Raw genomic sequence first — 115,220 nt, forward strand, 5'->3', positions numbered from 1 at the left:
ATTCGGTAGTGATTTGGTTTGTGCGTTGGGACCAGTATAAAGATTCTTTCACCAGTTGCCTTTTAGCTAACCTTCAGCCTTCCCATTTAGTCCCAGTAACAAGTCTGGGCATTCCAAGAGGGTCTTCCTTTCGAGAGCAAAGCGTACGTGTATGCGCACATATACCTAAGGCATCGCAATCTGTCACTAACGACAGCATGGCATCCACTTGAGTTTTCCATTCCCAGGGATTGCCCAGATGTTCTGCTTAGAAGTCTAATTCCTTTTCTCTCTTTCTTGTCCATAATGCTTTTTTTTTCTTCATGGCATCCTTTCTCAACAGGGTCACTCGGACTACAGTATTGCATAAAATCACTCTGGCCCGTCAGCAAAGCAGCTGTATTTCCCAGTGCAGAAGACCCAGAGAAAAGGCTGAATCGCCCACTGCAATGGAGCCCACGTGTTCCTATTCGCGGTAGCTTGGCTGGTGCGTTGCAGCACAATTCATCTGGGTTTGGTCTACATCTCTGCAGATTCTGCTTGTGAATGAAAAAAAACCCAGAAGAGGGGCAGGGGTAGGTCTAGGGATCCAGTGAGAAGTGCTGCAGGGAGGATGTCCAGGCTGTTAAATGGCTCTCAAGCAAAAAAGTGAGACTTTCAAAAGCATCTTGGTGCTTGGCTTCCAAAGATGTCAGCAGCAAACTGAAGGCTATAAGGATCCCACCTCCGTGTCTGGAACCAGAACTCTTTTCATCATTGGGCCCTATGCATTTAGGCTTCTGCAAGCAAGGTCTGGACATTTTGGAAACGACTTTTCCAGAGCCAACACTTAGAAATAACAATTAGGCAGGAACAAACCCATTTATCGGTTGAAAGCAAAGCAAAGTCAAACTAAACCACCAGTCATAGTCTATATTCAGAGCACTTTATTATTTAAAAAAGTTACAAAACAAAGCTCATATTGATTTCTTGTTAACTCTTGTTTTCTACAGAAAGTCATAAACAAGATTATAACAGACCAAAATGCTCCTGTGCAAACATCATCATCAAAAAGAAATGTGTTATTTTATGTACACATAAGTTACTGTCAAATATTAACATTAAAACATATCTATAAACGGACTGCAACAAAAACGCAGCATTGTTTTAATCTTCAAAATAAATCAGATGCTTCGTCTGTGGCATAAAAAAGTTATCAACCCCATTTCTTCTCTTTCCTTTCCTCTAAGATAGTGAGTCCCATTTGAAATAATCTGGGTTAAGGCTAAAAGGATCTCAGCAGCAGCATTCTGTGCGCTGTCCTCAAAATGCAACAGCAATAGGGTAAGGGTAGAGAGGTGTCTTAGAAGCAAAGCTGTAATCAGAGCCACCTCGTGTTATTACACGCTCCATCATCCTCAAGACAACGCTGACTGATACGAGCACACACTCCTCGGCCTCCCTTGGAAATCTTCCCATTAAGAGCAAGGCTGACTTTCCTCTTGAGTACATTTGTGAAATGTAGACGGGCCTGTCTGAAGCCACAGGCTGATTTCCTCACAAGGGTTTTAAAAGTTAAAAGCTATGAATAGGCTTTTATGAGGACTCGACGACTGTCCCAGAGAGTAGAAGTAGAGTTGTCCCCTCCCCAGATACTCATTAGGAACAAAAGAACACTGCACGATGCCTGAATCCAGGACACTCGGATAGTTTAATGATGAACTTGAAACAGCTGGAGGAGGATTGCCAAGCTCAGCAGTGCGGCGTTTAGGTGCTCGCAGATAGTGGATCCAGAACATTTCTGTCTGCAGCCTTTCTGACAGCACCTCAGCATTTGGGGAGTTTCAAGACTCCCGCTTCTCTGTGCACACACAAACACATCCTCAGCTATTCGGTTCCCCTTCCAAAGAGCTGTCCTTCGTGTATCTGAAGCCGTTAAGCACCACATCTGGGCAAAGCTCTCGCATTTCCACCTTGCTGGATAGTGGGTGAAGATGCAGGTCACTGTTGTTGTCCATGGCAATAGTCACTCCAGAAGGGTGAATATGAGCAGAATCATCACCTTTCCCAGCTTCTTCTTGCACAACTCGGTAGTTTTCTAGGGTCAAGCTCACGCTGGGGATGGTGGGAGTGTGAGCTACTTTCAACGTCTTCTTTGACCTGAGCCTTTGGTAGCAGAAGAGGAGAGACAAGACTAGTGTATCTACAAGCAGCTCAAACATTTCAACTACAGACAACACTGAGGATCCAAACCAGAGACTCCATTGGCTTCCCATGCTGGACAGAAGCAGATTCTCCTGTGGAAAGAAGCAAAGGGTTGTGTTTATCAAACACGGCAGAGCTCTGGGAACGTGAAATTATTGCCTATTGCCAGTGGGTCAGTCAGCTACTTGCCCTTTGGGGAGTAATTTTGTGTGACTGTGTAAAATGTGAAATTTTCAAGTCTCTTCCTTAAGAAGAATAATCCCATCCCATCATGGGGGCTATAAATAATCCTCCCTCCAACCATACACAGCACGCCCTAACTAATGACAGGTAACGATGTTTTGAGCTGATGTAGTGCAACCTACTGAGAGTAAAGGAGACTCATTCACAGACTGGTAGTTCAGTTGCTGGTAGAAGATAGTCACCTTGGCAATATCCTTCCTGTATTGGAGAAAGGGAGCAGTTAGCAAGGGTGGGATGTCCACATGTCATTCACTCGGTGGAAGGTACTGCTGGCTTCCTGGTCTCAATTTTACATGCTGATTGCTAGGGAATAGGTTTCACCACTCACTCAAGCTTTCATCCTGAGGGTGTTTAACATGAGCTTGGAAAAAGGTTACAGAAGTGACTGTCTTACAGCATTATGAGAAAAGATGGGAAACTCACTGCATGACCCTGTACATCTTTCTCTTGTCCTCCCTTTCTAGTCTAACATCTACAAATTCTGCAGGAATGAAGAGTTAATCTATAGTTTTAGCAGGAGTACCTTCTCGCAGTGACTAACCTGTTGCTGGTAGAGTTATATCCATTCTGATGCCTCAGAGCTTGGCGGATCCAGTCCTGCAGCAGAGGATATGTATGTTATTGGCAATCCTGTCTTCTGAGTTTTGGTATGTTTACTAATTTGCAAACGTAGATTTTATAAGCAATAAAATGGCTATTGTGAATAATAAAAAAGGATGTAATTGATTGGTTTATGACATATAGAGATAGCTATCAAGCAGTAGCTATATTTGCTAGAATAGCAAGGAAATACACACTGATATTTTAGGTGTGTATAGTATCCTGGTTCTTAAATTCTGCCTTTAATTGCAACTCCACCGAATAATTTCCTCTTTTAAAATTGGTTGTATTTCCATCTATACTATCACCTGTTTCACGTGAATTAACGACCTGGTCATACAGCCTGAATGCCCATGTAACATTCGAACATGAGAAACAGCAAGAGGTCATCTACTGACTCACGGAGTTTCCACTGCAGCCCTGCAGCACCTCACAAACAGTAATAAGTGAGTTGTTACACCACAACACCCACTGGATGCAGAAAGTCATTTACACCATTTTGTAGGTGGGAACTAAGGCAGTGAGGCTAGTTGCTTAAGGAGGGAGTTTGGATTAGAACTGGAACTGAATGTACCTCTCCAGCTCCTTAATCTGGCATTGCAACTACAGGGTCATTCCCCTGGGCCCAGGCTTTGGACCAGTTTGCTTTATTTGCCTCTTCCATTGCTGCTGCCTGAGTCATTGTTTTCTCCCTTTAATGTTCCAACAGCCGCAGTAAATACAGTATGTCCTCTAAACACAGCAGTTTTCTGGATGGACTACCTGAGATTTCGATGATGGCCACTTAGCCGTCCCAGCAGACACCTTGTAAAGTGATTCCCTGATAAGATAAAAATGGATATTACGATCACTATGGCCCTTGGCATTTAAAAGTCGACACATGAAGGAGTTTAACATGAAGGAGTAGTGCTAACACGAACACATGAAGGAGTTTAACATGAAGGAGGAGTTCTAACCACTTGCCCAAAGCAGAAGTTCTGGGGGCAGCTCTTGAGACCATTGGGAAAAGCTTTGTAAGTCAGCTTAAGAGATAAAACCGGAGGTTGCTTGAAAACTGTTCAGGTCAGGAGGAAAACTAGAATGATTTCAAAATCCTGACAACTTTTCTTTGATGCATTCAAAACAAAAGTATTTGATATTTTGCTTTAAAAATACATCTTTCCATTCTGAAATTGACCTACAATAAAAAAGGTGAACCAAGAAAAGTAATATAGATTGAAAAATGACACAATTTGGTTTGGGCTTAATAAAACATTTCTGTGTGATTAAAACAATTTCCCCTCTCTGCTGCCATGGACACACAAAGTTCTTATTTAATTTGTCTAATGACGTCATTTTTTTCCTTTCTCAGCACTGGGGTTCAAACATCAAATTGAAATCTCTGGTTCAGAAAAAGCCAAAATACAATCAGCCACCCGGCCCATAAATTTACCACTAAGTTGCCTACGTTTCCACTGGTGTAATTTTCCTCTGCAAGCTGGCATTGATTGTACTCTACTTTTGCGACGTACCGGCAAGGCTTGGGGCACTGGTCGAAACAATTCAGGTGATGATTTCTGAGCCTGTTGTACAGCTGGTAAAAGCAGTGACCTGGCGAAAGAAACGGGAGGAACACGCTCAGACACTTCTTCTGGAAATGGAAGGCTCCCAAAACCTCTGCCCTCACTTGGCCTTCCCAAGCATACATCGCTCTCTCAGATAGACCCGGTTTTGCCTCTCTCTCACCTTGGAATGGTTCGAGCTAATCGCCAGTGTGCAACGCAGGTGCCTTCCCTGTAAAGATCCACTGCGGATAAGCCAACCCAAAACCCAAGAGAAGTTATTCAAAGCTTTGTCTTACACCAGCACAGCCACCAATACTGGTAACGTGAAAGAGCTTGACCCTATATTAATGTCCTTAATAAAGGGATCTTGATAGCATCGAGATTTTTAATGCACCGTAACTCGATGGCCATGCAAACACACAGAAAGGTGACTGCCACCTGGCTGGATGCAGTGACGTGAGGATAAAATGGTCTAGGCAGGGAATAAGCCCAAAGGAGAAGGGCAGTAATCTAAGGAGTCATGTAACAGTGACTGTTGTAGGAAGGCCTTCCCTTCCGACAAGGACAAGACAGCAGCCTTTCGCTCTTACCCCACGCAGGCTGCTTATTGTAGTTACAGTACTCAGCACCGGGAGGCAGCGGGTAGTAGTAATAGCCACAGCCACATTTTTGAACCATTATGTGCTGGAAGCAGGAATGCAAACAAGCCTGGAAAATAAAGATGGCAAAGAAGATTGGATAAGCCAGAAATTTTTAAGTGCCCAAATTTTCAGTCTGTAGCATGCAGCTGCTAGGACACAACATACAGATTTTGTTACTGCAAAAAGACACCAGCCATTACTAGAGCATGATGATGCAAAAGGTTTTCACCTCTCATTCCTTGGCTTTACCTCTGAAAACAGTATTGAACTCAGCGAGACAGAATTTGCCCCAGCTCCCATTTTTCATTATGCCCAGTAACATCTCAGCTAAGCAGCCCAAGCATCTAGAGCCAGGAGCAACTACTTACACAAATAAACATCTGATGGCCCAAGAATGTCCTATAACAGAACAGCTCAGCTGCCTGGACTGGCTCAGTCTCTGACCTCTCTTGTGTTACTAGGAGGGAGTAGCCCCAGTGTCTGAGTATCCTCCACTCAGTAAAACACAGTTCCAAGTTATAACACCCTGTTTGTGAGCTGCTTTTCAGAGGGGCGTGAATCTCTGTTATCTCCAGCAATTAATCTGCTGATGTGTAAAAGCTCTCTGGAGAGTAAGGTATGACTTGTTCGCTATTCATCCACTCTGAATAAGCCGGGGCCTCAGCCAGCCGCTCTGACAATACCTGCAGGGTGTAGGAGTTGTTGTACAGGAGTTTAACATTCACATCATTGCCATTAGTCGTGCATTTCCCATAATTGCCACCCAGGCGATTCACCTCATCCTGTGGACACAGAAAAGAGGTCTGAGTGATTAGGAGCTTTAATTGGACCCATCCATCAACACCTAAACTTAACTGGATGGAGCATCATATAAACGCCAGGAAGTGGAGTAACATATGTGAGCAGCCGAGCTATACCTTGCTGATAAAACATATATACTAACAGGGCAAAGGGAGGAGAGTGCACGTGGTCAGTCGCTGGTTCAGCTGACAAGCAGTAACTCATCATGTCAAAACAACCAAATCATTTCTGAATGTCTGTTCTCATCCTAACGTACACGTACAGCCCCCTGTGTAGAGCGGGAACAGGATGTAGGAGGTATGAGAGCCTCAGTGAAAACAAATTAGGTCCCAATGTATTAAAGACCAAAAGGCCATTTGGAATAATTTTGTTTTACCCATGGGAACCTGAGCACAGCGAAGAGAAAAAAAGGGTTTGCATAAATATACATGCACAGCCAAGAAGTGTATAGGAGAGTCCCGCAAGTCCGTTGCATGAGTCAGTCACAGTGTTCAGCTCCTCACAACTTTCTGCAATCAGAAGGAAAAGAAATAACGCTCTTGAGCAAGTGGCTAACCTGCTGAATGCCAATGGTAGTTGCAATGCCTGGTCTGATGTCAAAGCCTTCATGCTCAAGGAATGGTGTCTGATTGTGGTTGTGTATCATCACTTTCACACCTGCTACTGTAGACAAGAGTGGGATGTGGTCCTTCTGCTCTGCTCTCAGGATAAGGGAAAGTCCTGTAAACCAAAGAAAAGGAGAGAATATGACAACTTATTTTGGGCCGTAATAGGACCACCCCACCCCCCCTTGAATTCTCAGCACTGATCAAATTCCTGTCGTAGCTCACAGAACAGCTGCTCTTTTTCCTTAGAGACCTGGCAAGCAGTCAGGTAGCAATTGCACCAGCCCATTCCAAAACTGTAATAATATTCTGCTTGAAAACTAAAATAATATTCTGCTTGCTATAAGTTAAGATATGGCTGATATGGCTATCATATACATGTGACTAGTGAAGCAAGCAAATACAGTATATAATTTGTGCCACCAGACTAGCAGAGAGGGATATATGTCAGTAAATCATGTATAGAAGACATATATTTAATCCATAACCAAATCATATTAACTTTAGCTCTTCTTCCCACCCTTTGCCAAATAACATACCGTAAGGAATTCCTGGTTTTGTAGCTGTCCAAAAAGGGTCCGTTCCCTTGCTGTTAAAAGTATAGCAGCTTCCAAAGACTGGGTGGTGAAAGTGAACATAGTCACTGAAATCAAGAGAGATTTTGATGGGTTTCGATTACGAGCGTAGCAATACCTCTACTTCTACGTAGGGTGTGTTTTGTGTGTGTGTATGTACACATGGGAGGGACTTGTATGTACACATGGGAGGGACTATGGGAAAGACTTGTTAACTCGCTGGAGACAAGGAAAAAGAAAAATAAATCAGGTGCAAAGGGATTCACTGCTCACTCAAGGTTACAGCCAGAGCAGCAAACACAGGAGACAAATTCAGAGTTCTGACTTGCTTTTCCCTCCACCAAGTAGACTAAATTTTTCCCTGCTTGTTCCAACAACCAGGCAGGCTGAAGTTCTGTGCTCTAATCAATAGAAGAAACACCAATTCTGTGCTCTAATCAGTAGGAGAAATAGATTCTCTCTTTTCTTGTTTTCTTAAAAATTGTACCACTTATTATGATCATGCAGAACTTTCCTGGCCAAGTCAGCCTCCATGTTCCACCAGTTTATAAGAGTCTTTAAGAAGAGTTGGATGAACACACGTACAAAAGTGATGATGCTCACCATTAAGTGCACAGACAGAGATATATTACATGAAAGCAGCAGCAACACTAAGCGCAGAACAACGTAAGAGTCAATTGCCTCCAGGAAAGATAAGACAGGACCTTATCTCGTAAAATGATCTACACCAAACTTTGTATACCCCTCTCCTCTTTGCTGAAAGCGCTCAGAAAAGCATTTAAATTTCCCTTCTGCTTATTCTGTGTCGTAGATGAGTGCATTGCTGTTAAGTTTATTCAAGTCATCAGTTTCAGTCTCCCAAGCACTTGAGTTCTGCTGAAATCACAATTAGCATCTCAAGAAGTTACATACCTGGGTCTGCAGGGCTCCCCATCATACTGACAGGAGTAGACCATATCTTCTATTTGCTCCTCATGATCAGAAATGTTGATTATAACTGGTAACTGGGACATGATATTCACGTAGTGAAACCTGTACCATTCGAGAATTGCATCCATCCCAGATGAATAGGTCTTGTAGAAGCAATTCCCACCTGTGGCATTGCACTGGAAGAAAAGAGAGGGACCAATTCAGCACAGCCAGGACATGACAGCCTAAGGGTAACAGAGATCGGGGGGGGGTAAAGGCAAATCTGGATAGAGGGACAAGGGGAAACTATTTTTCTAGCAAGTGAAGTCTGTGATGATTTTAGTTATCACAGAATCACAGAATGGCTGAGGTTGGAAGTGACCTCTGGAGATCATCTTGTTATGTGCTAAGCACCTTCCCTCCTTGAGGCTGAACTAGGTGTGCTACTTCATCTCAGGGGAATGAGTGCAGGGGGAGAGATGCAGAAGGAGAGAGCAGACAAGCAAACTCCTGTACCTTGCGAGTAGGAAGGACAGGGTTGGTGGGAATTCTCTACAACCCATGAATCATTAACCAAGTCCTGAGACACTTTCTTTGCTCTTACTCAGGCCTTAGACAGGTGAACACCCACAGATTCTGGTGAAAGTGCCTGGTGAAGGACTTCAGGATAAGGCAGGACGATAATAGTCAGGCAAAAATTGCTGGCCTTTCAAGCCACACCAAGCTCTCTCTCACAGCTTCTGCTCTTAGATCTACGCTAACCTTGGTTTTGATATGAAGAATCTGAAGCATTTCCATTCTTCTCCAAAGTCAGAGATACACATCTATTGTATTCATCCTCATCATTCGTTATTGCCATCTTTCGTTTCATCTGCAGCATTTCTGGTGCCCCCAGTACCACAGCATTTGGACCCCGAGGGAATCCTGGCATCTTTCTCTGTTATTTCTAGGCTCGCCTGCTAAGTCGAGACGTTTTGTGTATTTTTAGAAAGGGGTGCAATGATTCCCATAGCCTGCTGCTACCCTTCTCTGCTGGGTTTGTCACTACCAGAAGGACTGTACAGGTGGGTGGGCTGCGTAAGACCAGTGATGTTGCTATTGTTTCACCTCACGAGAATCCTGGCAATTCTGTTAGAGGCAGGGATGGACTCTCCTGAAACATCCTCCAAGCTGTCATTGCACAGCACGGAAACTATCTGGTTTTTCACTCTTTTTTTTTTTTTTTTTTTTTTTTAACGTACTTTGTGAGATCTTTGTCAGGGCCCTGAGTGCACTGATAGGTCTTAAGGGCCCTGAGCAGCCTCACCTGGGTCCTCCACCCACACCCTCCGCCCGTGGGCTCAGGAGCAGATTTAAGCTCAGCTCGGAGCCTTCAGCCCCTCTTTGGGCTGTGCTGTAAGGCTGCTGCCACCCAGCTAGGCTGCTGCTGAGCTCCTGCCCCACCACGCTCCATCCATCCAGTGAGCTAACTTCCTAGCTTGATCTTGAACCTGCCTCATCGCCGCGAACTTGCCTGATGAGTAGGACTCTTGGTTGGACCTGGCCACCATCTGTGAGCTTGCTCAGGTACCGTGGGACGGGTCTCCATCCTGCCCTGCTGGCAGCCTCCCCCTCTGCCCCGTCCCTTGGGGAGCAGCCAGCCCTCGCTGCTCCTGTCTGCAGCCAGGCTCAACATCTCAGAGGACACACACTTACCAGCCTGAAGCCCACGCTGGAGTGCTTCTTCCCTGACCTGTTACTGTGGTCAGACATTCTCAGGAGCGAGAAGTTTTGGCTCAGCTTGAAGCTGGATCTGCTGAGATTGCCTATGTTTGAAAAGTCTTTTATGTGGATGTTTTTCTCATTCATGTGGAATAAGCTGGCTGACGTGTTGATGCCGTACAAAAAAGTGATAGATTCCTCTGCCATGCGATCCAATTGAACCAAATGTTCACTAACCAGTTCAAATCTGCAAGAAACAGAAATATTAGTGAATATCCATGTTTCTATTAGACAAAAGCACTTTATTTTATGCACCCTCACTGTATCTATGGAAAGGCTACTCTCCTGGTCTCTGCAGACCTTGATGTCTGTGTGAGAAAAGCCAGCAGTGATGGTGCCCGTGCTTAGCGTACCTAGCTCCAAGAAATGAATTTGTTAGGAGCTCTGGTAGCTGCATTTCCAGTTGCTTGATCCTCCATTGGAAAAAAACCTCAGAATTGTAGCTGTGCAACATCAGCTGCACAAACTGGCCTTTCTGTCAGCCAATTAGATAATTATTCCGAGGAAATGACATAATTCCTTTACTATGTAATTTGAAGCATCTCGATAACTTGCCACTACTGTGTGAGCCTTGTTTGACAAGCAGGGCCGTGCAGATTTCCATAGAAGCGATATTGTTTCCTTAAAGCCATCCTGCGGTACGAAACCCCAAGCAGAATCAGCTCTAGCACGCATCATTCCAGAGATTAGTAGTTCAGTTAAGAGTGAATACACACGGCAACCGTGTTTTTCAGGGAAAGATTGTTTTTATCAGAGCACAAAATCGGTTAGCAGCTTGAACCAAGTCACGAGGTAGAGTTCCCTCTACCCTGACTCAGTGCATGGAATAAACTGCTACATGCTGTTGCGCAATTCCCTACAAGATCTTATCTTAAAAACAACTTGGAAATAACAACAGTCCCTTTCCACCTCTGTGAGGCGGAGTGGCCGCCTCCTTCGCAGTCACAGGGTTGCTGACCCTTCCTGAACCCTGGTGACTGTAAAGACACGAGGACAGTCGAGGGGAAAGCATGGTTACCTGTATGGGTCCAGATTGCAGATGGTAATTGCTGGAAACATCTTGGGTTCGGAATGCATTGACATGGTCAGGACAACAGGGTAGGCCCAGTACTGGCTGAACATAAGTGCAAACTGCCAGTATAACATGCCAAAGCTGGCAAGCAAAAGCAGAGTCCAAAAAGCTGTTTTCATCCTGTTGCTGTCTGAGCAAACAAGGCGAATGGTGCCATGGATTGTTGTGTTCTTACAGAAGAACTCAAACATATCCTTGAAGGAATCGTAAAACTCAATCAAGCCTTCTTTCTTTTCTTCTTCTCTTGCCATTTCCTGCTCCATCCTCTAAGTCTGTTCAATAAAAAAAGAGGGAAAAAAAATAATCTTATTAGCTTGTTAGAAAGACCATGGCCAATGTATGGACTCTTCCAAACAGGGTGGCAATGAGTTTGTTATTAGTAAGAGCTGAAAATAACTGTGAGCTGAGACTCATCTGTCTTTCCAGAGTTTGGACACCAGGAAGTAGCAAAGAGGTCAAATGTTCTGCATACTGCTGCCAAAGTAACTTGGGGCATTCTAGCACGATGACTTCTCTGTTAGCATGGATGTGCAAAGCTGAAGTGACAGTACACAAGCTGCGGAGAAGTCTGCAGCCAAAGGGGTGTCTAGTTGTCTTTCTAAGAACAGTAAGGACCAACATTTAATTCTGGAACGTTGCATCACTGTGCATTCATACAGATATGTAGCTAATTCATCGTTATGAGTATATGGCTAGTGAAATGTGCTGGCCTACAGGCCTGGAACAAGACTGTCTCAGAACTAGCAAGATGACTTCATCCTTACGTCAAGGAATCAGGATAAATCTAACTTTCAAGTGAATGAAAGGGACAAATGAGGATCTGGTTTTATTTTTTGCTGTATGATCTCTCATTCTGCAGAATGGAGGTAAACAGGATTAATTTCTGCCATCCCTGAAATAAACCCGCTTCCAAGATGAAATATAGTAGGTATTTCATAGTTCAGATGAGCGGAATCAGGTATTTAGGAAAGGAAGTGGAGAAAAACACCACCTCTGTTGAAATCACAGAGGGGATTAACCAAATTAGGATGTGGATAAAGCATTGCAGATACTGTTTAAAATAAAATGCTCTTGGTTCGTTTCTGAAGACCACAGAAATTAATTACTGTTATTAACAGAAATTTTGCCACCTATCTCCTACATAAATAGTTTTTTCCAGGAATCTAAAAATCTTCTCCTTCTCTCTATTTCACAGAAGTGAAAAGGAAGCACAGAAACTGAAAATCACCCAGGAAGAGTGGCATAACTGGAAATGAAATTCCACATCTCCTTTGTCACAGTAAGTAAAACATCCGCTATGCTACTCTAGATAATTTCGGACTTTATGCTGAGGAAAGTGTGAACATTATTTATGGTCATATGTTTTAGCCAGCACAGACCAGGGACATCTTTCTAGGTTTTAGTACCAGTTTGGGACATTGGTTTAACATACTTCCACTTACTGAATATGACGTCAAGTCTTGTAATATGTGAGTTTCCAACATTACAGCACTTTGTGAATCACCCTACCTATTATGCTATTATGAGAAGTTTACTGAGTACACCACTTTGGTCCAACCTTTACTCCAAATAAAAATCTTATAACTATGGTTACCGAGTCGGAAGAAAAGAAGCGTGCACATAACTAAAGAATTGTCGGAAGTGGACTACGGGGTAATGAAATGGAAGCTCAGGCCCTTTACTGAGCTCTGGGGGCTGGAAGTGTTTGGTGGCTCAGTCTGAGGTGCTGGTGAGGTTACCACAGCTCAGCTGATACATGCCAGCGCCCCGACCTGCGATGCCTTCGTCCTCAACTAGACCCCCCCATTTTAAAACATTGCTTTATTGCAACAGTCCTTGGAGCAGGTCTCTTCCTATGAACTGGTACCCGAGAGTTCCAAGCTGCTAAGACAGTCTCTTCACTGTACCTATCCATGTCAGAAAGGTTAGGAATAAACCTTAAACAGCGAGGAGCACTCCAAAAGCTGTATACCAGATTAGCTTCAAAATAGCCCATAAAAGTGTATTATCTGGCAAGGAAACCCAGTTCATCACAAGTTATCTTCCCCAAAGACTGTAACACATACCATGTTTGTATTTGCTAAGATATTGTTTAACAGTAATACAAAATTAGCTCAAAGACATATGCATCTCCTTTAGACTTTTATAATTAAACATGACAGATGATTTTTCAAATTTCTTAGATATACTTGCCATTGAATAAGTACAAGCCCAAACAAAATTAAATATTTAAAAAGGCATGAACCATTAAAAGAGAACACATGTGATAAAGAATTGAAGGGAGAAATGAACAATTCCACTTTTTGCTACAAGGAAACACTGTTTTTCTGCATCGTGCATGTAGTTAAACGGTTACTACCACACAGACTACACAGTCATAGTACTCTGAACCACTGGTTGCAAATTTTATCAGCCAACCTTACAGCTGAAGGCTCACATACGAATGCTTCTTCAGCCAAAAAGAACTCTGTGGCAAACTCCAGAAATGAACGCTTGGTAGTCTTGCTACTCCCTTTTGTTACACGTTCTTCAGACTAAACTCTTACACTGAATTCTATGTTCAAGCTTTATCTTATTCAATCCTTTCTTTATCATTTTATTTAGATAAGAGTAAATGAAAATAAGCCTGCACTGTATGACAAGAAATATATTGAGTCCTTAAACATTTAAAGTATTTTAAGATAGAAATGAAAATTGTGCGAGACTAAACCAGGAAAACTTAATTTGTTGTTGTTGTTGTATTAACCTCACTAGTCAGCCTTGCTCTAATGAGAAAAAGTAATAGTTACCAAAAGTGAATGCTAAATCAAATCTATCAAACACACTTTTTCTATGTATAATTTTGAATCTAAAAAAAAAACCACCTGTAAACATTCAAACCATGGCTTTCAGAGACAATCCACAGTTTTCAGACTTGGCTTTTAAAACTATGGCTAGCTAGTTCATCCCATTTGAATCTGCATTCTTAAAATAACTAGAATGAAAAAGCATACGTTAACGCAAAATAACCGAAGGAATCTTTCAAAACATGCGTGTGTACAGGCAACAGAACATCCTCTCTCCACCGGTTTCCCAGATCAGCCTACCACTAATTTATTTAACACAGCAATTGCACTCAGAGACTTAACAAAACATGTAACAGTGACCAGTTGCCCATCGTGTCTGTGCCTGGAGAGAGGCTGCAGATTATAAGAAAGTCAGCGGAGGTTCTACAGCAGTGGCAAACAAGTATAAGTTCATATATTATCACAGCAACTCAATGCTCAACACATACTAAACACTTGCACACGAACGTCATGTAGACAAATATTTAACCTTGCGTACAGGTATCTATCTTCATATCATTCATACGCATACACAAAAATACACAGTAAACCAACTAAGACCAAATTGCAAAACACCCCACTGTACCTTGGCAGAAACTCTTATCTTTACTAAACTCAGTCTTCAGCTTTATCCTGAACAGAAGACAAGTCTTGGTCCCAAGCTTTCAGATTTCCTCGTCTAACTGAAGATACCTGGGGAGCTGTCCAGCCTATATGGATCAAATCGATGACATCAAAAGGGGCAGGACTTAAGAAACAGATCATGGAAATTATTCAAAGCATGATCCAGGGAATAATAGGAAGTGAATGAACTGGACAAACAAGTTAACATTAAGGTTACACTTGAGTTAAAGTTGGTATGAGTGGTGGTGCTGTGTTGTTTTTGGGTTTTTTTGGGGTTGTTTTTTTTTTTTCCCCAATGGCTAGAGTAAGGGTTTTAGCCATAATTTCTACAAATACCTAGGGAAGTAACCATGGATCCTGTAAGGTTCTTTCAGCTCTGAACTTTCCCTTCAAGGAATTAGCTTTTTGCCGCCTTCTCATGGTTTCCGGAAGTTTGTATGATCACTAGTAATTGAAGCCATTAAGGTTTCCACAGGTGTGCTTGAGGAATTACATACCTCAGTGTAATCTGAAATGATCAGCTACTCAGTCTAAGGCACACGCGGCAGTGGATTTCTTCCTGCTTCTCCCAGACCATTACCCATCGGTAGTGGGCTATCCCATACCCATTAAGAATTTAACTCTTCAGCTATTGAGACTTGAATAAACTAAATCAACCATGACACTCACTTTAAATCAGAACACCCTGGTTTTGTAATACTGCTTAGTTAAGACTTGCAAAAGTCTCCGTAAGTAACGCAGAAGTAGATTCTGAATTCTGGGACTGCTAAAACACAAGCACCTCAGATTGCATAATGACTACTGACATCTGCCCAGTTGGAAAACAGCTCTGCAATGGTTTTGTAAGCAGCTTCTTATATGAAAATACTAACAGTATGGATATGGATGAAGCTTAGAGCTCCAAATCAGACCAGCAGAGCTCCTGTCTGCCTTTTAAAATTGGCTGGAACCAGATCTGCTATTACATTGGAAGTTGCAAAATACTGTCGTTTGCAAAGACAATTGAAATTTCTTGTGAAACGGAATTAAAAAAAAAAGGGAGAAAGGACAAAGATCAGGGGAAACACACTCTTCTGATTTTGACTGATTTCAATCCTGTTTATATTTTTAACAATTGCTTTATGCTGGATTTTGTTTTAGAAAAACAAACCACGTGGAACGTTCATCCCCAAATTTAAAACAATTATTCTAAAAGATGTGACTCCTATTAAACAGCTGCTGTTAATATGTTTTACCCCTCCTTGTCTTTGGTATTAAAAGGAAATGTCACAAAAATATTTGGAAAATGTTTTAAATTTTAAAAAAGTCAGTATTTTGGGGTGTAAAAATTAAACTTTTGATTGAAAAAATCCAATTGGCTCTTGAGTGAACAGCTGCAGCAAAGCTACTTGTCACTGATCAATGAAGAGGGAAGTAGTTAAATTCTCATTAAAAAAACCCTCAGAACCCCAAAAACCTAATTCTGTCACGTCCATTTGTCCCCCACCCTTCTTTTTCTCTTCATCTTCTATTGTGCAATAGAAAATGGCAACAATAAATCCTTGACAATGAAATTGTTGCACAATGAACATGCACAAGCCAAGTTCTGTTGCTTCATTCTGGCTGCAGGCTTCAGCATAGAGATTCTCAGAAGGTATCAGGACAATACCTTCTGAGCCAGCCGTGAATTTTTCCTGCAGGAAATGGAGAACTGGATATGCAGACAATGCTGTCACTCAAGCAAGATATCATTTCTGTTTGCACTTGGTCATTTGTCATCCTGTATCCTGAACTTGGAGGAGAGGGGAAGAGAAGTCTTTCGCTGGTTAAAAAGTAAGATGGTGTTTCTTTCAAAATACAGAAACAGATTATGGAGATAACGTTCATGAGAAAGTCCTTTAGGGTTGCAAAAAGGCTATGCTATAATTATTTTCAGTGGGACAGAAAACGTTTGTTAGTGCTCGTAGTCCTGTAATGGAGGGCAGGAGTAAGCATATTGCATGCCCTGTACAGCGGCAGCAGATGTCAGTGGTTGAATCCGCCCTCTGGACAAGTGATGCTTTACAGAGAAGGATGCCTCCCACGCTGTAAGTTTTCAACCCCCTCTCCCTGAACTGCAATTTGTTCCCCAGCTGGGCTTAATGGAATCACCCCCCATCTACCTGACCAAGACAGCACAGGTAAACAAAATAAGGGAATCTTGTCATTTTGCTTTCAAGCTTTTCCATTGCTGTCACGTATTAAAGGAACGGTCCAAACTCCACACTCGTGACCCTTGGCTCTACGCTAGCCTTGAGTTTTGTGCATACTCGGCATGGATGATAATACAATTCTCACCTATTTGATAGACTGCTGAAACAGAAATGAAACCCACGACTGTACAAACATGCCTTTGAATATGTGCCTGTCTTAGTATCGGCACCAGCTCAGAGGAGGAGAGGAGAGGTACAAAGAGTATCCTGCAGGCAGAGAGAAGAGACTTTATCTACTTCACGTGGGCAAAAGAGTTACTCAGTGAATTAATGTTCCTTGTGGAATGTACTCAGACATTTGGGGAAGTCTACCACCAGACAATAATTTTTTTATCCTTAAGTATTTCCTTACATGTGAAAAAAGTTTTGCTCTCTATAGAGCAAACCTCTCATATCACTGGCTTTGGCTGTTATTGGACACTAAGCAGACGAACAGCACAGACAACGTCCAGCACGTAGAACACCCAGCGTGCCTGCCCCTTCCTACGCTTGCTGCTGTTACAGGCTGGAGTGAGAGAGTCACGGAGATTAAACTGGAGAACCTCAGTGATGAGCTCTAGCTGGGCCCTCTTGCTGTGACAGGCTAGTTTCTCAGAGGCTCAAATATTAATATTTTGTCCAATCTCACTTTAAACGTCCGAAACAAGACACGCCACACTGTCTGGACTTCTTGTCAGAACACCGAATCGCAGTGAGGTAAGTCTGACCGGACAGATAAGAGTGCTTTTCCTAATGATGTAAATCACACTTTTTTTTTTTTTTTTTTGGCTTGCATAGGAACGAGAGGGGACACTTTGGCTACTCGTTCCTGAAGGCTTTCCCAGTTGGCTGAAAATTGCTTGTGCTGAGAGGCCTAAAACAAATTAGCAAAGTGAAAGACACATCAAAATCCCCCCACTTCTAGCAGCTTTCCCTGCTGCCACGCCATACTGCAAAGTTCACTGTAATTTGCTGTCCACTAACCACACAAACTGTCTTTCAGTTATTAACTTTCTCCCTTGCTGCACTTGTTTCGTATTATCGCGCTCTCTCCCACTTCAGTGTTTCAATAGTTTCTGATATTCCTCAACTCGCCTGTCTCTTCCAGAGATTCCCCACTCTTTGTCTCTATCGTTCTTCAGTCTGTGAGCCGAGAAGAGCAGCCTTTGGCATCCGCTTCCTCTGGCAGCGGAAGGGATACGGAGCAGATCCGGCACCCTCCTGCCTTCAGCAGGCTTTGTAGATCTATGCTTTAATCTTGATTTTTAGCAAACCTTGCTTTACTCACGTCACTTGTTCCTGCATGAATGGCGTTTATTCTCCTGGAATGCTCCAGGTTACTCTGTCAAACCATCTTCCCACATTTTCTCTCATTACACAGGACACAGCATGCCAACCCGGTTTTCCTCTCTCTGAAATCAGTGTGACTTGTCTCCTCTGGGTTTGTGGAAACTCCCTCACAGTGCTTTCTTCATGGCCACCGGATAAGCCAGTCTATTCCTCCTCCCACTCAAAGGCAGACAAAATTCTGTGGGCAACTACAGAAAAAGGAAACTCCCAGTGTAGCCTCTTTGGGTTTCTTGGTTGGCTGTGCTGTGTACGGACTTGAACTGGCATGCAGCAGGCTCTGCCTCCTGTATTTTTCCCCAGTTCTTACTAGCCAGAACCACATTGTCATCTTTTCAAAGCAGAACACAAAATTGCTTCTCGCTGCTCTCCTACTGGAGAAAGGAGCAGCACGCAGAGGTATTATGGAAGTGCTGACAGCTTGTTCAGTCCTATGCAAGAGGCAGAACAAAGACAGTCCCTGCCCTGGAGAGCTTTCAAACATTGCTTAATGTCTCCTTTTGATCTAGCCCCAAATGTTGCTGAACTGACTCTGATTTTCAAGTGTTTTCCTCATCTCCTGGAATCTCAGTGTTGAAGCTCTGTTCACCAAAATTTCTTCCGGGAATCCCAACACTCAGCGCTTTGCTCGTGCGATGCTTTGAGCCGTGGCTGAGGGGATCTCTATCTTGAAACCAGAGTGAGCTATGCCTGCAGAAACAGGATAGCATTGGTCTACCTCGGCGTCCCTTTTGCACTGGTTTGCATCTAGCCAAAGCAGCTTCGCTTGCTGCAAAGGCTGCCAAACCTGCTCAAGGAAGTAGGTAAACACTCCTTAACTGGTGCTGAGCTCCCTAGTGCTCTGGTTTTATCACCAGCAGTGCCTGAGTTAGCAAGGCTAAAGCTAGCTGGCACATCCTTACAAAATGCAGAAATCACGGCAATGAGCACATGCATATTCTGCTAGTCACCAGCCATTTAAATATCCCTTAATTACACCCCTTGTTATGAAGAGGCCCCACGTAACCCCTGCTTTTCATTAAGCCTCCACCAGAGGCGCATAGGGTTAAAAATACAGCCTCAGTAGCAGAATCCTGCTTGCTTCCAGTATGACCAAGCATTCATTTCCACTCACTCACCTTTCTGAGTAAGATGTCTGTAGCTGCTCCTGTCATCCCTCTGGGATAACACCTGCTTTTTTGTTTCTCTTCCTGTTCCCTGTTCTGGTTTCTTTAGTCACAGGCCTTCATAGATGCTGTTCCACTTGTTCAGACATGTCAAGCTCTCAGCCAATTTCAAACATTCACAGGCTGGTGAAATCCTGCTTGGTAGTGGATTTTTTAAATTTTTTTATTAAATCCTACTGCAGCTCAGACGCAGTATCTGTAGGAACGCTGATGCGCTTAGGACTGACAGAGGTTGGAGAATATCAGTAAAAGTTTCTTGTTCTGTGGACATGCAAGATGCAACCATCCTGGAATCACAGACACCATAACTCCGTCGCAACTGAAGCCCAAATCTCCCCAAGCAGTGGTCCAAGCTCCTGGAGAAAGTGGTAGACAGTACGTCTGGCTCCTGTCTTCTGGCAATAGGCAAGCAGATCTTCCCTGGTGATCCCTGCTCCTCTTGGAACCCAGAAGAGATATTGCAATGCTTGGTAGCAATTCACCGGGGTTAATCAATCCAGTGACTTCAGGATTTCCTATTGGGAACTAGAACAGATGTCAACAAGAGGAAGAGGTACCACAGTATGGCAGCTAGGAAGGAGGAGAATGAAGAAACCGGGAACAAACTGCGCAAGGGCAAAACAGTCATTAGCAAATCAGTAACTGAAACTAGCTATTACATAAGTGGCTGTGTCAGCTGTCATACCTCTTTAGATGGATGCTTTTTGGGTTAAATTCAGGTGCAATACTATATTTTCCATCAGCAACCTCTGAAGGATTCCTTCACCTCCTCGTAGAACAGCTCTATTCGTGCCTGAGTCAGTAATTGCAAAGTCATAGACCCGATGCCCCAGTGGCAAACATAAACAGCTCTATACAGGCTATCGGTGCTGAAAACTTTAAAAAGCATAGTAATGATCTTCTGAATGCAGGTAAACCCTCAGGGAGGCATTGTGGCTGAAGAGAAGACCTGGCTTTAAAAAAACAGATAATTTTGTAACCTTTAAATGATGCCAAAGGCGATCCAAAATGCTAGGCCGATGTAAGGATTGCATAGGTGACTTATTTTTGATTCACTCCAATTTGTAGAAGATTATCTGGGAGACCCATAAATGTATCTGTGCTCTGGATCTGTTTGCTCTGATGTTTGGGTGTGCTTATTCACATGGAAAGCACCGCAGTTAGCCAGTAAGCCCTAAGATTTGCTATTAATCACTTGTTTTTAATTTTTTTTTCATGCCCGGGAAAGCTTTACTTGCCAATCAAAGAGTAGAAATGCTGCCATGTGACTTCCATGACCAGTACCTCACCATGAGTAATGTGGAGTGAATAGTCCACCTGAACTGCACAAATATTCCTGGTCTGACCTGTCTGTTCAGCACTAACAGAAACCCTCCACAGAAGTCCCCAAGCAATCCCCAAAAGTGACATCAGGAATGGTCTGTAACCAAAAGGAGCTAAACTGGCCCAGTGACGTTCTCTCCCCGAATTTACCCCATCACCGGCGTATAAAACCCAAATAAAGGCAGAAGTCTATAAACTCTTCACAACTGTTTATTCCAAATCCATGTCCTGTTTGCTGGAAGGTCCCTGCTTTCCAAGGAGATTTTTGTCCTGTCTCCAGCACATTTAAAACAAACAAAACCCCAACCCAAATGCAACAAGAAGATATTAAATTTTCCCTGTCCACCAGAACTGCAAAATCAATGGCAATAAATACAAAACTCCACACGCAGACGAGGGTAGAGTCTGCCACAACATGGACAAAGAAATACCAACTTGAAAGCCTTAAACTCTTGAACTTTTCTCTTCTCCTGCTGTGCAATCTTGGGCAAATCTTTCTGCCTCTCTCTGTTGCTTCATCTCTGAAATAGATGTAATGACACTTTGCAGCATTGTTGAGAGGGTTAATTGGTGTTTGTATAAAGCTTTGGTGATGTAAGCTGCCATGTAAGCATGGTGATGACTATTGCTTTGATACTGCTTGTTAATTGCAACAGGATGGGTTGTAGTCATGCTACAGTATTTAAAACTATGTTTTTAAGAGATATTCCTAGATCTCATCTGATATTTTAAGATGATCGGTACTTACTCCTGTAGTAGACAAAGAGGTGACAGAATTCCTTGTGCATGTAACAATCCTGCAGATACTTTCCAACAGTGTGCAAGGGGTGCTGCCTACATCAGATCCCATATATTTCAGCCTTTAGCTTTCGGCCTCATCAAATGAGCACTTTGCAATGCCCATTGCTTAACACAAGAGACTTTCTTCTCACTTCATCAGCATGAGAGGATAAGATCTTGAGATTATTTTCACTTCTAGACCCATTTGTCATAAAGAGGTCTATAGATCAAGAACGCTGGTAATTTGCATTTGCCACGCAGGAAATTTAATATGCCTCCAGCGGTGAATGTATATCATGAGGGCTTATATCCTTTACCTGATATTTTTTTCTGAAATTCTCTCTCCTCTTCGAAGAATATATTTATTATGAAGTTGCCCAGAGACTATGCTGGCAGACATAAATTCTAAACATTATTTGTACCAACAGTTCCAAAAGGCTTCCTTCCTCCTCTTCATGTCTTCCTGCAAGGCAGCAGCATCTCTGAAAGCTTGCATCAATGAGTGTTTATCTACACCTGAACCGACCGGAATCTGGCTGTAAAAGATGGCGTATGCTTCTACATTCTGCTCCAACCATTCTGGTGGCATTCAGCGCTTGCTCATTTCTCTTCATGGACAGAAAGGAAAAAAACCCAGATCAGAAGGTGGAGCAGCAGAGCAAGGATTTACAACTCAGGCTAAGTTTAGCAGGTACTCTGTGTTGCTTGGTAAGCTCTCTCAAGGAAACATTTTATCGTTGAAAGGCTCAATTCCTCCTGTCAGCACTGGAGACAATTCTTCTAGGTCAAGGCAGAGGCACATTCGTCAAAGAAGTTTAGCAAAGCGGCCCATTCAATGAGGCTCACTTTGTGTCTAACCAGAGGAAAACAAACCACTCGTCGGCTCAGCCAGGGTCTTCCTGTAGGACTAAATACTGTAAACAAGAAAAAAAAATATTTAGACACAAAAACTTGCTGTGAAATCGCAAATGATCTCTGTGAAGAATGATGGTCTATTGACATCTGTGTAGAGATTACCTGGCTTTAAAGGAAGTTCAGCAGTGACAAAACCACAGCCATTATAATGGCTTTTGAAGGCATACATCCATCTCGCAAGGTAATAGCTTAATAACGTTCTAATACTAGGCATGCTGTACTTTGGATATAGAGAGCAATGTAATCATACAAATGTCAAATACTAAAGAAGAGCACGCGGAAGCAGTGAAAGGTGCTGAGTGAAAGTGATGAACAGCAAGGAGAAACTGGTATGTCACACTATTTGTCTTTGCATCTTAAGGTGATGTCATTAGAAGGCCACTTATGGCCACTGATGGCTGTGCACCAATTATCGTTTGGGAAACAAAGGATGGAGAGGTAAAGGGGAACTGGATCCTGGTAATGGAGCTCCTTACCTAGTGCTGGTGGCATAAATAAGAGGACTGACCTTTCTTCTTTCTGACTCAGAAACACGCTCAGAATTATTTTCTAAGTAATACTATCTTCTTGTCAATCATCATAAAGGAGGTCACGCCCGACCTTAGCCAGGGCAGGAGAGGAAATCAAAGGGGAAAAAAAAGCCCTGGTTTCAGCAAGTTTATCAGGGATTTACCAGTGCTTAGGTTAAATTGCCTGTCATTTTATCTGGGTCACCTAAGGCTGGCTGATCGCCTGCTGCCTCTCCAATTCAGACAGCAGAAAATGAAGTAAATCACAAAAAGTATGATGCCTGGAAATATTCATCTGGCCTACAAATGAACAACATTGATCATTATCATAACAGCAGTGATTATGGAAAACAAAGATTATGATTCACGTTTGGCACTTGCTGATGTGGAACCTTTAGTCCAGAGAGCTCGAAATAGGTGACGCTCACCAAATGATTAAGCGTGCATGCTTCCAGTAAAGCTAGATAAATAATATTATCCTTTCTTTATACAAGAAGAAAAATTCAGCTTCAAAACAATTGAATTACTTCCTCATGATCAACAGTGAATCAGTGAGACTCAGGAACCACCATAGCCCTTCTCTGAAACTCAAGCTAATCACCCATGATGGAGCTATTTTGGAAGAAGTTATCAGCTTCCATTAAAAAAAAAACCAATGAAGATCAGTTTCCTAGGGAATCACAGGATTTGGGGAATTCTACAAAATAATATAGTTCTACTAGATAATAATATACTATACTTCTATAATACTATGAAACTAACATGCACAACAGTGAAGGAAAGCTACTCAGTAAAAGCCAGTATGATAGTTAAAGCAATACAACCCCTCAGAAGGACAAAGAACCAAAAATAAGAAACACATACACACAATACCTCTAAAGAGCCAAAGATCAAGAGAGCGCCAGCTTGGCAGAATTTTATGAGAAAGCCAAAACAAAAGCCCCTACGTTGTTTCATCCATCAGTGACGTGGAACTACTTTTAGATGGGAAAGCAGCAAGATGTGTTAATGCAAAATGACATTGCTCATAGTTTAGCCCTGGACGTGATGCATCTCATATGCACTTGAAACTGGAAGGGAATTCGGGAAGGCAGAAATCTGGCCAGACGTGAACATTAATGTCCTCTACTTTTATAAAAAGATCTCTGAAGGATTATTGGTCAAGGATATCTCTGGTTTGAATGCAGGCTCAGACAGTGGAAAACATGGGATCAATTAGTGCTTTGTTACAAACGTGACCCTGGGACAGTGATTTAGTTTCTCAGTGTTACAGTTCTCATCTGCACACCGGTAGTTACAATTGAAGCATATTATTCAGACATCAGTGGTGGAGATTCACTATAGATTGAACAGTAAATGTCCTTCTGCCTTTAATAAGGTTCAGAATGCCTAATTTCTTTTGTTGAAAGTCCCTACCAAAAAAAAAAAACAAACCCCACCAAAAACCCAAGCCCTTGTAAAAGTTTTTCATTCACCCAAAATGAAGAAATACACTTTAAAAAGTTAAGAGTAAATACAGTTCAGCAATATTTATTAATGCTTAAACACAGTACAAAACCAAAATCCTCACTAAGGCCTTTCAGGTAACAGTGTCCGGAACAGACATTTTACCTGGCATAAATGAAAAACGGCTCCACCAGCGTCACGGAGCTCCCTGCAGCTGTGCCCTGTCTTTGGCAAACACCGACATAGCCATGCTAATAAATGGTGCTCCCCTGCTCGGTGAGAGAAGACGTCTCTGTGGCTTCCTGAGCTAAATCCCCTGTTACTCATGGGATGAATTCTTCATGGTGATTGTTCAGCTCCTACTTCTTCCTTAACAACATCCTAAAGATTGCTTCTTTCCTTCCCCACGGCTTTGCAAAGGTTCAGCCCCGTGCCTGACTTATGCTTCCAGCCCATCCAGATCAGGATTGCCACAGTCCCTTGTGTTCCGAGGCCCTTGAGTATTTTTTCCCCCTTTTGCTCCTTCCTTCTGCATCCAAGCTTCTTGTCCCTCTGTCCAACTCCACCCTCACCTTTACTGTGCTTGGTAACCTCCACCCCCATCTCTCCGACTTGGGTGTTAGACTCCTAAGCATCCTTCTTTACCGATCCCTGTGGGTTTAGCTTGTTCTGAATCTCGGTTCTACCTTCGGTTTTGGAGCAAGCTGCCAGGCAGGATCTGCCCAGCACCTTCAGTTCCTTGAGGCCGCCTGTTCCAGGAGGTATTCAGGCACGAGAGGCCACAGGACATTCTTGCATGTTATTCACCAGGCAATGATTTCTGTAATGCGTCTTGTGCTTGGAGGCAGTAAGCTCTTCGCAGTTAGTCAATTCTGCCTTTGTAGATCCAAAATATTTGCGTGGTGCCAGTTAGTGGTGGCTTTAGACAGCAAACAAAAAGAACGGAGCAGTAGTCTCGCTATGATGCATGTCAGGGAACACATTATATGGACGTGTAAAGTAAGAGAGTGCTTTATAAGTGACTGATCTTCCAATTCCACAGGCTATAGAGACTGAAAAACTAGTGAAGTGCCTAGGGGGTAGTCCTCTGTATTCAGGGTAGAAGTAAAGATTCCCGTTTTTTTCACTGCTTACGCTGAGAGACCTATCTTGGTAATCTGAAGCAGCGATGGGTTCAATGGTCAACCCATGAGGTAACTAAAGAAAAAAGCCTGCCCGTTGAGCACACGAGTTAGGCAGTTAGGTCCTCTCCTGATCCCACTGTAACGTGGCTGTTGGTAACAGGGCTCGGGGAAATTGCTTCCCCAAGGATATATCAAATGTCTTTCTGGGATACAAAGAACTTTCCATTTCATCAGCATCCTCGGCCCTGAGCAGCCTTGAGGCACGGCTGCTCTTCCAAGTGCTCTCTGTCCTTCTGGACAACCTAAACAGAGACGCTCAGCAGCCACAGAATTGCCACATTTACTGGACGAGGTTACATTTGAGTACATGTGAACGCTAATTAACCCTCACTGCATTCCTTGGGGTGCGTTTTCTTTCTCAAATTATTTCTTCATCCACCAAGACTCAAAATACTCATTTGACTGCATGCGTGGAGCAGCACATAAAGTACCGCTTTCATTCGATGGAGAAACTGAAGCAAGAGACTTACCCGAAGGCACCCACAAACAGAACAAATTCTGATTCCTGTTATTTGTATCTGACCTGAAAATTTGCAATGCTTTTCTTAGGATTACAATTAAAGGAAAATTTTCTGCAATGCTGAAGTCAGACAGCTACATATTTTTGAAGAATACTACAAAAGGTCCACGTTCACAAGCACATAAAGATGTTCACATCCTATAACCACCACGTGATCCTGCTGAGGGGCCTGTATAAAATTAAAAAACAACTCCAACCTTTATGAGATAGTGAACTGTCTCACTTGTCTCTGTCCTGGAGTTAATCACTTTCCAAGTTAATTTAGCAGTATGTACTTATTTATTTGGTGCACTTAATGATTTAAGAACATAAATTTGGAACTTCTAGTGACTTCCCGAGCCCAGGTTTAAAATATGCCTTCAAGACACGATAGCAGTACACCAAAGATACTTTACAGAGAGAGGAAATTCTATAGTGTGATTCATTTGCATGGTGGAAAACAACTGGGAAGAAAGGAACTGCTTTGAGAGAGGTCTCATTCTACGCTATCATTAGTGTTGAGAATAACATACCAGACTGATGAATGGAATGTTAATGACAACACACTTATGCATGAAATACTTTGGGGTTGGGGAACATTAGAGAGAATGACAGAGGTATAAATATGAGCTCTGGAATCCCTCCAGCATTCTGGGGCCTTTATTGCAGTCTCCACGATTACATGTTTATCACACTTCCAGACTTAGATGACTTAGTAGGAATTCCAGTGTAAATACAAAAAAAACCCCAAAACCCCAAACCCAAAATGGTGTGGCAGAGGGGAAAAAAAGGTAATTGTCCTCAGGTCAAAGGGTATAAAACTCGGTATGTAATATACTGCATGAGTTGCCATTGGGAATTTATTAGGTGAAATACATGTAGGCTAATACAGCATTCTAATAATACCTTGTATTTATACATCTTGAAGTATCATAATAATTTATTATAAAGAGTTCCTTCTGCAAAACCTTCAAGCATTTGTAAACTGTGAGCTCAGATTAGACATAAGGCTGAGTGTAAGAAATTAAACCAAAACAGATCAACTATTTCTTCCTTTTTTGAAGCAAACCATTTTTCCTTGAAGCATTTCATGGCACCAAAATCAAAACAGTTCAAAGAAAAGGATACGGTTTGATAAACTTCACTAACTCAAAAAGTTTTGATGTGGCCACAGGTGGGACATGTGAACACTTTGTGCAGGAATGATCCTGTTATTGTGATTGAAGTCTGAGGCTAATAATGGAAAACATTGGACATTTGAAATGAAACTACCATGAAATTAAAATTTTTACACCACTCAGCAAACTGAAAATATTTTTGGTTGGTTGTTTTATCTCTTCATGACTTCAGATTGGCATTCTTTCCCCTAAAACCTCTACCATTTTCCTACTTCTAGAAAAGTATTTCTTGTCCATATTTGAAGCTTAAGTAACAAAACCTGTTACATCTCTCAGTGGGGCTCTGCAAGTCCAAACATAATTTCAATTTGCTGCACAACTGTAGCTCTATCCGGGGTCTAATACAACAGCCACTTTGCATCAACAGTGCTGCCCCAGTGCTTAGGACATAAATGAAAACTACGTACTCCCACTAAAAATGAACAGACATGCTCGAGTAAGACATTCTATGAGCACACAATATTTTGCAGTCCCCACTTTGTAGAAACAAAGTGAAATTTAAAACGTATAGATGGTTTCAGATTTGGGGTTTGCCAAAGGTGGTTTGACACCACAGCCATTTTTTTTTCTTTTTCCCCTTCTTGCTGTTGATTAACCTCCACGAACTCATGACAGGCTGGACAACAGCCTATGCTACTCTGGCAACAGGCATAACTAAGAACTTACGAAGTACGTGGGCTACCAGTGCCCTCTGTTGGGTACCAGTGCAGAAGGGCTCAAGCGCAGAGGAGAACCGTGGTCATTGCAGGAACCGTTCACACGGAAGATGCCTCCATCTCTTCAAACAGGTAGAAAAATTCTGGCTTTTATCGCAGTCATGCAGTCCTGTCTGAGTCTCTTGAAAACTCTTTGGACAACTCAATCATTTTCTTTTCTGCCTTTTCGTTTCACTTGAGGCAATAAAGGAAGATTATTAGCCCAGCGACGGAGGTACGCTTTCCCTTAAACTAGTATGTATGCTAATAGCTAATGAATACAATACAGCAAATATGCTCTACACCTACAGGGTTAAACACAGATATATAAATCCGGAGCCAATCTCTTCCTTATGCTTTTTAAATTAAATCTTGGATAATCAAACTAAATGAATTCCCTTTCACAAACATTATCTGAGTGGTAAATTTCAAAAGCCCTGAAAGAAAAGCATCGGGAGTGAACAAGGTTCCTCTCAACTGGAATACAATTCAGTACACAGGTAACAACCGAAATGGCAAAACATTAAATGCTAACCACAAGAAGGTTATTTCTTAGTCTTTTGAAGAGGAATTTTTAATTGGTCAGTGATTATTGTGTGTGAACAAATACAATAGGAAATACAAATATTCAGATTCAATACAGCTGAAACTCAGTCTTGAGCTGGATTCAAATCACCAAGAGTACAGATCAGCACAACCCTGAGCTGAAATCCTTACAATAGGACCATCGTGGCTGATGTCTGCTAAATCCTGTCTTGCACAAAGTGCATGTAAACACAATTTTAGCGTAACTTATTCAACATGGTTATTGCGACAGGAATGATGTTAAAGCCAGGTGGAATTTTGTGTTTTACAAAACACCTCACAACACCCACGCTGTTAAAATGTTTAACCTTTTTAAGCGTAGCCATCTCACAGAATCCCTTAAGGGCTGCGTGCAATTGTGCTAGACAGTGAGCTAAGGATTTTAAGACACAGGAGAACTCAGTGTTCCCTTCCACAGAGCGAGACTTTGCAGCGTTTTCTCATAAGATGGTCTGGATATGCATTCTTAAATAAGAGTGAATAGACGCTACACCTTCCCGTCACCTTTGTCCCCTAAGGGAGTAACTGGCTTTACTCTCCTTGAACATTACTGAAGCAACACATGCAAGAGTATGATACAAAACGATTTGATGAGTTTTTTATGGGCCTACTGGTAGAATCCTGGTTGCCTGTGATAAAATATTGCCTGTGTACTGAATGAAAGTGAGTTTGGATTTATCCATTTTATGAACCCTGGGAATTTGAAGAAAAGATTCCGGAGACTTACAGCAAAAAAACACCTGCAACTAATTATTTTTCAGGAAAGAAAAAGCAGACAACCCTGGGATCCCTTCCAAATATAATGTGATATAAAGGTGTAATAATTGAACGGCGATGGACTTCCGTTACCGCCGTTTGCTTTCCCCGCCCTGTAGTGACCGCTCACACAGACCTTCCTGCTGGCACAGCCCGCCCGTCACCAGCCGGCCTCATCCACCCCACAGGCCTCTACAGCCCCGGAACACGGCGGCTTTATGCCACCAGGTCCCGAGAGCACCGGCCAGGCGGGGCCGCCCCTGTCCCTGCCCCTGTCCCTGTCCCTGCCCCGCGGAGCCCCTCGGCCGCCCCAGGCCGCCATGGCAGGGCCTGCAGCGCTGGTCAGCTGACCGTGCGTCACGTACCCGCGCCCCGGAAGCGGGGCGGCTCCTTCCCGGAAGGAGACGCCAGCACTGCGTTGGCCCCGCCTCGCCGGGCCGCCATCTTGGCTGGGAGCCGCGGTCGCGCCGCAGCGGGGAGGTGTGGGGGTCGCGGCCCTGCCCTGCCCTGCCCTGCCCTGCCCGCTTTTTCTTGAGGGGCTCCCTCCCTTCCTCCTTCCCTCTCTCCCTCGGCCTCCGGCTGCAGGCAGGTGGGGCGTCCCGGCGGTGGAGGAGCCTGCTCTAGCAGGGAGAGGTGAGTGGGGCCTGGGCCGGCGTGGCGGGCCCTGAGGGGGCTCCGGGAGCAGGGCGGGGGGCTCGGCCGGCTGTCTCCCTCCCGCTGTCTCTCCCTTCCCCGGCCTGGCGGGGCCCGTGCCGGGCAGCAGACTCGCTGTAGGCCGTGAGGTCTCCGCTTGTCCTCTTGCTCCTTCTTCACTTCCTCCACTCGCTGCCCGTCTCCTCCGGGCCGGGGTCACGGTTACCCGCAGAAGGAGGCGCTGGCTCTCCTTTCACAGGGCAGCTCCGGGGGCCGGGGACCTGGGGTGCCCTCGCCTTAGTTCCCTGATCCGCCCTGCCGGGCTGGGAGCAGGGCCTGGGCGCATCGTGTTGCTGATGCTTGGCCGTCTAAAGATTGCCGGTTGCTTTCTTGCTTCTGGTAAATTGTATTGTCGAGATGGGAAAATCGGTTTGCGGTCGTAGGTTCTGTAAATGTCGCCGCTTATTTTCTGCGTTTAAGGCACAAATGTTCTTTCAGATAAGGCTTTGAGACGTGTTAAAATCCCAGTAGCTATACTTAGTGCTGTAAAGTATTTCAGTGTAGTTTTGTAGCCCATAGTGAGGGACGCTACTGCAAGACTTCACAACAAATAATTGTGTTAAATTAAAAAGATAACATTTAATCTATATTTTAAAATCAAACCCGACTTCTTTAGAGAAAAAAAAATCTTAATTTTATTATTTCAGAAGGTGTGACTTAAAAACAAGTGTGACATCCTTTAAGAAAAAATACTGTGTGTTTCAAAAAATTATTTACAGTAATTCTGACCAAAACCAGGTTAAACGTGTTTGAGTAGGGTTTGAATATTTGGCAGCATATAATTGTTGCTCGTGGTTTAAATGTTATTTCTCTAAAAAATTGTACTTGGCGAGTTGAAGTAAAGAAATAGAAAGGGTCGTAGGCATTTAACGTACTTTTCGTGTCAAATGCTGTTATCATATTGTAAGCATTGCCTTATCTCTTTATACAAACTGTTTGTAAAATCTTTCCTTTTGTTCTTGCCTGAATTTCCATATATAAAGCTAAGTAACTTGCTAAATTTCTCAGGAGAAAGTGAGTTAAATAGTAGTTGTTAATTGGTATGTGTTCTGTAGGTGCATTGTAAGGGCTAATGCTTTCTTTGTCATGTAAGCAGCATGGAATTTCCTTTCTTCACACTGACTTGTCTCATTTTGGAGGAGTTCTTTGTTTATCTGGAAGAGAATAATCTGGCTTAGAAGTTCCCTTCTGTAAATTCAGCTGACTCTTAAGAAGGCAGCAGATTTAATTTAAAATCCTTCACCCCAAAGTCAGTAATAAGGTTATTGTGGGCTTTTTTGTTTGTTATTTATTTCAAATAACACCAAAGGAATTTAAATCATGGGTGAATTTACATAATATATATTCAGACTGAATAGGGAAATTAATTACTCAAAAAGACTAAGCCCTTTAAAATAGTGTCATAATGATGTGTGTTCAGCCTAAACGCAGGACTGGTTATTAAGAGTTTGAGTGGGTTCTGTAGTGCAGCATATTTTCATTATAGTAGTTCACTATGGTATTTAAACAGCAGTGTTCTGGAAGGAGTATTTTCCCATTTTGGCAATATACAGTGTCTTGTGGGAGTGTGTTAGCTGGTTAAGGTTTTGCATGGTTCTTGCCTCTTAAAAGTTATGGTAATTTAATTCATATTTTAAAAAATACTCTGTAAAGTAGATTTTGCAAAAACCTGGAGCTCTGTTCAATGATACATAACAGCTCTGTGTCTCTTAAGATTGTGTTGAGATTGTATTTATATATATTTTTTGAAAACTAGATGAGCAACAACAGTAATAAGAGAGCACCAACAACAGCAACACAGAGACTTAAACAAGACTACCTTCGAATTAAGAAAGATCCAGTGCCTTATATCTGTGCAGAGCCCCTCCCATCTAATATCCTTGAATGGTAAGAATTTGAATGAAATGTTCATGCGCTTGTGGAGAGAACAAGATTTTCCAGGTTATCAAGTCTGACTCCCTCACTCCTCCAGATTGTATGGGAATCTTGGTTTTGGGAGGTGGCCTGTGAAACTTTTGCTGAAGTGATACTGATCTTGATTTTTTTTCTAGAGAAACTGATGTCTGATTGTGGGATGGCTTTCATACTGTTTACATTTCCTTCTTTGTCTTAGGCACTATGTTGTACGGGGACCTGAAATGACTCCCTATGAAGGTAAAAGCATGTAGCAAAACCATGCATGTTGTGATTGACCTGCATGTGTAACTGCATGCCTGTTGGAATGGGCAAAATACAGCTACTGTAAAGAGCTCTAAAAAATGTTAGTGCAGTTTCAGAGCTGTCCGTGGCTTATGTGATAGCTTGTTGAAAAGAGGTAGTGGTACTGCTGTTTTAGTAATTTTTCTGTTATCAAGGATTCTAACAAAACCACGTTTAGGTTAAACTGCAGGCAGATTACTTCCTATAAGTAATTGCTAAAGGTCTTGGAGCAGATAACACACTTTGGACAGTATGTGCCAGTCAAAAGTAACTTTAAAGAAATCCCATTTTGTGATCTCATAAATGTTCTCAGTGAACTGAGACATGTATTCTCTTTATGAATTTCCCTGGAGAAAGTGAGAAATGCAAAAGCCTTATTAATTTGTTGTAGTCACATATTTCACAATGTCTTCTGGAGCCTCTCACAAAATGCTTTCTGAAATCGGATTCTCTGTAGTATTATATTTGCAATACTGTTGTGTTTCTGGAACACTAACCCAATTTTATTGTATTAAATACACTTTGGCTAGTTTTCCTTAAGTGTGTTGTGGACTTGACAACAGCAAGTACTGTTTGTAATACACATGTGAAAGAATTGCCTCCAAAGTAAATTTACCTTAGGTGTGAATCATTATTCCTGTGTTTTAGAGGCACAAGATGATGAGCTTGATCTCATTAGTGTGAGGGGGAGAAGGAGATAAGTAAAGGGTTTTATTTGGCCCGTTTTGAGTAGCGGTTTAGGATTTAATCTTCATGCAAAATAAGTAATTCATGTCTTTATGTAATGCAGGTGGCTATTATCATGGGAAACTAATATTCCCCAGAGAATTTCCTTTTAAACCTCCTAGTATTTATATGATTACACCTAATGGAAGGTTTAAGTGTAATACAAGGTAAGGATTTTCTTCTAACACTTAAGCAATTAACACCATTTTAGCAATATGTATAATGTATAATAATTTTAATGGCATAAAAGTAAAACACACTGCCTGTCTTATCCTTTTGAAGGTTGTGTCTTTCAATCACTGATTTCCATCCGGATACATGGAATCCAGCTTGGTCAGTCTCAACGATCTTGACGGGCCTTCTTAGTTTTATGGTGGAAAAGGGCCCCACACTGGGCAGCATAGAGACATCAGAATTCACAGTAAGCTCCAGACTCTGTGATGAACCTTTTGTCAGCTTGGGGAATGTTGAATGTGACCTCAAAGTTAAAACAGCAGTAGCAGCTGGCATTTTGATATCTCAGAAATGAATACGCTGTTTCCTACTACAGATGATGGGCAGATAAATCAAGACAATTTTAGATAGTGTGGGGATGGAGAGAATATTTCTTGGAGAACTTAAAATCTCTTTTAGTGAACAGTGTGGTTAGGACTTTTTGTCCTCCTGTTGTCTTGAAGTACCTGCCAAGCAGGTATGCTAGTACAGAACACTAATCCCATAAGATGAAGAACTGAGAACAGAAATTATCCCTAGAAATGTCTGCTGTAGTGAATAATATTCACAAGTGTGAAGTTGTAAATGTTAGAAACTACTTGGCTTGTGGTTTGCACTGTTCTTGTGGGAAATAATCAGATGTTGAATTAAAATATATTAACTTGATTTATATGCAACTGTTGATAATTTGTTTCCTCCCCAGAAAAGACAGCTTGCTGCACAAAGCTTAGCATTTAATTTAAAAGATAAAGTCTTCTGTGAGCTCTTCCCTGAAGTGGTGGAGGTAAGGGGATTCATCCATGCAATAATTTGTTTTTCGGTAGTTTTTCAACTTTTCTGCATAGATCTGTAAACTAGTTGTCTAGGACTTTCCTCAGACAGTAGCTACTTTTGTCAATCTTGGAAGCCTGTTAAAAGGCACTTTTGCTATGCATAAGAATTAAAAACTTATATCTTGAAATGGAATTGGTTTTCTGCTGCACAAAGATCCATTGTATAGAGAATCAAATCTGTGTATTTAGGATTGGTATCATAGCCTTAACTGAGCAGCACATGCAGCAGACATGGCTGTGGTCCCAATATTTTAGAATTGTATACTGTGATTTCTTGAGTTTGGGTGGGACTAATCTTTGTATGTCTGGACTTGGTCCATCAATGTCCTAGATTTTTTTTCTTAATTCTCCTTTAAGATCACAGACTGTTATGTTCTTCCTGCTTAAATTCTGAGAATGGGAGATATATATATTATTTTTTTCTAGGGTATATATCTTCCTTGTACAACATTAACCCTGTAGGTGTGTTGATACACAGTTTATATGATCATGTATAGGTAACAGCTGAATGTCTTGTGTTCAAAACAAGCTGGACATGCAAGACTTTCGATGCAAGAATTTCTCATTTCTGAAAAAAGACTTCTCGGAAAATGTGCGTGTGAACTAAAAATAAACTTGGACAAATGATTATTAGTGTCGACTACTGAAGTAGGTCACTTTGGAAGAAGTTGGGGAGACTGTACGTATGTATGGAAAGCAGTTAATTTAGTTTAAAAGACCTGCAATATAAAGAAGTGTACCATAGCCCCTTCCGAAAGTTACGTATGAGCTTGGGTTCTGAAATCCTCAAAACACCCAATAGTTTCACTACTTTCCCTTCCAGCTATTCAGTTTTCTTTTCTCTTTCTCCAGGAGATTAAACAAAAGCAGAAAGCACAAGAAGAGCTCAGTAACAGACCTCCATCCCTCCCTTTACCAGATGTTGTCCCTGATGGGGAAGCACACTACGGTCAGAATGGAATACCCCTTCTTAATGGGCACGTACCGTTGGCACCTGCCAATCATCCAGGTCTCCAACAGGCCAATCGTAACCATGGACTTTTAGGTGGAGCTTTGGCGAACTTGTTTGTTATAGTTGGTTTTGCAGCCTTTGCCTACACAGTCAAGTATGTACTGAGAAGCATAGCGCAAGAATGAGGATAATAAAAGAAATCCAAGACCAAATTAGTGATAGTTGCAGAATGAGTGGGACTCTTTGGGCATCTGACACTGGGATAAATATTTGTTTTACCATGTTACAGGTAAAACACTGGTTGGCTCATGGGTTATGTTTGGGAAATGGAGTAGTTTTGGTTAGTCAGAAAACTAAAAGAAGTTCTGCTCGCAGATCCTCTTGTCCTCGCTACTATCTAGTAGTGGCTCACAAACAAGTCAAAGCATTATTGATGAGACACTAACATTTCTAGTGCTTTGATTTTTATAGCAGTTCTCCATCTGTTCTTTGAAATTTGAGAATCTTAAGCAAATAAGGCTTTTTACTTCATTGAACAATTTTTAAAATTTCACAATTTATGCATATCATATTTTATTTTCATTGGAGAAGAGTCTGTACAGGTGTTGAAATGATTCAAGTAGAGATTTCATGTGGACTTGGTAAGGGTTTGGTTAATGTGAATGTTGATGCTACAGAAGATTGCTGGTTTCTTTTTTAATATAGAATGAACATCATTGCATATCTAGTCAGTAGTGATTAGATGAGTGGGAAAATAACACCGTGTGTGTTAAATGTGTTGTCTAAATTGTGACAATGTAATTGAAGGTTTTATTTGGGCTACAAGAAGTGCAGTTGTCGCCCTTTAGGAATGATCAGCAAGAAAAAGCATTTGAATCAGTCTTTAGTGGGAATTACGTATATATTGTTTTGGATTTGTTCACTTACAGATTTCCATTTTGGGAGATGTTATATTTGAAAGCTGTAATACTTAATTTTGATCACAAGGTGCCACTGTTGGAAAAAAATAATAAAACTGCACACACCAATGGAGACTTGATTGTGTATTCAGAAAATCTTCTCTGGATTTCTTGGGCTTTGGTAAATGAAGTAGCCCTAGCCCTTGTGAAGATAAAAAGATAAAAAGACAAATTAGTCAAACCAGCTTCTTCAGAGTCAACTGAATTAATGTGAAGTGTCACTAGCTGAAGTAAACCCTTAAAATTAGTTCTGCTTGCTTACTTGAAGATTTGCATAAACTCTAAAAAAAAAAAAACAAACCCACCACCACGACCAAAAGCCAAAACTCAAACCCTTCTAATTCATCTGAGATTCTGGAAGCTTTTTGCTTTTAGGTATAAGTTCATCACTGTTACCCTTCAGATGATTGATGACTGAAATACTGATGTTTGTTCATGGGGTTACAGGACTGTGGATAAACGCAAAATCTCCTAGAGTAGTTCAAAAGTCTGAAATTACTTTTTTAACTGAGTCTGCTTGGTTTTTGCCCCCCTGCTTAATTTTATCCAAATGTTTTGTTTCATCAGAGGCAAACTTACTGTGCCTTTCATAATTGACAGTGATGCCTAGTCATCTGGGGAAGAACACACCCGCTGTTAATGGTACCACCAACTGTCAAAAGTGATAGCAGAGTAAAAAGCTCTGCGTCTAACTGCATAGTCTTATTTTAAGTATTGTGAAGAGCCCAAATAAATATTACCTCATGTACCTAAGAATTTTTTTGAAACTGTTTCCCCTTTCAGATTTGTTCTCTCTCTCTCTCTCTTTCTCCCCCCTTCTCCTTGGTATCTTGAATTGTAAGCAAAAATGTATTCTTAACCCATGAGCCATGCAATTTAGAGCATCGATAAATGTGACCAATTCTCTGCAATAGGTAGGAATGATCAAAACTAGGAGAACAGCTCTATACTAAAGAAATCTTAAAGCAGTTCTTACCGAGGGAAGGAAGGGAAGGAGGAGATGGGATGTGTGGAGATGAAATTTGGAAAAGGCTGGATTTTAAAATGTATTTATAAATCTTTGATATTTTTTTTATTTTGTGGTTTTACCAAATCTTATTTATAACTATTTTTTAATTTACCTCTTGTATGTGCTTAATCAACTCTTGTGAAAAGAGAAGCACCGGTTGTATCTATCTAGAAACAATTATGTTGTCAGTCTGGGGGTGTGCTGGAAAGGAAGGGGGAGCGTCATGCCTTTCCTGCAGTGATAGGATTTTCAAGATGGCTTGTCAGACTGATATTTTTTTCTCAAAGCATACAGACCTGTAGTTGAGGCTGTTCTGCCTCGTAGATCTTAGTATCATTGAAACGTGTTTGTGTTCTCGCAATGCCTTTTATTACCATTGACATCGCCTACAGACAGAAGCTTATAATTGGTTATCTATGTTTAATCATCTTATCTTATGGAAGTTCTTTTGTCCACATAAATGAAGACAAAGGCAAGGAGACCTTGGTCATGGTGTGATTGCATCTTTTGTGAAATGTACCTAACCAAGGTAAAAGAACTAGCAAAATCTGGAGATATTGAATAAAAGGCATTTTATTATGTGACAAGAAGTTGGCCTTAAGCTGCACCCAAGTACTTGAAGGTGGGTCTCTTATTTCTAGTAAGTGCCACAATTGGAAACAAAAAAGCTTTGGTTAAAGCCTGGACATGCTGCATTTTTTCTGAGGATTGGTTATATTTAAAAACAAAATAAAACTTCCAATTGCAGTTTCTCTTCAGTACCCTGGATTCGGAGAAAGACTTGACAGACATTTCAGGTGCTGTTTGTCGAAAGCTAGGAGCAATAGCTGACTGAACCCTTGCACCTATGGCTTACGAGATTTTGATACATCTCCTTGCTCCTTGCCTTTGGTAACGGAAGATTTATTCTCTTTTGTGTAGGTCTTACTGTTTTGTGTTTTTAAAAAGCATTTATAATAGTATGCAGTATCTGATCTTTTTGTTACCAAAGTCATTAGATGGAGTAAACCATTCTTTGCCATGCAAAAATATTATCATGCCCTGAAGCAGTGCATTACTTAATGTAATAAAACTAAAAGCTGTCCCTCAGTACATGATATGGAAACAATGTCTGGCCCTTCGCTTTCATGCTGCAATTTCATAGACTTCCATGAGATTGTTAAAACAGGTGGTAGGGAGTTTTTGCAGCTTGAATCAGAAGCCGTCTCAGTGGTTGCCTTTAAAGATCTCTTGATTTTTAAAATCCTGGATTTGCGTGTAGTCATAACTTTTCTCCCCCTAAGATTGCAAGGTCACAGAAGTTACCTTACATCAAGCATGTACTGAGGAGTAGAAATGACTGCATTGTAAAGTTGTTTGTTCATAATAAACATTCATGATAAAATTTTTACTTTCTGTGGGACTGTTTTTGGGAAAGGAATCACTGGGAAGAAATCTAACTGGATATATATGGACTACAAAACAAAAACTATGGCAAAACTGTCTCTCCCACCTCCAGATTTTTTTTCCCCCTCTCAAATTAGTTATGTATCCCTTACATCTATGGTAAAACACCTCCAGGAAGACTTACAGGTAGTAATTCCTTTTAGATCTTTTGTTTGACAATGCAGTTCCTTTACAGAGAGGTATTTGTTCTATAATGGCATAAACGCCACAACCGTCGTCATAGTGCAGTGCCTGTTTTCAGTACCTACTCCAAGACACGTAGGAGCCACTCTGAGGTGCTGGCACTGGTTTTGCCAACAGTGATGATGTCTGAAGAAAAAAGTAGATTGGAACCTTGTTACTAACTTGGCAGTTGCTGTTTGAGCACAGTCTGGTGCTATTCCCTTAACATCTGGATAGCTGGTTCTGCGATACCTAGTCAGCTTTGGTTCAGTGTGAAGCAGCGAATGTTTCTCGGAGGCTGTCTTTGCTTTTGACTTTCAGAGTTTGATCGTGGGCTGGCATTCCGGTTGTGTGTGGATCCAAACCAGTAGTTTCTAATAGCAATTTCTAGCTTGATGAAAGTGAGGGTTTTTTGCTGGACTGACATCTGCCAGGGCTGTGCTATGTTCTAATTTGTTTTACAAAATGATGCATTTTCCTTAATAGTGCTGGTATTTCCACAGCTCTTGTGCCTGGAATTCTTTTGCACTCTACTGTTTAGACTTAGTGCTTTTCGTTTTGTCAGTTGCCCTGCTTTAGGTTTTATTAGTGCTTGTGTTAGTAAGTAGAGTCGGATGAGGATTAGCCCTGTTGCTCTATTTTGGATCCCTGTAGTCATACAGGAGTCTTGCTGCGAGGACAGGCATTGTTCTGCACCTACCCTAGACAAATTCTGTAGGAAACCCCCCTCCCATTGTGTTTGCACACGTACTTGGATTTGAAACTCATCGTGGGTGTTGGTAGTGTCTATCTAGCTGAGTATTAAATGGGAAACTCTCCCATACACAGAAGGCCAAAGAAATGAGATGCTTCTTGCCCATCTCATGGATTCTCCAACTTGCCTTAAATGTGTAAGCAGGTCAGCAAGTGAGAAACTGTCTCTTCTTCAGAAGAGCAAGCTCGTCGTTGTAATGAGAATTATTACCTTAAGCTCTATGCTTCAATAGGTATTTTTTTAATGTCTCTGAATAATTTCTGCCAATAATTCATTGCCGTTAGTGGCTTATATTGCAACCCAGTCACAGGAAGGCAAATAGAATACAAGATGATACTTTTTTTGCTGCCCAGCAAAGGCCAGGTCTTAACTTCTTAAAGCAGAAAAAAATGTTTTCAGTGGAAAAATCGCCTACACACATAAAAGGGAGGTTATTGAACACGATCTCCAAGCGTCCACATCTTGTGTTATTGAAAAGACTTTTCTGGGTAACGAATGAGGATGACTTACGGGGGTTTGGTAGGAACCTTTCGGTAGCAGTAAGAGCTTTTTTTGTTATTTCACACCTCGGTCACTGTGAAGAGCCCGCTGCAAAAGAAACCTCAGGAGTCGCAGCAAACGTTTCCCCGTTTTGCCAAGCGTCTCGGTGTTTCCGTGGTTTTGCCACGAGGTGGCGTAGCGATCCTGCGTGGGTCGTGAGCCGGGTGGCTGTGCTGCGTGGGGAGCGCTGGGAGCCCCACGGAGGGGCTCGGAAACGGGGGGGGGGGGTGTGTGTGTGTGTGCGCGCGCGCAGAAGGCTGCTTGAAGTGGCCACCAGCCCTTGGTCTGTCTGCCCAAAGCTGCTCTGTTTGTCTGCTGGCGCGTTTGGGTTTGTTCTCCCAGTTTTTGTATGTTAACCCGCTCAGCAGCTTGGGTGCGTATCGGGTTGGCGTTGGGAAATTTTACATTTAAACCTGAGGGAGCTCTCGTAGGAGTACTCCAGACCTTTTTCCGCTATGAAGCGGGGTGTGTGTGCGTCAGTGAATGGTGATGTGCCACTTTCTGTATCGGCTTAAATAAATCACTATCTGCAGCAAGGCGTCAGAGTTGTTCAATTTATCTGCGATGGGCAACTCTGGGAAAATCCTAGCGTTTGACCTTTTGCCCTTTGGATATTATTCTTAGCAGAGTTAGGTAAGGTCGATCTTGAGTAAAAGGTGAATTGCATAAGTAGGGATTGAAAGATCAAATCACAAGTTTCTTGCCTGACTGTTCAGTTTCCTCTCCAGCTTTACACACGCTTGTTGCAGTGTTTGCAAACACTGTATTTGGGTTCTTGCACACAATTTTGAAATGTAAATGTGACTTCTTATAATATCTCCCCTACTTCAAAATTTCCTCATGCAGAATCGGTATTGTTACAGCCTTAACTATTCCATTATTGCTGCAATGGCGCTGAGCTCAGAGAAGAAATTATTTGTCTTTTCAGTCACTTTGAGATCCTTGGTTTGCTGTGCTATGAAGTGCAACATCAGCCTATCCCTATTTTTTTTGCAAATGGGGGTTGAATGTTGTTGATGCATTGGCAAGACTAGGAGGTAAGAAGAGCAGCAGCCAGGTGTGCAATTTTCTACAGATAACACAAATGCTGAACTGAAGGTTGGAGGAGAGGTAACAACTGTGCTGACACTTGTCTTGGCTCAACGTAGAGAAAAGTACAGTCGGGGGAGTAGCTACAGTCAGTTTGTCCTACTTGGACCATCAAGTAACTTCACTTTGTGATTGCAAAGGTGGTTAGGATTCATTTCCCTCAAATCTAAGGATATAGTCTTGAGATTTGGCTCTTGGGATGGGAAAGGAGATATTGCAGGCAGTCGGATGCAGCCTGCACCAGCAGACCAAAAAAACCCGATTGCCCCATTCCAGCCTTGAATGTCATTTCTTGCCACGGTGTGTGGATCTGTCAAGCTGTTTAGCTGCAATATGACAGATTGTCCTATTAATGTGTCATCAAGTGCACTTTTACAAATTCATGGCTTGTCTACAACTAACCTGAAAAAAGAGGCTTAAGTATGAGAAGGCGCCAAAGAAAGTTAAATATTATTAACAAATAAAGTCTGCCACGTAGTTTTGATGGAATGTGAGCTAGTTGGGGGAGGGGTGATATGCTGTTAACTATTTAGCTTCTGTGTAACTTCCCTTCTTACTCTCTTTCCCAAAGTCCATTTATTTCAAAAGATGCTTTTAAAAAAAAAGTTAAATCTGTATTATTCTACTTGATTTTGCACTCAGATTGTTCGTGCCTCAGTTTCCCTGAGCCATAGATAATAAAGCTGTTGCTCCTGAGCCGCCCTGGCTGCCTTTAAAGTCTGACGAAGAACTATGCTGGCATGATTACTTGAATTACAGAGGGCATGGTAACGGGAATGTTAAAAGTAAGTAAATCTGTTGCTTGCTGACTACGTAAGGGACTTCAAATTATGTGATCTTCAACCTTTTATCATTCTTGGATTTTCTCATGGTACAAACTTGGATAAATTTTTGCCTCATGCTCCGTATTCCTAGAAAGAATTAGGAATATTTGTTCTAGGTGGTGGGGAACTGACAAAGATTTGCAGGCTGTCCAAGTACTTCAGGATCTCCCTTCCAGAATGCTTGTAGGAGATGTGTAATCTTTGGGTTTCTGCTATTTTTAATAAACAGCTCACCCTCCTGTAAAGAAATCGGAAAGCCCCCACTGAGCCAGCCTCTGACGAGAGCTAGGGGAAAATGTTGTATGGAACACAACGAACTAGAGTAAAAAGCAAGAGTTCTGATATATCGATGTGTGGTGCGATACTGAGTGCATATTCCAAGCCACATATTTTTAGCTCTACCACACACTCGTGTACAGTTTTACAAACTTCCCAGAAAAATGGTGATTTCTCTGAGATAATGAAGGGGAGGTACAGAACAGGGCTGAGGGGAGGGAACAGGGAACGGGCATTGATTTAAATCTGCCTGGCACACAGGCCAGCTCCACTTATCAGTGAGTCTAATAGGAATGTGAAGAGAATGGGCTTGACAGCTCATTAGAATGTGATCCCTCCTCCTTTTTTTTCTTTTTTTTTTCTTCCCCCCCCCCCTGTTTCTTGAAGTTGATGGAAACTCATTCAGGAAAGAAGTACTTACTTGCTGAGGTGAAGCAAAAGCTGAGGAGGGTTTTGCCAGTGTGCAGCTGAGGAGTGGAGCAGCGAGAAAAATCAGATGTCATCTACACTCAGAGGTACCTGAAATCTTGCCTTGTGTGAGGGGAGATGAGGATGAAAAAAGAGACGAGATTCTACATCCTGACAGCTGCTTGCGGCATTGGGACTTACTGCTCATCGTCTCATTAAAGAAAAGTGAAGATAAACCCAGCTAAAGAGGGAGAGAAGCTAGACTTGGGAAAACTTTATCTGCTCCTAATGGACCTAGGTACATCCTCAGATTCTCTGCTTCTCACTGTTTTATGAGATGAGAAATTTATTTTCTCCTTAGAAGGCTGAGCACTTGGCTGAGCTGTGATGCTTCCAGCCTCTTCAGAAGAGCAGGGGCTGTAGCAACCTTGGACTACGGTTCCCCAGCACCTTGAAAGGAAAGGATGAGGACTTGTCACTGAGGACAGGGAAGTATCATTCGAGAGAGAATGGATGGAACGTATTCAAGCCGGCTTTGAACTGAACACAATGCTTCAAGTGACAGCAAGTGAAATCTCCTGTTGAAGAGGAACAACCTAACCACCCCCCTAATGAGTTTGTGTTGTCAGCTCTGGCCTGAGCAACTGTTGCCCTGAGCAATTTGACTTCTCTAGGTTTCATAGTTGAGTGCATTTTAAACGAGTCTGAAGACTTATTGGGGGGGGGGGAGCAACACTTCAAGGTGGGTGGCAGGACTTTCCAGGGCCTCTTGTATTTATGTAAGCTTCAAGAGGCTGAATGGACTTACCTCTTTCTTCGAGTGAATCCAGATTTTCAAACAAGTTTATCTATACCATTTCCATGTGTCCTGCTTGAACAGAGATCTCTCCAGCAACCAGCGCATCCGTGCATGCTGCTGATTTGACATTGCATAGCCCAGAGGATCATCTTTAATAGTTCTAACCTTTTTATTTTTCATTTTTTTAGAGAGAAGTCTGTGTCTATTCCTATTGTTGGTGGTGAAGGTTTTTGTGCTTGGAGAGTGCCCTTCCTGACTTGGCCCCTTCCTCTTCAAAATGAAGGGGTGCACCTGGGTATTTGTGGCATCTTTACTTTGTCAGCAGTTTTGCCTCTTCAGAGTTACAGCAGCAAAGAGAGAGAGGAAGATGAAGAAAGAACCTAATCAGTATACGGAGCCTTTCAATGTGACCCTCTCAAACAGTGAGGAACTGCACGGGCATCCCAAGGTAGGTGTTTATGTGTTGTCGGTGCTTGGTAGAACTTATTCCTGGCAGTAACGCGATGCCGGTTCCTTTTTCCAATGACTGAGGCAATCTTGCCAAATTCTATTTGATTTTAAAGAGAAATGTTCTCTCTTTTGCCTTTGCGTGATTGTTTTTTCTAGCTTACTGAAGCAAAACCTGGAATACTGCAAATTATTATTATAATTCATTTTAGAATATGCATGACTGAAGTTCCAGTCCCATAGTGGCTGATTAAGTGTAAAGACATTTTGGAGTTCTAGTGTATGAATGCTACCCTGTTCAAAAACAACTGATTAAAAAAAAGACAAGTGGGCTATGGCAGTAAAATACTGATACTGGAATATTAATGTATCTCTCGCAGGCAAAACTTTTGCTCTCTGGAAGGTTAGTTCAAAACTGTTTTAGGCATCAGTATAAACACCCGAGCATGCCTGAGCTTTCTCTGCGCTGCACCTTCCACTAGAGAGGCTGTGGTGATTGAAAATTACAGATGAGAAAAATTTTGATATAGTCAGATGATCTAAAGTGATTGTGGCTCTTGCAGGAAAGATACAGGATGGTGGTAATTGTGCATAAGTGGCAAGTGTAAGCGATGATACCTCAAAGGCTGTAGCTGTTGACTTGCTAGGCTTGGTGAATTAATTTTGCAGGATCCTTCCAGTTACATGTTTGGGAGAATCACTCCAGGCTCAAAGCTGCAAAAAATTTCCAGTCAATTGATCAGAGCCCCAGAATCCTTTAAGATTAAAAATGCTTAGGAGTAGGAGAGGGAGCTGGGGAATTAAAAGCATGTCCTAGGATTAGGAGCAGGATGAAATGGAAGGGAGACTACAACGCTGAGAAGGGAGGGAGCCTCCTCTATCAGACAGCCCCTTCTTTCTCTCTCTTTCCCTGCTCACACAAAAATGTCCCTTGTTTCAAATGGAGGTGACCTCTAAAACATGACTTTGATCACAAGCATTAGGGATGGCAGTCACTATAGCAATAGAGGAACCAACCTGTCAAAAATTGGGGCATGGCAGAGGGGGCAAGTTAGAACAATTGGGCTGACATTCTAAATATCCTGTTCAATGCTGTTGTGAGAGTAATTGGTTAAGGTTGGGCAAGTCTGGGAAACAGTCCTCTATATAAAAAAGCTGGCTGCTGCACTTAAAATTATCATTAGGGGACTGTAAGCAGCGTTTCTTCAGCTAGTTTTTTGTTGTGTATTGCTGGGTTCTGCCAGAACAGGTTGTATATGTGCTAAATTCTTGAGGTGCTTATAATCAGTCACCTTCTCCTCTCTCTAGAACTGCTGCTTTTGCAAAAGGTACCAGATACATATCTGGTGCAACTAAATTTCAGTCTGTTCTGGAATCAATTTGGCTTGATGTGAAATGGATTGGACCTCAAGCAGAATTATGTTCTGATTGCAAAAGCAAAGAGGAACTGGTCCTGGTTAATTCTGATACAGTCTTACATACGTTATTGCTAGAAGAAACACAGTAGTCATTCGGAGACCAGTGGGCATTCATTAAAACAGACATTGTTTGGAAGCTGCAGTTTCTGTGTTGAAATACTTTGCTTTAAAATATCCATGGCAAAGGTTTGGCTGCAGTAAGAGCTGGCACGTTCAGTGAAGGCAGGTTCTGTTTGATAAGGATAGGACAAACCCAGATCTTTGATGTAAATGCTTATGAGCTCTGCTTGATATCCACTCCCAAATTTTGCAGCTTGAACTTTCCTCCCTTGGAATCTATCTGAGGTTGAAGTCCAGCTTCTAGTTAAGTATTGCTTCTAAATGTCATGGGTGACTGTATTGCATTTGGTATTTTGTATAGCACCTGCCCAAGCTAAGGGATTATTTTACACATACTGTAAATGCAGTGCTTAAGAATTGCCATCGTTTCTGCGGTAAATGACAGTTGCCATTTACAGCAAAGCATCACAATTTGTATTCACTAAGGGAAGAAGTAAAGTAGTAGTAAAGCTATCCTTACCTAACCTATCATGCTAAAGGGAGGTTGAAAGCAGTTCTCTGTGGAAGACTGATCTCTTTGAGCCTTCAAGGTACTTCTGTGAGCAGTTTTGTTTGATGAAAGGATGCCCTGCACAGGAAAGTGAAACAACAACAGTGTCCCACTTCATTTCTCTACAGCACATAACAGGAAAGATGAAATTTTTTGGCCTTGTACAGTAAAAATTAAGGCTCTGTTTACCTTGGAAGACTCTGTGGCCAGCTGGTAGGTTTATCAAAGGAGAAGGGAATGAAATATTAGCTGAGAGCAGTGATTTTTATTCATACTGTTGAAAAGGTAGATAGATGTCTTTTCCTTCTAATTAAGCAAAACAATTCAGGACAAATTTCTCTTGGGATTTAAAATAGGCGTGGAGAAAGCTCCCATTTAACATTCTCAATGTATGAGTCATGTGGTGAAACCTCTACCTGAAGCAGGGGAGCAGAAGTCTCAAATCTCCTGATAAACCTGATGGACACGGAGGTTGTAATCTACTGGACCTTCTTTCTTCGACTGTGTGTGGCCGAGTACCTGCAGCAGCCACTTGCCAGGCTTGCCTTCCCCTTTCCAGGCATTGATCTTGTCTTGCAAGATGTGATACTGTACTAGCAGGGGTTCAGCAGTAGTAGATTGTCCAGTGGTTATAAGGGTTGACACTGGTCAGGAGTTACCATTTCATACCTGAGTAGAGGGAATAAAGCTGGAGTCAGAGTCTTAGTGCCCAGTGAAAGGACAAGAGGCAGCGGGTTCAAGTTGAAATACAGGAAATGCCACTTAAACATCAGAATAAAAGTTTCTTTTGGTTGGTCAAACCAGTTGAGGTTGGTCAAATACTGGAAAAGGCTGGATACAGTTGCTCTGGAAGCTTCATCCTTGGAGACAGTCAAAACCTGGCCAGGTCTGGAGTAACCTGTTGTAGTTCACCTGCTTAGAGCCAGGGGTGTTGAATTAGAGAGTCTGTGGATGTCCCTTCCAACTTCAGCTGCTCTGTCAGCTGCTTTTAGGGGTAGTTCAGCTAAGCAAGGTGAAGGCAGCATCCTAACATGGGGAAAATTATTGACTCAGCGCCCCAGTGAAATTTCAGGGATGATTTGATGTCAGCAGGATTTTATCTTCACTGGAATTTCTGCAAGAAATAGTATAATCTAAATTTGGTTACCCACTACATAGCCAAAGAGTCTTTGAAATTTTATTGCCTTTGTGATCCTTCTGTCAAATATCTAGGGCTAGGTCTACCTGGTTTATTACTTAAATCTCTCTGAATTATTTCTTTGGGGCCTTTTGCTTCCAATTGAGAACAGCAGCTGGTTCACGGACGTTGCACAGGTTGCATTCCTCCTCTGGAAAGAGACTTCAGTCTTAGCCTGAAGTGTGTGATTGCATGTGTAATTGAGAAAAGTATTTTTGGGTCTGACAAGTGTTAAAGCCATGGGACTGTGACCTACCTGTAGTAGAAGATGTTATCTTTCATGTTTTGTATCTGTCATCATTGTTAGTCTTGCTCTGGCATAGTATGCACAAGAAGGGCTATAACAAATAACAAATACATGCTTTTCCTGGCAATTCCTTGTGGCTCACGTGAAATAATATTGGATTCATACACCTGACTCAGCATATCAAATAATTCAGTGCTCGGTCTCATTTCTCAGAGTCTGTAAGACTTTTAAAGCTCATTATTACAGTACCTAGTCCTACATCAGATGTGGGTTTGCATGTTAGACGCATTGTGCTCCACCCGTTGTGTTGGTGCTATTCAGTTCCTCGTCAGGGCATCCCTAGAGCAGAACTCTGCCGACACGTCCAGGGCTGGCACTGATTAACGTTGCGGTACGGATAACACAGCAACAAACACCGTGTCGTTTTCTCACCCGGAGTAGCTCGCGCTCACATGAACTAGATGCCACTAGATTCTTTAAATTCAGTACGGGCGTGCCCACAGTTTGTGTTTAAGTGGAAGGGAGAAGCTTTTCGAGATAGCCATTTAGAGGAGTGAAGTATAATTTTTCAATCACAAAACATAGTGGGAATTTAGGTAGGAATGCCATTTTGGATTTGGCTAAGATACCAAACCTAACACTTCTGCTCTAGGGAAAATTCTTGAGAGATCTGTAAAAACCACAAGTGGTCAGGACCTTGGTTTTACATCTCATTAATAACCAAGAGTGTGTATAACCATAAGTTATTAGCAGCTGACATAGGATTTTTCATGCTAAAAACAAAAAAAAAGTTGTCTGTCACATTTTAACCTGTTCCAAGTAAAATATACTACTGAAATAAATAATTTGCTCCTAATGTCATAATTAGGCTGGCAATACTCTTGCTGGTGTAAATCAGGTGTAACAACATAGAATTTTGTGGATTAAGATAATTGAAAGGCTTTGTTAGGTCCATTTTGTGTCTGGCAACTGCTTAACTATTAAACAAAGAATTCTTAAATACAATTCCATCACAGATAGACTAATACATAGATAACTGAGCAAAACTGGCAGGGCTGTAACCACAAGACTGTGGACTGGAATGGTTAGGTATACATTTATACATTCTTGGACACACATCTCTGACTAATTACAGGTGGAAAGGATGCTGTCCTCTCACAAAACTGTAACCTTTTCATACTCTCTTTCCATCTTGTCCCACCCTGAGAAATGCTTAGGTGTGCCTGAGAACACTATGAGATGCTTTTAGGTGTACAGACTTGCTCACAGGCAGTGTTGACTTTTTTTTTTTCTTTTATTCATCCAGACCCTGAAACTACTTTTGTCCATCTCACTTTGGTTCTTAGCAGAGACGCAGACTGGATCCCAGCATCCTTGAATTTCAGGAAAGTTCAGATACAGTTCAGAAATTTCTCAGGATCCAAACTCTGCTGCTTGACTGTAGATTTCTGCTGGTAGTTTCTTCCACACCGGCTGAATCTCGGCCAGAGACCGTGTGTGTCTCTGGGCCGTGCGTGCTGTTCTGGGAATTACAGCCAGAAAGAACCGCAGGTTCTGCTTGTGTATGGCAGTCTAAATTACAGCTCAACTTGTCTTTTATTGTGAGGGAAGTTAGGGAGAGAGCGGGCTAATTTCTCATCGGTGTCATAAACTGGTTCTGAAGTGATAGGTGCCGTTGTATTCAGATTCCAAAGCAACATTAAAAAAACCTGATTGAAAGTTCATTAAAAAGTGCTGGCAAGGCTGCTGTTGATTTTGGAGGTGCTGTTTCAAGTGTTAAGGGGTAAGCCTGATTTCACTGGAGTTAACGTGAGGATTCCTCCTGGCTCCTGTAGCTTAGCTCTGCTCTGCAAACAGCACCCCAGGAAGGACGAGTCCCCTTTGCGGGGATTCCAAGGCTGTTCTCAGTCCTGACTGATACCTGTGCTGGCTGCAAGGTCTCGCTGGCTGCTGGAGGCTCCTGCTGCCAAGAAAAATAGAGGCGTGCATGCTTATTGCTGGGATTGCTCATGCATGCCATAGTAATTAAATAATAATACCACAAGGATGGAACATTCATTTTAACTGTCAATCATCCTTGTGCTGGAGAAACTGGGGAGTGCCATGACCGTCTTGTAGAGGGATTTGTAATTTAAGCAAGCCACTGGAGAGGTATGGGATTCTTATTTTTTTTTTTTTTAAACTTCAGGAGTTTTTCATTTATTTTTCTGGGATATGCCATCTGGATTTCTTTTTTTCGCCCTGACAAGATGTCTGCTCTGGCCTGTTTCTTCACAGCTGGAGCTCCAGAAAGGCTGAGGACATCCGTTTGTCTTCACAGTTAACGGTCAGAGCCTGCCCATGATTGCTGGCTTCTGCTTCTAGCTGGCCTCTTTCCTCATTTTTGCAGTGGAGGGGTGTTTGTGCCTGTCTTGCAGCCTAGTGGAAACCAGGAATATTTGAACAGTCTCTTCCACATCTGCAGCAAATGCTGCATCCCAGTTCCTAACATTCTGGTCTTGTGTTTGCCGTCTTCTGGAGACTGCACTTCTGAGTTCCTGCCACGTGAGCCTGCCCTTCTTGAAGGATGAACTGATTTTATTTTCCTTTTCTCTGCAACCCAGCCATTCTTTTGCTTCTTTCTGTTACAGCGCTGAGCGAACACACCATCCTGCCTGAATTGGGTGCTTCTATTAAAAAGTTGCTTCCTTCTGTTTTGTGAACTGCACTGCAGCTTTACCACAGAGTCACTGGGACAAAACGACATCTGCTTCCTTTGGGCAAAGCACAGGTAGACTTTTACCTACTTTACGTTTATGAGCTTTGTAAACTTAAATGCTCATGAACGGAGTCCTCTGCACACACCATGTGTGCGGTGATGCTGCACCCATCTGTTTTCAGGTGAAGTGGGGTAGGAAAGAACTAACTTGTCCCACCAGAAACCATTAAATCTCCATGAAACGCGGATAAATATATTTCATGTTTGTTGTAGAAATAAGCTCCGCCTCATGTACTGTTCTAAGGACTTTTGCAAACTTTAAGAACGTTTGCCTCTGTACTTGATGTTTACATGTTACAACAGATGGAGAGGTTTGCACCAAAGGACCTTCTCGGCCATAAGAAAGAAATTCTTTCTTATCCTTTGCAAAAATCTGCCATCAGGCGATCTCTGGGAAGATGATAATGCTTTTGTGAGGTGACTAATCTCACGATGCCTGGGATTTCCTATGGTGCTCCATTTACTTTACTTTCCAATGGAATTTTGGACTAGATTGTTATGAATACTTTGTCTTGCTCTTGTTTGCAACACACCCTAAATCTGAGCATCGGTGGGCGTGTGCATAACCATAACTCTGGCTCTGATTAATTACGCTAGAATGCATGAGCACTATGGCATAATGTCTCGGGATATCCTTGCTTTGGCTTAGAGCACAGACGCCAGCTCCTCTGCAGCCTTCTGTCTGGAGAGGAGAAGTTGACTGCCTGAATCGAGCGATTCAATAGGAGAAGATCTTTCTGTGGGTTGTGTCTGAGCAGTAAATCACCTAAGATTATTTGCTGAGTAGAGAAGAGAGGGTTGGCTTTGCAGCGTTTGAGATGTTTAACAAATACCCTTGCTCAGCTCACAACACATCTGAGCTCATATTCTGCTCGTTTGTAAATCATTTGTTGACCCGGGCTGTTTGAAATAAATAGTTGTGATCACATCAGCTCAGAAATCCAAGTGCCTTGTACTACACCCATGTGCCTGGATGCATGCCGGAGGGAGAGCTTTCCAGGCTCTGCATCAGCTTAGAAGCACCGACATTCCTTATAACCTCAAGCTGGAACTCCGGCAGACTTCTAAGATTTAATTTTGAAACAATTTATGGTGCACGGATTTTTCATAGCAGATCACACAGACTGTGATCTTTTCTCCTCAAAATGGGCTTGCCCTGATATTTCTAGCTAAAATTTGCAATCCTTTGTCCAATTCCAGTGACACACATTGCAGTTATTGAGACATCAGCTCTACCTGCATTCTAAAGGTTAATTGTTTTCTACATGCTTCTGCAGACTATTTGATGAGAGGGATTCTATGCTTATAAATGGTACTAGAAATGTTATTAAAACTCAACATAGTTCTCTGAGAAGTGGCAAGTGCTTTAGGGAGCCAAGCAAGACAGGTAGTGAGCAAACGTAGATGTTTGCTAACCTGGCTGCGTTGGAAGCACCTTGCACGGTCGCTGTTACTGCTCAGGCCGCTGAGTGCAGAGCTATAGCGTCTGAGCTGCGGCACAACCGTCTGGTGCTGTCAGACTAGTAGGAGCTTAATACCCAAGGGCAAACACTTTTAGATCGGAAAAGTGCGCTGTTGACTGGCTTTGCTTCTCTGCTTTTTCCACACCCATCTTGTTTTCTTCCTCCCGAATGGTGATAGATCAATATTGATTTACCTAAACTTGTAACGCTCTAGGAATCGTTTCAAATGTCATTCAACCCACCGCTGCCTTGTGTTGCTTTGCTGCTGGAATTCTGATCTGGACCTGTTCTGTCTCACCAGGAGAAGAAAAAACACGTTTCTTGAATGAATTCCAAAAGTTTATGATAGGCGTAGGGTGGGTTTTTTGTTTGTTTGTTTATTTTAAAGATTTTAAGTGTTCATTGCAGTTTTTCCTCTGGCTTTTTCATTAATGGCTCTGAATACTTAAGCATGATTCATGAAACTTTGGAAGGGCTTGTGCTTTTATCCTCTCTGTGATGGACATTTGTGTCAACAGATTGGAACCTCCAGAGTCAACGGTTAATTGCTCTTGACAAGAGCATTGGTAACCAGTGATTTCTGGTGTCTTTTTTTAATTTAAAGTTAGAAGTTTATTCCTAGCTAGGAGAAAAACAACAGATCCTATTTGATCACTTACTTGTGGTTGTCTCTGGGAGGTGAGTAATGGGAATGAGAGAGTCCAAATTCATAAAGACAGATCCTCTCTTCTGCTCAGGCTTGGTTTAGAAGGGATCCAGAACTAGGCACTGTAATGCCAAAGCTTCTCTGGATAATTTCTCTATGTCTATGGTATACTTGCAGAACATAGGAATGGGCAAGATAGTTAAATTTGCCAATGGAGATCTTTTCTGCGATCAGACTTTGTCAGACGTGTGATTATTTTATTTTTTTTTTCCTGTGTGCACATTTGTCACTCTACAGCCTGTGATTTGAAAGTTACGGAGCGTTTCAAGGTTTTCTGTACATTTTAGTCTCACTGCATTGCTTCATTGATCCAACTGATAAGTGTCAGGTGCCAGTGGTGAACAACTCCTGGCATCTGGGCAGGTTTTCTGTGGCACGTATTAGGACTGTCAGAGGGCTGAGAGTCTCAGCAGCTTGAGAAAGGTCTCTGAGGTACACCAGCTCCCTGCTCTTGGCTCTTTACTGATTTCTTGAGCAAAGGGAGCTGGGGGGCCCTGCAGGTGAAAGCATAGGAAGGTATGAGAAGGCATTTTGATGTTTTAAGGACAATATCTTCTGGCTTTCGGGGCATTTCTGCTGGCAGGCTTGGCCTGTAACTTGTGAAGGAAAAAAACCCCACTCTAATGGGACTCTTGGAAAGGCTGGCGTCTTTCATACGCAGCGTCAGAACTCAGATTGAAGGACTATCCTGCATTTTCAATGCTGCTGTAAATGAAGGCAAAAAGTGGCATGGTACTGGATAATCCAAACCGAATTGCTTGTTACAGAAGCGTAAAATCCCATTTTATCCTACTAGAGTGTCCTCTCAAATGCAGAACCGCAAGGATGTGGTTTAGGCAGCAGCAAACAGTCTGATATGGAAACTTTGCATTCTCTGAACCCATGTAGTGGCCAAAGAGATACAGTGATATCAGTTTTTGTTCTTGTTTCTCTTTAGATCCTAGAATCTCCAGATCCTCGAATCACGGATCCACGGCGGACCTGGATCTCCTTTGTTCACCGCCCAGATGATGGCAATACCTCTAAAAGGAGATGCAAAGGGAAAGACAAGAAATTAGTAAGTTATTGACAGATCGCCATCAGATAATAAATGTGCACTGTGGCTTCTCTTCCCGCTGCTGATATGCGAGGTGTTTTGTATGCTCCAGCTTTTGCCTTCCCACCCCAGAGTGCACTGTGTTTTCGTTTGTGTTTAATTTCTCAAAGTCTTTTGTAGACGTTTGAGACAATAAGTGCTATATGCTTTGTAAGATAAGGTATGTGAATTCCACTGTCAACATTCATTTTTGTTTAAACCAGCTGTTTCTTGGACTGAGCGGGTTTTTTTGTTTGCTTTCTGCTCAGTAGAAATAAAATTAACATTTTTTTTCTCCCACTAGATAAAGTCCAAGTATTTCAAGGTGTGGACAAGTCATTCATTTCTAATGAATGAATTACTGATCATCCACTGAGTGATGCTTGATCACGTGTGCACTTTTAATCTGCTGCTTAGACAATTTCAAATGCTTTTAATGATTTCCTTTGATTTCTCAGTGACATGGTAGGCAGGCACGCCTCCGTGCGGGTTTACTGCAGTTTAGTTGAGGAAACAGGAACTCCCTGGGAATGATGTACATCAAAATAGCATTGCTAACGCTGTTGCATCTTCTAACGACTATTTTAAAGCTTTAATGTGTGTGGCTAACCTTTACAGGTGTTTTGAATGAACTGTTTCGTTTTCTCCCCGAGAGCTCTAACTGTCGCACCAGACACTCATGCATGTGATCGTCATGTCAGAGCAATATATATTAATAACGTAAAGTGTGGCTAGATGGCTGTTCTAGTTAGCGAATAGGCAGAATAAGAAGCTTAAAGGCTTGCATGATACTTTGGTGGTACAAGAAGACACAGAAGCAGCAATCTCAATCTTGTGCCTGTTGTGCTTCACGCTGTATATATGTCATTGAAGAACCAGTTCGTGTTTACCTGAGCAAAGTTTATCCTCCCGCAGAAAGACGTGAGTAATTTCCAAGCGCTGGAATTCACAGCTGGCTCGAAAGTCGGTTTAAGATTTACTGCATCAGGCCCGCAGTTGAACCGATAGCGGAGGGGGCTGCTCACGTGGCTGACAGCCCTGTAGAACTGGCTCATGGCTGAGAGAATTTTTGTTCTGTCAGTGCAATTGCCTGGTTCTAATTCACATGTTTTTCTTTGGTTGCTTCCTTAGCGTGGCCTTGTTGGGCCCCCAGGACCTCCTGGTCCCCAGGGACCTCCAGGAGCACCTGGTGCTGAAGTCACCCGGGAAGTCCTCCTGCAGGAGTTTAAGGAGATATTAAAAGGTAAAGACTGTAAGGCCCTTGTATTTTATGATCTGCTTCTTTTGGTAAGCACCATGGCAAATAAAGAACTGGCTTTGCAAACATTTCCCTTTAAGCATTTCCCTATCTGGCAATCAAAAATTTGAAAAATGTTTCCCCAGTGCTGCTTAGTTCAAGTTGAAGAGTTAAGTGCAGAATTCTAATTGCACAACTAATGGCTTCATAGACCAGGCTCTTAAACTAAGCCTTTATTTTCCTATACTTTTTCTTTTCTTCTCAGAAGCCATTGAGCGTCGAGCATCCCTGGCTATTTCAGCCCATCCTAGCCAGCTGCCTCCACTCCTGCTCTCCTTGGAGGAAGTTTCGCCCCACAGACATGTAGAGGAGGCATTCCATTGCAAGCTAAAAGGACAAGTCATTGTAGATAAGAAGACCCTGGTAGAACTTCAGAACTTCCAGTCGGTGAGAAGGGATTACAGACTGAACCTGTGCAACTCCTCAACAGCCATTGTGCGTAGATCAGCTATAGATCCCCTAGTCTGCAGAGCTGCAGGGTGGCTCTGTAGATAAAGGTGTTTCCCGAAAAGGCAGACTAGTCCCAGAAGCTCGTCTCACACTTGGATGCTATGAATATAACACTACCTTTTTTGTGATTGACAGAAGTAGGATCTCATATGGTGATTTCAGCACTGAAGCTCAACTGCAGTGAGATGGACGTTTAGCTTTGAGTCCTCTCCTTCCTGACAAACCCAAGAGACAGACTTTGTTCCTCTCTTGCAGCCCAGTGGAATCTCATTACAGTTCTTACTGAAGTTCTAACAGGTCTGTGCAGGAGAGGGCTGTCTCACAGGTCCAAACAACAGTCTTTTCATTTCAGTTAATGATGGAGAAAGACTTGTCCATGTTTGGCATTAGTCTGAAGGATCTATTCTTTTTTTCAGTGCACACCCTGTTTAATTCCAGGGTAATGTTCAGATGTAGAAAAATGTCAGAGGCAGGCAGAAGCCATTGGTTATAGATCTGTGAGCCCAAATAAGATCCATCATTTTGTTAGATGGGCCAGTCCCGATGTTCAAATTCTTTACGTGATGTTTTATAGAAGACTAATAAATATGACCTATATAATTTCATTATAGTAATGTTGTAATGACAAGCACACCATCATGGGGTGCTGTAGGTCATTATAAGCATGGCTACAAGCAAGCTGTTGAATTTGATATAAAAACTTCTACTAACCGTTTCTGCGCCAGTTGCAAATAGGATCTGAATTTGAAGTATAAATGTTAGGCAAATAGCTAAACCCAAATAATCACTTCGTAATTGAGGAGACTTATTCTAGTCTTTGGAGTCACAGGGACTGTCTAATAGCACAAGGCCTTCAGATACACGGTTACTTTTGTGATGTGACAAGAAGAGTTTGAAGAGCACGAACAGGGAACATGGCTTTCCATCAGCAGGGTTTGCTAACACTGTCCATGCAGTGAGGTGCTGAGCTTTCTTCCCAGCTGCACCGAGTCCTGTTTCTGAAGAATCCTGTCCAGCAGATCCTTTCCTATGGAGCAGTTGTGCTGTTAGGACTTCTCACAGCTGCAGGACTAGAGGCAGTGGTTATGTTCTGAATAGGGTGCTTTCCTGGATCTTTCCCAAATACGCTAGTGGAAGCCTGGTTTGACAGCGCTGTGGGTGCTGGCACGGAGGCAAGATTGTACTTCAAGTGTGGGCAGGGCTAGAGAGATCTGCTGCCTCATTAATTAGGAGGGAAAATATGAATAAAGACGTCTCGGCAATCAGTGCGTAGGCTGATGCTTCCCATGCTTTGTTATCATATGCCTAGCTGCTTTCTAATTGCTTCTGGCCCCGAAGCTGCTGTGGGAGGGCTGGCAGGCCTCTGGGTGCCAGCCTTTCATTTCAGCTTTGGGACAAGAAGTGTCTGGTTTTAGCATGTGCTCTGATAGAGGGGAATTCAGCAGGGAGGGAGACAGTGGATGCTCTTGCGAAGATGAAAACATCGTCTTTAAACAGACCAAGGAGGGGGAGAGAGAGAGAATTCCCCTCCCTCCGTTCTGTCAGGTTAATAGCATGAAGAAGCCAGCAGTTTGATAGTTCTCAGTGAGATGATAGGGATTGACTCTAATTCCTGGATTTGGACCTTACCCAAAGCATTTTGAGATAGTGGAAAGAAACTGCTGAGAAACAGTCTACCACTTCTATACTCTGTCATTTGAGTGCGGTGTCTAAGTCACTCTGACCTTGACTATTGAGAGAGCATGATGGTTTTCTCATCCTTCCGTGCTAAATTTCCTCCAAGAAATTCCCTCCCTCTCTTCCTCTTGGTCTCACAATTTCCTTTGTATCTGGAATGAAACATGTGATGCTCCTTTCCACGTACCTCTCCCTCCTGTATCTCTCTCCTTGAGGTTCCCAATGATTGCCTCTCGCAAAAGTTTTCAGAAAGGTACTTTACACGGCGAGAACTGAAGTAACTGCGACCTCTGACTGGCCATGGAAGTGGGATCTATCTGGGGCCCAGGAACCTTACTGGAATCAGATCGTTTAAGGCTAAGGTGGCCCACGTGCTTTTCATGGTGAAAGATCACAGAAGGAGTCCTGGTGTCTCTAGTGCCCTGAGGTCGAGCCAAATGTCGGCCTTTGGCAGTTGAATTTTATTGGTGCTTTGGGAGACTGGTGCATCCCCTGCGCGTTGTGGTTGCTGTGCAGGTTGGGTTATCCTTTAATTACAGATAAGTCAATGCATTGCTTTCCACAGTGTTTACCACTGAAAAGCGAAACTGGCAGTTCCCATTTCAGTTCTCTGTGCACGGTTCCTATTTTCCACCTGGAAGTAAACTACGGAGGAATAGAAACTGTCTTTGGTTTATACAGAACGGCCGGACACTAACTTGTTTGTTTGCTTTTGGTCTCCTTACTGAAATAACTGTGTGCAAGTAGTTGGTTTCTCCAGTAGAAATCGCTGCAGTGTTTGAAGCAGCTCGGTGAGTACGCTGCTGTGAGGCTGCAAACGCAGCAGGGAGCTCTAATTGGCGTGGGGGTTGATGGAATATTTTGCCCAGAGAACCTCTCCCTGCATTGTCTATTTCTATGAGCAAAAGAATAACAAAGCCACAGAGGGCGTGAAGAAACAGGAATGTTTTATCAGTGATAATTTACTGGTGCCTAAAGTTGCCTTCCATGCTCAGCCAGTGGTTTTGGAATTATGTTGCTGATTGTGCTAATAGCTGTAACAAGAATGGAATGAATTAACTACGCAGTACAGCTTTGCACATACAGGGCTTGGGTCTGCTCTTTCAGTGAGGTAAATCAAAAATAGTGTTACCAAAAATGATGGTGTAGTGATAGCATAAGAACAGAATCAAGCTCTTTCTGTAGTCTGTTGTTAGGTTAGCTGTTATGTTGTCCGTGTGTGTGTGTAAATAGAGCTCCTTTTGTGTGCATAGACGTGCACGTAGGCACACATCAGTGCACGTTGAGAAGTATAGAGACTTAGAAATCATTGTAGGAAATATAGCTGTCCTGCAGTTCATTATTACTGTTTTCCCACTATACATATGTAATCTTATGAGAAATGCCACTGCTGTTGCATATGGATATATTTTCACCACCATATGCATGCATAAAACATTTCTAGTAAAGTTCGGTGACATTTAGGACTACAGCTAGATCTTGGTAAATAAGGACTGGGATTTACTCTTTTGTGAGCCTTGCCTGGGATTTGCTGAATAAAGGCAGGTTAGTCATTTCACTCTGTCTACTATGTAGTAACTCTCTAAACAAACACCACCAGACCCAAATATTTGCAGCCTTACTTCCTTTGAAAGAGAAAGCAAAATAAATTATTCCTACCCTGCACTGTGAAAGCTGGCAATTTCTGGCTGTGATCAACCAGAACGGGGAGACAATTGACTTCCTTCTGGTACTTGAACAAAGGTGTTCTGCTGCTTTTTTTTTTTTTAGTGTAATAGCACCTGTGGCAACACTGCTACAAATTTGTTCATCACATCTCAGACCCCTTTCGCCATCTAGTATTGGAAAGCGTACTCAAATGTTGGATTGTTGAGGTCGCTCAACTATGCATTTGTTCATGTTCTAGGAATACAGCAGCGTGCGTGCCTTTACAAAGTCAGATTTGAACAGCTCTTCTGTCCCATCAGACCAACGTGGGGCAAATCTCCCAGGACAGCATTCATGGGAACGCGTTCACGTTGCACAGAATGCCCTTACGGTGGAAGCAGAGTCTGACTAATGTGCTTTCTTGGCCCATTGAAGCCACTCCTGCTTCTCCCCAGCTCGAGCCAAATTCATATGAGGCAGGCCAAAACAAACAATAAACATTTCTCGCAGAGTTTATTTTAGTCTGAGTCAGATAATCTGCTGCGAGTTTGATTTAAGACCGCTTCCTTGCCATGAGGAGAAGCTGCATGCTATTTTACTAGGTTTTTGCCTATTCTGTAGAATCCAAGGCTAGAACAAAATGAAACTAAATATGGAATCTGTAAGAATCCAAGCGGTTGTTCTTTAACAGTATCAAAGCTGCCTGACTGAGACCTAAAGTGGGTTGAAAACCTCTGGAGACCCAGATGAGTGTTTCCTCTCTACCTGTATCACAAAAACAGGGTATAAAGTTCCAGGTTTTTAAGCCTGGGGATACTGGTTGGCCCCATCTAGGAAGTCTTTGGTAGTAGTAGGGACCTCTTGACTCAAATAACGGGAGATCTTGCGTATTGGAACATCAGTGGAGGCTAGAGGCCACCAGGACCAGCAGAACATAGGGATGCAGTAAGCACAATCTGAGTCAAGATGAGTTAGAAGAGTTTGGCAGTGGGCAAAAAGGACATCTTCATGTCTCATACTGATCATTTTGCCTTTCGTGGGCATCAAATTCTGAGAGTGCGCCCACCTGGAAGGTGTGTTCTGGGGACATAAGGCAGTAAGGCCTTGCAAATTTTTTTCAGCTTTGTTCTCATGCACATAAGCTTATTCTTTGTCACGGGCAGAAATAATTGTTGAGAGTGCTGGGGACTTGTTCAGGGTCTGCTTTTTTATCTTACAGCCTCTGGCCAAAGGAGCTTTTCTCCGGGGGACGGGATTAAATCTGGCAACAGGACGTTTCACAGCACCTGTGTCCGGCATCTACCAGTTTTCAGCAAATGTCCACATTGGTGAGTGTTGTCCACAGAAACCTTTTCTGTACTGCTTGAGAGGTGCAGGAAGGAGTCCTGGAGAACTCTCTGGGTCCTGTTTGATTTGAAGCATGTGTGATGGCAGCCCTTTGCAGTGAGCTTTCCCTTCGGTACCATGACCCAGAACCCTGTCCTCAGGGCTGGGTGCTGTCACAGCCACAGCAGGCTGCTCCACGCACACCAAACAAATCAGCACTCCTTATGGAGGATGAGTTTAGGGACCAAATATATTTGTGTGTGGAAGTTATGGCTTCCATGAAAGACTTTAGAAGAAATGGACGTGATGATGTAGAATTGCATCAAGGCGGTTTTGACTGTGTTTTGTCACCAGTGCATTTGTTCAATGGTTTTAATCGTTCAGTGATGAAGTATTTTATGATCCAACACCAGAAGGGTGCTTTCCTAAGAAGCTGTGGTGGGTTGACCCTGGCTGGACACCAGGTGCCCACCAAAGGCACTTTATCACTCCTCCTCCTCCTCAGCTGGACAGGGGACACAAAATATAACAAAAGGGTCGTGGGTTGAGATATGGACAGAGAGATCACTCACCAGTTACTGTTATGGGCAAAACAGACTCGACTTGGGGAAAAAGTAATTTAATTTATGGCCAATCAAATCAGAGTAGGATAATGAGAAATAAACCCAAAATCTTAAAACACCTTTGCCCTACCCCTCCCTTCTTCCCAGGCTTAACCCTGCTCCTGATTTTCTCTACCTCTTTCCCCCAGCAGCGCAGGGGGATGCGGAATGGGGGTTGTGGTCAGTTCATCACACCTTGTCTCTGCTGCTCCCTCCTCCTCAGGAGAGGACTCCTCACACTCTGCCCCTGCTCCAGCGTGGGGTCCTCCACGGGCTGCAGGTGTATATCTGCTCCACCATCAACCTCCATGGGCTGCAGGGGGACAGCCTGCCTCACCACGATCTTCTCCATGGGCTGCAGGGCAATCTCAGGGTTGTTTCTCTCACATATTCCCACTCCTCTCTCTGGCTGCAATTGCTCTTGCTGTCATGCAGGTTTTTTTCCCCCCTTCTTAACTCTGTTATCCCATAGGCACTACCGCCATTGCTGATAGGCTTGGCCTTGGCCAGCAGTGGGTTTGTCTTGGAGCCGGCTGGCATTGGCTCTGTCAGACACAGGGGAAGCTTCTAGCAGCTTCTCGCAGAAGCCACCCCTGTAGCCCCCCTGCTACCAAAATCTTGCCACGCAAACCCAATACAGAAGTCACAAGGTTACTGGTGTCTCTGTTAAGCCAAACACCAGCAACTGGTGGTCTACTACGTTGTGAAAGTACTTATATTTCTTCCACTGCTTTCTCCAGACCACAGTGAGTTGAAGAGTAAAGTCCAACTCCGAGCCAGAGATAATGTCCGAGTGTTGATCTGCATTGAATCTCTGTGCCACCGATACACGTGAGTTACTGCAATGCTGTCTTGGCAATCATTTTTCTCAGATGGGCCAATGTTTTAACCAGCTGTGGAAATCAGGTTGACCAGTGAATTTTATATAAGTGCTTGTAGAACTCTTCTCAAGAGAGTGATTCCATCTGGCCCTTAGGTTTTATGTGGGTTTTTATTCTGATTTTTAACCTTTCAGTGCTAGTTACTCTAAATAGCTAAATATTATATATGTTGAGAGAATTGTGAATGCAGTCGGCTGAAACTGGATGTAGCTAAAGGTGCCGAATGCTCAGCTACGACCATCAACATAGAGTGTGAGAGAAACGCTTTAATTTTGTGCCAGAGATCATTAGGTCAATTTTTATAATTTCAGCTGCATTCTGAATGGATCGCAGCATCTCACTCACGTTGCCATGGAAGCGTTGGAGTAATGAGGAGAACGAATAGGTGGAAAACGGAGGTGAATGGGTCCCGAGGCAGGAAGCGCAGGGCTTGTACGCAGGTGTATGATACCTTCTCACAGCCCTCAGCTGCCTTGTGGAGCTTGCTCAGACAACCACGCTGAATTTTCCTCTGCTGGGATCCATTAGCAAAACTCTGCTGAAGAAACGCTTTTGTTAGGCCATCGCAACCTTGGGTGTTGCTCTTTATGCGATGGGCCGTGGCATCAGCGTTCTGTTGGCTGCTCTTCTTTGCTGGGCTTGTGTCACCCTTTCAGCTGCGGCATGTAGGTGCCCTGCGTCCCAGAGAAGGCCAGCTTGCTCAGGAGGAGTTTGGCAAGCTCTGCTTGGCGGAAGGGGCTGGGGAACCCCCGGGCTGGGTTGCCCCCAGCAGAGGGCAATGCTGCTTGCACACAGTGGCCATCGCTGCTGCTTGCGTCTCGGCTCTTGCCATGGGAGGAAAAATGCCTGCACAGGGCTGGGCAGATTCGCTCTGCCCTGCCTGCAGCTCTTCCAGCGCAGCTGTAGCAACACCCTTGCAATAGCACCACTGAAATATGGCCATAAAATGACTCCACAGGTGCAACTTCAAACCCACAAGCCCATAAATTTGCAGCTGGACTGGCTGCTTCAGCCCTCACCTTCCCTGCTCCGTGAGTCAGAGTGCTGCAAATAGGACAGACCTCTCCACAGGCATTTCAGCTTAGAGGCTTTATGGTGGGTAAATTTGACATGAATCCTCATTTAATAAATAAACCTCTCTTAGGTTTCATTGGCCTGTGGAAAAGACTTGATTGATATCTGAGTACCCGTTAGTAACTAAGGTGAGAGGGAGCTGCGTGCCCACTGACCTGATGGGAAGCCAAGGAGTTTGCTGACTGGAGCAACTGGCACCTCCTCAGCCTTGTAGACTGTTTTATAACAGTCTTTTACGATTGCAGCACTTACCGTGAGGCAGTGACAGACTGGCTGCAGTCACGGTGTCAGCAGAAGAAGGGGTGGTGTAACTTCTCGCCCCTTTAAGGGACATCTCGTATTCTGGTAAGCTGCAGAACTTACGGGACATTTCATTTCTGGCACTTGTGAGGATTCCTTTAGATCATGCTAAGAATGGACCTCAGCCTGGTCTTGAAATCATAGAATCATGGAAGAATCATTATTTCTTCAGCATCAGGGCTTTTTTCTTTTCACCTACGACAATCTCCTCTTATCTTAGCAATTACATCAAACACAGGAGTCATGCTCCTAGCCCTTGGATTCCCCATGAACAGAGACTGCAGGCTCCACAGAATCCTTTTCTACACGCTTTTGGGATGTGGAAAGTTATTCCCCGTTGAGATGTGGAAAAATATTGCCAGTTGGTGGTGTTGACCTGATGATATGTCAATAAAGATTTGAGTGAATGAGTGGGGGAGATTTATGAAGCCTCCTAAGAGGATTTCTAAGTAAAATTGCTCCTGCAGATCTCCAAGAGTAAAAGGCTGTTCTCTCATCCTGATCTCCACTCTTCTGTCTTCCGTTACAGAACCATACAGAAAATCTAAATTCCATTTAACCAATTTTGCAAAACTAATTAAAGTGACAGTGGTGAGTTTTTCTTCCTAACGATTCCACAAGCTCCCAACTGATTTGATTGAGGCATCTGAGGGAGAACAAAGTGGTTTTCTTCTGGAAGGCTCACTTCTGTCTCCAAGGACAGTGTCTGTCTCTCTCCTCTGCTGTCCATTCAGTCGACCTGACAGTAATATTACTAAAGAATGGATGTCTGTCTCTGATTGCTTTCAACAGGACTTTACTTTTGCTTCCTTGCTCTGGTAAATGCAAGCACAAGAGTTATCTGAATCGGAAACTTCCCCGTGGGCCACGGAAACTACTGTGCCTTCCTCACTGCAGGTCTTTTCAGCTGAAGCTCCTAGAAAATTGTTCTGGTTCTAGCTGGGATGTGTGAACAACCTCTTTGTCACATACAGCCCAGCCAGGTTTATTGAGATGTGTTAAGATTAACTTGCCATCTGAAGAATTTATAGCTACGCTCTCCAAAGAACAGTAACAATAAACCCCCCCCTTTTTTTTTTTCTTAGACAGAACTGACCCAGATGTTAATTGTTTAGATAAAGCTCTCTGTCTGACTCGGAGTTTCCATCAGTTGTCCAGGGTCACAATTTATGATTGGTTGTCCTGCAAGGCTGTCCTGAGCTGGACAGCAGTGGCAGTAGAGCAGAATCAGCACTGGCTTTATGAGAGACATCTCTCTGATATGGTGGGCGAGAGTATGACTGGTCTGTGGCATGGAAGGAAGATGGGTGGAGGGATGAGAACCTGTCTGGACAGACATTCTGCTGGCAGAGGCTGAGCTGCTACCCGTGCTTGTGGAATTTCCTGGGGATGTCAGCGTACACAGTCATTCCTTTGAGGGAGCTGAAAGAGCCCTGAGGGCTTTCGGCTGAGAGAGATGGAAACTCAGAGGCAAGGAGACAGTTGGAGTACAAGAGATTAATGGTGGGAAGTTCCCACCCAAGTTAGGCTTTTGGCAGGATATGACACACAGACTGAGCTCTTCCATCAAGGTGGTGCCAAGTGGCTTGCTCTCTCTGGGCCAAATTGCCCCTACCTTTTATGCATATTATTTCCTTGCAAGGGGGCTGGAAACAGCACGTTTGCACTTGCTCGGTTTCGTCACCACCACTTCATGGAAAAAAAGGAAGGAAAGGGGTTGGTTTTCTTGGGAAAACAACTAGATCTGCTACCGCTGGTGAGGCAGATTTCAGAAGAACCAGCCAGGCATGGAGCTCTGTGCTTTCATATTGCTTTGCAACTGAGCTTCCATGGGTTCTTCTGATTGTTGATGTCTTGGACAAACTCCTTCCACCCTGAATCCTGTCCAAAGGAGCTGAGTTAGAGTTCCGTAACCAGAGGGTGCCACAGAGAGCAGCTGTTCTGCATCTTGCTACTGCAAGGGATATGATGGCTATTAGAAAAGAACAGTGCTTGAGGGATGATCTGGACCTCTCCCTTGAATTTGAACTGAAGGACTATTTATTTATTGCTTGTATGAGACCCCTGATCCAAATGTCCTCCCAAAACAGCTTTCAGCTGCAGAATGTGTTTCTTGCATAGGCTCACTGCGTGTATTGTTAAGGTGAAATAGGCCTTTCATACCTTGAAAATGAATGAACTGTTACTGGCAGAATGCATATAGCTAGCTCTTTGCAGACTAACAAGAGTATAAACTATTGTGATGGTCAACAAACTGGGATAACTGGCACGCAGATAAATCTAACGGGCATGTTTGGCACCTGTTCAAGGATGAGGGATAGAGAGTACAAGACCTTGAGAAAGGCTTCTGAGAGAGAAGGTGGCTCCCAGTTCCTGCCTCCAGGGAGTTTTGCATTCACAATCCTGTATGGTCCATAGGTCTTCCATTAGACACTACGGTGAGGAAAAGGTTCTCCTCTCAAGGCAGCTGATTACTGCTAGAATCAAGTCAACAGGCCACTTGTTTAGTACAGATGGACACCAGGTCCTATTTCTAGGGAGGTCACGAGACTATTGTTGTTCCACATACAACTGTTTTGACCACCTTAGATGTTTAATCTGCTTATTTTTCTTTTGCTACTGTCTAGGTCTTTGGAAGTGATTGCTGGTCTGGAAAGTAACAGCAAAATCTTCACTATCTATGTCCATGGCTTACTGCAGCTGCAGGTAAGCCCATGCAGACTGGGAATCACGGCACTGGTTTGCTTGGCAGGCTGTGGAGTTATTTACTGGCAAGGCTGAATTCTCACCAGGAGGTGGGGAAGTTTTTATTAACCTTCTTTCTGAGGTTAATGAAGTTAAACGGCTTACCTGGGGTGACTGGAGGGAATCTGTAACAGGAACAAAAGGCAGACCTGTGTTGCACAGTCTGATCTTGAGCCACAGAAGTAACCTTCCCTCTAAGAAATGACAGTAAATATTTTCCTTTCTCAAATCTCCCCTTGCGTTGTAAAGATGGCAATTTTCTTTCTATGAAACGGGAAGTACATCTGAAGCATAGATGACCGCTTGACTAGTCACCCAAAACGGTGCTAGTGCAGTAAGGTTCTAGTTAAGTAATGAACCTATAACACAGTTTCACTACAGAAAATTTCTTCCACCGATTCAAAGCTGTAGTGCTGCAGAAGCAATGTTTGGTCAGATCCTGTTCCCAGGAGCCACAGAAAAGGGCATGAGGCTTCTGTGCTTAGTTCATGGTAGTGAAATGGGTTTTTTTACCTCCTTTTACACTGGGATGAAGTGTCAGGTATTTTCCTTTCCCTCTTGTTCTCTCTGCAGGCTGGCCAGTACACCTCCATATTTGTGGACAACAGTGCTGGAGCTCCCATCACCATTCAGAATGGATCAGACTTCATGGGGATGTTAATGGGCGCATAGCATCATCTGCAGCAGTGTAGCAGGGAAGGATATGAATTAGAGCCTTGCAGTGTATATTTGACTGAAGAAACCTTTATTTTGACTCTTGAAGACTTCTTCCTGTAACTGTTGGCATCTTTTTAAACAAAGAGCCTTTCCTCACAGATACTTCAGCTTGCTTTCAGAGGCTACTGCTTTTCAAGGTCCACACCAGTTCATTCATCATAAAGAAAAATATATATACTTTTATAATTCAGAAACAAACTCTGTCATATTTAATTTGTGCTTCACCAGATGCTCACTGAACAATACACTGAGATTTGGAATTTGTAACGTTATAACTTTATTTCACAATAGCACTTGTAATCAGCATGTCTTTTGGGATTGTTTGTGGGGTGTTTGAGTTTGTAAATGAAGGATTGGGAGGGGCAGTAAAATAGTGACTATATTCTATGTGTTGTGGAGGAAGGAGAAAAAGATTTGCCAGCAAAACTGCTTTTTTCATAGGATTGTAAATGGTATAGGCCCTCTCTTGTGTTCAGAATTGGATATATTTGGCAAGAAGTGTGTTGAATTTTCAGACAATGCCTGCTTCACACATGGGAATCCAAGGTCTGAACTCTTTAATTGTGATTTTTTTTATATCTAAGTATTTCCTTGATCTTATTGATAAAGCTGAATACCTCGCTGCCTGTGCAGTTTTGTTTTTATGAAAAGGTAAGGCCCATGGCACCAGTCCTAGCATGAACTCCCTTACTTGTGTTCTTATGTTTTAGTAAGATATACACGTGGTTTTGGACTGCATCGCATAAACAGCATCCTCTCAGGTGCCGTATAATCACTTGTAAACGTGTCGGATGCATTACGCTGGTTGTCAAAAGCCTGGCAAAGACAGTGAGGATAGCAGCCTCGGATCAGCCGCGTCACCTAATGGTTCTTGTTGAACTGCAGCGGAGTAATGAAAGAATACATGGGGCAAAGCTTACGTCCGTCAGGTGGCCAGGGTCATAGGCAGTCTATCTGAGCTCTGCTAGAAGGTTGAAAGTGCTGTCAAAGACTGTCCAAAAGACCATCCAGTGAATGTTTTCTGGATTTCTACAAATCCATTTGCAAATGTAAGCATGTGAGATTGAGCCCCCAAAGCAGCTTTGCATATAGCTCCAGGCTATAAACTCATTTTAACATTTAATTGACATTCCATGGGGTTAAGGTGTTACCCAAGATGTGGTAACATCCTTGTGATTAAAAAACCCACATTCATTTAATGTATCTCTGTAGCTTTCCCTTTCGAACAGAGACCTCGCTCTTTCATTGACTCAATTTAGCTAAGGAAATGATTGTCTAACAGTGGCATCAGTAGATGGTAGCAAGGCCTAAACCAGAGTCCAGATACTTGTTCTTGAACGTTTGCATTGAATGGGAGATATCCCTTCTATACTATTGCAGTTTTTTTATCAACTACAATATCTTCGTGCAATGAAAACAGACTGCTGGGAACAGCAGAAGGCATGAAAAAGACAAGTCATCCGTTGCTGGGTCTGTTGTTCAGGTTGACCAATATATGGTGTTTCTACAAGCTCCAGTAATACTGCTGTTGAGGTTGGTGGTATGCAAAGATGTCTTATTTCAAGAGCTGTGGAAAAATCTGCTGTAAACCACGCATGGCTGAAACTGGGTTTTTTTTCATCTGCATTATAAATAGCTTGAGACAGATCTTTAAGAGTAATAAATGGTAATTTTTCCTTTGTGAAGAGCATGTTAAAGTGATACCTATTGGATGAGGAAGGAGAGGGAACAGGGAATAATCAAGTAGTGCTGTTACACAAGGAAAATTCCACTTTCTAGTCAATAAATGCAATTGTTCTAAGTGGACCTGTGTGACTGTCTAAAATATAGCAGCTATCGATTTTTATGTATTCAGTCTTGCTCCACAATACATGCCAGAATGTCTATGGATTTTTTTGTAGTACGCTTTGGGGAGAATGTACTTTTAAGCATAAACTGGGTGTTCCGCTGGCAGAGGGGAGTCCGCAGCTCTTGAAAGGCATGGCAAGTAGCAACAGTAGTCATTTCTGGAGCTTCAGAAAGCAGAAACCACACGTGAATATCACTAAATCCTATCAATAAAGATTGGCTGTTTACACTGGGTTTTGATGGAGTGAGTGTAATCAGGGCAAGTGGCCTATATCCCAGCATGTATTACTATCCTGTACTTTGTACTGTGTGAATGTTTGTAATAAATTGGTCTGTTTTGTGCATGACTTACAGCAACGTAATCACAGTGTTGTGACATTCAGCATATGTTGGTATATCTGTAGGTTTTTTGAACCAAGTCTCGCTGTTCTTGGTAAATCAGAGTTAAAATATTTATTTTGTTGTAGAACTAAACGTGTTTGTCAGACTTTGTTTTGGGATCTGTGACTTTTTTTTTTTTCTTTCTCCTCTTGCTGTGTTTTATGATCTTCTCAGCAGGCGATGAATTGTTCCGCCTTTATACCTGTTCTCCTTTATTTATGTAAGGAGTGCTGTCCTGGCGGGTGTTTCCCCAGTGGGCTGGAAGGTGTTTAAATGCATAATCAGTCTGAGGAACACACAGTGAAGGCTTAAATCTTCCTCTAGCAGGAGTGATTTGTTTGTGGGCAGTGTCAGCGGGAGAATTAAACCTCTCTGTGGTGTCTATCCGGAAGCCACGTTGCCTTTCTGCTCTTGTCAGCAGTGAAGGTTTGTGTCAGGCTCAGCGCTGGGGAAAGAAGCCAAATTCGCAGAGGAAATGGCCGTCGCATCTCTTGATTTGTCCGGAGTTCGTTGTCACCGTTAGAAACTTGTGGGGTTTTGATCAGGGTTTTATATCCTCAGGATGGAGGGTTGTCCCTTAAGGAGCTTTCCTATGCATCACCAAGGTCTTTTAGCCAAAAGACTTTTGTTTGTTTGTTTTTTAAAGAGTGTTTTAGCCCTGAATGCTACCAGGCCGCAGTTCTCTTGTATCCTGGGGCCTCAGCCAACAGCCAGTGTGAGCGTGAGATTGTCCGTCCAGCAGTAAGATGGGGCAGGATGAGTTGAAACAGCCAAGAAACAAACTGAGACTGGGCCTCCAGCGTTGAGGTGCAAGCGTGCAAAACTCGTGACTAATATGGACAGAAGCCTCCTGGCTGGGCTGGCCTGAGACAAATACTCTGCAAGGCTTCCGTGCTGTTTGGAGAGCGAGGAGATTAATGGTGTGCGAAGCACAGTTTCAATGCTCCTCTGTAGTCGTAAAATTTATAGTCCAAGAAAATTTCAGAACTCAGGAGGACTGAGTTCAATATGAAGAAGTTGTTTATAACAAACTAAAGCCCGTGTGCTTGAGCCTATGGTTCAATGGCCGAGTGTGTTAATCCCACCCAATGTCAATGGCTATTTGTGGCGTGCGAGGGGAGAAGTAGAAGAGGCACAAATGAAATGGTTGGGGTTTTTCCTGGGTCGTTCCAGCATGCTCAGTGCACTATCTGCACAAGCTGAGGCAGGAGGATAGGATGGGGGCACCTCACCTTTGAGGTCCTAGCAGAATGCAAACACAAACAGTTGCTGCATTTTTATTTTTTTTTCTTTAAAATGTCTAAGTAGTTTAGGGTTTCGGGGAAACTGGAGGTGAGGAAAAGTACATCTCTCCTTACTGGAACAAATTACTTACCCTCATCTTTGAGTTCTTCACAGAAACGTTTGCCACAGAATCACCCTCAAAAAGTTTCAAACGTTAGTAACTTGTACCAGCAGTCATAACTTTGTCCAGGTTCTATATACTAGTTCAAGAACACTTCCTAAAAGGTTATTGTGATACCCCACATGGATCAGTTAATATTTACTAAAACTTTGCTGTCTTCCCTGTGCCCTGGCTCACTTATCTTCCAGCCCGTTCCTCTGCAAAGGCCTCTCTCGATCTTTGCAACAACCTACATCAAGCTTTTTGCCGTGCGTGCGGTTCAGATTCAGATAAAACTAATGCGAATCAGCATGGTTTTGTTAGGGTTAATGCTCTGTGCAGATCTCTCTCAAACGAGGGAGACGTGCTCACTATCCAGGGTTTTGAGATCTCTCACGTGAATTTTTTCCTACCTGAGAGTTTCTTGTTTCCAAGATACTGACACTGAATTTGATGCTCTGGTCCCATACGTGTCTCTGGGCTCAATATTCTCACTGTTGTATACTGCATTGCTCTGGTTGCTACACTTCCCTCTTACACAGGCTGTGGTGTAAACAGACTGCTTTGCTGCTTAGCTTCTATTTCAGGAACAAGAAACCAAACTATCCTAGGACGAGAATTGACTGCTAATTTCAATGTCCATAAAAGTGATTTTCTTCGGTCATAATTCTTTATTCTAAACAGAGTCCAGCTAAAAGTTTCCAGCGTCAGGCTGAAGTTACTTGTTTAACAAGATGTTAAATATCATAGCCTCGTGCTTCTGGAATGTGCCTCTGCCCTTGTCTCAAAGGTCTAGGCTAGGCAGAGTTGCTAGCAGGGTTTTTTTAGCTGCTTCTATGTCAGGTGCCCTCACAAAACCTGCTGATAACTGTGGTTCATGAGCCTGACAGAGACCCCACTGAGGCTGGGGGAAAATCTGGCGAAAATGTTAGTGATTCATCCCAGAATATAGGTATTTGGTCTAGTTCAGAGCTTAACCCCAGAATTACCTTTCAGGTGTGTTTCTGCTGGCATGGCCACTATGAACTTTGTCCTATGAACGACATGGACAAAAGGTTGCTGCGTTGTCCCGATCCCACTACTTTTCACTTCTCCCACGTTTAGCACTGTGCTGGCCGGCTCCGAAGGGCACGGTGCAGTGCTGAATCAGATGTGGAATCTGCGGTGAATTATTCCTGTTTCATTCACACGGGGCCTCGAAGTAGCCCTCGTACAGGCTGTGTTAGAGTTAGGAGCTGAGCAAAGCTACCTCCATAACGCCGGGGTTGTCCGGTTTGCACCCTAGCTCTCTCTGCTAACTGCTTCGGACAAATGAAAACAATTCCAGTTGCCGGCAGACTCTGAATATTTTCCCTAGCTGGGACCTGATAGGTTATGAGATTTTAATTTCTATTCAAATTTCATGTTTTGTAAATGATTTCGATGCCACACTCTGGACTGACTCCAGGGGTATTTATGGTGGATTAGCAGCAGATTGCTGCCTTTCCTCACTTGATAAAAGACACCGCAGCACACGAAAACTCCCCTTGAATGGCGGGCTATTAACCGTCAAGCAAAATGATTAGTTTGTCATATAAAACTCTTGTTATAAATAGGCGCAGGTTATAAATGAGGCCTGAGGACAATGATGGAATCAGAGACCTTTTCCAAGCCTCTTCTCTGGGAGGAGCCTGCAAACAGAAGGGAGCAACAGAAGTTAGTTAAATGCTTAGCCTTCAAAGAAAAACTCAGGGGTAACTTGAAAACCATTCTGAATTGGTGACTGTAATAAAAAAAGCAGAGTAAAATGACCCCTATATAGGCATAAATACTATGTGATATTTAAAAACGGATACCACGCACTTTGGTATTGTAATTACTGTGATGGAGAGAGCCCTAACAGCAGACTCCAAAGAGCTGAATCTATTAAGGTTCCCTGGAAAGTTAGGGAGCTGGTGATGCTGTAAAAAATAGAGCTAAGTACTAATAAGACCTTGAGTCTTTATTGCTTTGTGTCCTGCCTCTTACCTATGGAAAGAAAGCATCAAACCCTCATTGATTACTGAGCTGATTCTCACTCAGCAGCTTTATTTAATGCTCAGGTTAGGCTGGTCTGGATGCGGCCTAAGTGGCCGTGCCATTAGGGATTCAGGTGTACCAAATCTGCAGCACTGCTCATCTCCTGCAGGGCGGCTAGGACTCAGTATTTCCCTAATAAATAACCGGTGGTGAAGGGATAGGTTGGCATTTATAGCAGCAGTGCTGGTGAGGAGGTACTGGAGCTCTGTGGAGGAGTTGTACCTGCTGGTTAGTCATGTCATGTTACTGGTTGTTTGATGTTGGGGGGGGGAGTGTTCCTTTGTTACTGCTCTATCTCCAGGCTTACAAAAGGTGTATGGTGTTTTTGTTTCCTCTGTGGCAAGTAGTTCTGATTTAAAGTAGCTTCTAGGCTCCCAGGTAGTCCTGAGACTAGGCAGGTCAGGCTTTAAGAGTTGGAAGTGCCTCCTTCCTTATGGCTCTTTGGAAAGTTTGAAAAGTCTAGGAGGCCTGCTAGGCTATGCACTATGATCTCACGTTCTTAACAGCGGGAATGTTTTAGCTCCCCTTATCCTGAAATACAAGATGGGAAGGATGGGCTGCCAGCTAGGCTGATGACCTTATGCCTTTGTTGATGAGGCCGTAATATTCCAGGATAACTGACCTAGGCATTAATATAACTTCAATTCAGGCTGGGGCTGATTTTGCTGCATCTTGCAGGGGCTCGGTGTGCAGGGACCAAACATGTGTCCTTTTATTGAAATTCCAAGTCTGAACCCCAGTGTTGAGGCACCTGAGGTGGGTTTGCCTCCAGCACAGGCTCGAGAGGTGTCCACAGACACCAGACCCTGGGCTACTTCCCAGCCCTACTTCTCCCCTTTGTGCCAGCGGCTTGGTGTTAATTGTCTGTGTGCAGGGTATCCTCGTGCTGTGCTTTAAGGTGACTTATTTTTTCTTTAAAGTGAGATTGCACGGTTAGAGAGCTGCCTCGCTGGAGTTGGTGGCAAGAAGGCTGCGTGCAGACCTGCCGCACTGTGTGCTGTACGAGGGTGGGCTTTGAATGCCTGGATGAGAAGGGGGAACGTAGCCAGGAGTACTGGGCTGGGGAGATGGGATGTGTGCTGAAGGGGAGCTTGGCACCCTGCTTTGAGGAGAGGATGGGAACGAACACGGAACAGTGAACACAGCCCACCTGGCTGCCCTGTGCTTCACTATAAAACACCACAAACTTACCATAAAGCACTGCAGGTCATCGAGTCCTCTGCTTTGGGTCCCTGCAGACCCTGGCAGGTGCCCGTTGCCTGAAGACACACAACCTGCTCCCCTTGGTGACAAAGGAAGGCTTTACAGAAACCCTCCTGGTGCACTCCAAACCTTCGTGTGGTTCTTTAGTCTCCTACAGCTGGAGAGAGCTATATCCCGTTTGTTCCACACCAGGGCTGAAGCTGATGTGCATTACAATACCATAACCACGTCCTAAACAGCTTTCTCATGAGTACAGTTAAACGTCTCTGCACAGTTCCGTGGTTCTGTAGTTGCCTACACAAATAAATCTGCTTGCTGGGGGTGGAAGAAACAGTTGTGAAATGTCTGTTGTGCCTTTTTCTTGGTTGTATGTTTAGTTAATTGATTCGTGTGGGGGCTCCAAATGGAGATAAGGAGGCAAACATCAGCTCAAAAATTGCAGAGCATTGAATGGCAGCGCAGAGCTCGGCGTTGCGGTGCCAGCCCGGTGAGGACTGGCCAGTGCAGGCTCCAGAGCTACACAGGTGCTCTCGTGTCGCCGTCTCTGCAGAACGTCCCCTTCCTCTGCTGGGTTTCAAGACACCTCAAGTGTCCCCACACACAGTGCTAGCATGCTTGGAAAGGTTTTCTCTATAGTTAGGGCTCTTGAGAAATGCTTGAAGTACTCTGATGAAAAATGAGAGAAACCTGGCATCACATGGAGAACAGCATTTTGTGTTTCTGTAAAACCTCCCTACATTTTTTGTAGGTTTTGTAGATTTTAAAGTTAGGATCTTAAATCTAATTTGAGGCACTTGCTTCTTTGTTAGATCAGTTTTGTACTTTGGTCCATTACTGCAGCTTGGTTTTTCTGGCAAAGCAAGTGTTGTGTTTGCTGTTTGTTTGGCATAAGCATTGTTTGCGTGTTTGTCTGTCCACTGATTTCAGTGTTTATTTCTTTGTCTGCCTGCTGTTTGCTCTCCCTCTCGCTGTGGCTGGCTTGCAGAGCACTGTAAGAGCAGATACAGTTTTCACAGCTCCCTGGAAAGGAGGCACAGCCGGGATGCTTTCTTGTGAACGTGGCCCTGGCTGATGGGGTGGAGACCTAATGGCATTTGGAGCTCTGCCTGGCAGGAGGAAATTGGGCAAGGGTTTGCTGCCTTGCTTTAGTTAAGGAATGCTCCTCTTCACCTTGTGCTTTTTCAGAGCTTGTTTTTTCTGAAGGGGCTGTGAGAAGAGGTGTTAAGGACAGGCTGACGTGGGGAGCTGGATCAGTGCTGGGTTAGTGGGGGGCAGAAAAACAAAGTGCTCAGAATGGGGTAGAAAAGGAGCAAGGCTGCGGTCCGGGTATTCCTCTTGTCTCTCACTCAGGCACTCATGGTTTATTTATAAATGCTTGACAACCTTTCCTAGACTTTTTCTTTAGGCAAAATGTAGGGGATCTCTTAACTGGGATGCACTGCTAAGACTGAGAGCATCCCTCTATTGGGCTTACTAGCCCGCAGCTCCTGCGAGTAGGCAAAGGCAGCCTGTTTCCCTGAGCAGGAGCTAGGTTTAAAGGTAGGCACAAAGCTCTTAGCAGTACTAGCTGCAATACTAATTAGCTGGGATGCTTGCGTGGACAGGAAACCAAGTTTCAGTAGATGGGACAATACTCTTCAGTTGCGAGGAAAAAAAGCTGAGCTAATTTAAAGCGACTGAAAACTGTCCTTCAAGCCATCTCAGGTGTCCCCTCTGACAGGGTACTGAATACTTGCTCTCTGTGTGTGTCACACTTGGAATCTAATAAAACTTTACAGGATAATGAAGTTGGTGTTTGTTTGTTTGTTTTTGCTTTGTTTTTGTTTAAAGCAAAGGTCTCAAGGGCTGTTGTAATTCCCAAACCCTCTTTTTCCCAGCAAAGGGTGCTGGGAGTTGCCAGTAATCTATAAAACAGGAATGACAGTCAGTCTGGGGGAAATGATCTCAAACAGTATAAATATCTCCAACCAGGTTTTGGTTTTAAAGTTTTTATGAAGTGATAGAGATTCTGGGGATGTTTTTACAAGAGGCTGGACAGCGAGGACCAGGGCAGCTCACATGGGTAGCTGAGTTGTTGCCCTTAGGGTTGAAGCCTGGATGCTAGTTAGAACTGTTTGAGATTATGGCTGTTGTATCCCGAGGAGACACGTGCTTGCTTGTGGGAGCAAGAGAATGGAAAACCTGGGTTCTGTTTCCAGCACTCCCATTGACCTGCTTGTTGACCTTGAGCAAGTTCCCTCTTTCTTTCTATGCCTTATCCAGTTCAGCCACCAGCTCTTCAGGAAAGGGTCTTTGGGGCGTTACAGCAGCCAGGGTGTTAGGCTAACAAATGCTTGAGATCTAGAGGCTCTTCAGTGGACCTTAGGTATCACCTGGGATCCCTGCTGACCAGTAAGAGCATTGCCTTTGTGAAGAGTGCTAGTGCTTTACAGGCGTGAGTATCTCCTGTTAATGCTCCCACAAGTTGTGGCCTGTTAACTTTCTCCTGCTGAGAAGAAGGGTAGGGGTATTAAATAAATTCACAGATTCTGCATGAGGGTATTAGCACTGAAGAATCGTATCCGTCTTCTGCTCAGGGAAAGAGTCATCAGCCTTCCTGAAACCTTCTGATGAAAATTAAATGGACATTTCCCTCGGAGTGGGGGAGTGTCTTCTCTGAAAGCTCTCTGGGTAGCAGACGCACACGTTATGCTGCTGCCTTTGCATTGCCAGAGGTGTTCTGCAGTTGGAGGTGAGGAAATGCTGACCTCAGAAGATGACATTTCCAGTTTCAACCACAGGCAGGAGCTACTGGAAATATCATCCCTTTGAAGGTTCCAGTCTTGCTGTGCATTTTTCTGTGGTTTGGATAAATCCATGCAACCAGATCTTCACCTGGGCTAAACCAGTAAAATTAGGGGGGTCATGTAGAAGTTTTGGTTCCTACAGTAGTGGGTGCCCAGCTAGATCAAGACACTTAGTGATCACTTGTTGCTGGTTCCTAACCTCGTCGTTACCTTTAACTGCGGGGAACCTGAAACTGGAATTTCAGACTTCTACCTCTTTGATCTTGTTCTCACTCTCTTGTGCTGTCATGATTAATGACAGACTATTTTAAAAATGCTGCGGTGTCTGACTAATGCAATCTGAGGGGTGTGCAGAACTCCTTATTTCCTCCCATTGCAGACCTGCTAAGTGATCGGAGAAGAGTTTATGTTCCACTTCAGTTTGTCAGAGCTTTTGAGTGCCTGGGGCAAGGAGGGGGTTAATATTCTCTGCTGAGGTAAATGTAACTTCTTGTTTATCAATTAACTACATATCTTTCATGGTCAGAAAAAGAAACTAAAGTATGTGTGACATCCAAATTCTGCACATAAAAATCCCATTTTGTAATACTAAGTAACCTGATACATTTTTATCTGGAGGCTATTCATCTTGCAATAACATACATGTTTTTAGTTAACATCAGTATCAGTTAACAAGTGCCTCCATGTCCCTGCACCTCTTGTCACTTGGTCATCGCAGTGATGATCTTGTGAGGCTGTACCCTGTCACGTGTGTTCTAATAGGCTTCTTCACAAGTGAACAGGGGCCGTACAGAGTGCTCAGAAGGTATTCGTTCGTGCCCCCCTGGATCTATGTACCAGGACAAATGTCCCATTTTCAAAAAAGATCACTGCCATGAAGCCATTGGCAGCAGCTGGACTATGCTGGGTCCATGAGCAAAGGTGCAAACTACAGTCAGTGTGACTCCTGCACACCTGCTCTTTGTGGAACTGGTCTGTACTTACATATTTACTCTTTCCTTTAAAGAAAAATGCCAGGGAAAGAGGAAGAATGTCAGAGCGTGGTGCTAGACATCTCGGTACTGGATCTCCAGCCATTGCCCCTTGCCTCACTAGGGCTCAATGGGTTACATTCTTCTTGCTTTCCCCCTGCTTTAAATAAATAGGAGCTGGAGCCTTAGGGTGTATTAAAGAGTGATAGGGATCTTCACTGATAACACCATTCTGGGCTATACCCGAGGAAGCCATTAGCTTAAGACTCACAATGAACAGGATCTGATAACAGGGGAGGCAGAAGGTGGATGAGGAAGACTATTTGCAACTCTGCCAGGTAACGCTGCCCTTCACCAGCCGCAGTGACTCTCTCGGGCCTGAACGAGAAGGGAAGGAAACAGAAAGCTCTCCACCAGCTCGGCAGGTATGTGGGAACTGCTGTCTATGCTGCTGGTGATGGCAGCCTGCGTGGGGGTGTATGGGCAAACTGACCAGTCAGGTATAGGTGCACTCCCTATAGATCCTCTTCTGAAACTATGGCATACCAGCACAGAGGACCCAGTCCTCCTTCCACACTTCCCCACACTCCCCCCTGCCTCATTTTCCATGCCATCATTAATGATGTTAAAGCCATCTAAATGTCTGTGTTTTAATGTTTGCTTTCATTGCTTGGAGTAAAAACAGTAAGAGTTAAGAATTGCTGTTTAAGGCTTGATGAACTCTAGCCATGTGAAAACAAGGTGCCATCCAAAGTCAATTCTCCGTCTGCACACCACTGATCAGCAGCACTTCAAAACAGCGCACTGGATGCTCATGGACAAGGCTTCTCATTCACCAGGGATGCCTGTGGATCTGCTGCCTTTCCTTGTCCAGCTCTACTGCTGTGCATGGAGGTTCAGCCACTAGACTCCATGCGCAGCAGAAGTTGGGCTGAGGATTGGGTTTCCAGCCCTGAGGGCTTGGAACCACTGTCGTGCTCATCTCCAGAAGGGGCAGTTCCAAACTAGCTCTGTCTCCACTGGACCACTGAGACCAACTTCCTCCTTCCAGCTGGCCCAGCTAACCTCAAGGATTGCTCCTGCTTCCCCCTCTCCTCTCGTGCCCAGTGGAATCACACAGGCATTTGGGGTCATAAGGAATGTGCTGTTTTGACTCTGAAAACTCAGCGGGAGCATTTGCTAAAGACACAGTGTAGTTGTATCAAGACCAAAAAAAGGAGGTGTGGGGGAATGGAAAAGATTACTGTTCCCAACTGCAGCCAGGTTCCTGCTTCCCGTGTCCTCGTTCTGCTGGCAGCCTTGCAGGGCCGCTGCCACGGTTTAATGACCCTAACGAAACAGCGGTGCGTGGCATAGAGCCTGCACTGCTTACATTGTGCCTCCCTTGTTTTGTGTCGTGGGCTCTATACTGCTGATGAGTCACTGGTTCTCCTTTCGCTTAAGTAGCAAAAAGGAGCTGTTGTGTCCCGTCCCTCCTGTTGTGAGTTGCTATATGCTGGTCTTGTTCTCGACATCTGCTTTTGGTCACTGGTGGAGGCACAGAGAGCTGGCTCTGACCTGGCATAGGTATTTTCATGCTGGGGCTTTCACCATGGCCTTGGTAGAGCCACACTCTACGCTGCGGTGGTTTGCTAATGCAGAACTACAATAGGTGCTGGTATGAATCGGACATGCAGGATACCATGTGCTTCAAATGCCTTGTGCTTATTCATAGATACTTTTTTGTGCGAGTCTTACAGTAGATCAACACCTTCCTTTAACAACTTCTTTTAACATAATTAGATGTTTCTTTTTGATACATGTATTGAAAACTTGGGATTTGTCCTAAGGCTGTATCTTTTTTCCCACCAAGGTTATTGCAACACATACAAAGCCTATTTTTGAATTTGTGAGCACTTATGGGAACAATTTAAGATGTGCTGGAATTACAGCCCTGAGCAGTGGAGGAAAAAAGCCAACAACAACCTATGTAAGAGTATGGAGAAGTCAATCAATGGAAAATGGGTGGAAGATTCTGAAGAGATTTTTGGCATACAAGTGAAAGGAAGGACAAGAGGGAGAAAATACCATCCAGCCTTCAGTATCTAGAGTGCCTTGTTTAAAACATCCCACCTGTGAAAAGCTGAGTGATACCAGCCAGAAAGCTTTGAGAATATGCATAGGTGTCACCTGGAAATGCTGCCCAGCTGAAGACAAGGCTATGCTCTGCAGGTACCCTTTATCTCCTGCCCTCTGTGTCCTTTACTGAGGGACAGCTCTTGACTGTTAGTAGCCTACCTGTCTGCATAGGAAGTGACCAAGAGCTTGGGTGAGATGATGTCATCAGCAGGACAAAAACTGGGGAGGAGCAAGAAGAGAGCATGCCACAAACTAGGGCCAGGAGTAGGGCTGCAGAGCCCTGTGACAGGGAAAGGGGACAACAGGGTCTTTTGTGGGACCCTCCAAAGTGTGTTCTTTCCCAGTGGGAATCTGGACAGTGGGTGATGCAAGATGAAAGAGCAATGCTGGCAAGGTGGCAGCTGGGGTGGGAGGGTGGGTGTGAGAATCAAGTGAGGAAATGAAATGCCATTATCCAGCCAGCTCTCAGACCAAGGGAATTATTGCACCTTCCTTGATCTTTGAACTTGCTAGTATGAATTTTAGTGAAGTTTGTGCAGATTGACAGTTCTTCTCCCACGTTGATAAAGACAAAGAGGTTTGAAACAAGATATTGTACCTCCCCTGAAAGGTCATGCAATGGACACTGATGTCTGGGGCTGCAATAAGGAGCCAGGGAGTTTGAGAACAACTTATTTTACTGGAGCAAGACCCTCCCTGGTAAGAGGGAATTAAAGGCTGCCTTTTGGCCAAACAGACAACCTCTGTAAATCTCCTTCTGAAAGATGCTAACCCTGGTAGCCTGAGAGGGGGCTGGAGGAGGCTGCTGGGATCATAAAGTTGAGGATAAGGACATGCGAGTGAGATGGCTGACTCTAGGAAAGTGCTGGAGATATGGATGGAGGCAACAGGGAACTTACCTCTTGTTGCTAGGGTCTGGATCATTGGTGACCCAGGAAAGTTTGGAATTGCTCAGAGAAAACATATGTAAGGTAATCCCTCCTGCCAGATCCCTTTTGATGAGGCTTTGCTAGAGGAGGCTGGGGGTAGGGAGATAAAGCAAAGTTCCAGATCTGATCTTATACTTCCAAGCCTGATTTTACTCTCAGCTGTGCTTTTTTTTTTTTTTTTTTTTTTTCTGGGGATGTCTGTGTGTTTCCTGCAAACACATCCCTCCTAGAAAGAAACAACCTAAATCTCTCCCGTTGGCTATTTGCCTTGGATTGTCTCACATGGCAAGCAGTCTGTTATGATTAGATATGAATGTAAAGAAATGTGGAGAGAGGAGTGTAGGGAGACATGATAATGAAATGCAGGGAAATCTTATCTTGGAGAAACAACCCCACAGGAGGCTGTTTCCACCTGTTTGTTTACAAATAAAATGAGAAGAGAGAAAACACCAGGTCTTTGAAGAGGAAAACAAATATTTTTTCCTATTCTAGACAGAGTTGGGGACAGGCACAGAGAGGAAAATGGGAACCCTTTGCCAAAGTGCCTGTGAAACCGAGGCAGGAATGGCCTAGGGAGGTGTGCAGGCAGGGGATGGAGAGACTTTGCTGCAGGACACGGCTGGCGATCTGACCGATAGCTTCTGCTGAGCCACATGCTAGAGTTACACACTCGCCCATGAGGCTTTTGTCAAATCTGGCTATCTAAGCACAAGGAGTACTTGTGGGGCTTCAGTACCGTCGATCCCCACAGCTGCCTTGGGCTGCAGAAGTCATGCTAGGGAGCAGGAGCACGAGGACTCTCCTGACGAGCCCCGTGGTTACAATGCTGCAGCACAGGGCAGTCCTGCCGTGCTTGTTTGTTCTCTAGGGTTGTTGAAGTGACTGTACTCCTGACAGCCAATTGCTTTTAAACAGTTCCTAACTAGAAGAAAGGAGTGTGCAATTCTGAATGTCCTGGGATGAGGCAGGGGTAGCAATAGCTTCTCCTTGCTCTGTATTTTTCATTTCAATGTTTTAGTATCTTTTCCATATATGTCTGGTTCATTGCTTCAAACAGCCAAACGCAGTTGTCAGAAACAAATACCAAACTAACCCCAGTGTTGCCCTCCCCTTGGATGCATTAACAAGGCATTTAGGAAATTAAACTGCGCGGGAGGATCTGCCAAAGAAGGAATAGCACCTCCTGTAAATGCTTGCAACGCCCAAGACTCCACACTTTTGCACACAGGTAAGTCAAGATGTATCGTCAAGATGTCTGCACCAAAAACTCTCTCGTCTTCAGAGGGGCAGTGCTTTTACCTCCGGGTGTGTGTCTCAGTGGGACTGTGCTACACATCAGGTAACACAACTCAGAGAAAGTTGGGCAGTGGCACCGCAGTGATAGTGGTCCTCCAAAGCCTTCCCACAGTTCATACGCGCGTGTGCACGGACACGCATCCAGTAACCGGGAAGACGAGCAGTCTTACATCTGTGTGGGTAAAGAGCTCAAGGGAAACAACGCACAAGGAACTAGCGGACGTAGATCCAGAAGGGCTAGTGCCTCCCATGAGTGAGGCAGGACAGCATTTGGGTGCCTTGAGAAAAGCAACCCATGGGTAGGTAAGCAAAATTGTTTTTACGGTGAGGAGAATTAACAAGATGAGTTTCGATCATAAACCCTCATTAGCAACAAAGATTTGAAACATTCCTGCCAAGAAAAGAAAATTACAGGAGAAATGGTGAAAATAAACTCTGCCCCAAGTGACATTTATACCCAACTGGGAAAAGATTAGGAAATCTTCTGAACCTACTTACCACTGTTGGGTTTTTTTTTTTGTTGCCAGTAGAAGCTGCCTAGCAAAAACCAAAACCCATAAAAGATGGAATAATAGTCAATGAAAGGAGAACTGCTTACTCACTGACAAGTTTGCAAATTTATATTTCATTATTTAGCTGGCACAAAAGGCCCTCCGTTCCTGCAAATAATTAGCTGCTTGGCACTGCTCAGGGCCTTCAATTACGCACCTGTAGAAGTATTTGCCAAATCAGCACCTCAGAGAAGAGAATCAATAAAAACTACATAAAATGTGTTTCTTTAAATAATCAGTTCAGTGGCATTTTTCTGTTGCCTTACTCATTAGAGTGTAAAGGCTTCACCTTTATGAGTATTACCTTCATTTCAGCCCAGCCTTATAGCCTGAGCATATTTGCTTTGGGTAGAAACTACAGAGGCCAAGGGGGAGTTTTTGAAAAATTTCAGTTCATATAATTCTGGCTGCTTTTGGCTTTCATGGACTCCAATAAAAACAGAAGTCTGATTTCTTAAGCACCTTTTTAAAAAGCTTGTATTACTCTCAAAGAGCATAACAAGTTAATATTATGAAGCTATGGGCTGTCCGAAACTTCTCTGAAGCTGTAAGAGTAAGACCTGCTCTTCATTCAGCAGAAATGTAAGAAGCTACAAAGCTCCCTTAGAAGTCAGGTCACTGAAACTGTAGGAGCCCTGGTATAATGCTATGGTAATGAAACTGCAGGAGCCACCAAATCCCAGGGTCTGTGTAAGCCATGCCAGGGCTGAGCTGGGTCTGTGCGGTTCAGATCCAGAAGGATGGGGCTGTGGAGTGGGGGGAGAGAAAGCAAAGGAGGAAAGATAGTGAGAAGAACCAGAGAGGCAGAAAGGAGACAGCAAGAACATATCAGCCACAGGCGGTTGAGTTTGAGAACTAAGTATGAGTATTTGGGTAGAATGTGAGCTGAGAAGCAGAAAGAAACTGTCAGCAAAGAACCTGTGTGTTCCTGGAGATGTCTGCTGCCATGTAGGAATGCTACAGAAGGCAGTCAGAGAGAACAGACAAAATTTGGAACCCAAAGTCCTCATCCTGCACTTCAGCAAACTAGTAGTGACTTGCTGAACGTGTGCGTAAGTGTTTGCCAGGTCTGAACGAGAAGCCTAAACAACAAGAAATATTTTTAGTGTTAAAATAACTCTTGTGTTAATATAGAGTTACATTAAGATGGTGACTTCATGAAACAAGTGGGCAAAAGACAAAATAAGTGGGCAAATGAATAAATTGTATTATAATATTCATCAGTAATATTGTATGTTGCTTTGTATTATTACATCAGTATTATGTAATATGAAAACAGCCTCATGCTGGGTTATTAATTTATGGGAATGGAGCTGATAGGGCACCAAGCTGTTAGCTATTAGTGTAAGAAAAGAATGGATTTTGGATGCTCAAGCCACATACTTGTCTGAGACTGTTAAGCTGAAAGATCAAGACAAAAGCCAGGCTGTATCCACTGTGCTTTGTCCCTTGGACAGGACGTGTAGCAAGCTGCTGAAGCCCTTGCAGTAGAAGGGGCTTCTCAAACCAGCTTTGTAAAGGTACAACTCCTCGTAGTATACTGTGAGGGAGATTCAAGATCAGAAAATGTAGAATACCCAACCCTATATTCTCTATGAGCAGCCAACGGAGTCAATTTGTTAACAATGAACCTTCAAGTATTGTTCGATGCTTCTTCATCTCTGGCATAGGTTCTCTAGGGCTGTGAATCTGCTGATCTCCCTTGCTGCAAATCCTGGCTGCTACAGGGAAGAGCGTGCAGTGCAGGAGAGAGGCATCACATGGGCTGTGTGTCAGGAGGGTGGAAAAAAAGGAGTCTCTCTTCCAAACCAACATCGTTAAGAAAAAAAGCAAATCACAGTGTCTGCAAAGAAGCCCTTGAGGACAAAGATGGGAACAGGGTTGGGCAATGCAACAAATAGACCATTTTTCATCACAATCTCATAATTGCTGTCTTGTTTCCAGTCTGCTCTTACGATAGACTTTGCAATACCCACTGGGGACTCTCCTAGGACACAGCACTGTGAGCCAGAACCTCATTTTAGCATTATACCAGGGAAACTATGCTAGGCAAACTGGAGCCATGGAGTCAAGTTTGGATCCAAAGTACTTCTTTTTTTTCTTTTTTTTTTTTTTTTTTCCTGGCTCCAGAAGCCCAGAGCAAGGAATGTAAATTGGCTTTGCAGAAGTATGTCAATTTTGGTGCCAAAGTTTCATTTGATATCATCTCTGTCTGGCACCTACACAGCAGGTGCTTCCCGAGATGACCTGAGGCTCATAGGCGCAACACAAACACTGGGCTGAGCTCTGCTAACCACGCAGCTCGTGTGTCTTGCACAACTTACACGCTGCTGCCTCCCTGCAGTCATGGAGCCTGTCTCCTGACACTGTGCACCCAGCCACAGCTACAAATGCGTTCTGCAGGAGGGCTGGCTGCTCCTGCCCCCTTCACCCCTACCCAAACCCACGCACTGCCTCACAGTCGATGCACATGAGTGACAAACCTTTATTGCTCGTTACGAGTCGCAGTTGCGGACTTTGTGTTCCGAGTCTTGCTGAAGCTGATCAATTCTACCTGCATGAGTAAAAAGTGCTCAGAGGAGTCTAGGATGGGGATCTGCCCGTTTTGGGAGAAGCATGCCCATCTCTTTGGGGTACCTAACTGAGATCACTGGGGACGTACGGCAGTGGTACGCAACAGAACCTTGCGCAGAGCTTGGCGGGGGATTAAATGAGGCAATTGTGTCCCAGTGTATGCGATCAGGGTCTCCTGTAGTTGCAAGATCAGCAATATCGTTGGCGGTCACGATCATTTGGAGGGGGTGAAGTTCCTCCCTGAAGCTCAGCCGTTGTGTCGCAGAGGTAAAGTCTGCGACGGAATAATCACCAACTTGTGTGCTAGTTACTGCGCTGGTTTGTACCTCAGTCTCTGCTAGTTATCAATCACAAACAGTATTCAGATGCTCATTTTAACAGGAAGCAGAAATCAGGTGAATCAGATAAGCTTTCTTCAGGCATTGGGGTCGTCGTCGTATTTGTCTGGATGCAGAAAATGGAAGTGTGTTGGAGTAAGAGCAGTTTGGAGCATCATCCATAGTCAAAGGCAGGCCAGGAAGATACAAATGCTTTCATGGATTTGCAGTAAGACAAGACTCTAAGTACCTTTCTGTTCATTCAGCTATGATGCCAGATTTGACACGCTGTCGGGAAGGCGTGGAAGACTCGGTTCAGCTAAAGCCAGCCTGCTTTTGTGGATGTTTTTCTGATCTGGAAGTGTTTGAATCCACTAGGATTTAAAATAAGGTAGGATCAAATCACTGAGTACTCCAAAGCTCCCCAGAATTTTCAAGGTGAAAAGGGAGTTTCAATCAGACTCCCAACCAAAGGAGTGTGTTCCTATCCTGTCTTTAATTGTTAATGTTTGAGAGAGTAGATTAAATTTTTTTCATGATGGGACAAGGATCCTCTGTTTCTCATGCACTTCCAGGGTCACATTTGATAGCAAACTCCCATGGAAAGATCGCAAAAAATTCCTTGCTGGAAGATGTGATTAAACAATAGCCTTCTGGTAATTTAACAGGCAGATCGCTAACCTGATTCCAACCTCTCGGAGCTAATGCAGGCTGACAGGCGATTGTTTCAGTTAATTCAAGGTGACAGTAACTGACAGCCTTGTATGTGAAAGGCTGATCCGTCCATGCAGGAGATGTCCTCTAACATACCTTTGCAAATAAAGAAGGTAGTTTAAACAAGAGAGCAAAAGATATCTTGTGTAAGGCATCTTCTATCCTCAGCATGCTGCGAAGTGATGCTCTCTGCGCAGTTTGCTCTGCTCTTCCATCCCCAGATCTCCTGGAGCCTCTCACCTTTGTAACTGCTCTGGCCTGTTCTTCTTCCAGGCTGTCAAATCCGTGAGCAACAGAACTGGTTTTGGTTTGACTTCTAGCAGAGGCAGCTATATTTCACTACCTAAATCCGACATGAATAGCCTATCGAATTTACCCTGCGAGATGTTGTGCTTTCCTGACTGAAGTCAAGTGAAGCTGGGTGAGAAGTAACCATTTCCATTTGGTGGTTCGGAGTGATGGGCCAGTGCGTCAAGAGAAACCTTCTGTGTTTCCACCTGAACTCATCTTTCCCGTCCCTGTTAAAGTGGAAATTCTGTCCCCCCTTCCCTACTGAGGGTGCCTATGAACTCATGAAATCAGGATTACCCATCTCCCACTTACAGGTAAAATGTGCTCTCATTCAGTGCCTTGGAATCGTAATGTGAGATGTGATGGAAAGGTATGGTGATATAATATTGAAAGAATGTTTTTTTTAGCTAGAAGCAATTTTTGCTGTGCTTCGTTTTGTTTTAACCAGACACAGCCCCAAGTGAAACATTTTAATGTGACGTGAAGTAGTGTGGAGAATTAGTCATTTATATTAAAAAAGCAGGATGCAGCTTGGCAGAAAGGCGTGAGGATGGCGCGGCTAAAGCTGCTGGATTTACAAGGAGACAGGTGAAATGTTGCACTGTAACGCTGTTTGGCCAGAGGAATTTTCACGGAAGCAGACTGTCACAGGTATCCCCAACGTGCACAAAACAGCTACAGGGAGTTTCATGCTGCCAGTAGGAAGCAGAATAAAAGGGCTGCACTCTAAATGTCTTAATTACCGTGTGCTAGATAAAAATGCACTTAGCCATGCTAAGCAGAAGTCTGTTTACAGAGTAGGTGCAAAGCCAGGAGTTGCAAAAAGAGATTGAGGAGTTCAGAGAGAGGAGACAGAACTGTGCATGGAGACGGAGGGGCTTGTGTTCAACCTGTCAGATTCCCGGGGGAGCAGGGAGAGGATAGGGCACGAAGAGGCTGTTTGTTGCTCTAGGTTCTGTACCCTTCTCTTTGGGTCCCACAGCTTTTGCCTCAAGTGCTCAGTTCTTTTTCAGGACACATCCTGCAATGTGTCCCCGGCTTCTCCTCCCTTGCAGCCAGACAAATTGGACCTCGTTAAGCATCCTCCCCGAGTTGCCTAGGCGCCAGGGCTGACAGTGTTGTGATGGCTAAAGAGCATGCTGACAAGGAACCTGCCTTACGCTGAGTGACAGCGCTGGCCTCCGGCCAGCCGCACGATGAGCAGCACAGAGCAGAGCTGCTGCGGGGAGACGATCTCTAACGCTTTGCAAATGATGTGCCCGGTGAATTAACAGTTGCTGCTCAGAAGCCATACCAGGAGAAGCGCTCTGTTCCTGTTCTCATTCTGGGAAGACAGAAAATCCCCTCCAGTCCAGACAGGGGAAGCGGTATGGACGAGAGTTTGTCGCGAAGAGTCTTGGGAAGCGTTATGACGCCGTGTCTGTGCTGTGTGCAGGGACGTCGATGTTGCTGCACTGTGTTATTCCGTTTGCTAAAACATGACTGCATGAAAGAAGTACCACGGAGGAACCTCAGGATACTGCCCCGGGCCTCCTTGGGCCTCTCTTTGGCATTTCTGGAGGACAATGTTTTAGCTTTGTGAGACCTTGGCGAGCTTAATAGCAGGCTTATTCTAGTGAGAGTGGGTATAATAATTAGCCTGTTGATTCTATGGGGCATGCTGAGGCCTGACCATTTGCTTTCCTGTGATGAGTGATTATGATCAGTGCTGACAGCCGTAGTGAGTTAACAACCCATGGGGACGTTGGGTTTAGCCCTTGTTTTGCAGTAGGCAATGTCCAGTCCTCCTGCCATTTATTTTGCCCTTTTTTTGTAATTGCTAGGCAATTCTCACAAAAAAAAAAAAAAAAAAAAAAGTCTGGGCTATTTTCCTGCCAGACCAAAACTATCCTTTTCATGATGGAAACTGGGCCTGAAAAGCAAAATGGCATGCTTTGCTCTGCACCTATTCTTACTGTGGAGGAGGATGTCAAGGGCTCAGGCGACTGTAGCTGCTTGTACAGGCTGCCCGTACCCTGCTCTTGCAGTGATAGCGGGCCACGGATAAGTGTCTGTGGGATATCGGAAAATTAGGTTCCCAGTCTAATACTGGCAACCTAGCATCACAGCCATCAGAAAAAAATACATTTCGGTCATTGATTTTAAAGCTGCTGTGGAGCATCTATGCTGTGTCAGAGTAAGGTCCTGCCTGTATTTCTCAGCTAAGCAGATTTTGTTTTCTTTTTCTCCAAGTGTGTTCATTTTCTTACTGTCCCCAGCTTGTGCTCTTTTCTCACTTTGATCTTCAGATCAAAGAGCAGAGGGGATGGGAGGTGGGGGGGACAGGCAAGGGCGGGGGGCAAGTTGGTCACAGAATATTGGATTTCCCAACAAACAGCCCAGGAAGGAAAAAAAAGAGAAAGGAAAAGCGAAAAGCAAAAAAATAGAAGCAGAGGGGAAAGAGTCAAGATGTTCTAGGGAATGATTATGCTTATTGTCCCGACACGGTGTGTCTGTGCTCTGATCAAACCTCGAGCACTAACTGATCACTGAACTGGTGCTGGTTCCAGTCTGCTGCGTGTAATTCATCCAGAGCCTCCCAGCCCTGGCTGCTCACATCTAGAGCCGCAGCGGGGTGACGAGGTGCCAAACCTGTCCCACACGGGACTGCGGCCACTCAGGTGGCAGGCAGCACCCATCCCAGCATGACACACGAGTTCCTCTTGGAAGCTGGAGGCAAGATGTGTGTCCCAGCTGGGAAGCAGTGTGGTGAACAGCCTTGGCAGAAGCGTCAGCTAGTTCATAGCCGGTGATGGCACACAATAACTGGAAGAGAAACAAGAAGTGGTGGGAAAGGTGGCTTTCTAAGACTCCAAAAGAGGATGTGTGTCCGGTTCCTTCAGAAGGAGTAATTCCCTCTTTGGTTTTCCTACTGGATAAACAGTGCCCGGAGAACTTGGAAGCTTTACACCTTTACCATCGCTCTGCAGCTCCCAGCCCACCTTTGTCACCTGGAGTGACTGTGCCCCTTCTCTGCCTTTGGGCTGACAGTCCCACGAGGCGAGGATGATATAGTGTTGCAGGGGGGTGCATTGGGCTTTAACAGGTAAGGCTTATTCTAAGAAATTAAGCCTTGGAAAGAGTTAGAAAGAGTCAACTCCATCGGTCCCAAATATCTCATTATCTTTCAGCATTTTGGCAGGTTCTGCAATCTGTCCCCCAGGCATACCCGGTACTGAGAGCACTAATCGTGTGTCAAACACCATTCCAACTCAAATGGGAGATGGCTGAAACCTCACAAGAGCATTTGTCTTTCTGGAGCTCCCAGTTTGGCTTTCACTGGGAGAGATTTACTGAAGCACCTGCACCAATGTCTTTCTGGATGACAGATGTGTCTGTCTTTTTGACACGGGCTCTGAACGTGGTGATCTTTTCACATCCTTGTCCTGGTACTTTCAGATATCTCTGAGAGTGCGTATACAAATGCACATGGCTCTTGGGAACTTAGAGAGTTGATTCTTTCCACCTCCAGCCTGAAGGAACAGCTTTCTCTTGCTGGTCCATAGAATGAAAGCAAAGCATGTGAGCTGCGTAGTTGTGAAATGGAGGGGTTTTAGAAATACTGTTCATTTTTCCATTGTCTCTACTAAAGACAGTGCCTTTCCAACCCTGACCATGGGCACCGAGCCAGGGCATATCATGAATTAAAATAATAAAAACAATTTTCACTGGGAGAGTTGGTTCCCTTCAAGTTCTGCAAATCCCTCCCTCTTTTCTCTTGTAAATAGCTTTAATACACCGCAGGCGCCAAATCACTTGACCTAGGTTAGCCTGTGAGCTGGGATGCTTTCTGCTCGGCTGAGTAGTCCGGAGCCTGGATTTTTCCTCCCATTCTCTGGCTGTCAATCCAGGTAATAGTCAAAGGCCTTATCTGAAATGCATTAGACTTTCAGCGAATTGTCTGGGCTCCGGGCCCTGGGTGCTGAAGGCACTCGTGCGTGTAATGTGTAGAAGAGGCGAGACGGTAGCTTTTAACACCCCTTGCCTCATCTATTTTCTTGGCTCAGGTTCAGCAAGTCTCCATAGTCTGCCAGCAAGAAACGTATCCCTTTTGCTTCAAATATGTAGGCAGTGGTAACTGATCGGCTGCAAGATGCTTCTTTGAGGGCTGTGAACGCCCAGCACCCAGTTTTGAGGCTATTTTACCTAATATAGAAAAGTTATTTCAGAGCCATAGATGGCTTCCACAGAGGCGAGAAAAGCAGGGGGAAAGGAGAGAGTATGTGACCTGGGCAGCTCAGACTGGCGGTGCTGGGAAGAGCCTGAGTGAGGATTTTGAGGTGTTTGGGGGTCTGAAGCAGTCTGATCTAGAGATGTTCTCAACTGAAGAGCAGATATAAGGTTTCTTTTGGAATTGTTAAGGCCAGAAATCAGACCATTTGCTTTGACCTCTCGCATAAAACAGACAAAGCTTCCCCTTCTTATAGTGATGGCCAACCTGCAGCTCAAGACTTGACTGGAGTGCGTATCCCAGGGAATTCACATCCTCTTGAGCTAACAACTCGGAGAGTTTCTATCCTCTCCCCTTGTACCTTCTTCCAAAAAATTTTAGGTGATGAATATGGACAGTAAATATTTAAGAACTTTCCCCCAGCAGATGTCAGAGCATGATAGTTATATCTTTTTTTGCTAATTGACATGACCATTCTTGTGCACAGTTAGGAGGGAAACACTTTTCAGTAGTCCCAATAGCTTTTATTTATGTAAATGTTCAAAGGTCAATTTTGCTTAAAAAAATGCACTGAACATCTTTGGAGCTATCTAAATTATTTTTAATTAAAAAATCGAAGAAAATGTTAACAATCTAGTAGCTGTGACATTAATGTCTGTTAGCATCCATTTCAATTTTACCTTGCAAACTCTTTCTTGTCGTCTTGTTGATTTGTGATATACCATTAATGAGTACCCTCAGTTATCTGTAGATGGCACCCAGTGAACTGGTATGTTGGCAACTTTTTCATGACTACCTGCAGTACCATATTTGTGCTTCCCAGGTGGGAGAGATGACCAAAATATCTCCTGTGTTCAGCCTGATGCTGCTAAACCTTAAAGTACTTCCATGCCTATTTGAGGCAGTTCATTGGGGTTCTTGTAGTCTACGTGATCTTGGTTTGTGTAGATTAACATACAGCTGTCAGTGAGGATGGGATGAGTGGCGAGGGAAAGACGAACAGATCATCCATCATTTGTGTACTTATGAGCATTGCAAAAGTGTTCCTTGTCAGCTTTGAAAAATAATCAGTCACTCTAAAATAAAGTGGCCATCATAAAGATTATCAGGGTAGCATGTGAACAAACAAGGAACGCTCTCCAGGTCAGACCCAATTAAGAGAGAGCACAAACAGCAGCAGAGCATGTTCCTTATCACGTTTTCTTGCAGCAGGAGGATGATTCAACATGCATGGCCTATTGCTTCCCTGACCTTTCTGATGATGAGAGGCAAATCCAGTTCTGAAGGGTGGTCTTTTGGCATGATGTGGAAACTAGTTAATCGAGGAACTGCTCCAAGTACCACTTCCATACAACCACTGAACAAACACGTAAGTGAATTCAAGAACCTCCCACCTCTCTGTGTAAGAAGGAACAGACATGTCTAACTCTATTGATGACTCTGTGAGGCAAGGTCTGTCATTTTCTAGATTTTTGCGCAATGTCTAGCAAAATAGGCTGACTATAATGCAAATAATACTGTTATTAGTGGGTCAGCCTCGATGACTAGGAAGTCATGATTCACAGATGTGTAACAATTGTAGTTGGCCAAAGGGAATGAAATGGAGGGAAAGGAAAACACATCAGAATGTCAATGCAGCAGGATCAGGGCCAGTTCAATATATGTGGTTTGGACAGCAAATTCCTAATTTGCTATGGCATACAGAGGAACTTTACAGGAATTTAGAGGTTTGTCACTTGAATACCATTTCAGGCTTCTGGAAAATGCTGCAAAGAAGCTGTCAAAATCGTTTGTGCCTTTTTCTCAATCTATTAAAAAAAACCTAAAGGAACGTAAAGGATTGAGAAGACCTGACTGCTTCCCTGTACCATCTCCTGTTCACACTTACTCTACCCAGCCAGAACCCATGGAGCCCTCTCAGAAAAATTGCTATTTTTTTTGTGACATAGTTTGTCAAAGTACTGGAAAATGTGATAATTACTGATCAAGTTGTGGTGAGACTATTTGTCTAATGTTAACACATTTGACCCTCTCAAATGGGCAGAGTTTGTCTTTATCCAGTTAACTGAGATGGTACAAGCTGGATTAGTTTTCTCTTCTGGGTGTGATTTAAGTACAAGTACAAGAGAGGGGAATTGTAGTGTTAGCCTGAAATAAGTGTAACCTGTAGCCTGAAAAAGGTTGGAAAGGCATGGAGATGGAAGGACTTGTATGGTATTGCAATTGCTCGAGTGCTAGAATTGTTCAGCAGCAGATGCCACAGCACTGTGGAACAAGAGTCAGCTTGCCTTTCCCTTTTCCCCTTCCTCTTGTTTTGTTTTTCCTTTCAGATTCTAATGATGTTCATCAGAGTTATTAACCACTAAACCGTAATCCTGTTGGAATGCCTCTGTTTCCAGAGCTACTCTTCTTACAAGCTACAAGGTCTGAAACTGAAATAATTAATTTATGATTACATATTATTATATTTATTCAGTGATATGCAGTGCAGTGAGAAAACTGTAGGGAACTGTGATGCTTTTGCAAGATGCCTGAGCATATATTTTTTTATAGTTAGGATATGACAACAGGCATGGTCAGTACTGCCTACATAGTGGACTTCTGCCTATGTATCTTTTAATTTAAGCCTTTCACAGGAAGGTTCTCAGGAGGGGAAACAGAGACCCTAAATTGTGATGGGAGAATCCACATCTTTGGCATGAACTGGAGATTTCCTATTTAAAAACCTCCAACATTTCTCTTTCCCACTATTTGTTCCACTTAACTCTTTGTTGTGCAGATAAATATGCCGTGATTTCAGCCAGTACTCCAACGGGAGGACTTCAGTGGCCCAGAGAAGCAAGGGCCAACATGTAGGCAGCTCTGTGACCACAGGCCTTGGGAAGCACCACTGCCACCGCTCAGTCACGTACTGCCCAACCATAGAAGGGCAGAGCAAATGGACAAAAGAAGAGTATGGCTAGAGAAGACCTGCATTACTGCTGGGAAGACATAGTCTTTTCAAGCTCCTGTAGCTGGCCAAAGCTAAAATAATTAGGATACTGCATGTGTGCGCTTTGCAGCCGCTACTTTCGCAGTGATGAGGTGATCTGAGTCAAGTGTGGGAAGAATAATGCCTTAGCATGGAATGAACATGTTTTTCTCCAGTTTGAACCCTTGCTCCCTACATCAAATACTCCCTTGTCCTCCTGAAAAGAGTAGGTGAACTGTCTGCAGACACAAAATAAGCAGGAGTGTTTGGTTCTGACATTTGAAAGGAGAAACTGCTGTGGTACTGTTGCTTGGAAAGTTGATGTGTACAGCTAGCCAGCAAAAGAACCTTTAAGATTCTTTTAAGATTTTTTTTTAATTTTTTTTTTAATTTTTTTTTTTTTTTAAGGAGAGAGAAAACAGGAAAGTCAGAATTTCACAATGTCTGTGCTGAAAGAAACAAGAGACTAGGTCAGCAAGTCCAAGCCCTTGATTTGAAATCCAGAAGCAGGATTAATTTATGGTTTGCTAGGTAATCGGTACGGAATTCCAGGAGTGAAAAGGCATTCACTGACCCATTCTGAGACTGCTTCTGGTTCTTGGGCTTGGTCAGGAAGGAAGTGAGAGCCCATCTACATAAGAGTGATCTTGCCTGGGGGCCAAGGCTGAGCTCCAGGCCACAACCACATCCTGGAGTCCCAGCCTGGGCAATAACCATCATGTGCTCACGCCAAAGCTCTCCTGTAATCCACGCAGCCTCACCTCAGCAGTGAAACAGGAGAGGGTGTTGGGTGTCACAGGGAAGGTGTAGGCTGGGACGCCCTAATGCACCTGGTGCGTTGGCAGAGATGCCCACAGGAAGCTTGCCAAAGCCTTGTCAGCACGATGCCTGGCTAGATCCAGTGCTGTGGGTCCCAGAAATAGCCACTCTATATTTTTGTATGCAGAGCGCTGTGGAAATTTGCTCTCTTAGGCTTTCCCAGGTATAACCAGAACTAACATTCTGTGCTTTAGATAGCCAGTTTATCACTTAGGACTTGTGCAGGGCTGTGCCAGGTTTCAAGGCCTGGTAGACTCTGGTGCTCCTGTTGTTTGATTCAAACATCTCAACTGTGTTTTACTCTGGAATGTTCTTTCTGGCCTGTTGTCTGAGTGGATAGGACGATGTGAAGCATCGAGCTATGTCCTCTGTCCATTTGGATGTCTTGGTTCCCGTGAAGTGTTGAGAAAAGTCAGTTGTCAGTCCATGAGCTTAGAATTGGAGAGAAGGACAAGGTATTGAGTGTTTTCGGCAGTTCCAGAAGGAATTCCCTGCATGCTCATCTGCATTAGCACTTCTTCCTTCCCTGCAAAAGACAATCACTAGGTGATTCTGGATCTTATAAGAAGTTCATGAACTGGTGCATTGCATAGTACAAAAAGACTAGCCTTCTGTTTGTTTATTTCTCCCGTTGTTTTATTCTTAGAGAGGAAGGCCATTTCAGAAAACATTAAGGTCTGTGGAAACAGTCCACTATTCAAGAAGGCATACAACTGGAGGCTGGATGTCGCACGTGTGAACCAATTTACTAGTGAAATGTGTGTACATGAGGTGTATAACTTGTAAGGGTTAGAAGAGTTATGGCATTAAAGCATGCACTTACTAGGCTGAAACCATCTTCCTTCTGACTTCCAAGTATATTCCAATTTTTAGAAGAATTCCACCCATTGCCAATAGATGGAGGACAAGGAGCAAAACACAACACATGAAGTAAAAATCGGTGCAATCCTCTAATGGAAAGAAGGTGACAGTTCTGGTCAACAACCAGCAGGGAAAGTCAAAGCTGCTAATGATCCTTTCAAGTGACCAGAATTGTGACAGACCTGTGTATTAAGGTAGTGTTTATTAATGTGCTTACTGGAGCCAAGCCTCTTGAGTTCCCATTCTGGCTCTGCTGTGAAATCTTCAGTTTTTGGATGGCATCAGACAAGACGCTTTCCTTCTACACACTTTTGTTAACCTGCTGGTAAAATAAGGAGGGGAAAAAAAGCGTAATTTATCTCCTAGAGGTGAGATTCTGAAGATAAATTGGTGAAAATCTTCACAGCCCTCAAAGGACTGAAACAAAAGCAAAGCCCCCTTCATGAACTTCCAGTCCATTTTCTTTAACAGCCCTTTCTTTCTTTGGAAGTCTGCTGCTGCCCCTTGCTGCAAGACAGAAAGAAACCTTAAAGGCATGGGTGAGAGCACAGCTCTTGCTCAGACTGCAAATCTTCCAAAGGATTAGGGTTTTACTTCAAATAGAGGAATGTAAATGTGTCTGGCTCCATAGTGGCTGGAAATTTCTTGCTGGAGCCAATGTTGGGCCATACTTGGCGGTGACGAGACGTTTGTTTGCCCACCCTGGTTGGACTACAGCTCTCGGGCTGGAAAATGTTAAAATGGGCCGTGCGTGCTTTCAGTGTCATAAAGCGGAGTTGGGTGGGGGAGGGCTTAGGAGGAGGAACTGGATATAGGTGATTATTCTGCAGTGCTCACAGTTGTATGTACTAAGGATGGAAAGCTGGGGGAATAAGCTGGGTTCGTTTAGTCTGACTGCAAGGCTGGGAGTTTGAGCTCATCTATTTTCTCCCCTCTCTGTCTTTTAGCTATCACTGATTCCTGGCGTTTCGTCCCCTTGTAGATTCAGAAAGGTATTTGGGGCTCTAAATCCCACTGAGGCCAGTGGGGATTTGGCATTTAAATGCCTTCGTGGTTTCAGGTTCTCTTTGCAAACGAAGAAAGGTATCCTGCTAGTGAATAGGCGAAAGAGAAACATTAGCAGCAAACCAGCAAGCTGACCTGCATGTAATAGAGGTAAGCAGTATCACAGCATGGAATTAGGCAACCTGTGTATGCTGTGTATTCTGAAATCGAATGTCTATATCAAAGTTATGGCAGTTATGAGACAAGCAGGGCTTTGGCTCAGAGCAAGGGAGTTATAAAAGGGCATGAGACAAAAAAAAAAAAAGGGTCTGAAATTAATGCTTAGAGAAATGATGGGGCAAATGCAGCCAGGTGCCAAGTGTAGAACATCTCTAATGCTTTAAAGACTAACAAAAAAATTGACAGAAGTAATCTGTTCAGTAATAGGATCCAGCCTTTCCTCCTGCCCTGCCAGGGGGAGAAGGGCATTATGGAAAAGCACAGGACCAGAGACTGAAAGGTGCAGGTTCCTCTTGTAGCTCTGAGTCCTTGGCTGACTTCAGGCATGTTGCTTTATTTTCCTCCAACTTAGGGTCTCTGGAATACAATGGGAAGAATAACAGTGCCTTCCTCAGACTATGACTCAGTCATTAGTGCAGATGAAATGCTTTGATCTCCATGAAGGACTAGCTATTCATGATAGGTGATGGGAATCCTATGGGCCAAGGGATGTTTGGCTTTGATCAGCAGAGTTTCTGTGTTATGCTTTTCTGGCAAATGTTTCCCTGGAGCTAGACATATCTCTTAACTCAGTTGGAAATAAGATGTTATGTGTTGTCCCCATGATTACAGATTCAAGTCATCATCAGTAATTTACAGCCCTAAGTGCTTTTGTGTTTGATTATCCACTCTGTGATGTGCAATGGGAGATACAAGTTATCACTCCAGTTCTTGACAAAGGGAAAACCAACTCTGCGATGGATAAACTTACCAGAAATATCCATATGCAGCTGATAAAGTGCAGGTATGAAAATAAAAAGGCCAGGCTGTGTTAGATGAATATCATACTGAACTTAATGGGTGGGATAGATCCAAGATGCTGTAGGAAGTCATGGAGAAATGATTGGGTAAGGACTTGAACCAGGGCTGGTTCTATGGTTGGCAGCTGTGTAAATCCTTTATCTTTAATGGGACTTGAAGCAGACCTTCTGAAGAGCCAACACTCAACAGTAGCGGAGAAGCTGTTAGACTGCTGGGTGGCTGTTGCCTTTACCTCCGCCTCTTGGTTATAAACTATGAGAATCAGGGACCATTCTACCTGAGGAAGGCAGAGAGTCTGGGGCCTGGAGCTAGATATCAGCACTGCGAGATGGTGAAACCATAAAGCTGTCTGAAGAGGTGCAATAACGCCCCACAAAACGAGATCTATCTTTCATATTGACAAGTGCTCATCTCAGTGAAGTTACAGTTTGAGGGCTACAGAAACAGTCAGTGACAGATCTTTTTGAAAATGCCTTATACTTCTTCCCACCCAGGAGGCAGAAATCTGCCGCAGTTGGCCAGAGTGAAAGAAAACAAGAATGCAAAGGCAGTGTAGTCACTGTTGGGTTGTGAAGGGACTTGATACGGCTGCAGGGTTTGGAAACCTTAGAATCACTAATGAAAAGCACAATGATCTGAAGATCTTTTAGGATTATGAAGCATGGGTGCCTTTAAAACCTAAAGCTTTGGCACTCCCAGAACACCTACTTCTGTTAAAATTGGTGAGCAGCAGCTGATCTAGATGATAATTTGGTAAACAGCACAGTGTCTCTTCCTGCTACCTCCTTAGTCATCTGCAGCATAGATCTGTACTAGAGAATGGATGGGGAAGGAAAAATGCCTCCCCTAGCTCAGGTACAGGCGGCAGCATTGTCTATAACATGGCAATCTGAATGAGAGATGTTTTGGCAGTGCGTACTCTGACATTGTCCTCTTCTCAGAGCTGGAGTGGCTGCAAAGGAGGAGGACACCGTTCTCATTTCATCAGTCACCTTAGTCACTTTTGTCCTAAACCAATTTCTTACATATCCCCGCCCAGCAGGCAGCAAGAAATGGGGTAGAATGGCAAGCAGGAGATATTTATTCAGGAATAAATCAAGAGAACCTTAGTCCAAGCAGTGTCTCCTTTCTGTCTTTTCCAAGAGCTCTAGGATGAAGTTCTTATTTGGCCCATTCTCTTTCCAGCAGAACTCTTCCCCTAACTCACAGTGAACACCAAAGCATCTTTCACTCCTGACCCTTACTGTCCCTTCCAAAGAAATACGTTCAGTCTGGGGTTTTGACAGGCTCAGTGCTTTAGCCCTCAATGGCAGTTTGTATTTACGTAAGTGGAACACTAATATTTACTTAAGATTATACTGTATTTTTCATGACTGAAGGGAAGATTATGCTGCATGCTTTTTCTATTTCAGAGGTGGGGAAGAGGGAATGGTCCCATGGCTTGCCTAAAGGACCAGAGACTGTTCTGCTTTGCATTAAGTATGAAAATTAGAGCAGAAGGGTGATTGGGAATAGAAACGAAGTTGTCCAAAAGCAGTGGAAATGCATGCTAACGTGATTTCTCAGGAAAAGCAACATGAATAGGAGAGGAGGGGAAACCCTCTGGTTAGCTTAGACTTACTGATTTGGTACAAGGACTTAGTTTAGCATTAATAGATACTTCTGCGTAAATAAGGGTCTGCTTGTTCTTACTTATAACATATACTATATATTTCTTATCTATTAATATATAATTTTAATATAGTAACACAGCAAAGAAGAGCTGTAGAAATAGTAGCATAGTAAGTATTTGTAACTTGGAGACAAGCATCTTTAACCCAAACATCACCAATAAATGCAAGATTTTTGAATAAATTGATAGCAAACATCCCTTCCCAAAGTTAAAATGTTTTGAAATCTACTCGGTACCTCTTTAAATAACATTTATATAATCTAAGAGAGGAAATTCCCATATACTGAATGACGCAGATATAACTTGGTTCCAGGCAAAGGCAGGAAATCCAATGGTAAGCCTGAAATTCCACACTTTGCCATTTGTGTTGTGCCTCAGCAGTAACGTGTATTGTAACAACCACCCAGATCAGCCCTGTATGAGACGCATCTGTGCCTCGTCTGCAGAGGTTATGAGTGGTTATGAGTCTCTTAAGACTGAAATGAATGGGAGACTGGAATTCGGTGCCTTGCATCTTTTTAATGTCTGGGCCTTAGTTCTTCACTTCAGGCTGCCCTGAGCATGGACCTTTGGTCACTTGCTGGCACAGGATGATGGCTGTTGCAAAAGGTCTATCCTCGCTCTGTTGTGCAAAGACAACCAAAGCAATATCCTTCTTCCAGGCCTATAATAAAGTACAAGCTCTATTTTAATTGTTCCTACCATCCAGCAGTCGGGATTAGTTGCCAGGGCAAGTGCTGGCTTTACCACAGACAACTGCTCTGCAGGTCTCACCAGCCAGGGAGTTGGACCTTCCCAAGCTAGCGTTGCCATCTGCAAACTTAACCACAGGCACCAAACCACTGGCACAAGGAAATATGCTGGCAATAACAGAAAAGAGAGGCTGGGCAGCTGTTCCTTTAGGAGAGAGGCCCTAGCGTCATTCCATGTGAAGTATTTTCCTTGCCCACACAAACACGCTAATGACATTACCACCAGCTATTAGCAGTGCCTTAAAACGGTTGGGAAGAGACTAGGGATAGGAAAGCCCAGGCTGGTGTCTTTCTCCGGAGACCACACACGTGCTGTATTTATGAACCAAAGAAACAAAAACTAAGTTGTCTCCCTTTTATATATAAAAAAAAATAATACCTGAATAACAGAACTGTGTGGTCTGGCAGTGCCTCCCTATCCATTGCTTAACTTACTGGAGAAACAAACACAACCTTCTTTAGTTTTTATCACTTTGCTCACATTTCTCTCCTGTTTAAGCTTTTGGGAGAAATCCTTGGAGTAAGCCTTCAAAAGCAGCACTGCCTTGTGACTAGTGATTGCAATAGTCCAGGTTCAGGTAGGACTGCTAAAGGGCAGTTTCAATGCTTCACAGGTGGCCCTTGGCTTCTGAAGAAGTTAGGTTGGCTTCATGCGGTTTATCCTGCCCTGGCAATGTGTTGAAATGGATGACCCCTCGCAGTCACTTCCTTCCGAACTTGCAAAGAAACCCTTTTGAATACAACTTGTGTGTTTCTACAGGCCAGACAGCCTGAAAGAATTATTCTGAAAGTGACCTGAATTCCTCCAACGTGTCTTTCACCTCCCTAGGGCATTAACTTGCGATGGGATTATGGGTGCTGGATTGCTGTAGTTAACTAACTTCCTTCTGGCAATCTTTAACAGGAAACATCACTGGGTTTTAAAAGGTCAGCAGGCAGAGTGTTAGGGTATTCACCAGCCTTTATCAAAGTTTGTGGTACAAATGGGCCCCAAGCAGGGCAATGAAAAATTGGCTCTTCTACCTCATTTCTGCAGCCTTGACATTTCAGCAGTTTGGGTGGATCTGAAGCTGAGGAAAGGCAGGTTCCAGGCTGTATGAAGGTTTGGTTATGGTTCTCTGCGGGTCAGACTCTAGGGTATGTACTTTGGCTTTTCATTTGGGGAAAACAGGTGTCCATACCTGCTGCTTTTCATTTTTAATCTTACATTAGTATCATCAGATGAGGCCTTTAGGATAGACAACCACTTCCTTAAAAATCTCCTGGTATGAAGAGAGAAACTGAGACGTGAGTGGCATGTTCAGCATCACTCAGGTGGTGAGTGGCAATTGCAGGTTTTGTCTTTGCTCAGTTATGTATCAACCTCTACACCGTCCCTTAACTAGTCCCATTCAGAATATGTTAAGAAAACAGAGTTTGTCTGCCCAGCCTTTTAGCATGATCGTGTCTGACTAGTGGTAAGCCCCACAACATTGGGTGTCTGCCAGCAGAGCACTAGCAATCCACAGCTGCCAGCCTTATTAATGTCTCTTTAAACAGCTCGTGCTTTGTTGTTGCACGTGCTTTTCTTCTCAGTTTGTTTCAGCAGACAGGGTGAATCCTTGCAAATAAGGTGAGTGATCTCTCCAGCTTCACCCTGGGGAGGAAAGCCAAGCTTAAGGTCATCTCAAAGTGCCTGGTATACCTCCTGCCAAGTTGTCTCCTCAGTGCCTGGGGAGTATGAAAGCAGCTTCCCCAGCTTCCAGCACAGCATTGGGTACTGGGAAGATTCATCCATAGGCTCTGTCAGAGCTCCAGAGGGACAATCATTAATATATTTTTTAAATTTGCCTTGGTCAGATTTTGCAAGTGAGGTTTTAATTAGCCCTGCTCAGCTATTAAACACCTGTCCAAAGCCTGTCTGGCTGTGGAAAAGTGAGCTAAATAATTTGGGAAGGTCTGTGCAGTGCCAGCCAACTCACTGCTCATGAACTAAGCTGCCTAGGCCAGCACTGGCGCTTCTATAAAGGAAAGCTGGTCCCTTTGAGGTCCAGGTCTATCTGCTTTTATCACTCTGCAGACTCTTGGGTTTAACTCCCTGGCATTTACTTACAGCTGTTTGATACTTCCCCAAACAAATGAGATGATAGTTCTTTTCTCAGACCATATGCAGATGAACGAATGCAGCTATGCAGGAAGATTGCAATGTGCTTAGACCTTGGGGTTTGGAGAAACTCCCCAAAATCTGGAGACTTTTCTGACCTGAGCTGTATGTGCCTGCAAAAAGAAATCTGAAAGCTTGTGAAAGCTTAGAAGGCTTCCTGCAACATATCCAGTATTTCTCCTTTCATTCCATCAGTAAAATACCTTAGGAAGAACATTTCCAGAGATCAGGCCTCTAATGTGAAGGTCTTAGGAAAAAGATAGAATGAAAAAAAACTGTGGCTGAAAGTACCTAACTTCAGAGCAGTTCTAAAAATTTCTAAAGATAAAAGACTAATAGAGAAAAAAAAAAATCTCTGAAATTCATTGTAACTCCCGGAAAGTGTCCCAGTGAGGTTCATCTTATTCCTTCTTGCTCCATTTTAAATTGTTCATGTCTGCTTGGCTTCTGCCACTCAGTTATGTCGAGAACAACTCTTCTGAATTTATCAACCTGAAGTCAGTACAAACAAAAGTGAAATTAAATCTATCATGTGCAAATCCCAGTCCAGTGCAAAGCTAAGTTATACTCCAAAAGACCTCTGCCATACAGGCATGAGCAAATTAGTAAAGTGAATCCACACAAAAACATGTGTGCAAATTCAGCCCAATCGTGTCTGTGTGTGCAACATTGAGCTGAAAAGTTTGCCTGGGATGTCAGATACCACTGGCGTGACATAAGAAGAAGACAGAGAATTGATTCCTTGGAGACTGCCTGGGGCCAGCTACAATTCCCGGTGAAATAAGATTAAGAGTGCACAGAGAGATACTGTCACGTTTGGCCCATGGCTCGTGATATCCAAGAGTGCTGAAGTCAAAATGCCAGAAATCTGATAGTCTGGAATGTGCACTAAAATAAATATTTCCTCATAGGTATTTCTTTTCTCTGGGGGTTACTAGTCAGGTTGACAGGCCTACCAACCAGCTCCCTGCTTCGGGTTTATCCCCCGTTCTGACTGCCAGTCTTCTGCAATGGATTTTGTGGCTTATCTGCTGGAGTCTTGGTCTCTCATTCCTTGCCTAGTGAGAAAGGATGAGTGATGGAACTTGTGCTGGTCATTGGTGCATTGCAGACCATTGTCTCCAACAGACAGGACCGTTGTAGAATCACAGAATGATACAGGTTGGGAGAAACTCCAGAGTTTGTCAGTCCAGCCCATACACAAAGCAGGATACACTTCTCCTATGCAGAACTCAGCTCAACGTGAACTTGCCTATGCTGTGGACAATTTTTGCAGCAAACAGTAAAAGTCATAGCTAAGTAGCTTTCCACCTTTTTGATTTGAAAGCAATTTCTTACAGCTTGTATTTCCTGTTTGGTGCGAAGAATACAGGACTTTAATGTGACAGCCACATGTGCAGCAGAGACAAAACTGTAGGCTACAGTGTTTAAGGCCATTACTGCGCAATTCTTTGATATGTGTTTTTGTTCTGATAATGTGAGTTAACTTATGTAAAACTGGTGGTTCAATTTTTGGCCCATGGTTGTGGTTTCTGTATCATCCCTAACTGAATTTTAAGGTTAATTTCCACTCGTATCTCTTTTACCAAATGACCACATAAGGCTTATCTGCTTTTGTTCTGCTAGATGGTGTAACCACTTTCTAGACATTCCTGATTACTATATGCTGGATATATGTATAGCCTTCTGCTTCAGAAACAGGCTGTCACTTGAGCCAAGGGACCGTCAAGTTTAGCTAGCAGCATTTAGAGCTTGTGGATCCTGATGGGCAGTTCTGATGCTTTCCAGCCCATGCGGTGACATGTGCATAGTTAACTTAGGGTTCAGTCTAAGTTCCTTTATTTCCATCACTAAATGAAAGCATGTTTTGTGTTAATGGCCTTGATTGGGATTTCTTCAAGGAAAATGATTTGTTGGGATATGAGGGCTTTAGATCTATGAGAAGAGAGCCAGTCACTAGCCCTGGTTTTGGAAAAGATCCACTTGGCCTTGTCCTCCAAGTTGTGGAACGAATGTGTCACAGTGTTCATTTTGCAGAAATATTTCGTGATTGGCAAAGGAGACTGGTCAGCAGATCTTGCTAAACAAATCTGCTATGAAATCCCCACACATCTTGCGAGCTTGGACAATGAAAAGGAAGCTCTCTGCACTAAGACGGCCTGACCAAGCAGTTGTGCTGAAAAACTGGACTGGGAGGGGGAACAGAAGGCCTGGAAACAAATGTAATGGGGAAAATGGGCAAATGCAGGGATGGACTATAGCAGGAACTGTATTGTGTGTATAATCTATGGCCTCCATACATGGTCCGTGGCTTTCATACATGGTCCACAGCTGTGCTTTGCGCTGGCTAGCTCTGCTGTGATTATTGCTTGATAAAGTTAGGAGGAATCTATCTCAGTCAATCGACAAGTGATACCTTCTACTTTCCAACAGCAGTAGTGCTGTCACACCCCGTACAGGCAAGATCTTTTGGTTAGTGTGTTTTTCAGAGGGGTTTTTGTGCTGTTTTTTAGCTCCTTGTAATCAATATTCTGAACTCTGCAATCTTCATGAATCTCAGCAAGTGCTTACTTCTAAAGAACACAAATTCCAGAAATATGTTGGTTTATAAAATAAAGTGGCTGGCTATGCTTGGAAGCCTGACTTGTTTTATTCAAAGATCCAAAGTATAGAAAAATGTTTTGCATTCCTAGAGCGTCTTTCATAGCAAAAATACGCTCAAGGCTGGAAGGTATACCTCTCTGCAGTGCAGTAGCTGAAAACTCTGGCCACAGCTGAGATTCAGCCCTTTGTGTGAGCACAGCAAGTCTTCTCTGTGCTTAGGTCCGAGGACACGACCGGGTGCTTTATTGGCTCAGGGCTCATCATCCTGCAGGATGGAGTCTTAAAGGAAGCTGGAGCAGGATTGATTGTCTGGGAATTTTGGTGGTATGTGCGTAATTAATGCAAACAAGTGGAAAAAAATGTTATTCTCTGTTTTCAGAAGCTCTGAAACAACACTGGTTATTGTTTGTGTGTGTAGCAGAACCCTGTGGATCTGGGCAGTTGATCGCAGTCTCTGTCATGTGGGACAGAGAGTTATAGTTTTTCCTTGGTAATAACTATGCTGGAGTTGTGAACTGCCACAAAGCAGACCACCGGCTCTTAAAATAAAACCAAAACAATACGTTTTTCATATTCGTCCAGGTCTTGGTCTAAATATTGAGCTGACAATAGGGTCTTTTTTTCACCCAGGCAGAACAGACCATTCCTGCCTGGAGTGCTCCAGTGTTTGTTCTAAACGTGGAGTTCACCCACCACAGCCTCATCCTTTGCTTCCTGACAGTATTTTTGTACTATCGCTTGTGTTGGCCAAAAGCAAGGAGGAAGGCAGGTGTGACTTGTACCACACAGTGACAGCCACAGATTTATCACGTGCTGGGTTTCTTTCTTAAACAAACAAGAAAAGCCTCAAACAGCCTGCAGTCATAATGAACACGTGACCTGTGGCAGGGGCTATTCTTCCTTTGCAAGCTGATGTATTAGTGATGCGGCTTTTAAAGACATGATTGTCTTTTCTAAGGAAATGGTTCCACGTCATGGAGGGGAAAGGAGATGTAGAAGATTTGGGCCATTATTTCCCCAGCTCTAATATTAACCAGAAACTAACTTCATTTCTTCTTGCTGCTTTGTGTAGCTGTAGCAGACTTCTCACTGTCCCTGGGACCTGTACAGGCTCCTTTCCTCCTGAGATTTCTGTGAGGTCTTAGTACAAGCTGATGTCTTGAAAAGAGCAGAGATCTTCATCAGATTCTGAGATGCTTGCAGCTAAATCCTGAACAAACAGATAATTTCTTCCTGATAAACGCCAATGGGTTGTTTTTATTTGGTGGGGGGTTTTCCCCACTAAGGAAAAAAAATGAGTAATGTACTCTATTCCTAGGTCACAGTTCCATCTATTAAAGTGTCTTCAGGGAAGCAACTGAGCCTTTCTGAATGATGTCTGAATCTAAGAAAGGCTAATCATGAGGAAAGAGAAGATGTGCCTGTAGCAGCTCTTTATAAATCTTATAGCCTACAGGTGCTCTCTGCTTTGCAAACAGAACAGATGGAATATGACCAAATTTTGGACAAACTTGTGGTTTTATACAAGTTTTCTTTGGCAGACCTTTTGCAGAAAGTAAATAGTTGATATTTATGTAAGATTGTTACCACTCTTTGAAAGGAGCAGGTTAGGAAGCAATTCTTGTTAAGTTTCAAGATCTGAATGTAACCAGCTCTAGTCCATCTGAAATGTGTGAAGCACGTGAATCTTCAATGGAATAGCAGATAACTCCTCCCACCGGTTCCAGATCTGGTTTGTGTAAGAGGCAGAAAATCTTGAATCTCTTTCTGAGGATCACTAGACATTTCCAAATTAAATTGCGAGGAAAAGAAAATCTGATGAATATAACCTTTCTGCACTTTGTCAGGACTAGCCTTTATTCTGAGACCAAGGGAAAAAACCCTGTGAAACAGAAAACAAATTGGGAGAAAGGAGTGGTTAGTGAAGTTTTTGAAACTGCTAAAATAAATAATTCTAGAAGACTTTTTTTGAAAACATTACACATACACTGATATGTGTCTGTCTTCATCCCTTTGGTAGAAAACAGCTTGATGGCGTGTGACTGTGTTTCCTAATATTTACTTGCATCTGCGGGGTTACTGAATGGCAGGCACTGAGAAATGATAACATTTCTTATTAACACTGGCTGCTGCAGTGTATGCAGCTCTGAGCAGTATTCGGTGGCAGATAACTGACTGTGGAGCTCCACTTTCCGTCTTGCAACAGCATCCAGTGCTCAGTGCTGCAGAGTTCAGGTCCAGACCTGAGGCATCCAGGCAGTGCTGCTTGTCGACATGCAGAACAGTGTTTGAAACTTGGATTGTTCTCTTGATAATCGAAGGCTTTTCGGTCATTGTTGGGAAGTGTAATTGTGGAGGTCAGTATGGTCTGATGCTATCTCAAAGAAAGCAATAACAGACACCTTTATTCCATCTACAAGAGGTGCTCATGTTTGCCATTCTGCTGCTTTGTGCGAGCCAGTGGCATTATTGAAAGGAGCCTAAACCACAGTACAGACAGTTCCACTGGAGTGCGGAGGCATTTCAGGGTCTGCCTCTTGGGAACTTGAGAACAGAGAGGAATGAAGAAGTGCCCATTTACCGAGGGCTTCTATTTCATTTGGAAGCGAATTTAGAGTTGGGACTGGTGGTGCAGACATTGGTGACAGTCAGAGAAGCGCAAACACATTCTCTGAGGATACATCTCAGATTGCCAACGTAAGATAAGAACAGACAAACTTGCTGCACCACAGGCTGGCTGATTTTGAAGGCAGGGATGCAGCACCAACCACAGCAGTAAGGCAAAGAGTATAGAAATGAAATCATCCTTCCATCATGGTATGTGTTTGCTGGAGGAGGCACTGTGCTCGAGGGCTTAGCATTCTGGTCTAAGAGCATATCAGACATGGCTTCTATCCTTCCACTGTCTTAAGTGGTCAAGTCACATAATTTCCTTGTACCTGTTTTTCTGAATTCCGAGATGTGAATATCCTTCACTGCATGAAGTGCTTTGAGATCCTGGGAAAAAAGGTACCATAGAACTATCTGCAGTTCTTATAAAGTAAATATGAAATGTATAGTTAATCAACTGCTAGAAGGGATAACTCTTCCTATCGTTCTTCTGGTAGTAATTTCCAGCTTTCATGAGCTCAATCCAATTTGGATTTAGGGCTAATGCAGTTGAGGCTGGAGTCAAACCAGGTCAGAGCCAAAGCTAAAAGCCAACAAATACTGTTTGGGAGCTTGTGTGCTGAAGTGAGCTTGTGCCTTTGCCCATGAGCTTGCATGCTGCCTGTGTGGTTCTGTGGTGGCCTGAGTTATGACTTCAGAAAGGACAGAGAATAAGTAGCTGAGAATGAATAGTATTATTTTTCCACAGCTCATTAAGTCTCTAATAAGTGACTTGCTGTGTTGCTTTTGGGAGGATGTTCTGTGGTTGCTGAGGAGAAGATGGCTAATGTGTTTATTTGTATGTTGCAGTTTGGAAAATTCCTTAAGCTGTATTTCTTTCTGTTTCAGTTGGGGCCTCAGTCGGAGCCAACCCTGTAGAGCTTGCCAAAGCTGGTGAAAGGGACAGCAGGAGGGAAAGGGCTTTCCCCTCTCTGTTATCATGGATACAATCCCTACCTCACCTTGCATGATATTCTTCATGCTTCACACACCACAGGCCTCATCTTTGTCTTCTGACAGTGGAGGTATGATGGAAACAGCCTGGCTGGGTTGAAGCCAGCTTCCCTTATGTGTGGTTTTTGGCTGAGCTGTTTGACTCCCTTTCTGATAGGAGTGCCACCTACATATCATTGAGACATGAATCCTGTCATGGAGCAGTCACCGCACGAGTGGCGCAAGCCCTGCTTTCCTCATAGATTTACAAAATTGTTATTGAGATCCAGAATGTAGCACTTGTGATTTGGGTCTGATGGCATTAAGTCTGCCCTAAGGGAAGGAAATAGTCTAGAAGGCTCTTGAAGTACTGCTCAGCCTTATCTTCTTGCCACTGATAAAGGTCTATGCATGGCCTAGAATAATGTTGCATCCATACATTGATCTCTGTGCAAATACAGGAGAATAGCTCCCCAACTGACTGCATCTAGATGGATGGGGAGTTAGAGTGAAAGGATGAGCTGCAAGTCATCTTACCACTCCCACATGTTTGCTGGATGTCAGTGAGGTAAGCAGGTATGAATCTATTGCTTTCAAAGAATCTGCACCCTCTAGAAGTGTGAATTTGGGTCCCCATAGAGGTAACTTCCATGTAGTACTTGTATGGAATCCCTGCCCTGCACAAGAAGTGCAGCCAAATGTAGAGGAGGGGCATCAGGAAAACGGAGAGCCGCTGACCTAGGGAAACCTAGGTCTCATGTCAGCCTGCCTTGGGAAACATTTCGCTCAGAGAATTTGCTAAGGTTTAGAACAGCACGGCTGTGTGTAGGGTTTCTGGAGTCACTGGGATTGTGCTATTTTATGGCTCCTGAGAATCTCAGTTGACAAAATTTTTGTGGGAGATGCAAACTGAATCAAAAGCTGGGGCCTCTAAGGCTCAAGCACAAGTGCTTGGTTTGTAAGTAAAATGTTTCCAAGAACAGACAAAGACAAGGGGTTTAGTCCTAAAACTTATACCAAAAACCTGTGCAGCATACTTAGGATTGTCCACAATAAACTAAGATTGTTCATGAGGCCTAGGAAACAGTTTTATCTTCAAAGCAGAATTGATGTGGAACTGTAGTGCTAACAACTCTCATGGCCTTTATCCTAAGATACCAGCTTTTCCTCAAAGCTCCAAACTCTGGAATCACGTGATGTTGTGGGACATTCAATGTTCATTTACAACGTGAATATGTTCTGTGTAATTGGTTGAAACTGAACTCCACAGCTTCCATTCTCAGAAGCTGTATAAAAACTAGCCATAATGCTCGAGTCCTAGAAGTCTCACAATTTAAGATCACTTTGTGGTTAGAGTAGGAACTGTATAATTAGTAACTGAACAACTGCCAGAATGCAAGTACTTCATGGGCAGAAGGCTGCAAACACAGCCCTTGTGGCAAAGGTGGCTAATGGTATCCTGGGGTGCATTAGACAAAATATTGCCAGCTGGTCAAGGGAGGCGATCTTTCTCCTCTACTCAGCATCAGTGAGGTCATATCTGGAGTACTGAGTCCAGTTCTGGGCTCCTCAGTACAAGAGAGACACGGGCATACTGGAGAGGGTCTAGCAAAGAGCCACAAAGATGATTAAGGGAGTGAAGCATCTCTCCTCTGAGGAAAGGCTGAGAGAGCTGAGAATCTTTAGCCTGGAGAAAAGGTGGCTGGATCTTATTAATGTATATAAATGCCTGAAGGGAAACTGCAAAGAGGACCAAGCCTGTTTTTTTTCAGTGGTGCCCAATGACAGCACCAGAGGCAATGGGCACAAACTGAAACACAGGAGGACTTCTCTGAACATCAGGAAACAGTTTTTTCCTGTGAGGGTGACTGGAACGGGTTGGCCAGGGAGGTTGTAGAATCTCCATCCTTGGAGATCTTCAGAAGCTGTCTGGACACAGCCCTGGGCAGCTGGCTCTTGGTAGCCCTGCTTGAGCAGGAGGGTTGTACCAGATGACCTCCAGAGGTTCCTTCCAACCTCAACCATTCTATGATCTGTTTGTGGAGAAGACCAGTCTAAGTCCTGGAGAACACCCACCATCAGTCACTGCAGGACAGAAGAGGAATGATACCTCATTCCACAGAAATGCAACTATCAACTAGCTGACCATAGCCTGAAGATCCAGGTGAAACAGTTATGTGCTAACACAGCTATCTGAGTTCACATACCCGAACTAACAGTCATAGTAGATGTCATGTAGATGTACAGAAAGTAGGCAGAGTATGACCTCTGAGGCCACATCCTAGAAAAGCTTGCTTCTATTCAACTGTGAAGTGATACCCTGCTTCTGTCTTATTATTCAATGCATGGTCCAAATCTCCTTTCTGACAGGACAATGGAAATCAGGTGATAAAATGATAAACTGCAAGTTTGTCTAGAGAATGAAGTTTTCCAGCACATGAGGGAATGTGATGGTGTTTACCATCAAGAGGACATGATTGGAGGCCAGTTGGACACAGAGTTCAGTGTCAAAAGATGATGGAGAACTGAGCACCATTTATGGAGGCTTTGAAAGGAATAAACAGGAAAGCAAACGTCAGAGAGGGAAGGAATTTGCCTTCAAAATGGATGGCCTCCAAAGCCATCTGCTCATGGTCTAACCATGATCATGATTTATTGTCTCCTTTGGACTGACTTTAACCTCACTTGACTGCCAAATGCAGAGTATAGGCCTGCCTTGCCCCAGGGAACACACAGTACAAAATACAGACTCACGGGAGATGACAACCAGGGAACAAGCGTAGGAAAGATTTTGCCAGGTATGGAACTTTGTCTGCTCTGGGAGGAATCTTCCCCACTTCCATCCAAAGTGGCTTGTAAACATGGTGGCCTTCAGCAAGTTATGACCAAATTGCTGTCAAAACCATATGAGCGTGATCATGCAAAAGGCTGCATCCCTCCATCATTGGGAAGGTAAAACCACATTTAAAGGTAAAGCAGTGCCATTTTCTTGAATGGTTATTGGGGGGAATCGGGGCACTAAAGATAATTCATTAACTTGTTTGCTGTAACTAATGCCTAAGTTCTAGGAATTTCTCCATACATGTGGCTGTATCAGCAGTAAAAATCAACTGCTGTGCATTCATAAACCATGCAGGCACTTCTGACAGGTGCTTGGGTACATTCCTTGGAAGGGAAATGCGGCAGAATAGCAAGGTATTGGGAATTCAGTGTTGTCAGAACAGTATTTCCGACTTCTTATTTTGCTCAGTGCTTATTACCATAGCCTTCTTCCTAACGGGCAGACAGAAGTTTGTAGAAATGACTAAGAGGGCAAGCCATGCATTGAACCAGCATCTTGAGTTCTGTCAATAAGAAAAGGGTTTCTACCAGATATATGGTAGTGCACTCACATAACTCTGGTAGTCTACCAGTGTCTCATGCTTAAAAGCATATAGTAGCAATAGAAAAGGTCCAGCAAAGACTAAGAGGTATAGTCAGACATATAGAACCATATTATATAAAAAGAGGTTAAACAGACTATGGCTGTTCTGCTTGGAAAAAAGATTAATGAAGGAGACAAAAGTTATAAAATCACATAAAGCAGAGAAGAGGAATAAGGTAGACACAATTTCTTGTAATCTGTGGCAAAGGAGTATGCAGACCCCAGTACTAGGCTATTTCCCTGCATTGTCATGTGTTGACAAGAAGATTTCAGAAATGTAGCCAACACCCTCAGAGAACAGAGTGGGACAGGCACGTAAGCCTGGCTTTGCCCAAAGTGAATCAAGATGATATTCATTCCAGGAAATTTGTTTTCATTCACTGGAGAATTTAATTAGCCATGGAAGGAACTCTAATTACACTTAAGAAAGAAGTCTTGGGATACATGTGACTGAGAGCCAGTCATTTTCTATTGTTTCAAAAGTAAACACTGGAGGCCTAGGCAATTTTTAGATCATCTGAGTTACAACAAAAATAACAAAGATGGATAAAGTTGATTCAAACTTTAAAAGAAAGGCAACAAAGTACTTGCTAGCCAAACTACAACTTCACCATGTTTGAAAGAAACTGTGATCAGATGGTACACTAGTGATTTCCTTGGGACAATCCCTCAAGAATGTGGGTCAAACTTTTACTTTGCATCTCTCTTTATTTGAAAGCAGGTATTCCTTGGCTACCAGTGGGCCAGACCCACAAAATAAGCAGGCTTATTTCAAGTCTTTGTAATGAGTTTAAAGTGAATTTACTTTAAATAGAAAAATCAAAGTCTATGTTCCTCATTTGTTTTCCTGGCCTCACAATGGACTTGTCTCATTGACTAATATAACCCTTCAAAAATTAAGGCTTGAGACCCCAGGAGAATGCTATTGCGTTAATAATATATCACAACATTCAAGCTAGCACCATAAGGCTCAACAACCCTGCTCAGGGCAAGTCGCTTTGCTTTCCAATGCCTCAGTGTTTTCTTCTGTAACTGAGGCAGAAGAAATCCTTACTTGCCTTACAGATATGCATGTGAGGCTTAATGAGGCTTGATTAATGTTATCAAAGCACTTTGAGATCTTTGATAGGATAAGAAGCTTCCCAAATGCCAAACAGTGCTCTTTCCAGATGAGTTAGGTCTAACTCAATCCCTGTGAGAGCACACAGATGGTATTTCCCTCAGTAATATTGTTGAATTTTGGCTATGAGGAGAGCGAGCTCTTTGGTTCTTGGCTACAGAATTGTGTAAGACAAACATCCTGAGGCTGGTGACCATCTGGAAGACTCTGATTAGTGGTAACATCTGCCTTTAGTCTCTGGACACCAGATGGCAGAGAACAACTTAGTATACTGTCCAGGAAACCCAGGCTAACCCAGAAGATCTGTTCTTCTGCTAATAGTTAAAGCAACATTTTTAAGTATATTGCTGTGTACTGTATGCTACAGGGTCCTGCGAATGGCTGCAATATCATCCAAGGTGAATAGACTTGGTACATGAGAGAAGGAAACTAACCCAAGGGAAATGTTACATGATCTAGAGGGTAGTCCACTACCCTGAGTTATTCTCTGTAATGTCCGTATCATCATCTTTGCACTCAGAGCAGTATGGTATAGCGCAAAGAGAAGGTATACAGGACGATGAATTCACCGGTAGCAGTGAAACATGTTTATGGAATGTGCAAGCGCTGCAGGAGGCAAGCATCTATTCAAACATCTTTTTTTCTTCAGCTTTCTGAGTTTCCAGTTAGAGCTTTATAAAGTAATGAATGCATTAACCTCTGGAGCGAGAGAACATTTGAAAAGCTCTGATGAGTTAAGAGCAAAGAACATCGCTTAACAAATTTGGTGGCTTTTTTAAACAGACAAAAAATAAATGGGAGTGGCTGGGGAAAGTCAAGGTTCAGGTAGAAAGCAAAGGTGCTGAGGAGTTATGCAAGGAGATAAATTGTGTTGAACTCAGGTGCTAGTTTTTGTATCCTGGCTACATTAGGGTTTATTTTACATTCTATATTTCCTTTGGATTAATCTTTTTTTTTTATCAAAATGGCTGAATGTCTGTAGGAGGTAAAGCGATTTCTCTCTTAGGCTTGAATTTACCTGGCAATGTGTTATTTATAGCCTCCTAAATGACTTTATTTTAGAGTGCAGGTAGTTTTATACTGTATTGTGGTATGCTGGAGGTGCTGAAATCGCTTGTTTTTTGAGAGGACTATTACCAACGGCCGGAGAGCAGAGTTTGGCTTCTATGGCTGAACTCCAGAGCACTCAGGTAGGTGTGCCCAGGGCAGCGTGTGCTTCGTACACACTCGACCATACCAGTGCACTTGCACAACCCACAGCTCTGGCCCTTTCTGTCTGGTACCTCTTAAGAGCATTTCACAATCAAACCCAACCTTTCCTGTTTATGGATTCTCACACTGAACAGATGCCTCTTTTGGGGGGCAGGTTTCTTCCTGGCTTGATGTGAGTTGTTATGAATTTCTGGGCTGTTGTTTTTGAAGTGGCCTGAAGGTTTGGTCGTTTGTTTGAAATCTGTTCGGACTGATGAGCTCAATTACTGCTGAAGAAAGGAAAGTTTTGCTGACTTCTTCAAATTCTCTGTTAAAACCCTGCTTAGCAGAGATGCTTCAATCTTAGCTGCAGTTTAGGGACGTGGTGTGCTGAGATCACTTCCAGGCATGCTGACCAAAACTGTTGTACTGTTTGATTAGGGAGGGTTTTTTTCTCTATTTGTGTGTTACTTTTATCTTACCACAGTTTGCAGATTTTGAGTGGAAAAGAGACATTTTTTTTCTTCCTCTGGATCTGTTCAGCACCTAACACAATAGCGGCCATAATAATAATAATAGACAATACTAAAAGAAAGAATGAGTGAACAAGTTAAAAGACTTCTCTTAAAAATGTGAAATGAAATGTGCCTATTTATGGTCTATTTTCATACAGCTCTTTCTTCTGAATCAGCTCTCTGAGACCAGTCCTAAGCTGCGTTTGTCAGGTGCCACCTTCAATTAATGGGCTTGGGATCAATTAGCAAATGGTCGGTTTCATTAATCATCGATTCCATTGGAGCGGGCCTTTCAGAAGCAGGTGACAATAGATGCAAAGGGAATTCCTTTGTTTCTGTCGAAAGCGGGAATGTGAGGTGGCAGTTATGCGTGAGCTGCGTAGTTAGCCGTTCTCGGATCAGGCCAACATGGCTGGAGCTTTTCCAGGCCCAGAAAACTGATGCTTTTATAGCAGATTGGATGGGAGCTGACCACCCACTCTCATATGCTTTATTTACACAGGAACAGTAATCCGGATTGCCTCAGCAAGGATATGTGGAGAGATACATACATTGGCCTCCGTCTGTGCCTAGTTAACCTCTTCACGGCCGTCGCTGGGACTAGTCCTGCGTCTTAGCATTGGTAAGTGGGGAAATAATTCTGCTACAGCGATGCTGAGGGGGCAGAAATGCAACAGATCTGGAGGTTTCATTCTAATGGACGTGAGCAGCCAGACCTGGGACACTGGGACATTCTGCACAGCCCAGTTTTAGGCCATTTATGGCAGAAGTCTCACTATCTCAAAACACTTTTTGAAATTCTCTTTCAATATGAGGCCTGTAAGATTTCGGTGCTGCTGGACTTGGAGTCTGAACCAGATTTGAACACGAACCCCAAACCCTGAAACTAATGTCAGAATCTGTCTGGGAGGAGCATAATGTTTGGCCAATTTCTGCTTGGTACAGTGACCTACATCCAGTTCTCAACAACCTTGGTGTGAGTTCTGAAATAATACCACTGGCTTTGCAAGTCTGACTCCAGGTATACATGGCAGGGACTGAAATCAGAATCTGATTTAGCTCCTCCTTGGTGTTTAATCACAATCCATCCTTCTTGAAAAGCCTTTCTGCCATATGTAGCAGGGGCATATTAAGGGATGTCTTTGCAAACAGAACTTTTGTACTGTGGCCAGATTTAAACCTCCATGGTTTTTTATTCCCTTGCATGTGCTTTTGAGCTGGAACAGAAAGTAAACCTGTTCCCAATTAAAAATACACTAGTGCCCTCATACGTGAGAAGTGTGCACTACTGGCTGCACAGGGGAACTTCCTGCAAGATTTTATGGGGTCTTCTTTCTCAGCATGGCCTTATTGTTCAGGCTTCTTGTTCAACGCTCAAATTCCTGTTCCCTTACATTCCTCTTCCTCTTATATTTTGAAATGAGAAGAGTTTATTTCTGTGCTCACTGCAGAGATGAATTCTAACTAAAAGGAGCTGAATGCTTTATGGTTTAGCTTTGGGAAACTCTTCATCAACAGCTGTGGGCTTCCCCTGCTTTGCTGCGGTTGGGCAGATGTTATCTTGTCCCCTCTTTGACTATAACTCTTGCAACTGCAACAACACAGAAAAAGTGGTTGTTCTTGAGTTGTGTGTTTTGTTGTGGTTTGGGGGGGGTTTTTGTGGGCTCTTAAAAAACAGCTTGCACGCATCAGTGTTATTCCATCCTCCTTCTGTGAGCCTATGTCCCTGTGCAGAGCATGCTGGTGCAGAGCTGGGGACTCAAAACCACAGATGAGAGTAGGAAATGAATGTATAAATCAGAGCATTACCACGGCGCCCGCTAGCAGTGCCATACCAGACAGAGGACACTGCCTGTCATTGTCTCACCCATAAACCCCACTGGAAGGGGTTTGGATTACTGCTGGAAGGTTCTCTGGCTTGGCCTCTGAATCCACCTCTGCAGAAGGTTTGGCTAAGTGGCATTGTAGAATTTGAGAGGGGAAAAAGCATACTAGGTTTGATGACTGCAAGATGATACTCTTTCATGCTCTCTGTTATTTTACAGCTCTTGAAAGTAAGTACACAGAAGGAAAAAAAATCAATTGCTTTCATTTAATATAGTGGAGTCTCTCAAAGAATCAGTCAGATTGCAAAGTGGATCAATCACTTCTGCTTCTTGGCAGAGGAAATACTAAATCAAATAGGGATCTATTCCCTCAGCACCCAAACTCCCTTTGTTAACAAATTGGTCCTTATCAAAGATAGCCCCCTGGACTAAGCACACACATGCTTGCAAAATCAATTTTTGTCCAGCACATGGAGTGACAAAATTTGTCATCTTTCACTCCTGATTATGAAATTTCATGCATCTCCAGCAGGCTTTGGCTCAGCTGAGAAAGCCCTGTGTGTCAGCTGGAGGGAGTGGAGCGAGCGTGGTGTGAGCTGGATTAAACAGCACACAATCTAATGGACCAT

At 43.4% G+C, this 115,220-nt stretch overlaps 3 protein-coding genes across 6 annotated transcripts; 2 read left to right on the plus strand and 1 right to left on the minus strand.

Moving 5' to 3' along the window:
• Window positions 1-892: 892 nt before the first annotated feature.
• Window positions 893-11,185, minus strand: SCNN1D (sodium channel epithelial 1 subunit delta). Its single transcript, XM_010300127.2, has 12 exons — window positions 10,861-11,185; window positions 9,777-10,029; window positions 8,085-8,278; window positions 7,137-7,240; window positions 6,549-6,712; window positions 5,875-5,973; window positions 5,141-5,258; window positions 4,518-4,596; window positions 3,769-3,826; window positions 2,948-3,003; window positions 2,529-2,604; window positions 893-2,255 (listed from the first exon to the last, which is right to left on the minus strand). The coding sequence occupies exons 1-12, from the start codon at window positions 11,175-11,177 to the stop codon at window positions 1,842-1,844; spliced, it is 1,932 nt and encodes a 643-aa protein (XP_010298429.2). The 5' UTR covers window positions 11,178-11,185; the 3' UTR covers window positions 893-1,841.
• Window positions 11,186-29,373: 18,188 nt separating this feature from the next.
• Window positions 29,374-37,927, plus strand: UBE2J2 (ubiquitin conjugating enzyme E2 J2). The gene is made up of 7 exons (XM_075773545.1): window positions 29,374-29,589; window positions 31,406-31,536; window positions 31,763-31,803; window positions 32,639-32,741; window positions 32,857-32,995; window positions 33,491-33,571; window positions 34,473-37,927. Exons 2-7 carry the CDS (start codon window positions 31,406-31,408, stop codon window positions 34,755-34,757), a joined length of 780 nt encoding a protein of 259 aa, XP_075629660.1. The 5' UTR covers window positions 29,374-29,589; the 3' UTR covers window positions 34,758-37,927.
• Window positions 37,928-41,173: 3,246 nt separating this feature from the next.
• Window positions 41,174-65,624, plus strand: C1QTNF12 (C1q and TNF related 12). 4 transcript variants are annotated; one of them, XM_075773542.1, is made up of 10 exons: window positions 41,174-41,316; window positions 42,019-42,721; window positions 43,027-43,286; window positions 52,602-52,721; window positions 53,871-53,982; window positions 54,242-54,471; window positions 59,030-59,138; window positions 60,479-60,569; window positions 64,621-64,699; window positions 65,312-65,624. In XM_075773542.1, exons 3-10 carry the CDS (start codon window positions 43,116-43,118, stop codon window positions 65,408-65,410), a joined length of 1,011 nt encoding a protein of 336 aa, XP_075629657.1. In that variant the 5' UTR covers window positions 41,174-41,316; window positions 42,019-42,721; window positions 43,027-43,115; the 3' UTR covers window positions 65,411-65,624. The 4 variants fall into 4 exon arrangements, with proteins under 4 accessions (XP_075629657.1, XP_010309755.1, XP_075629659.1 ...); XM_010311453.2 differs by having other exon boundaries at window positions 54,242-54,423; XM_075773544.1 differs by lacking the exons at window positions 64,621-64,699; window positions 65,312-65,624 and adding an exon at window positions 61,939-62,156.
• The last annotated feature ends 49,596 nt before the right edge of the window (window positions 65,625-115,220 follow it).

Source organism: Balearica regulorum, chromosome 21 (genome assembly GCF_011004875.1).
Source record: "Balearica regulorum gibbericeps isolate bBalReg1 chromosome 21, bBalReg1.pri, whole genome shotgun sequence".
In the NCBI taxonomy this organism is placed as follows: Eukaryota; Metazoa; Chordata; class Aves; order Gruiformes; family Gruidae; genus Balearica; species Balearica regulorum.

Excerpts from the sequence above, each read along its gene's own strand:
- UBE2J2 (XM_075773545.1), top strand. The coding sequence starts at position 31,406 with ATGAGCAACAACAGTAATAAGAGAGCACCAACAACAGCAACACAGAGA. Across the intron at positions 32,742-32,856 it reads AGGTTTAAGTGTAATACAAG|GTTGTGTCTTTCAATCACTG; the intron begins GTAAGGATTTTC and ends ATCCTTTTGAAG. Across the intron at positions 33,572-34,472 it reads TCTTCCCTGAAGTGGTGGAG|GAGATTAAACAAAAGCAGAA; the intron begins GTAAGGGGATTC and ends CTCTTTCTCCAG.
- SCNN1D (XM_010300127.2), bottom strand. The coding sequence starts at position 11,177 with ATGGAGCAGGAAATGGCAAGAGAAGAAGAAAAGAAAGAAGGCTTGATT. Across the intron at positions 6,713-7,136 it reads AAAACCAGGAATTCCTTACG|GACTTTCCCTTATCCTGAGA; the intron begins GTATGTTATTTG and ends TTTGGTTTACAG. Across the intron at positions 4,597-5,140 it reads CAATAAGCAGCCTGCGTGGG|GTCACTGCTTTTACCAGCTG; the intron begins GTAAGAGCGAAA and ends TTCTTTCGCCAG.
- C1QTNF12 (XM_075773542.1), top strand. The coding sequence starts at position 43,116 with ATGAAGGGGTGCACCTGGGTATTTGTGGCATCTTTACTTTGTCAGCAG. Across the intron at positions 43,287-52,601 it reads AACTGCACGGGCATCCCAAG|ATCCTAGAATCTCCAGATCC; the intron begins GTAGGTGTTTAT and ends GTTTCTCTTTAG. Across the intron at positions 64,700-65,311 it reads ATGGCTTACTGCAGCTGCAG|GCTGGCCAGTACACCTCCAT; the intron begins GTAAGCCCATGC and ends TTCTCTCTGCAG.